The sequence below is a fragment of the Leucoraja erinacea genome, chromosome 14 (assembly GCF_028641065.1).
Source record: "Leucoraja erinacea ecotype New England chromosome 14, Leri_hhj_1, whole genome shotgun sequence".
Taxonomy (NCBI): domain Eukaryota; kingdom Metazoa; phylum Chordata; class Chondrichthyes; order Rajiformes; family Rajidae; genus Leucoraja; species Leucoraja erinaceus.
Window position 1 is genome coordinate 451709 of NC_073390.1, and position 115720 is coordinate 567428.

The 115720-nt window shown below is 45.8% G+C and overlaps 1 protein-coding gene across 4 annotated transcripts; it reads left to right on the plus strand.

Moving 5' to 3' along the window:
* The first annotated feature begins 3270 nt into the window (after nucleotides 1-3270).
* On the plus strand, nucleotides 3271-112808 carry masp1 (MBL associated serine protease 1). 4 transcript variants are annotated; one of them, XM_055645344.1, is made up of 16 exons: nucleotides 3271-3328; nucleotides 4613-4838; nucleotides 11389-11563; nucleotides 13206-13337; nucleotides 18804-19000; nucleotides 22018-22165; nucleotides 43852-43970; nucleotides 57702-57780; nucleotides 58861-58998; nucleotides 60122-60196; nucleotides 75530-75667; nucleotides 87204-87317; nucleotides 99738-99932; nucleotides 108654-108721; nucleotides 111083-111182; nucleotides 112493-112808. In XM_055645344.1, exons 1-16 carry the CDS (start codon nucleotides 3324-3326, stop codon nucleotides 112684-112686), a joined length of 2103 nt encoding a protein of 700 aa, XP_055501319.1. In that variant the 5' UTR covers nucleotides 3271-3323; the 3' UTR covers nucleotides 112687-112808. The 4 variants fall into 4 exon arrangements, with proteins under 4 accessions (XP_055501319.1, XP_055501320.1, XP_055501321.1 ...); XM_055645345.1 differs by lacking the exon at nucleotides 99738-99932; XM_055645346.1 differs by lacking the exons at nucleotides 87204-87317; nucleotides 99738-99932; nucleotides 108654-108721; nucleotides 111083-111182; nucleotides 112493-112808 and adding an exon at nucleotides 73928-74045 and having other exon boundaries at nucleotides 75530-75665.
* Nucleotides 112809-115720: the final 2912 nt, after the last annotated feature.

Genomic DNA, 115720 nt, shown 5'->3' on the forward strand with positions numbered 1-115720 from the left:
TGGCGGTGCTGGCTCGAAGGGCCAAATGGCCTGCACTTGCACCTATTTTCTATGTTTCGATTATCATATTAAATGGCAGTGCTGGCTCGAAGGTCCGAATGGCCTACACCTGCACCTATTTTCTATGTTTCTATGATCATATTGAATGGCGGTGCTGGCTCGAAGGGCCGAATGACCTACTCCTGCACCTATTTTCTATGTCCATGTTTCTATGTTTAAATCGATGATAGACACAAAATGCTGGAATAAATCAGTGGGACGGGCAGCTACTCTGGAGAGAAGGAATAGGTGACCCTTGTTCAGTCTTGACCCGAAACGTCACCTATTCCTTCTCTCCAGAGATGGCACCTGTCCCACTGAGTTACTCCAGCATATTGTGTCTATCTTAGATTAATTATCATCTTAGAACTGTGCTGCTTCTCGAACTATAAATCTTTGTTCGATTGTAAAGGGAGAGTATACATTTAAAAGCAAGACTCTTAACATCATTGATGTACAGAGAGATCTTGGCTATCTATAACTCCTTGAACGTGGCAACACAAGTAGAGAACTTGTGAAGTCATGTTGCAGTTGTATAAGACGTTGATGAGGCCGCATTTAGAATATTGTGTTCAGTTCTGGGAACCATGTTATAGAAAAGTCGTTGTTATGATGGAGAGGGTACTGAGACAATTTACAAGGATATTGCCAGGGTCTAAATTGAGTTGGCTGGGACTCAATTCCTTAGAGCACAGGAAATTTTGGAATGATCTTATAGAGGTGTATAAAACAATGAGAGGCATAGATCGGGTAGATGCACAGAACCCATTGCCCAGAGTAGGTGAATCAAGGACCAGAGGACATAGATTTAATGTGGAGGGAAAAAGATTTAATAGAAACTTGAGGGGTAACATTTTGACACAAATGGTGGTGGGGAGCAGCAACAAGCTGCCGGAGGAGGTCGTGGAGGTAGGGACTATCCTAACGTTTAAAAAAAAGTTAGACAGGTACATGGATAGGACTGGTTTGGAGGGACATGGGCAAAACGCGGGCAGGTGAGACAGGTAAAGTTGGGACAAATTGGCCAGAGTGGGCAAGTTATGCTGATGGGCCTGTTTTCACAATGTATTATTCTAAGACTCTATGAGTATGTAGATACAGTGGAGGCGGTGGCAAGGAATGGGTCTGGGGCAGGAGCAGTGCCTGATTGTGGGCTCCCTATGTGGCTCGGGGTATGGGTCTCTCAGGGAATGGGGTCTCAGGGAGTCAGGGTCACAGGGAGCCGAGTTTTCTGGGAGTATAGGGGGGTTGCACCCAAGGTCACTGGGTCATAGGGCTTGACGCATGGAGCCGCTCAATCCATCTGGAGGACATCGCAGCTTCCGGTATATGTTGTTATAAACACGAAACGTGTACTTTCCTTCCTGTTAAAAACCGCCAAAATGTTGAATTTTTGCGCTGTAAAAAATTGTGGAAATCGGGGTAAGTGTGAGAGACATGCACCCAACTTCAGAATTCCAAAAGTGAAGCGAAATGAAGGTAAAGAGAAGTGAGAGTTGAAGGGCCAACAACAGCTAAAGTGCTTAGTAAACATTGGCCGTGCAGATATCGAAATTAAAAATATTGGGAATTATCGCGTTTGCTCACTGCATTTCATCAACAGTAAGGCATTATTTATGTTTTTTCTTGATTCCTTTGATATCTAAGACGTCTCAGAAGTGATAAATCTGGCTATAAATTTTCCTTCAGCCATTTTCTTTTTGTATGTAAAAACCCACTTGAGAACCATGGGCGATTTAAAAATTTTACAGCCAGATTTATCACTTCTGAAACTTTTTTAGATGCCAAAGGAATCAAGAAAAAACACAAATAATGCCTTACTGTTGATGAAATGCAGTGAGCAAACGGCCAATGTTCGCCAAGCACTCTGGCTGTTGTTGTCCCTTCAGCTCTCGCTTCTATCTACCGTCATTTCTCCTCACTTTTGGAACTCTGAAGTAGGCTAAATTATTTACAATGCAAAAATTGACCATTTCGGCGGCTTTTAACAGGCCCACTACGCTGGAAACAATGGTCAGAGCTTACCTGCAGTTCATCGCGTGTACTCCAGTTGGCGTAGCGTAGCAACAGCACGAGTCATGTGTCGTGACCCAAATGCCGTGCAACCTCCCTATGGGCTTTCAGGAAATGTGGGGTCTCAGGATGTGTGGGATTTTGGGAAGTCGGGTCTTGGGAATCAGTGAATGGGGCTGATAAGATATACTATCATATAATGGGGCGAGGACAGATATACTACGAAGAGCAATGTGTGAGCAGGGTCTTGGGGTCTGTGGTTTGGATATGAAGGGCAAGGTTTGTGTTGGGTGTGGGTGAGGGGCGGGGCAAATGGGGCGAGGGGTGTGTGGGGGCGTGGCCTGCGGTCTGGGGGGCGGGGACGAGCTGGGTCTGTGGGCTTTGGGCGGGGCCTGTGGTTGATGGGCGGGGCTGGGGCTGTGGTGGAGCGGGGGGTGGTCTGGTGGGCGGAGTCTGTGGTTGGGGGCGGGGTCTGTGGTTGATGGGCGGGGCTGTGGTTGATGGGCGGGGCCTGTGGTTGATGGGCGGGGCCTGTGGTTGATGGGCGGGGCTGGGGGCGGTTCCTGGAGCGGGGTTTGTGGTCTGGTGGGCGGAGTCTGTGGTTGGTGGGCGGGTTTGTGGTTGATGGGCGGGGTCTGTGGTTGATGGCGGGGTCTGTGGTTGATGGGCGGGGTCTGTGGTTGATGGGCGGGGTCTGTGGTTGATGGGCGGGGTTTGTGTGGTTGATGGGCGGGGTCTGTCTGTGGTTGATTGGCGGGGTCTGGGGTTGATGGGCGGGGTCTGTGGTTGATGGGCGGGGTCTGTGGTTGATGGGCGGGGGTTTGTGCAGCCGATGGGCGGGGTTTATTGGTGGGCGGGGTTTGTGGTTGATGGGCGGGGTGTTGTGGTTGATGGGGGTGAGTGGTTGAGGGTTTGTGGTCACCTGGGTTTGGGGTTTGTGGTTGGGTTTGTGGGCGGGGTTTGTGGTTGATGGGCGGGGTCTTGGTTGATGGGCGGGGTCCTCGGGCACCCACACCCCACACCCCGGTTGATGGGCGGGGTTTGTGGTCTGGTGGGCGGGTTTGTGGTTGATGGGCCCACACACCCCCCCACACACGGGGTTTGTGGTTTGATGGGCGGGCCCCACACCCGGGGTTACCACCCCGGGGTTTGTGGTCTGGTGGGCGGGGTTTGTGGTTTGATGGGCGGGGTCTGTGGTTGATGGGCGGGGCCCGCGGGACGCTGCAGCCCCCGGGCTTTATTCTGTGTCCAGCCCCGGAGCGAAGCCGAAGATGGGGTGAGTGAGGGTTCCATCACCTGCCCCCCCCCCCCCCCCCCCCCGCCCGCCGCCCCCCCCCCCCCCCCCCCCACCCCCACCCCCCTCCCCCCCCCCCCCCCCCCACCCCCCCCCCCCCCCCCCCCCCCCCCCCCCCCCCCCCCCCCCCCCCCCCCCCCCCCCCCCCCCCCCCCCCCCCCCCCCCCCCCCCCCCCCCCCCCCCCCCCCCCCCCCCCCCCACCCCCACCCCCCCACCCCCCCCCCCACCCCCCCCCCCCCCCCCCACCCCCCCCCCCCCCCCCCACCCCCGACCCCCACACCCACCCCCCCCCCGGACCCCCACACCCCCCACATCCCCCCCCGGACCCCCACACCCACCCCCCCCCCCCCCCCCCCCCATCCCCCCACACCCACCCCACACACCACCCCACCACCCCCGGACCCCCACACCAACCCCCCCTCCCCCCCCCCCCCCCCCCCCCCCCCCCACTCACCCCCCCCCCCCACCCACCAGTTTCGGGGAGTTTGTTCTATCTCATGTAGCTACCAAATTTGCCATGTTACAACAGTGATTATATTGAAGGAGGAGTAAGGGACTAGGAGGAGTGAGGGACTATTAGATGCTGTGGGATGATGTCCTGTGGTTCTCAAAACAATGGTGCTTGGAATGTGGTTTTGAAGGAATAGCTGTGGTGGATGTCATTCTGTGTCTGGTCTGGCCAACTCGCAGAAGAGGTTAGCCTTGGCTGGAGTGTGCTGCTTGAGATTGGTGGAGGGACTGGGAATCTGTGGCCTGCTCTTGTGCTTTAGTGAAATGAATACTTTATTGTCACATGTGACGAGTCAGTGAAATTCTTAGCATGCACACCCAAGGTATGCAAATAGTTGCCCCTAAAGGACTTCCCATCCCCCACAGCGCCCACGCTTCCCCCCCCCCCCCGCCCCCATGCCGGGTCCTCCTCTGTTCCTTCCCTTGGCAGCGATGTCCACATTTCCAGGTGTCTGTCCTCGTTCATCAGTCAGTGCCATCATCGACTGTCGTGCCAACCTCTCCACTAACGCCATGAGGCTCCACCGCCGGCCTGCGAGGCTCTATCTCTGACTAGCGAGGCTCAGGCCTGGCGCGGCTTCTCAGTAGCACCTCCGGAAGGAGGTGTTGATTTATATCTTGTTGTTATAAATGTCACTGAGGAATGTTCTGTTCTCTAGTATATATTAGTCTTGTTAAACTCTATGCTGCGTGTGTTAATTTTGTGTTGAATTGATAAAGCATTGAATGTTCTAATGCTCACTCTACTTTGGCAGATGCTTCTGGTTCTTTGTGCTCTGCTTCCTGCGCCTGTGTGGAGCAAATGTCACTGAGCTGGTTGGGATGTTTGGGAAGTTTCAGTCGCCCAATTATCCGGAGGGTTATCCAAGTGATACAGACATAACCTGGAACATCACCGTGCCTCTCGGATTCCATATCAAGCTCTATTTCATGCACTTTGACCTCGAGCCCTCCTACCTCTGTGAATACGACTATGTGAAGGTAGGTTGGCAGCAGAGTGATCAAACCCAAGTTGCTGATTACATTCCACTGTATAATATAACGAAAATAAAAACATAAAATGCACAACAGTCAAACAACAGGTGTGCTAAAACAATGGTAACCAGAAACAATGACTGTTTCTCTCATCGCAGATGCTGCCTGGCCTATTGAGCAATTCAAGCATTTTCTTGTTTTATTTTAGATAGAATAATTGTCGAGAAGTGGTCAATTCAATTATGAAATGCTAGTTTATACACCTGTGTGCTCCTCCAGTCACTGTATTGGAATGATTAACACTGGAGAGGCTATTGCAATGGCTGAATAATTTCAGTTCTCTGACACTAGGTAGGCTGGAATAGTTTTCTTTGGAACACAAGTATGAAGGATGCGAGGTCCACACAATAGCTAAGCGAAGGTAGGGTGAATAGGATGGATCCATTTTGGGGGAATGGTCGTCTGAATGCGTTCAGGAGCTGTGGTAGTCGCTGGCGAAGCCTGCGCTTGTTTCCTGTCCCAGTTGTCAGGCTGTTTCAGAGACCAGACAAGAATCTACCATCCACTCATTGTAATGAAGGGTCTGACACCTAAAACAATCTCTTTCTATAGATCCTGTTATCTCACAACTGTTTCCAGTATTTAATTTTAATCACAGCAGCTGTATTGGGATTTGAAACCGATTGCGAGTACATCTGGTTACTTGTCCAGTGCCATGCCACCCAAATGCTCACAAGGTTCAAGACAATTAGTAAATGAATGAAAGAGGAGTTGAGAAAATATTTAACCCCAAGAATACTGGGGGCTGTAACTGGCAGGTGTGAGATAGCGAGGAGACAACGCATGACCACAGTTTAATCTACCTGGGTGAGCATTCAGTCTCAGCTATATAGCACAGCAACAGGCCTTTGAGCCTCCATGTCCATGCATCTGAACTTCCAACTATTCAACATCATCCAGTGGCCACAACTATCCTTGCTATCAACTACACCACCAGTTTATGTGTGATTAAACTTACTAATCATACTTCCTACATTATATCCAAATCATATATGTTTATTTAATTCCCATGTGTACCGTGGTACAGTGAAAAGCTTTTGTTGCGTGCTAACCAGTCAGCAAAAAGACAATACATGATTACAATCTATCCATTTACAGTGTATAGATCCACGATAAGGGAATAATGTTTAGTGCAAGGTAAAACCAGAAAAGTCCAATCATGGATAGTCTTAGGGTCACCAAAGAGGTAGATAGTAGTTCAGCACTGCTCTGTTATAATATATATAACAAGTATAAAGGTCCTTTAGTCTGATCCCTATGATAGGCCATGGTCACAGGCCTCTATTCACAATATTGGTCACATGGGCTCTCCCCCCTGAAGTTGTGTTTGACGATCTTTGATTAATTCCTGCCTTACCAAGTAGTGGGTGAATCATAAATAACTTCCTCTCACTAGAGTTCTACTCGCTGTCCTGTAGCTACCTGTTTTTTTCCTACTGCCCTTCTTGAATAAATGTACACAATATGTCACGATCTGCTGGCCTTTGTGTTGCTGCAGTTGGGGAATAGGATGAATTAAAATTGCTCTTTGTTGGTGTAAGTGGACGTGGTGGGCTAATCGCCTCCCGTGTGGTGATGTGTGCTTTTCTAACGCGAGCCCAGCATTAGCGGAGCCAGTATTGTTGATGGCTCATTTGTGCTTTAATCTTTTGGACTTGAGAGCAAAATACAAAGTACTGGAGGAACTCAGTAGATCAGGCAGCATCTGTGGGGAGAATGGACGGATGACATTTTGTGTCGGGATTCTTCTTCAGGCTCCATGGAATTTTATTTGTTTTTTCGTCACAGGGTACAGGTTATGTGGAGTCCTGACAGGACTGATTTTTACAGTCTGAAGTTTGTATTTCAGGACATTTTAAATCGTTGCAAACCTGTAATATAAATACAGGCCCATCTAATACTGCCCGTATTGGGCACATGTGTATTGGAGCTAATTGTATTAATTGCACTGAACAGTGAACCTTTTTTTGATCTGCCCTCGAGGCTCAGCAGTCGGAATGCATTTACCAGAGGGTTATGAGTGTAATTGTATAATTAACAAGCCCTCCCAAGTATTGAGCTACTATAAATATTAGCAATTACAGATCACATTGTTTATGTTGCTGTGAGCTGTGGAATTCAGCTCTGTTCCCAGCCATTGAACAGTACAAAAGCTCATGACAGCAACCAGAGTGAGCCATTCTGCTGTGTGGACAGGTGATCATCTCTCCAGAGTCATCACTGTATCATCCTGCTTAACCAGGTGTGAGTCAATAGATAGTCACTGGCTAACAATAAATTCCACATCCATCTACTGCTTACAAACCACCTCCATTCTCTACATTCCAAAGTTAATCTACTTGCTCCATGTACCCTGTTCAAGCATCCACCCCAACCTGCACCCTGTCTCCGGCCTCCCTGCTTACAAAGTCTACCTCATATTTTCTAGCACTTTGTTCTGACCCTCTTGATGCCTGCTCCCATTTCTCTTTACAGAGAGAGACTTCCTCCCACACTCCAAATACATCCAGGTTTGTAGTTTAATTGGAATGTAATTTGTCATTGGTGTGTGTAGATAGTGTTAATGTGCGGGGGTTGGTACGGACTCGGTGGGCCAAAGGCCCTGTTTCCACGCTGTCTCTTTAAACTAAACTAAAAAGATACAGCGCAGAAATAGGCCTTTCGGCCCACCAAGTCCATGCTGACCAGCAATTACTAGCACTATCCTACACACTAGGGACAATTTACAATTTTTTCCGAAGCCTATCTACAAATCTGTCTACCTTTGGATGTGGAAGGAAACCGGTACTCCTGAAGATATGATATGACATTGTCAGTCATGTGATGATGTCTCAGGATCTACAGCAGGAGTTTAGGATCTCGAGGGATTTCTCCATCTGCTGGTCACATGGTGCAGGGATGCGGAAAGGGGAAAACAGTTGCAAACAACTATTTTCAAAAGTTTTACTTGTTTATTTAAAATATTCCATCATTCTCATTTCAGCATTTACAAAATAGAATTCAAGATGTTATTAGGAACTAAGTGAGGAGCATGCAAGAGGGTGATGGGTATCTGGAGTGAGTTGCTGTGGAGGTAGTTGATGCAGATACATATAACAACATTTAAAAGATACATGGATGGGGAAGGTTTAATGCGATATGGGTCAAACTTGGGCAAATGGGACAAGCATAGACAGAGCATCTTGATTGGCATTGACGAGTAGGGCTGAAGGGCTTGTTTCCAAGCTGTATAGCTGTGAAATTTAGGAATCGGAGACTTGAACTGGAGGTGCTGTTATTCAGCAGGTCAGGCTGCATTTCTGTGGAGGGAATTATTTTAATTTTTAATTAGAAATGGGGAACTTTGAGATAAATCGAATTTGGAAAAATGTTGCAGATTTCTGAGAACTAGTAGTAGAGTGGAGAGCAAATTAAAAATGGCAAAACAGCCCGAATACTGGAGATTCTGTGAACAGGAGAGGACGATCGGCTTTAAATAGAAACACAGATAAGGAATGTTGATTGCAGTATTCAGTGTGGGAAATAAACCAATGATGTCACAGGAACATCTTGATTTAATAATAGAATTTTGGCAGCAAATTGTGTAGGAATGGAAAATAAACATGAAATGCTTCAATAACAATTTCAACGCCAACATCTGCGGGAGGGGAGAGCACAGCGCCGGGGTAGGGGGTAGTTGACGTTCCACGAGAAGGGAGGGACCCGAGAGGGCAGAGAAGGTGCCTGGGGTTGGTAAGTGCCTGGGGAAATTCCCACTGAGTGTGGCTGGGTCCCAAGGAAGCAGAGAGGATGTTGTGTCTGTGAGGTTGTCCCTGGAGGGTCCCAAATGGGTGAGGAACGGCCACTGGAGAGGTTGGCTCTTGTTATCTCCACTGGTGTGATCCTGATTGTAGTTCCTGACGTCAGACCCACCACTCCAACAGTATGCATCAACGTTGCCCAACGTGTGCCTCAAACCTTGGTCCAAGCTTTTGTAGCCTCTGCACCTCACACTACTGATGTTTTTCCATCTTTCTGCTTCTATTAAATTTACTTTTGTTGCATTTTCTGGATATGCATGTTAGAGACAAGTCTAGAGTTCCTTTGTGACTTTTTGGAATTTGCTGGTGAGCTACCACTTGAGAGTTGTTGGTGCTACACTCATTCAACAAAGTAGAAACTATATCACACTCCTAAATGGTGCTGTCTGGTGTCAGGAGGTTAAAGTTGTTCACCATATGAAATGTTGCTTGTAGTTGTATTGCAAACCTGATTTGTCGTCATAGCATGTTCTAGTTGAGTTTGTGGTTTAGGGTGACCCCAAGATCTGGTTAGTGTCGTAAACTTGAATACAAACTGTTCCTTTGTTTGAGAAGTAGAAGATAATCCAGGCAATTATTGGGCAGTGAGCTTCATGTCAGTGGTAGGGTAAATATTAGAGAGGATTTCCAGGATGGGGTTTATTTACATTTAGCAACAGAATGGAATAATTAGGGCAGTCAACGTGGCTTTGTCCGCAATAGGTCATGTCATTAACTTGTGGAGGAAATTAAGGTAATCACTGAGGAAAGGACAGCGGATTTTAGTACGGTAGTTGACAAGATTTGTCATTGTAGGCTGATGCAGAAGGTTATGATTATGAGATGAGCGGTGACTTGGTAGTTTTGATTCAGAAGTGGCCTTCCCTTTGAAAGCAGTGGGTAGTGGTGGAAGGGTTTTATTCTGGCTGCTGGTCTGTGACCAGTGGTGTTTTTTATATCCATTTATCTATGACTTGGATGTAAATGCCATTGGGTTGATTCAGCACCTATCATAATTTTGCAGCTCATAATGGGATTCATATAGATGGGTCCAATGGGGAGTCTGAAGAAGCATGAAACATCACCCATCCTTTTTCTCTAGAGATGCCGCTGAGTTACTCCAGCACTTTGTGTATAACTCAGTTACAATGGGTGATATGGACTGAAGGTCCAGTGACTCTGCTGAGCAACTTTGGCGGCAAAAACAAGGGGGCAGATTATTATCTCAATGGGGTTAGATTAGTTAAGGGGGAATTACAGCGAGACCTGGGTATCCTTGTACACTGGTCATTGAAAGTTGCCTTACAGGTACAGCAGGCAGTGAAGAAAGCTAATGGAATGTTGGCCTTCATAACAAGAGGATTTCAGTATAGGAGTAAAGACGTTCTTCTGCAGTTGTATAGGGCTCTTGTGAGACCACATCTGGAGTATTGTGTCTCCTAATTTGAGGAAGGACATCCTCGTGATTGCGGCAGTGCAACGTAGGTTCACGAGATTGTTCCCTAGGATGGCGGGACTGTCATATGAGGAAAGATTGAAACGACTAGGCTTGTATTCACTGGAGTTTAGAAGGATGAGGGGGATCTTATAGAAACATAAAATTTTAAAAGGACTGGACAAGCTAGATGCAGGAGAAACGTTCCCAATGTTGGGCGAGTCCAGAACCAGGGGCCACAGTCTTAGAATAAAGGGGAGGTCATTTAAGACTGAGGTGAGAGAAAACTTTTTCACCCAGAGAGTTGTGAATTTATGGAATCCCCTGCCACAGAGGGCAGTGGAGGCTAAATCACTGGATGGATTTAAGAGAGAGTTAGATAGAGCTCTAGGGGCTAGTGGAGTCAAGGGATATGGGGAGAAGGCAGGCACGGGTTATTGATAGGAGACGATCAGCCATGATCACAATGAATGGTGGTGCTGGCTCGAAGGACCGAATGGCCTCCTCCTGCTCCTATTTTCTATGTTTCTCTGACTCTGACTGTGAGAATTGTAAGGGAGTGCTGTTCAATAGCTAGGTTGAGCAGATGCAACCACACTTGAAGTTTGGCCATCCAGGACAATACAGTGCTCTTGCTTGGGACCCCATCCACCATTAAAGCAATCGTACCCTCCACCACCAACACACAGTGGCTGCAGTATATTCCATCTACTAAATGTCCCACAGGTACCTGCCCAGATTTCACCAAAAGCTCCTCCCAAACCGGCCCACTCTTCCCATCATGAAGGGCAAAGGCATCAGGCACAGGGGAACACCACTGCCTGCAGGTTCCCCTCAAAGTCGCACCCCAATCTGATCCTGGAACTCCTCCCTAGTAGCACTTGGAAATTCTACTTCTCAAGAGCAATTCCAGATGGACTATAAATGCTGACCTTGTCTCGTGACACCCAGAATTATAAAAGAATCACCAGATTGTTCAAGCGCCAGGTTCACAGATGTGAAGTAATGGATAAAAATGCAGGGAATGGGAGGAAAATATTTTTTGTGAAGAGTGTGAACAACAGAACCATCAATGCTTTTGAAAGGAATTTGGCTGAGACTTTTGATGTAAAATTGGCTGGGAGGACAGCTTGGGGATGAGTCTTTGGAAATGTCCCACAGAATGCTGATGTGAGCCTGAATGTCCCAGCAGTACAGCAGAGCTCTGGATCTATGGGGGCTTCCTTCTATTCCTCAGGTAAAGATCTGTGACGTGGTGGTAAACAGTGCCTTTTGATTTCAGATCACGTCGGGTGATATGCTGGAGACATTCTGTGGCCGAGAGAGTACAGACACTGAGAAAATCCCAGGCCAAGACTCTGTTTTCTCCTTTGACAATTCCATGACCGTCTTATTCAAGACAGACTTTTCCAATGAAGAACGTTTCACTGGTTTTGAAGCTCACTATGCTGCCATCGGTTAGTTGGTTTCCTTATCTACACTTAAAACAAAGCCTGATAATGAAGTGACACTTGAGCAACCCATGTCATGTAAGGGAGGGAAAATGATGACAGGGCAGCACTTTGCACACTGTCTATCACTGAGACATTGAGCTGGTATTGTAGAAGTCTCTTTTGCAAATTTACTTGCCTACTTGCCTGATCCCTGGGATGGCGGGACTGTCATATGAGGAAAGATTGAAAAGACTAGGCTTGTTTTCACTGGAGTTTAGAAAGATGAGGGGGATCTTATAGAAACTTATAAAAGGACTGGACAAGCTAGATGCAGGAAAAATGTTCCCAATGTTGGGCGAGTCGAGAACCAGGGGCCACAGTCTTAGAATAAAGGGGAGGTCGTTTAAGACTGAGGTGAGAAAAAACTTTTTCACCCAGAGAGTTGTGAATTAATGGAATTCCCTGTCACAGAGGGCAGTGGAGACCAAGTCACTGGATGGATTTAAGAGAGCGTTAGATAGAGCTCTAGGGGCTAGTGTAGTCAAGGGATATGGGGAGAAGGCAGGCACAGGTTATTGATAGGGGACGATCAGCCATGATCACAATGACAGATGTTTAGGGGTAACATGAGGGGGAACTTCTTTACTAAGAGTGGTAGCTGTGTGGAATGAGCTTCCAGTGGACGTGGTGGAGGCAGGTTCGATTTTATCATTTAAAAGAAATTGGATAGGTATATGGACGGGAAAGGAATGGAGGGTTATGGTCTGAGGGCAGGTAGATGGGACTAGGGGAGAGTAAGTGTTCGGCACAGACTAGAACGGCCGAGATGGCCTGTTTCCGTGCTGTAATTGTTATCTGTTATATATGTTATATGAATGGCGGTGCTGGGTTGAAGGGCTGAATGGCCTCCTCCTGCACCTATTTTCTATTTCTATTACTATGTGAATGTTGAGGGCCGCACCAGGAACCTCATTTCTGCCATACAGAGGTAGTTAAGAATCCATAACGTTGGTGGGTCTGGAGTCACACATAGACCAGATTGGATAAAGATAATCGATTTCTTTTTCCAAAGAACATGAGTTTATGGTTACTGTTACTGAAGGTCGGTTTAACTCCGGATTTAATGATTTGTTTAGAATCCGCAGCAGTCAAAATGCAATTTAAACCCTTATTTCTGGAACAGTTTTCCAAAATGCAAGTTGAAGGGGGGATATTGCAGAGCTATATAAAATTGTGAGTGGAATAGATAGGGTGAATGCATAGTCTTTTTCCCAGAGTAGGGGATTCATGAACCAAAGGACATAGGTTTAAGGTGAGCGGGGAAATATTTAATGGGAACCTGAGGGGCAACTTTTTCGATACAGAGGGTGATGGGTATATGGAATGAGCTGCCAGAGGAGGTAGTTGAAGCAAGTATCATTGAAATGGAGGGTGAACAGTTTCTTAGGAATGCTGAAAGTGGTCAGGGCCTGGAGCTCACTGAAAGGTTGGTGAAGATGGAGACCTGCCACATATTCAAAAAGGACCTTGAGTAACCACAAGGTCAAAAATATGGCCCCAGAGCTGGGAGAGGAATTATCCTAAAGTCCAATTTAGTTAAAGGTGAATGCAAATGGCTGAATACTTTCCTCTGCATATGACTCTTTGATTCCGATTTTATTTGTAGATGTCGACGAGTGTAAGGAGAAATTGGATGAATCTTCGGCCTGTGACCATTTCTGTCACAATTACATCGGTGGATTTTACTGTTCCTGTAGATTTAGCTACATCCTTCACTCAGATAATCGGACTTGCAAAGGTATTGTCATACTCTGCACATGGACCTGCTCATACTCACGAATAAGTGGCCCATATGATGCATGCATCTGGTTTGCATGCAGTACATTGCCTGTGAAATAAAGCCTCATAGTCTCACTCACAAATGCATTGGCTGTGTAAAATTATACTTGCAATTGTAATAGTTGCAATTGTGCAAAAATTGGCCAATGAATTGTTATGTAAAACCAGTTGGAGAGCCATAGAAAGATAGCACACAGGAGATGCAAGAGATGGCAGTGACTGGAATCCAGAGTTAAACACAAACCCCTGGGAATCTCAGCGGGTCAAGCAGCAGCAGCAGCTGTCGTGGCCATGAACATGGTTGACATTTCAGGTTATGACCTTGCATCAGCTGCTGGATTTGCTAAATTCCAGCAGCAGCTTGACTTTGTTGTTGCACACAGGAGCTAATTTTTCCTTCCTGTCTGTGCCAGCTCCTTGAAAAAGCATGCAATGAGTTTAGTTACCCTGCTTATTCTCATTAACATTGCAGTCTCTTGCCCTCTGGTCTTTAGTCAGCTCTCTATTAAAGGTTTCTGTTAAATCGGCTTCTTCCATCCTACTAGGCAGTACACTCAGATCATAATTTGCTGTGTGAACTAATTTTCTTCTTTCTCTCTCTGTTTGTTGATCAGCTTTGACCAGTGCACTGCGGTTAGTGATCCTGGAAACATTTTCTCCTTAACTACTATTAAAAACCTTTCTTATTGTTGCCCCTCTACCCCGTCGCTCCTGTTCAGGTGCCACTCATCCTCTTCCACATGCCTGTAGAAGAGATCCCAATGGTCCAAACACCTGAATCTCTCCTGCACCCGCTCCTTTCCCATATTCTCCTATTTTTGCCCCCACTAGCACGTGGCACCAGGAATTATACACAGATTGCAATCCCTGATACCCGGCTGTTTACCCTCTTTCATAGCTTCCAACATTCGTTCATCTTTTTTAACCCATGTTGTTGTTTCCAATGTGGACAATGACATCAACAACTCCCTTGCGGCCATACTGCAGCCCCTCTGAGACATCCTGGAACCTCTCACCAGGGAGCCATCACACCTGGTGTCTCGTTCATCTTGAGAATGTGCCCCCTAGTTCTAGACATGCCCACCAAAGAAAATGTAGAATTATACCGGAGCTAGTTCCAGTCTCTCAAAATCCCATCCATGATCTTTCCCAAGTCTAGCATCCCAGGCTTGTCCTTGCAAACTCTTTCTCAAAAAAGGCCCAACACCAGACACCTTCCCAGTCTTCCAAGTAATGACCTGCGGCAAATGATGTTAATGGTGTTCCAGCCAGGCCCTAGGGTTTTATCCACTTTTAGGAGGTTTAAGACTGTCAGCACAGCCTCCTTTTCCATGTTCAATGTCATATGTTTCCATGTTCTGATACATCACTATTCATTTCATTCAATTCCATGGCCTCCATGACCTTCTCCACAATAAATACAGATGAGAAACAAAAACATAGAAAATAGTTGTAGGAGTAGGCCATTCGGCCCATGGAGCTGATCATCCTGCTTTTTCCCCCATATCCCTAGATTAGTTCTAAGAGCTAAATCTAACTCTCTTGAAATGGCCTCCACTGCCTTCTGTGGCAGAGAATTCCACAGATTCACAACTCTCTGGGTGAAAAAGTTTTTCCTCATCTCAGTCCTAAATGGCCTACCCCTTATTCTTTAACTGTGACCCCCTGGTTCTGGACTCTTCTAACATCGGGAACATTTTTCCTGCATCCAGTCTGTCCAATCCCTTGATAATTTTATATGTTTCTATAAGATTCCCTCTCATCCTTCTAAATTCCAATGAATACAAGCACAGTCGACCCATTCTTTCATCATATATGATTCCCGCCATCTCAGGAATTAACCTGGTGAACCTACGCTGCACTTCCTCAATAGCAAGAATGTCCTTCCTCAAATTAGGAGACCAAAACTGCACACAATACTCCAGATGTGGTCTCACTAGGGCCCTGTACAACTGCAGTAGGATCTCCTTGCTCCTCAAACTCAAATCCACTTGCCCACTTGCTGTGAAGACCCACATGTCATTTGCTTTCTTCACTGCCTGCTCTACCTGCATGCTTAATCAATGACTGTACAAAGACACCCAGGTCTCGTTGCACCTCCCCTTTTCCAAATCTGACACAATTCAAATTGCTGAAGACAGGCAGCATCTCTGGAGAGAAGGAATGGGTGACGTTTTGTGTCGAGATCCTTCTTCAGACCATTCAGATAATAATCTGCCTTCTTGTTCTTGCCACCAAAGTGGATAACCTCACATTTACCCACATTATACTGCATCTGCTGTGCATCTGCCCACTCACCAAACCTATCCAAGTCACCCTGCAGCCTTATAGCATCCTCCTCGCAGCTCAAACTGCCACCCAGCTTTGTGTCATCCGCAAACTTGTAGATGTTACATTTAATTCCCTCGTCTAATTCAGTAAAATATCTTGTAAATAACTGGGGTCCCTGAGCTTTGTGGCACCCCATTAGTCACTGCCTGTCATTCTGAAATGGACCTGTTAATTCCCACTCGTTGCTGCCTGTCTGCCAACCAGTTCTCTATCCATGTCAATACACCACCCCCAATACCATGTGCTCTAATTATGCACACTAATATCTTGTGTGGGACCTTGTAAAAGGCATTTTGAAAGTCTAGGTACACCACATCCACTTGCTTTCCCTTATCCATTCTATTTGTTGCATCCTCAAAAAAGTCCTGAAGATTAGTCGAGCATGATTTCCCCTTCATAAATCCATACTGACTTTGCCTGGTCCTGTCAGTGCTTTCCAAATGCGCTGCTATTACATCTTTAATAATATACTCAAGCATCTTCCCCACTACCGATGTAAGGCTAACTGGTCTATAAGTTATTTTGGGTACTCTCCAGTCCACAGGAACTGGTCCAGAGTCTATAGAACATTGGAAAATGATCACCAATGCTTCCACGATTTCTTGGGCCACCTCCTTGAGTACTCTGGGATGCAGACCATCAAGCCCTGGGGATTTATCTGTCTTCAGTTCCAACAGTTTACCTAACACCAATCTCTGCCTAATGTAGATTCCCTTCAGTTCCCTTTCCCCCCCCCCCCCCCCCCCCCCCCCCCCCTCACTAGAACCCTCATATTTCCGGGAGATTGTTTGTGTCTTCCTTAGTGAAGACAGAACCAAAGTACTTGTTAAACTGGTCTGCCATTTCCTTGTTTCCCATTATAAATTCACATGTTTCTGACTGTAAGGGACCTACATTTGTTTTCACTAATCTTTTCCTCTTCGCATATCTAAAGAAGCTTTTACAGTCAGTTTTTATATTCCCCACAAGCTTTTTTTCATGCTCTATTTTTCCCCTATTAACCTCTTTGTCCTCATGTTGAATTCTAAATTTCTCCCAGTCCTCTGGTTTGTTGCTTCCTCTGGATAATTTATAAGCCTCCTCCTTGGCTAACACTATCCCTCATTTCCATCATTAGACATGGTTGTGCCACCTTTCCAGTTTTATTTTTACGCAAGACAGGGTTGAACAATTGTTGTAATTCATCCATGTGATCCTTAAAAATCTTTGCCATCGTTTCTCCACCGTCAAACCTTTAAGTATCATTTGCCAGTCTATCCTAGCCAATTTCCATCTCATACCATCAAAGTCTCCTTTCTTCAGGCCCTTAGTCTCTGAATTAACTGTGACACTCTACATCTTCATGCAGAATCCCACCATTATCCTGACACCAGAGTGCCAGATCAGCCACCTCCTCCCGGTAGGCCTTCTTATCGTTGTCTGAGATCAGGCCCACTACCACAGTGTCATCAGCAAACTTGATTATTGGCAGGATGGCCTGCCCTCCAGTCGGTTCCTCTGCATATTGGCTTAGAAACCTATCCCGTATACAATCCAGGAAATCCTCTGCCTTAGCTCTGCTACCAATTTGGTTGGCCCAATCTATATGTAAATTATAGTCACCCATGATAACCGCTGTACCTCTCCAACCTCCCTATTGCTGTTTGGTGTACAACTCCAACAAGCATTTTCTGTCCTTGGCTAATTTGCAGTTTCACCCATACCGATTCTACAGCATCCAAGCTAATGTCGCTCCTTACTACTGCATTAATCCCATCTTTAATTAGCGATGCCAACCCACTTCCTCGTCCTTTCTGTCTATCCTTCCTGAATATTGAATACCCCTGCATATTGAGTTCCCAGCCTTGGTTTCCCTGGAGCCATGTCTCCATAATCCTAACTATGTCATATCCATTAACAGCTAACTCCGCATTCAATTCATCCACCTTATTACGAATGCTCCTAGCGTTAAGGGACAAAGCTTTCGGGTTTGTTTTTCTTTTCTCCCTTCTACCTTGTGCTTCTGCCCTCATTTTATGGCCCTTTTGTCTCCCTGCGTTGGTTCCCATCCCTCTGCCCTATTAGTTTAAACGTGACCTTTCCTACACTCTCTTTCCCGTTAACAGCACGCATACGCTTGCAGGTTGTTGAACCCCCCCCCCCCCAACTATTTAGTTTAAATAGAAGTATTCATTTAACACCTCACCCATCTCCAGTGGTTTTCACACATTGATCCTTGTGGGGACCCGTTCTCTTCCTAGTTAATCTCTGCTCTTATTCTTAATAAGCATTGAATCTTTCAGAATTTTCCTTTAACATTAGCCAAAGCTGTTGTCCTATTTTCAAGCTCTGATTTCCCACTGATATTCCTGAATGGAATTGCTTGATCCGAGCTGCCGATGCCTGAGGTAGGGCCCCTTTTTCCTGTCAAGAGCTTTAATATCCTTTGTAAAATGTCCTCGTATTATTCACCTTGTGAAGTCTTTCTGAATCGTTCATCTTTTAATATGATCATGACTCATTCTTTTCAATTCCAATCTGTTTGGGTCTGATTTTCTTCGTCTCATCCTTGGACAATGTGCTCATCTAAAGGATGAATCTTGTGACTGTTCTTGAACCGTTTGCAATGCAAGTCTATCCCTCATTAAATAAGGAGACCAAATCACCAAGCAATGTCACACCATTGTCCTTTACAGTTTTGGCAGTACTTGCTTCAGCTACATTAGGGTATTATAACTTGTCTGTGCCCATGTGCCTTTGCAAATGGGACTAGATTAGATGGGGCATGTTGGGTTGGCCAAAGGGTCAGTTTCCCCTCTCTCCCAATCCCACTTTCTTTGGCAACTCGTTCCATATGCCCACCACCCTCTGTGTGGAGAAAGTTGCCCTAGAGGTTCCTAGTAAATCATGCCCTCAACATTTAGATTCCTCCACCCTGGGGAAAAAAACAGACAAACTTTGTATTTACCATCTTAATTATTTACTTTTTCTGTATTTCTTGTCCTGGTTTACCCAGTTCTTTCTGAACTCCAGCATCTAATTGTCTCGCCATTTTAATAATGTTTCAGCTTCTGTTCTAATCAAAGACTGATTGTTGCCTTTTGTTTCTCACCAGTCGAGTGTAGCGACAATGTATTTACAGAAAGGTCAGGAATTGTCTCCAGTCCAGACTATCCCAATCCTTACCCCAAGAGCTCAGATTGTCTGTACCGTATTGAACTGGAAGATGGGTTTGTGATCACCTTGGACTTTACCGGCATCTTTGATCTAGAAGATCACCCAGATGTGCTATGCCCTTATGACTATCTGAAGGTGAGCACTACCAAATGTGTTGGAACGTCTTGTGTCGTCATTGATCCAAATTTGGTTAACTTGAACTGTGTTCCTTTGTCAGATTGATGCAGGACTGAAAATGGTGAGTATATAAGAGGACAACTCGTGCATCTACACTTGGCATTCAGTATATTAACTTCCTAGGATCACCACCAAGTAGGAACAGCTACATGTAGTGGCCACATACTGTGGATAGTTGTGATTACCACACCAGCAACTTCAGAGAGGATACTGGGAAATGTACAACAAGGTCACTGGGCTGGAGAATTGTAGTAATATGGAGAGCCTGTCTCACTCAAGTTGTTTTCATTGGAATACAAAAGTAAATTGTAAAATGCATAAGATAACAAGAAATTATCTTCTATCAATTTCCCAATAGTTAGCAGAAATTAGAAGAGCAGGTATGGTGTAACAACAATAGGTTGTCGTAATGGACAGATTTAATGTCCCCAATATTTACTGGGATTGGTTTAGTAAAAGGGGCTTAGATTAGGTTGAATTTGTAAAATGAATTTGTGAGGTTTTAAAGCAGCATCTAGAGGGACAGGGTTCCACTCAAACTGGGCAATGACCTTTGGAAGTGTTGGTGAAGAAATCCTTGGGAAATAGCAGTCATTATCCAGTATGTTTCAATGTGGCCATGGAAAAAGATGATGTTGGTCCTGCAGTTAGTCTTAATTTGGTGGGAGAGCTGATTTCAATGTAAAAGGCATGACCAAACAAGCAGATTCGGAGCAGGAGCTAGAGGGTGTAAAAACCAATCTCTGATGTTAGGGAGTGAGTGGGCGTGAGGCTTTTATAACTAAAATAATAACAAAATTGATTGGATTTGAGCAAGTCCTTTGAGGGTTACATCAGATGCAGAAGAGAACAGAAGTAGTAGGACAAAAACACATGAAATAACCTTGGCCAGCAGGATTGACGAAAACTTTGAAGAAGCAAGGAGTGTATCTAGGAAAAGAGTGAGTCCCCTCAGGGACCAAAAGAGAAATCTACATGTAGGGCCAGGGGATGTAAGCAAGATCCTAAATAAATATTTCAATTTGGTCATTGATCAGGGAGACAGATGTGGAGGATGGAGTGTTAGGAAAGGACTATTGGTTATTCTGGGACATGTGTGTCAGGAAGGAGGAAATGTTTGAGATATTGGCAAAAATTAACATGGACAAGCCTCCAGAGCCTGACGGGATCCATCTTGGGATGTAATGGCATGTATGGGAGGAAATTACTGTGGCTATAACAGTGGCCTTTGCATCTGTGTTAGCCACGTAGGGGTAGTGAATATTGTTCCCTTTTAAATAAGGCTGTTGGGGTAAACCAGGAAACTAGGTGCCCATGGTGCAGAACTGGCTTACTCAAGCTTGTTTAACCTCTTATAGCTAATACCATCTGATCTAGGCAATAGTAAAGTAAACCCCTTCTGCACACACTACGAAGCCTCTGCATCCTTCCTGCAATGGGGCAACCAGGACTGCACAACATGCCTAACCTAAGTTTTATAAAGTTTCAACATGACTTCCTGACTCTTACAGAACAGTCAGCACAGGAACAGGTCCTTCGGCTCACAATGCCTCAATGCCCTAACCAATGATGGCAAGCATACACACCCCTTCTTCACCACTTCCTCTACTTGTCAGAGAGTCATACAGCATGGATACAGGCCCTTTAACCCAATGTTTAGCCCATGTTGACCAAAACTTGAGAATTAAGGGACAGAAGTTTAGGGGTAACATGAGGGGGAACTTCTTTACTCAGAGAGTGGTGGCTGTGTGGAATGAGCTTCCAGTGAAAGTGGTGGAGGCAGGTTCGTTTTTATCATTTAAAAATAAATTGGATAGTTATATGGACGGGAAAGGAATGGAGGGTTATGGTCTGAGCACAGGTATATGGGACTAGGGGAGAATACGTGTTCGGCACGGACTAGAAGGGTCGAGATGGCCTGTTTCCGTGCTGTAATTGTTATATGGTTATAAGATGCTCCAACTAAGTCAGTCCTTTTTGTTTCCGTTTGACCCATCTTCCACCCAATCTTTCTTATCCATGTATTGCCAATCGAATTGCTACTTTCAGGGATCTCTACCTGAATATCCCTCTGTACATCAATGTTGTTCGGGGTTCTGCCATTAACTATTTACTTTCCCCATATATTTGACCTTAAAAGTGCCCAGATTAAACACCTCCTGTCACTTCTCCACCCTAATCTGTGACTGATCAATACTCTGCTGCATCCTTTGACAGCTGCCTTCACTGTGCAACTCCACCATTTTTAGAGTTGTCTGCACCCGCACCCTCATCCCACCTGCTCAACCTGCTGAATTCCTTTAGCAGTTTATTTGTATATCTGCATGAGTTGCTTATTTTACCTCCATTAGTCAAAGTCCTAACTGGTGAAGACAGGCATGCTATATGCCTTCATTACTACCCTATCCACTTAGTTGCCACCTTCAGCAGGGCGGTGCAAGACTTTTTTCTGCTGGTGGAAATTGCTAGTGTTGTCAAACAAATGTGGAGATAAAATAAAATATCACACTGCTAGCCTTTTCTCTCGTAATTCAGCCATGGGATTATTGCCACGGGTGTGCCTGTTGCGTCTCTTCAAAAGGAAGCTGCTCCAGTCATTATTGAGGCCCAGGATTGTCCTCACTTGCCAACCTACTAAACAAAGAATATTCCCAGAATCAGACCCAAGTTCTTACTCTAAATGCTTCCCTGCATTTACTAACGTCGTTAGCAGTACGGTGACCCAGCAGGTTACAGATAATGTTGGGGGAGTAATGACCTTGGGATTAACATGGATTTACTGACACTTTACATATATAACTTTTGTTAACCTCAGGGGTGGAATTAGACTGGATACTGGATGATGAAACTAAAAGCTCAATGAGGGAGATGTGCGAGGCACATAATTTTGCTATATTTTCTCCTGACTTGTTTTTGTTTTCAATGAGTCATAGCCCTGTTGGGATTTCCAGTTTGTGTTTTGTTCTCTGCTGCAGATTAAAGCTGGAATGAAGGAGTTTGGCCCTTTCTGTGGTGATAAGAGTCCTGGAAAGATCGCGACCAACAGCAGCAGAGTCCAGGTTCTCTTTCACACTGACGATTCGGGAGATAACCGCGGCTGGAAATTTGCCTACACATCAGTTGGTGGGTTTGATGCTGGCAGCTAGTTTCAGTTTGTTTGAAACATTCTCCCTCTCCTCTCGTGTTGTGTGATCATCTACTGGTATCTCTGGCTCCAGGCATCTTACAACTGTCTCCCCTATCATTCTGTCGAAGGTATCTGAATAACCACTGTAAATTGACAGCCGTGGACCAAGAGCTGGGAAATGGGAGCAACCCATGTAGTTCTTCCTTTGACTGGCATTAGTGCAATGGGCCCGCTTCCATGCTGTAAAGCTTACACATTTTCTAGTTGGTTGGAAGAAAGGATCAGCATAATTTTCATTTTTTCCCATCGTAGTCAAATACATTCCAATTCCCCCAAGTGTGGTTTGCCTTGCGAGTTAGGAAAGAGTCCAATCCCTTTGTTGATGGTGTATTTAACAACCTAAACTAGGTAAAGGATCCAGTTTGAATGTTTCTTAATCTGTGCAGTTTAGACCCATGTCACAGGCCCAGGCTTATTCAGGGCTGTATCTGTGTGGACATGTGTGTATTTTTGTGTTTTTGACATCATGTTGCACTGAGCTGCCTCTGGACTACTGTGGCCCGGTTCTGATAACACCTTGAGGCAGATGGATGCTGAATGCTTCTTCTTTGTGGGGCTTCTTATTGTTGGAGGTGCAGCTCTTTGAGAGAGCAGTAAGGGTTCTGGCAGAGAATAGCACGTTCCCATTTAATTTCTGCATGGCCTCTGGTACAAAGCACAATTCTGCTGGCTAACAGACCATTGAGATTTAATGCATTCCCAAGATTTAGATTTGAAGCCTGACTGCAGACAGCTGGAGTTTGGAAAATATTCTATCACATCAAACCCATATGTTGCAGAGAAATGGACTCCGGTGATCCAGTGGACTCCGGTGATCCAGTGGACTCAGGTGATCCAGTGGACTCCGGTGATCCAGTGGACTCCGGTGATCCGGTGGACTCCGGTGATCCGGTGGACTCCGGTGATCCGGTGGACTCCGGTGATCCGGTGGACTCCGGTGATCCGGTGGACTCCGGTGATCCGGTGGACTCCGGTGATCCAGTGGACTCCGGTGATCCAGTGGGCACTGCTTGCACGCCCCTTGGTGCTCCTCCAGGTTCCATGCAATAGGTCACCTGGGAGATGGGGCACATTTATTGGAAGGGTTGTTGGTGGTGAGTTCTTTCATTTCACCAACCCTCTGGCAAGGTCCAGTGATTGGCAGTCACACTTCAACCTAAACTGTGGTCCTAGTTTCAATGTCTCAAGCTCCTTGATTCCTTCTCATTTCCTGGGTATCTTGTGTTACATTTAGTTGCTCTGTTTGAGTTATTGACCATTTGGTATTCCCTTTCCTGCTTTGATCTTTTTTTGCCCTGAGATGTCATCTGCAATTTCTCCTCTCACCACCTCTCATTTTCCCAGCTCATTCCATCAGCCATCTCTTGAGTTTGACTTTTGTTGGTCATTGTCTAATGGTTTTATGTCTTGGCTTTTATACATGTAGTTCTACATGTTCTACAATATTTTACATGTCATTCAAATTATTGATGGACCACAGCAAAATATTGTAGTTGAAGGAAATCAAATGGAGAGTATTCCCAGGAGTTGGATCAATATTAATGGGTTAGGCAGGTGGGCAGAACAATGGCAGATAGAATTTAATCATGATAACCGAGATGATGCATTTTGGTTTGGATATGCATATTGAATCTTCAGGGTTGGGGTGTATTTGCGGCACAAAGAGACCTTGTCATATTTAGTTTGGTTTAGAGATACGGCACGGAAACAAGTCTATCTGCCCACGAGTCTGTGCCGACCAGCGAACCCCATATACTAACACTATCCTTCACACAAAAGGGACAATTTACAATCTCCGTACACTAACACTATCCTATACACACTAGGGACAATTTATAATTTTACCAAGCCAACTAAACTACAAACCTGTACGTCTTTGGAGTGTGGGAGGAAACCGGAGCACTTGGAGAAAACCCACGCAGTCACAGGGAGAACGTACAAACTCCATACAGATAAGCACCCATCGTCAGGATCGAACCCCAGTTTCTGGCTCTGTAAGCCACCGCTGTGCCACTGTGCTGCCCAGAGAGTTCAGGGATCCTTGAAGATGGCAGCTCTGGTAGGTAGGATAGTTAAGAAGGCATATGGAATACTTGTTTGTTGCATGGGGGAAAAAAAGATAAGAGCAAGCGATTACCTTCGGTCAAAGCTGGAGTACGATTTACAATTCTGGTCACAAAACTATGGAAGGGATGTGATTGATCTGGGATAGGGCCTTTCAGTTGTAAGGAGAGACTTTCAGCTGGGTTTGTTTTCCTCAAAACTGAAGATGGACCCAATTGAGTTATACAAAATCATACTCTGTTTTTGTTTTGCACAGAGCAAGGTTGGTGGGTGCATAGAACAAGCTGCCAGAGGAAGTAGTTGAGGCAAGTACAAAAGCAACATTTAAAAGACAAGGGACAAATTTTATCAAATGGGACTAGTTTAGATGAAGCAACTTGGTCGGTATGAATGTGCGGTTGAAGTTAGCAGAGGTTTCTAAAATCAGGGGGTATGTCTAGGATAAGATGTAGCGACTTCACAGGGATCTGAGGAAGATGTTTTGTTGGAATCTTGTCCACAACTGCCTGAGATGGATACTCTCAGATTTCTGAAGTTTCTAAACACGCACTTTAATTGCCAAGGCTTGGGAGGCCATGGGCCAAATTTAGGAAATGGAGTCAATATAAATAGGCACAATTATCACAAGGACATAGAACAGTACAGCACAGTAAAATGAGGCATGGTGGGCCGAAGGGCCTATTTCAGTTCCATTATGACTGTGACTCGGGGAAAATACTGAAAATCACCAGAACATTTCTAATCACTAGCCTGAAACTTTGTTTATTGATGCCCAATGATGAAATAGGAAATGTCCAATGATGAGTTTAATAATAATGAAAGTGATCAATCAATCAATCAATCAATCAACCTTTATTGTCATCTTGCAAGCAACAGTTGTACAGTGCAAAATGAAAAGACGTTTCCCAGGGAATAGCGGAGCATCGCACATGAAATTTAAAACGTTTCACACATAATAACAATAAAAACAATCCAGTCCCTGATGGAACAGTATAAATAAATAGTTAAAAGCAGGTAAAACACAACGTTAAAATACAATAAACCAATCATAAAAATGTCCGGGGCAGCTGATTTGAGTGGCCAGTGCCAGTTATTAAAGTGTCCGTGCCAGCCGCAGAATCAAGTGACTGTGAGTACAGAGTGACTGTTTAGCAGCCTCACAACCAGTAGTAGGAAGCTGTTTAGCAGTCTTGTAGTCCGGGCTTTCATGCTTCGATATCTCTTGCCTGATGGCAGGAGATCCAGGTGTGTGTGGAGGGGGTGCAGTTTGTCCTTAGCAATTCTCTGAGCTTTTTTCAGACAGCGGCTCTGGAACAGTTCTTGTACCGAGGGTAGGGAGACGCCAATGATCCTCTCTGCTCCCCTCACTATCCTCTGCAGAGCCTTCCTGTCCAAGCAGTTGCAGGTGCAGTACCACGTATTTATGCAGTACGTGAGTACAGACTCCACCGTACCCCTGTAGAAAGTCCTGAGGATGTTGGTGGGGAGTGAGGCCTGTTTTAGTTTCCTCAGGAAGTGCAGTCGCTGATGGGCCCGTTTGACGGTCCCAGTGGTGTTCCTGGACCAGATGAGGCTGTCTGTAATTTGCACACCGAGGAACGTTATGCTCTCCACTCTCTCCACTGCAGTGCCACTGATGTTGAGGGGTGTATGCTTTGGCTGCGCCCTCCTGAAGTGGACAACCATCTCCTTCGTTTTGTCGACATTTAATTCCGCACCAGTCCACTAGTTGTTTTACTTCCTCCCTGTACATTGATTCGTCATCTCCGCTGATGAGTCCCACCACTGTTGTGTCATCCGCGAATTTTATGATCTTATTGTCCCTGAATCTGGCAGCGCAGTCATGTGTGAGCAATGTGAACAACAGCGGGCTGAGCACACAGCCTTGAGGGGAGCCGGTGCTCAGCGTGATCAAGCCTGAAGTGTTCTTGCCAACACGGACTGACTGTGGTCTCTCTGTCAGAAAGTCCAAGATCCAGTGACACAGGGTGGTGTTGAGGCCCAGCAGGGTTAGTTTCTCCACATGTCTCTGTGGGATGATGGTGTTAAACGCTGAGCTGAAGTCAATGTACAGGATTCTGGCGTAGGTGTTTTTGTTTTCCAGATGTGTGAGTACTGTGTGCAGCGTGGTAGAGATGGCATCTTCTGTAGAACGGTTGGGGCGATAGGCGAACTGGAGGGGGTCTAACGATGAGGGGAGGCTGGCAGTAATGTGAGGTTTCACCAGGCGTTCAAAACACTTCATTATTATTGGGGTCAGGGCGACAGGGCGGTAGTCATTTAGGCAGGCAACAACTGGTTTCTTCCTCTATGGGGATTATCGTGGAAGTTTTGAGGCATGTGGGGACAATGGCTTGACTAAGGGAGATGTTAAAGATGTCTGTTAGCACATCTGCTAACTCCTCAGCACACTTGAGCACACGTCCTGGGATGTTGTCGGGTCCGACTGCTTTCCACGGGTTGACCTTAGACAGGATTCTCCGTGTGTCCATTGAGTCTATGGTCAGGACTGGCTGGTCGGTTTGTAAGCAGGGGCTGGCTCTCCCCTTGGGTGTGGTGTTTGCTGCATCAATACGTGCAAATAAGTTGTTCAGTTTATCTGGAAGAGAAGTGTTGGTGTCAGTTACCTGCTGCCTTGCCTTGTACCCCGTCAGTGTTTGGATTCCCTTCCACATCTTCCTGGTGTCTACTGCATCACAGAGGTGTCCCTGGATTTTCCCCGCGAAGGCTCGTTTCGCTGCCCTGATTCCTTTTTCCAGTGCAGTCCTGGTAGATCGAAGAGCGGCTGTGTTACCGGCTCTGTAGGCTGCATCACGAGCCCTCAGCAGCGAGCGCACCTCTGCTGTCATCCATGGCTTTTCGTTTCCACGTGCAGTGAAGGTTTTCATGATAGTGACATCCTCGGTGCACTTGGCAATGTAGCTGGTTACAGTCTCTGCGTACTCCTCGATGTTGATGAGGTCATCATAGGATGCTGCTGTCCTGAACACATCCCAGTCAGTGTGCAGGAAGCAATCCTGCAGTGCTGAGGCTGCTCCCTCTGGCCAGACCCTGGTGTGTTTTCTCTCCGCTCTGACTTGTTTTTGCAGAGGTCTGTAGGCTGGTGTTAAAAACACTGAAATGTGGTCCGAGTGGCCCAGGTGAGGGCGTGGGGCTGCCTTGTAAGCCTCTGGGGTGTTGGTGTACACCAAGTCCAAGATGTTCTCTCCCCTGGTCTCAAAATCCACATATTGCTTGAATTTTTGGAGCACAGTCTTAAGGCTGGCGTGATTAAAATCCCCGGCCACCACAATGAAGCTATCGGGATATTTGGTCTGGAACTCACTGATGGCGTCATGCAGAGCTCCCAGTGCTCCGTTGGCCTTAGAATTTATATTTGCACTTGGAGCAACATATACAGCCACAACAAAAACAACGGAGAATTCCCTCGGCAGATAGAAAGGCCGACATTTCACGATGATGCTGTTCATAATGTAAAATAGTTTAAATTCATAGATAGATTCAGTGTGGATACACACAGATTGGCCCACAGATTCCATGCTGACCATCAACTACCTATTTACACTAATCCTACATTAATCCCAATTTGTTTGGGAAGGAACTGCAGATGCTGGTCTATTACAAAGATAGACACAAAAAGCTGGAGTAACTCAGCAGAAACAGACTCGCAGACTGAAGAAGGGTCTCGACCCGAAACATCACCTATTCCTTTTCTCCAGAGATGCTGCCTGACCCGCTGAGTTACTCCATTTTTGTGTCTATCTTTTTTGTTGTTCCTATCATTCATTGATGTAAAAATAACTGCAGTGATGATGATTCAAAGACATTTGGGCAGATATAAGGATAGGAAGTATTTAGAGGCTATGGGCACTGTGGCAAATGGGACTAATCTATAATTCCACTGTCAGTGTAGACAGGGTGGGCTGAATGGCCTGTTTCTGCGCTGTGTATGTTGATGCACATGGTACAGTTCGGGAAGATAATGATGATGTCAGTGATGCCTACGGCCTTGTGGATAGTTTTGTTTAATTTTTCTTTTGAGATGTGGCCATTACTGAAGTGGCAGGATTAAGTCCCATCCCTACCTGCTGTTGACATGGTGACAGCGAGCCAACATCTTAAAAAGGTAATGACCAAGTAGCTTGGACAAGTAATTCCATTTACTAACTATATTTCTGCGTTAGTTGGCTGGTTGAACTTGCGTAAGACAGGGAATCTTTAATTTACTGAGGTCCTGCCAATGGAATTAAACTTGGTGAATTCCAGCAAATCTTCCCATGTCTGTCCTTTGCATGGAAGGGCATTGATGCAACTGAAGATAATTAAACTGAGGACACCACCTTGGTAGTAATGGCTTGTCACTGGGATGATTGATCTTCAAAAACCACTTTGTGCAACATGTAACTGCAATTACTGGAGTCTTATTGTCTCGATTCCCACTGAGCTCGGTTTTATCTGGGTTCCTTGGAGAGTGTACCTTGTCAAATGCCACCTTGAAATGAAGGCTAGCATTCTCACCTCACCTGTAGAATTATCTGCAGTCCATGTTCGAAGAAAGACTTGATCAGGGCTGTATCTAAGTGGTCTCACACAATACACTAGTCTTAGACAAGACACTAACATTGGTGAAGAGATTATTATTTAGTACCATTTGACAGCACTGCTAATAGCATCTTACATTATTTTTCTGATGATTTAGAGTATACAGATTAGATCAACATTAACCAGAAAGGATTTGCCCAGCATTTTGTCAGATATACCTGGGATATGCTCACACTGTTGGGCGGATGTCAGTATTGTAACTATTTGAAATAATTTGCCCACTTTATCATGGAGAGTGTCCAACTCCACATAGGCACCACTGAAAAGGTTTGAACCCTGGTCACTGGAGCTGTGAGGCAGAACTCAGCCCATTGTACACTGTAGCACCCCTTTTTGTAGATGGATGTGATGTTCTGGGTACTATTGATGCTGATCACTTGCTAAGTTGTCCCGTTCCTGTACCAACTTCTCTTATCTACATTGCTTCATTTTCTATTGTTTGATCCAACAGTGATTCTCTTTTGTTGTAAATCTACTTGCGTACGAGGTAAGGGAAGTGTTCTGCAAAGGCAGTAATCACACCACAAGTACCAAAACCGCATGCTGAATCACCATTGTTAACATTTACTTCTGTCTGCGGGGAATCAACTGTTTGCTTATTCAGAACAAATTCTGGCTGCAGATCACGCTGGACTGAGCCTCATTCAGTGACCTTTCACTAGTGGTATCTGCTTTTGGTATTTATGTTGAAGATTATTTTCATGATGATAAATTGCTACTAATTCTGCTGTAGATAATGTTATTGATATTGATGCTTAAAGCTCGTGATGTCAATGATGAAGCTGAAAATAATGATGTATTGACAGTTTGAGATATCACTGTTATGGAATAATTGATAATTCTGATTAAATTTCTTTTTTTGATTAGGTAAATTTGGTCACAGATGTGTCTATTGTTCTTTCTATTGACATCTCTGGGTCAGGGGAGGGACGTGTCCATTGAATCAATGTTGGGCTAAGGAACCATGTCAGGCAATTCTCTGCTCTGTTGTCTGCATCCCTAGGTAACAGCACCTCATAATTATTTGATTTTAAACCTTTGCCTGGTTATTGACGTCCTTGTTCACTCTATCTAGCCCACATAATTGAATACACCTCAATTACATTGATCATTGGTCTCTTTGGGTGGCACAGCATGCAACTGGTAGAATTATTAGCTCACAACGCCAGACGCTTCAATCCTGACCTCCTTGCTGTCTGGGTGAAGTTTGTGCATTCTCCCTGTAACCCCGTCAGATGCTCTGGTTTCCTCCCACATCGCAAAGAAGTGCACGTTGATAGGTAAATTGGCTTCTGTAAATTGCCCGTGTGTGTGTAATTCAGTGATGGATCAGTGGTTGTTGGTCAGCATTGATACGATTGGCTGAAGGGCCAGTTTCAATGATGCATCTCTCTACCACTGTGACAATAATTCTTCTGTTACCGCAACACAAAATGGTCACAGCAGAGAAGGAGCACTGCAAATCCTTTCTCCTTTAAAAACAGTGGCTGAGTGGTAGAGCTGCTGCCTCACAGCACCAGAGACCTGGATTCGATCCAGACTATGGGAACTGTCTGTACGGAGTTTGTATGTTCTCGCTGTGACTGCATGGGTTTTCTCCAGGCTCCAGTTTCCTCCCACACTCCAAAGACGTACAGGTTTGTAGGTTAATTGGCTTTGGTAAAATTGTAAATTGTTCCTAACGTGTGTAGGATAGTGGTAGTGTACAGGGTGTATGTTGGTTGACACGCTGGGCCGAAGGGCCTGCATCCACGCTGTATCTCTAAAGTCTAAAAGTTGAATCCTTTGAATCTGGCTCCTGTTTTCTGTCTGTGTCTTCCAACCATTGGCCATGTTTTAAAGCTCCCGTAACTTAGGTTCTTTTGCCAGTCGCCTTCTTTGCTTTTTTTCCTCCCACCCTACCATTGGGAACAGCTTCTCACAACCTCTTGCCTCTGATCCGTTCATGACTTGAAATCTAAATGTCTCCGGTCCCTCATTCCTAGACTCTGTAAATCTCTGTTACTCCCTCTCTTTAGCCTATACAGCTCTCTTAAAGCCTGGTGTGTAGAACTAGACACATAACCGCTATTGTGGCAAAAACATTTTTATAAAAGTTCATTGTGACTTGCTTGTACTATATACAAAGCCCAGGATCTCGTGGATGTTTTGAGCCACTTTACATAGAATATCGAACAGTACACGATGGGAACAGTTCTTTCAGCCCATTGTCTGTGCCAAAAACAATGCCAGGTTAAACTACTCCTCAGTTTACACATGATCCATATCCCTTCATTCCCTGCATATCCATGTGCCTACCTCAAAGCCTCTTAAATGCCATGATTGTATCTGCCGTCGCCACCCACCCCCCCCCCGGCAGAGCATTCCAGGCACACACCGTCCTCGGTACATCGCCTTTAAACTTTGCCCCGCTCACCTCAAAACTATGTGCTCTAGTCTTTGTCATTTCTACCCAGGCGAAGAAGTTCTGATTGTCTACCCTATCTATGCTGCTCATCATTTTATATATTTCTGTCGGGTCTCCCTCACCCTCCAATTCCAGGCAGAAGTATCTATTGTAGACACAAAATGCTGCAGCAATTCAGCGGAACGGGCTGCATCTCTGGAGAGAAGGAACGGGCGATGCCTCGGGTCATATGGGGAGGAGTTTCGACCCGAGACGTCGCCCGTTCTTTCTCTCCAGAGATGCTGCCTATCCCGCTGAATTGCTGCAGCATTTTGTATCTACCTTTGATTTAAACCAGCATCTGCAGTTCTTTCCTACAAATAAATATCTTAAGTTTGACCACCCTAACCTTAAAGCTAATACCCTCTAATCCGGGTGGCATCCTGGTAAAGCTCTTCTGCACCTTTGTCAACATGCTCAGGCATTTTCAATGAACACACATCTGTGATTTTGTTTCCCTTGTAGAATTGCTTTATATTGCCTCTTCGTATTCTTCTTGTCAAATTTCTTCCCCTCTTATTTCTAAGCATTAAATTTCACTGCCACATGTACACCCATTCCAGCAACCTGTCAAAATCTCTCTGAAATCTGTTGCTATTCATCTTGCGTTCACTCTATCTTTCAAGTTTTTTATCATTACAAAAGCAGAAACACTGGCGACAACCACTGAGCCATGTCATGCACCCTCTGCCATGTCCTTTCCAAAGTGAGTTAGATCCAGCAACAAGCCAATGACCACGACAAGTTGGATATTTCAGTGTGATCAAGAACATTGATAGTTCATACATCAAAAAACAGGCCCCTGAAAATTAAAATAGAGGAGGACTTGTCAAATACTGATGGATCTTGTACGTCTTATCAACCACATTGGAACTGGAGTAGAAGCAAATCACCCAAGACATGAGGCACTGCCTAAGACTAGTAATGGGATAATAGTAATTAGGTTCCTAAGTCAGTACTCTCGCTGTTAACTGACAGTGTTTTGTACAGATCTAGTATGACTTCCACCCTCATCTGCCACATATCTTGGTTGAAGACAGCAAGCATCTCAAATAATTTCGCAAATGCGTTTATCTGCCTGTCCTAGAATCTCTGGGATCTGACGTGCATTCCAAGGGCCCTCGTTTCTCAATACTATCATTTATTGTCCATTCTTTGATTTCCTTCCACATATGCAGTACTCAAACTTCCCTGGATTGAAATTCATTTTCAATTTTACAACTTCCAAACCGGTCCTTAAATACCCTGAAGCAGCTTTGAACATATTTACTGTGCAACAACCACGATACTAATTCTGGCATCTTTAGTGGGCTCCTTAATTATGGCCCTGACACATAAGTAGAAGTCCACTTTTACTCATTTATGTCTCAGCCTTGTCAAATTTACCCCAATTTAGAACATTTATGTCTGGCCTGTATTTATCGTTTTCAGTAATTATGGTAATCTAACTGAATTATGATTGCTGCCTCCGAAAGAGCTTTCCAACTGCAAATCGAAAGTAAGATTCTGAGTTGCCAAATCAAGACAATATTATCCAATTTCTTGATCTAGCATCATCAAGATCGCATGTCTTAATATTACATGGAGACTCAAGAGACTAGATACTGGGATCTTGAGCAAAAAAACAACTGCTAGAGGAACATAGAAACATAGAAAATAGGTGTAGGAGTAGGCCATTCGGCCCTTCGAGCTTGCATATGATCATGGCTGATCATCCAACTTAGTATCCTGTACCTGCCTTCTCTCCATACCCCCTGATTCCTTCAGCCACAAGGGCCACATCTAACTCCCTCTTAAATATAGCCAATGAACTGGCCTCAACTACCTTCTGTGGCAGAGATTTCCACAGATTCACCACTCTCTGTGGGGGGGGGGGGGAATTCTCATCTCGGTCCTAAAATACTTCCCCTTTATCCTTAAAATGTGACCCCCTTGTTCTGGACTTCCCCAACATTGGGAACAATCTTCCTGCATGTAGCCTGTCCAAGCCCTTAGGAATTTTAAAGTTTCTATAAGATCCCCCCTCAATCTTCTAAATTCTAGCGAGTACAAGCCGAGTCTATCCAGTCTGTCTTCATATGAAAGTCCTGACATCCCAGGAATCAATCTGGTGAACCTTCTCTGTACTCCCTCTATGGCAAGAATGTCTTTCCTCAGATTAGGAGACCAAAACTGTACGCAATACTACAGGTGTGGTCTCACCAAGGCCCTGTGCAATTGCAGTAGAATCTCCCTGCTCCTATACTCAAATCCTTTTGCTATGAATGCTAAATGCTTTCTTACCATTCGCTTTCTTCCTACTGCCAATGCTAGCACCTGCATGCCTACTTTCAATGACCATGATGTACCATGACACCCCAAGGTCTCGTTGCATCTCCCCTTTTCCTAATCGGCCACCATTCAGATAATAGTCATACTTTGCTGTTCTTGCTACCAAAGTGGATCCAAGTCACCTTGCAGCCTCCTAGCATCATCCTCACAGCTAACACTGCCCCCCACAAACTTGGAAATGTTGCATTCAATTCCCTCTTCCAAATCATTAATATATATATTGTAAATAGCTGGGGTCCCAACACTGACCCTTGCGGTACCCCACTAGTCACTGCCTGCCATTCTGAAAAGGACCCGTTTACTCCAACTCTTTGCTTCCTGTCTGCCAGCCAGGTCTCTATCCACATCAATACTGAACCCCCAATACCGTGTGCTTTACGTTTGCATACTAATCTCTTATGTTGGACCTTGTCGAAAGACTTCTGAACTTCCAGATATAACACATCCACTGGTTCTTCCTTATCCATTCTACTAGTTACATCCTCGAAAAATTCTATAAGATTCGTCAGACATAGAAACATAGAAAATAGGTGCAGGAGGAGGCCATTCGGCCCTTCGAGCCAGCACCGCCATTCATTGTGATCATGGCTGATCGTCCCCTATCAATAACCCGTGCCTGCCTTCTCCCCATATCCCTTGACTCCATTAGCCCCTAGAGCTCTATGTAACTCTCTCTTAAATCCATCCAGTGATTTGGCCTCCACTGCCCTCTCTGACAGGGAATTCCATAAATTCACAACTCTCTGGGTGAAAAAGTTTTTTCTCACCGCAATCTTAAATGACTTCCCCTTTATTCTAAGACTGTGGCCCCTGGTTCTGGACTCGCCCCACATTGGGAACATTTTTCCTGCATCTGGCTTGTCCAGTCCTTTTATAATTTTATATGTTTCTCTAAGAACTCCCCCTCACCCTTCTAAACTCCAGTGAATACAAGCCTAGTCTTCTCAATCTTTCCTCATATGACAGTCCCGCCATCCCAGGGATCAATCTCGTGAACCTACGCTGCACTGCCTCAATCACAAGGATGTCCTTCCTCAAATTAGGAGACCAAAACTGTACACAATACTCCAGATGTGGTTTCACCAGAGCCCTATACAACTGCAGAAGAACCTCTTTAGACCTATACTGAAATCCTCTTGTTATGAAGGCCAACATTCTATTAGCTTTCTTCACTGCCTGCTGTACCTGCACACCAACTTTCAGTGACCGGTGTACAAGGACACCCAGGTCTTGCTGCACCTCCCCCTGACCTAACCTAACCCCATTGAGATAATAATCTGCCCCTTTGTTTTTGCCACCAAAGTGGATAACCTCACATTTATCTATGTTATACTGCATCTGCCACGCATCTGCCCACTCACTCAACCTGTCCAGGTCACCCTGCAACCTCCTAACATCCTCTTCACAGCTCACTCTGCCACCCAGCTTTGTGTCATCCGCAAACTTGCTAGTGTTGCTCCTAATTCCCTATTCCAAATCATTAATATATATGGTAAACAGTTGCGGCCCCAACACCGAGCCTTGCGGCACTCCACTCGCCACTGCCTGCCATTCTGAAAAGGACCCGTTCACTCCTACTCTTTGTTTCCGGTCTGCCAACCAATTTTCTATCCATGTCAATACCCTACCCCCAATACCATGAGCTCTAATTTTAGTCACCAGTCTACTGTTCGGGACCTTATCAAAGGCTTTCTGAAAGTCTAGATACACTACATCCACTGGCACCCCTTCATCCATTTTACTTGTCACATCCTCAAAAAATTCTAGAAGATTAGTCAAGCACGATTTCCCTTTCATAAATCCATGTAGACTTGGACTAATCCTTTTACTGCTATCCAAATGCCTCATTATTACCTCTTTAATAATTGACTCCAGCATCTTTCCCACCACCGAAGTCGGGCTAACTGGTCTGTAATTCCCCGTTTTCTAATCTCGCTCCTTTCTTGAAAAGTGGGATAACATTAGCTATCATCCAATCCACAGGAACTGATCCTGAATCTATTGAACATTGGAAAATGATCACCAATGGGTCCACTATTTCTAGGGCCACCTCGCTGAGGACCCTGGGATGCAGACCATCAGGTCCAGGGGATTTACCATCCTTCAGTCCCATTAGCCTACTCAATACTATTTCTCACCTAATGAAAATTTATTTCAGTTCCTCTACCCCCTTAGATCCTCTGTCCTCTAGTACATCTGGGAGATTCTTTGTGTCTTCCTTGGTGAAGACAGATCCGAAGCACCTGTTCAACTCTTCTGCCATTTCCTTGTTGCTCAGAATAATTTCACCCATGTCTGCCTTCAAGCGACCCACATTTGACTTTGCTACACTTTTTGCCTTAACATATTTACAGAAGCTATTCCTGTCCTCCTTTATATTCCTGGCCAGCTTCCCCTCGTACTTCATCTTTTCAGCCCGTATTGCCCGTTTTGTTTCCTTCTGTTATCCTATGAAAGTTTCCCAATCCTCTGGCTTCCGGCTACTCTTTGCTGTGTTATACATCTTTTCTTTTAGTTTTATTCTACCCTAACTTCTCTTGTCAGCCACGGTTGCCTCCTACTCCCCTTAGAATCTTTCTTCCTTTTTTGAATGAAATGATCCTGCGTCTTCCGGATTATGTCATATCTACCAACCTCTAACTGAGCCTCAAGCTCATCTACTTTACTTCTTATTTCGCGCATTCATATACAATACTTTTAATTCCTTACGCATCTCACCTTTCACATCGATCCCTATTACACTTGGCCATACTCTCCTATCTCTTTGTGAGCTTCCTTCCTTTCCTTTTTTGTGAACATGATTTACCTTTCATAAATCCATGCTGACTTTGTCCAATGATTTCACCACTTTCCAAATGTGCTGCTATCCCATCTTTAAAAACTGACTAGCATTTCCCCCTCTACCTATGTTAGACTAACTGGTCTGTAATTCCCCGTTTTCTCTCTCCCTCCGTTTTTAAAAAGTGGGGTTACATTAGCTGCCCTCCAATCCTCAGGAACTACTCCAGAATCTAAACAGTTTTGAAAAATTATCACTATTGCATCCACTATTTCTGGGGCTACTGACTTAAGTACTCTGGGATGCAGCCTATCCGGCCCTGGGGATTTATCGGCCTTTAATCCATTCAATTTACCTAACACCAGTTCCCGGCTAACCTGGATTTCACACAGTTCCTCCATCTCATTTGACTCTCGGTCCCGTGCTATTTCCGGCAGATTATTTATGGGTTCCTTAGTGAAGACAGAACTAAAGTAGTTATTCAATTGATCTGCCATTTCCTTGTTCCCCGTGATCAATTCACCTGTTTCTGACTGCAAGGGACTGACATTTGTTTTAACTAATCTTTTTCTCTTAACATATCTATAAAAGCTTTTGTAGTCAGTTTTTATGTTCCCTGACAGTTTTCTTTCATAATCTAGTTTCCCTTTCCTAATTAAGCTCTTTGTCCTCCTCTGCTGGACTCTGAATTTCTCCCAGTCCTCAGGTAGGCTGCATTTTCTTGCTAATTTGTATGCTTCATCTTTTGTTTTGATACTATCCCTGATTTCCCTTGTTATCCATGGATGCACTACCTTCCCTCATTTATTATTTTGTCAAACTGGGATGAACAATTGTTGTAGTTCATCCATGCGGTCTTTAAATGCCTTCCATTGCATATCCACTGTCAACCCATTAAGAATCAATTTCCAGTCTATCTTGGCCAATTCACGTCTCATACCCTCAAAGTTACCTTTCTTTAAGTTCAGAACCCTTGTTTCTGAATTAACTATGTCACTCTCCATCCTAATGACGAACTCAACCATATTATGGTCACTCTTGCCCAAGGGGCCCCGCACAACAAGACTGCTAACTAACCCTTCCTCATTACTGAATACCCAGTCTAGAATAGCCTGCTCTCTCGTTGGTCCCTCTACATGTTGGTTTAGAAAACTATCCCGCATACATTCCAAGAAATCCTCTTCCTCAGCACCCCTACCAATTTGATTCACCTGGTCAAGCAGGTTAGGCAACATCTGTGGAGGGAAATGGACAGATGGCATTTTGGATCAGGACCTTATTTCAGACTGATGAATGGTTCCTATGTGAAACATCATCTGTTCATTCCCACCACCCGCTGAATTTCCCCCAGCAATTTTTTTTAAAAACTCTGATTATTACATTACAGGGCTCAAGAGATCCTCTCCAAGCCAAATCTACATTTGATCATTGAATACTGGACTTCAGAGGGATTACCTACTTCAGGAAGTATTTTATTTTGTACTATTTCTTTGGCAACATTAAAGGAAGCAGGGCAAAGACTGATGGGAGGAGGGTCACAAGGCAACAATGCTCTCATAGACTTGCAGAAGAAGCTCATATGACCCTATGATGCCCTTCAGCTCCCATGCCCAAGAAAACATTTTTTTTTGTTAAAAATTCTGCAAATGGTATCATTATTTTATGAGACATGCTAGCAATTCCAACACTTATCCAAACATCATCCCTCCCTTTGATATGAGTGGATGCTGATACAGTTTAAGGACACACTCCTTATATCAGGAATTATAAATTGGCCAGACCAAATGAAGATCTCCTTCCTGAAGGACAATTGGGATTCAGGTGAGTTTTTGCAAAAGTGCATCAGCTTAAGGGTTTCAATTTGTCTTATCTATTTCGTACAATTTTATTTCCTGGCTGTGGTAATGAGATTTTAACATTTTAACAGTCCCCTGGATGAAGTTGGTGTCAGAAACATGATGTAAAATTTTAATAGCAAAATCATAGTCAGAGAATCATCAAGGTTAAGCAGCATGGAAACAGGTCCTTCAGCCCAACACATCCATGCTGTCCAAGGTGCTTTTGAGGATGGCCTACAGGACAGATCTAGCGAAATTGGGAATGTGCAGATAGAATTCCAGTTGGACAAGAATGAAGTGTTGAATTTTGGTGTTCAACCAGGAAAGAGCTTGCACAGTAAATGGGGCGGCTCTGCGTGAATGTTGTAGAGTAGTGTCGAGTGCTACAAGCAGCCACGATTGCCATTCACATCAGTCATGCTTTCGGTTGTGTGATGCGTTGTTAATAACAGATGGTTCCCTGAAAGTGGGAACTTTGATAGACAGTGGCGATGAAGGAGTTCGGCATGTTTTCCTTCATCAGTTCCCTACTATGAAATTTGGCTAATTGGTGGGTTTTTTCACTCCCCTTTGTCTTAAATAGTGAGGGCACAATTGTTACCTTCGTTCCTGAATCAATATAACTCTGAAACATGAAAAACAACACACACATTATCTCCATTGCCACTTCTTCCGTAACTCTGACATTTATGTCTTGCATTTTGTCTCACCAACTTTTCTGATACCATATTTTAGATTGTACATTCAACTCCACATGCTCCATTGCCACTTAGTTATTTAGTAATTCCAGCAGTGTGAACAACCTTCAGTAGCAATGAGCATTCAGTCTCAGCTCTAGCTTCATGTGGCCATCTGTTGTAAGTTTGTTCACTGGGTGGAGCAGGATGGAGGAACCTGGGACGCTATTAAAAGATGTAATGCAGTGAGTATGCCTGTGTCAGGGTCTCACTTACATGGTCTGTGGCAATCTCTGAAACAGAAAGGAAATTAGTCTTAAATTGGAGACGGTGAGGCAGTGATGGGTGAAACAAAGGAAAGCTGTTCAAATCAGGTTATGCGTTTGGTTTGGGTTATATCGTGAACATGTGGGGGGGACATGTGGGGGGGGGGGGGGGGGAGAGAGAGATCTGATGTGCTGAAAGAAAGAGCAAGGTGTTGCAGAATTTAATACGGCATCTCAAAGACTGCAGTGTCCCACGTACAAGATGACGTGCTTCCCTCAACTTTACCTTCACCCTCATTGTAGCCGTCCACAATGTCATACACAATGATCAGAGTTGAGAGTAGGATGGAGAATTAAAATGACAGGCATCTGAGAGCTCGGGGTCTTGTGTATTGATGATGAGTCTTCTGCATAGAGCATAGAACAGTATATTGTACACCACGAACTGGTCCTTTGGCCCATAATGTCTTTGCCAAATGTGATTCTAAGCTAAACTTGTGTCTCTGCCTGCACATGATCAATATCCCTCTATGCCCTGCATCCATATGAATCAATCACCCAATCTGTGCTTGGTTTCACTAACGAAGTGGAGACTACGTTGTGAATGTCGAATGCTGCATGCGAGGATGGAAGAAATCAAAAATAAATTACTGCTTCATCTGGAAAAACTGGGATCTTTTGATGGAGGGAAGAGTTGAAAAGACTGAAAAGTTGCATAGGAAAGTGTTGTAAGGTGGGGAGTGGATGTTGATAAAGACAGTGGGCCAAGGAGTCTTGAAGAGGGCCATCCTTTTAAAATGCTGTATCAGTGTCTGGTTGTGGCTCTCGCAGCTGACAGAAATGATGAAAGATATATGTGAAAATGAGGTTCGTCGAGTGGAAGGTGAGAACCAGGGAACTGTTCTTAGTCTGTCCAAGAGAAGGGGTGAGAGCTGAGTTGAAGAAAGCAGATCAAGTGCAGGCTAGGGATCTGTCCACGTTGGGAGTGTGGACGTCCTGATGTCGATGAATCAAACAACAACCTGATGTAGCCGGACATGGCTGTACCTATAGAGAATGTGCTAAACCCCTTTGTCACAATCCAAGGGCACTGCCATTCCCACCACAGGTGACAAAATCATGAGAGTAGATCGGGTAGATGCACAGACTCTTTTACCCAGTGGGGGAATCGAGGACCAGAGGGCATCGGTTCAAGGTGAAGGGGAAAAGATTTAATAGGAATCTAAGGGGTAACTTTTTCACACAGGGTGGTGGGTGTATGGAACAAGCTGCCAGAGGAGGTAGTTGAGGCTGGGACTATCCCATCGTTTAAGAAATAGTTGGATAGGTATATGGATTGGACAGGTTTGGAGGGATATGGACCAAGCGCAGGCAAGTGGGACAAGAGCAGTTGGGACATTGTTGGCCGGTGTGGGCCAGTTGGGCCGAAGGGCCTGTTTCCACACTGTATTACTCTGTTACTCTATGACAGTATGCAATGTACAGGCATGAGGGAATAACTCATGGAGCTCTCAAATTGATTCAGTCTCATTGGAGCAGGTTGAAAATGGGAAAGAAAATCTCATCCTAATGATCACAACGTCCAACCTCAGAGATAAATTGGAGCATGGTTACAGAGCTAGTGAGAGATCACTGCCTACAGCATGAGAGATGGATATATTTGACTATACCTGAAGTGGATGGATGTGCGTGACAGCATAATTAATGAAGAACTCAGTCCTATGAAGTTCCGCTCCTGCCTTCCCGAAGGCACACTCCGTCCTGTGTGCCACTACAATTGTGCTAAATGGGTTAGACAACATTTCAGGCTCAAAGCTGGGCTGTCATCAGCACCAGGAATGTGTGCCCCCACCATGTGTAACCTCACGGCCTGCTGTGCTCTACTCTCTCCCGTCAGGTCAAGTCAGGTGACAAGCCTCTGGTTCAGAGGGCAAAAGGGCTTGCTAGGAGCATGACATGCACACAAAGATTATGTAATGGCAGCCAAGGACAACATTGTCATTACTGTGCCCTAGATCTCAGGGTCAGTTCAGATTAAAGCTCAATCACATCTGGTCATGTGTGTTGGTGGGCAGGTGAACAGCTATCAGAGGAGGTTCCAAGAGATGTCCTCCTTCTCCATCAATAGTGGAACCTGTTTTGTGGGCGCTAGAACCAAGGCTGGCCATATGCAGCCAGAAGGGCTGAATTGGTGCTGCTGCTAGGTTTCCTCCTGAGAACCCCATGGTCACGGAACCAGTCTACAGCCAACAATTCACTCCACTTAATATCAAGAAACAGTTGCGAGCACTGGATGCAGCAAGGGTCGTGAGGCCAGATAACCCAGCAATAGCATTGAAGAGCTGCACTCCAAGACTAACTTGCACCTCCAGTAAGACGTTGCAGTTCAGTTACAACACTTGCATCTACTTCACATCACAGAAGAATTACGCAGGCATGTCCTGTTCTCAAAAATCAACACAAATCTAATGCCGCTAATTATGATGATCAGTAATTCTCACCTAAATAATGGAAGCTGTTATCAACAGTGCTAGTTAGTGGCACTCATTCATCAGTAACTTGCTCACCGATGCCTGATTTGGGTTTCACGAGGAGCAATCAGCTCCAATCTTTTTTAGTTTATTGTGGTTTGGAATGAATTCATATTTTTGTTTATCGTTATCTGAAAATGAGTACTGTGTACTTGAGTCCTGTATTCACAGACCTGTAATGCTGCAGCAGGTAACAATTTCATTGTTCCTTTGTCGGTACATATGACAAACATTTTTGACTTCATTGTAGCCTTGGTCCAACCGGGGAACAAAGAGGCGATGTGACAGTGACTGCTGTTAATGTCAAGGCAGCTTTTGACCAATGATGGCACCGTGATCCCTAGTAAAACATGCAGTTCTACTAATAATGTGTGTTTGCAAAGCACATTGAGTGAGTTATGAATGAGGAAACATTATTTGCAGTCCAACTTAGTTACAAAGCGATTTTGACCAGGAGCTTGTGGAATTATTTCAATTACTTTGGAAATTGACAAGCAGAAAATAAGCTGTCTTGGGTGGAAACAGCACGGGAAATAAAACCTGTTTCACTGAAATTTCCCCACAGTAATCAGCCACCATTGCCTCTTAAAAACAGTTAACATTTTTTATATTTTAGAGTCTTTAGCATTTCGTTTTCAATAACAAAAATATTACTATTGAGAAGACATTTATTTTGATAGTGTGACCTTCACTCTCTAGACCTCGCTTCCATTGTAAGGTTCAAAATGCTTGGCATCCGGATCTCCAGTGCTGTTTGTGTGGAGTTTGCATGTTCTGCCTGTATTTCACTCTGATTTCATGTACTAAATTTGTGCTGTTTGTTCGGTGAATTGACTGCTATAATTTGCTCCACGGTTAAGTGAGAGGGTGGTGTTAATAAGCATATATGAGAGAATAAATAATAGGAAATAAATGAGTTCAGAGCTGCTATAGACAAGATGGGCCGAATAACCTCCACGTTGTGAGAAGATATGAAACGATAAAGTATGAAGACTAAATGTCAGTGTTACCAGAGTTGGTCGGGGGCTGGGGGTCCTGTGACAAATCTGTCAATCATCAACGAGACACAAACAGGATTGTGAGGGAAAACCTATGTTCTTCTGGAGGAGTTCAGCAACAACTCAGGAAATCCTCGCATTCAGGAAAAAGCAGCTCACTTCATTAGCAGCCATTCATTACCTTAAACATTAATTCCCTCCACCACTAAAGTGTTACGGCTGAGTGAACCATCTACAAAATTCACAGTGAATCCCTTCCGGGCTACTCCATGGCACTTCCCAACCCAAGCAATGTATCTCCATGGAGAACACAAGCAGCATGTGCAGGAAACATCCCACCTGCACCACTGTGGAGATATGTTGTCTTGCCTTCATTGCTGCTTAGTCCTAATTCCCAAACCTGCAGCAGCACTCTAGGAACACCAGACTGCAGTGGTTTAAGAAGACTATTTTAAATGGCAGTTATGAATGGGCAATAAATGCAGTCCAATAAAATGAATAAATACAAAGATATAAAATATATAATGCTGTTTAAGAGCAACAGATTTCCTTCCCCAAGGACATCACCTTGTGTCTATATAACAATGGTTGCCAATGCTAATGGTATATATATGTTTTAATTTACTTCTGTTTCCTGAACTGAGTGCCCTGTCTGCCTGGGTGATGTTTAAAATCAGTTTCCCAGATCACCTAGCCTCTGAATTACTGATTGAGTAAGAGCATGATTAAATCTGTTTCCCCTAAGTGTGGCTGGAGCCTAGACAGTGCCCAAGTTAAGACTGCAGCAAAGGGCTAGTGAGTTTCCAGGAACTGCTCATGCTGCTGAAGCTCTGAGGAAGTCCAGACCTTCATAGTTCCAGTCCAAAGCCCATCACAGTCACGCTGCAGATTAATTAGTTCACAATGTCAGGGAATATGGCTACTGCGGACAGGAGAGAGAACTGCTGGAGAGAGCGAGCAATATCCCCCAGAGCTGATCGATGATCGAAATGATTGTTACTTGGAACTGGGTCCTGAGATGGTCTTTGTGCTGGTGAAGAGATGAGGAAACATACAGGATACATGTCAACATATATTTGTGTTTATACAGGCAATCCTTGTCCTGTGATCCAGCCACCCCTCAATGGCAAAGTTGAACCTGTCCTGGAAATTTATTCATTCAAAGATCAAGTCCAGATTAGATGCAACGTTGGATTTAAATTTGTGAAGGTATTTTATCTTAAAGCTTATTTCAGCATCGTTTCTGTATGGTGATCACCAATTTTGTGTTTTATTTTTGCAAGTATATAGTTGAGAAAGCATGGATAAAAACCGTTCTCTGGCTGTATTGTGTTTTCTGAGACTGGCCGGGAGCTCTAATATCAGCCACAAGTGTAACTAGAAATTCAGAGACAGTGTCTCCATTCAGCACTAGTTGATCACATTAAATTCCAGCAGGCAGTGGCTTTATTGCCCCACCTCTCCAACTCTACCCTTGATCCTCTCAAGTTGAGGAATAACTGCACATTGCAGAATAGAGAATCATTGGGCATGACAGGCAGCTGCAAAGAAATAAATGGATTGCAGTATTGATTACGGAGTCTATTATTGCAGAGATGAGGCAGGATGTCATGTAATAGGAGCAGAATTAGACCATTTGGCCCATCAAGTCTACTCCATCATTCTATCATGGCTGATCTACCTCTCCCTCCTAACCCCTGCCTTCTCCCCATAACCCTTGACACCCATACTAATCAAGAATCTCTTCCTTAAAAATATCCATTGTCTTGGCCTCCACAGCCTTCTGTGGCAAAGAATTACACAGATTCACCACCCTCGGACTAAAGAAATTCCTCCTCATCTCCTTCTTAAAGGAATGTCCTTTAATTTTGAGGCTATGACCTCTAGTCCTAGACTCTCCCACTAGTGGTAACATCCTCTCCACATCCACTCTATCCAAGCCTTTTATTATTTGATACGTTTCAATGAGGTTTTGCCGTATGTCATCAGAGACGTCCTCATTCTTAAGAGCCCGTTCCCTCCACAACTTCCGGGTCAATGAATATTGACGCCTCTAACTTCAAATAGCCCTTGCGTTCCATCCCCTCCTCCTTCCCAGTTCTCCCACCAGTCTTAAGGGCCTGTCCCACTTGGCCGTCATTTACGCGACAGGCCGGTAGTGACTGAAGCGCGACAGTCGCACGTGTCATCATGCGTCCGCGCAGCCGTCTGGAGCGCGTGACGTCATTTGAAGATAGACACAAAATGCAGGAGTAACTCAGCGGGACCGGCAGCATCTCTGGAGAGAAGGAATGGATGATGTTTCGGGTCGAGATTCTTCTTCAGTTTGAAGAAGGGTCTCGACCCGAAACGTCACCCATTGAAACATAGAAACATAGAAAATAGGTGCAGGAGTAGGAAAGTGCCTGGACCTGATGGTATACCTGGCCTGTGCGGACCAACTGGCTGGAGTTTGTCCAGACATTTTCAACCTCTCACTTCTGAGGTCTGAGGTTCCCACCTACTTTAAGAGGGCATCAATTATACTGGTGCCCAAAAAGAGCAAGGTGACGTGCCTCAATGACTATCGACCAGTGGCATTAACGTCTGTGGTGATGAAGTGCTTTGAGAGGTTGATTATGGCGCATATCAACTCTAACCTCGACAAGAACCTCGACCCACTGCAGTTCGCTTACCGCCACAACAGATCAACGGTAGATACAGTTTCATTGGCTCTCCATTCCACACTGGACCACTTGGACAATAAAAACACCCACGTCACGCTGTTGTTCGAAACATAGAAAATAAGTGCAGGAGTAGGCCATTCGGCCCTTCGAGCCTGCACCGCCATTCAATATGATCATGGCTGATCATCCAACTCAGTATCCTGTACCTGCCTTCTCTCCATACCTCCTGATCCCTTTAGCCACAAGGGCCACATCTAACTTCCCTCTTAAATATAGCCAATGAACTGTGGCCTCAACTACTTTCTATGGCAGAGAATTCCACAGATTCACACTCTCTATGTGAAAACATTTTTTCTCATCTTGGTCCTAAAAGACTTCCCCCTTATGCTTCTCTCCAGAGATGCTGCCGGTGTCGCTGAGTTACTTCAGCATTTTGTGTCTATCTCTAGCCATTTTGGCCCCACCCTGGGGGTAGAAGTGGAGGCGGATCCGGTTCCGCAACGGCCGTGAGCCCCAGGCCGAGCTCGGCAATCGCTTGCCTGCTTCTGCTGCTGTTGGAGATGACCCACTTGGCCATCATTTACGCAACAGGCCGGTGGCGTGCGAGGATTTAGTGCAGAACGAAATCCTGGAGCGCTTCGCGATACCGCGCGCAACTCCACATTCCTCTATGCCACCATGCGCCTGTCCCGCGCTACCCACACGCTATTAATGGCGTGCAAATGACGGCCAAGTGGGACAGGCCCTTTACTGTCTCTGACTACATTCCATCTCTGTCCCGCCTACTCCCCTGACATCAGTCTGAAGAAGGATCTCGACCCAAAACATCACCCATTCCTTCCCTCCAGAGATGTCTGGTCAACCAGAAAAGACCACCTTTTTAGTTTAGTAAAGAGATATAGCGCAGAAACAGGCCCTTTCGGCCCACCGGGTCCGCGCCGACTAGTGATCCCCGCCCATTAACACTATCCCTTACCCAATAGGCCAATTATTGCCACTCTTTGCCTTCTGCCATCCAGCCAACCTGCTATTCATGCTGGTATCTGCCCTTTGATACCATGGGCTCACCAACCTTAGCAGCCTCACGTCTGGCACCTTATCAAGGATTTCTGAAAATTTAGGTAAACAACAACCACTGACTGTTTAAGAAGGAACTGCAGATGCTGGAAAATCGAAGGTAGGCAAAAGTGCTGGAGAAACTCAGCGGGTGCAGCAGCATCTATGGAGCGAAGGAAATGGGCTACGTTTGCCTATTTCCTTCGATCCATAGATGCTGCTGCAACCGCTGAGTTTCTCCAGCACTTTTGACTACCAACAACCACTGACTCTCTTTTGTCTATTTCCTTCTTTAAAGAATGATGTCCTCATCACAAAACCATGCTGACTTTGGCCTATGTTATCATAGAAACATCGAAAATAGGTTCAGGAATAGGCCCTTCGAACCAGCACCACCGTTCAATATGATCAAGGCTGATCATCCAAAATCAATACCCCATTCCTGCTTTCACCCCTTACCTCTTGATTCTGTTAGCCCTAAGAGTTATATCTAACTCTCTTGAATATATCCATTGAATTGGCCTCTATTGCCATCTGTGGCAGAATTCCACAAATTCACAACTTTCTGGGTTAAAAAGTCTTTCCTCATCTCGCCCCTTATTCATAAAATGTGACTGACCCCTGGTTCTGGACTTCCCCAACATCGGGAACATTTTTCCTGCACCTAGCCTGTCCCATCCCTTAAGATGTTTTTGTATGTTTCTATGAGATCCCCTCTGATCCTTCTAACGTCCAGTGAATATAAACCCAGTCAATCCATTCTTTCATCATACGTCAGTCCCACCATCTAAGGAGTTAACCTGGTGAACCTATGCTGCACTCCCTCAATATCAAGGATGTCCTACCTCAAATTAGGAAACCAAAACTGTACACAACACTCCAGGTGTGGTCTCACCAGAGCCCTGTACAACTGCAGTAGGACCTCCTTGCTCCTTTACTCCTCTTCTCGCTTTGAATGCCAACATGCCATTTATCTTTATTCACTGCCTGCTGTATCTGCATTTTTACTTTCAGTGACTGATGTACAAGGACACCCAGGTCTTGTTGCACCTCCCCTTTTCCTAATCTGACACCATTCAGATAAGAATCTGCCACCTGGTTCTTTCCACCAAAGTGGATAACCTCACATTTATCCACACTATACTGCATCTGTCATGCATTTGCCCATTCACCCAACCTATCCAAGTCACCCTGCCGCCTCATAGCATCCTCCTCGTAGCTTACACTACCACTCAGCTTTGTGTCATCCGCAAACTTGGAGATCTTACATTTAATTCCTTCATCTAAATTGTTAATATATATACAGTGGCTTGCAAAAGTTTTCATACCCCTTGAACTTTGTAGAACCACCTTTCGCTGCAATTATAGCTGCAAGTCTTTGGGTGTATGTCTCTGTCAGCTTTGCACATCTAGAGACTGAAATTTTTGCCCATTCTTCTTTGCAAAATGGCTCAAGCTCGGTCAGATTGGATGGAGAGGGTCTGTGAACAGCAATTTTCAAGTCTTGCCAGAGATTCTCAATTGGATTTAGGCAAACTTGGAGATCTTACATTTAATTCCTTCATCTAAATTGTTAATATATATACAGTGGCTTGCAAAAGTTTTCATACCCCTTGAACTTTGTAGAACCACCTTTCGCTGCAATTATAGCTGCAAGTCTTTGGGTGTATGTCTCTGTCAGCTTTGCACATCTAGAGACTGAAATTTTTGCCCATTCTTCTTTGCAAAATGGCTCAAGCTCGGTCAGATTGGATGGAGAGGGTCTGTGAACAGCAATTTTCAAGTCTTGCCAGAGATTCTCAATTGGATTTAGGTCTGGACTTTGACCGGGCCATTCTAACACATGAATATGCTTTGATCTAAACCATTCCATTGTAGCTCTGGCTGTATGTTTAGGGTCATTGTCCTGCTGGAAGGTGAACCTCCGCCCCAGTCTCAAGTCTTTTGCAGACTCTAACAGGTTTTCTTCCAAGATTGCCCAGTATTTGGCTCCATCCATCTTCCCATCAACTCTGACCAGCTTCCCGGTCCCTGCTGAAGAAAAGCATCCCCACAGCATGATGCTGCCACCACCATGTTTCACAGTGGGGATGGTGTGTTCAGGGTGATGTGCAGTGTTAGTTTTCCGCCACACATAACGTTTTGCATTTAGGCCAAAAACTTCAATTTTGGTCTCATCTGACCAGAGCACCTTCCTCCACATGTTTGCTGTGTCCCCCACATGGCTTGTGGCAAACTGCAAACGGGACTTCTTATGGCTTTTTTTTCAACAATGGCTTTCTTCTTGCCACTCTTCCATAAAGGCCCGATTTGTGGAGTGCACAACTAATAGTTGTCCTGTGGACAGATTCTCCCACCTGAGCTGTGGATCACTGCAGCTCCTCCAGAGTTACCATGGATGCTTCTCTGATCAATGCTCTCCTTGCCCGGCCTGTCAGTTTAGGTGGACGGCCATGTCTTGGTAGGTTTGCAGTTGTGTCATACTCTTTCCATTTTCGGATGATGGATTGAACAGTGCTCCGTGAGATGTTCAAAGCTCTGGATATTTTTTTTATAACCTAACCCTGCTTTAAACTTCTCCACAACTTTATCCCTGACCTGTCTGGTGTGTTCCTTGGGCTTCATGATGCTGTTTGTTCACTAACGTTCTCTAACAAACCTCTGAGGCCTTCACAGAACAGCTATATTTATACTGAGATTAGATTACACACAAGTGGACTCTACTAATTAGGTGACTTCTGAAGGCAATTGGTTGCACTGGATTTTTTATATATATTGTAAATACCCCAGCTATTTACAATATATATTAATGATCTGGATGAGGGAATTGAAGGCAATATCTCCAAGTTTGCGGATGACACTAAGCTGGGGGGCAGTGTTAGCTGTGAGGAGGATGCTAGGAGACTGCAGGGTGACTTGGATAGGCTGGGTGAGTAGGCAAATGTTTGGCAGATGCAGTATAATGTGGATAAATGTGAGGTTATCCATTTTGGTGGCAAAAACGGGAAAGCAGACTATTATCTAAATGGTGGCCGATTGGGAAAGGGGGAGATGCAGTGAGACCTGGGTGTCATGGTACACCAGTCATTGAAGGTAGGCATGCAGGTGCAACAGGCAGTAAAAAAAGCGAATGGTATGTTAGCTTTCATTGCAAAAGGATTTGAGTATAGGAGCAGGGAGGTTCTACTGCAGTTGTACAGGGTCTTGGTGAGTCCACACCTGGAGTATTGCGTACAGTTTTGGTCTCCAAATCTGAGGAAGGACATTATTGCCATAGAGGTAGTGCAGAGACGGTTCACCAGACTGATTCCTGGGATGTCAGGACTGTCTTATGAAGAAAGACTGGATAGACTTGGTTTATACTCTCTAGAATTTAGGAGATTAAGTTTCTTATAGAAACTTACAAAATTCTTAAGGGGCTGGACAGGCTAGATGCAGGAAGATTGTTCCCGATGTTAGGGAAGTCCAGGACAAGGGGTCACAGCTTAAGAATAAGGGGGAAATCCTTTAAAACCGAGATGAGAAGAACTTTTTTCACACAGAGAGTGGTGAATCTCTGGAACTCTCTGCCACAGAGGGTAGTTGAGGCCAGTTCATTGGCTATATTTAAGAGGGAGTTAGATGTGGCCATTGTGGCTAAGGGGATCAGGGGGTATGGAGAGAAGGCAGGTACGGGATACTGAGTTGGATGATCAGCCATGATCATATTGAATGGCGGTGCAGGCCCGAAGAGCCGAATGGCCTACTCCTGCACCTAATCTCTATGTTTCTATGTTTCTAACCAGTCTATAGTTCCCACTATTCTGCTATGCTCCCTTCTTGTGCTGCAGGGTAATATTCCAATCGTCGGGAGCCACTCCTGACGCAAATGATTCTTGAAATATCACTGTCAATGCCTTCACAATCTCCAAAGCCACCTCCTTCAGAATCCTAGCGTGCATTCCATCCGGTCCAAGTGACTTATCCACCTTCAAACATTTCTGTTTCCCAAGCACCTTCTCCTTAATAATAGCCACTCCACGAACTACCACTCCCTGACTCGTGAATTTCAGGCCAATTGCTGTTGTCTCCCACTGTGAAACTTGATGCAAAAAAGTTATACAACTCTTCTGCCATTTCTTTATTCCCCATTCTCACTTCTCCTGCTTCATTTTCCAGCGGTCCAACATCCACTCTTGCCTCTTATTTACTCTTTATATAACTGAAGAAACTCTTGCTATCCTCGTTTATATTATTAGCTAGCTTACCTTTGGATTTAATCTTTTCTCCCCGTATTGTAGTTCCCTTCTGTTGTTCGTTAAAAGTTCCCCGATCCTAGAAGACCATAAAAGGGGCCTTCATGGGTAGAGATGGAGAAGCTAGGTAGGTCCATCAAATAGGAGATTTTCAAGTGAAATAATGAGTGTTCAGGGCCAATGTGGTCCCACAAGGGTGAAAAGTGAGGACAAGTCCAAGGAAGACTGGATGTCAAGGAATGCTGGTACTGAATAATAGCATATTTTTGGGTGGTCATGGTAGTGCAGCGGTAGAGTTGCTGCCTTACAGCGAATGCAACGCCAGAGACCTGGGTTCCATCCCAACTATGGGTGCTGTCTGTACGGAGTTTGTACATTCTCCCCGTGACCAACATGGGTTTTCTCCGAGATCTTCGGCTTCCTCCCACACTCCAAAGACGTACAGGTTTGTAGGTTAATTGGCTTGGTAAATTTAAAAATTGGCCCTAGTGGGTGTAGGATAGTGTTAATGTGCAGGGATTGCTAGTCGGCGCGGTCCCAGTTGGCCGAAGGGCTTCTTTTCGTGCTGTATCTCTAAATTAAACTAAACTAAGCTTAGAGAACCGAAAATTGGAGGCTCTTACAAAGAGTTTTAAATTGCTACTGACCACTAGTGGCTGGAAGACCATTAATCTGGTACCTTTATACAGGAAGGGTGGCAGGGATAAAGCAGGCAATCCCGGGGCTGTGAGTGTAACTGGAAGATAATGCGTTACTGGAAAATAATCAGGGACAGGATTTCTCCAGCCTTGGAAATGCAGGGATATTTCTCAGAACATTTTACAACCACTGAGATTTAGTTGCTGTTAGCTTGCAGGAAATGTGATGGCTAGCATGCAATCGCACTCCCGCTGATAGCAGAATGATGTTTAGCAGGTTAGCTGTTTCAGACATTTTGGTTCCTGTACATCGAGGTGCCAGAGACTGCAGGCGTTGGAATTCGGATCATAAAATAAACCATTGGAGAAACTCAGTGGGTCGGGCAGCATCTTTGCGGCACTATCAATCCTGATGCAGTTTCAACCTAAAATGTTTGAAAATTGCTCTCCCCCCCTCTCTACCCCTACGGATGCTGATTTACCCACAAGGTTCCTTCAGCAGACCCAGACCGTTTGTGATTCAGCAGGTTACTCACTCATTGGTTTCCATAGATTCTCAGCCTCCATTGAGTGATACAGTGTGGAAATAGGCCCTTTAGCCCAACTTGCCCACACCAGCCAACGATGTCCCAGCTACACTAGTCCCACTTGCCTGCACTTGGTCCATATACCTCCAACACTGTCCTATCCATGTACCTGTCTAACTATTTCTTAAATGATGGGATAGTCCCAGCCTCAACTACCTCCTCTGGCAGCTTCTTCCATACACCCACCACCCTTTGTGTGAAAATGTTACCCCTCGGATTCCTATTCAATCTTTTCACCTTGAACCTATGTTCTCTGGTCCTCGATTCCCTTACTCTTGGCCAGAGCCGGATTTACCTAGGGCCTTGAAATCTAGGAGGCCTCCGGCCAAGGCAGGACTCGAAATTAACGGTTGCCCGGGTGCCAATGGCCACCTAACGTCGGGCAACCTAAAAGTTGTGTCATTTTGCCCGGCTTGGCAAGCACCCGGGACACCTGCCGTTCAACTCTGAGCGGGCCCTCCTCTCTACCCCTCTGTCTCTCTCTGTCACTCTCTGTCTCCCCCCGCCATCCGTATCCGGGTCTCCGCTCTCTGCTCGTTCCTCATCCGCCGGCGCGGCCGGCCACCTTGCACATGCGCACTGCTGTGGCCAGCACATCCTCCCCCGTGCACATGCACACAACCAAGGCCAGCAAACCATCGGCCGCCCTGTACATGCGCACTGTCACGGCATCTGGTCAACGCAGGGCACTTTCTCCCTCGCTCTGAATTGTGGGAGATCTGCCCGCCATTGCTGTCCAGTCGCCACAACCGCTGAAAACCAACACAGAATCACTAAGCTGGAGGAACTTCCTGGAGTAACTCTTGCTTCTGGTTTCCTGGTCCTCTAAAAATATTCTAAATGGAATTGAAACTAGAGGTGGTGGAGGGTCCAGCACCAAACTCCAAACTCCAAACTCTGAACAATAACAGCCTATTGCATTTTATCTGTTTATTTATTGTCTATATATATGGTCTATAGTATATAAACACACTGCACTTTTTTCTCCTGTTCTGTATTATATTTACATATTCTGTTGTGCTGCAGCAAGCAAGAATTTCATTGTCCTATCTGGGACACATGACAATAACACTCTCTTGACTCTTGACTTGGACTTAATTGTGCGGGGAACTCCATGGAGCAGCCAGCAACTCTGGACAGAAGAAATTGGGTGACGTTTTGGGTAGAGACCCTTCTTTAGACTCCCTCTGGTTTTAGTGTATTTAGTTTAATTTAAAGATACAGCATGGAAACAGGTCCACTGAGTCCTCGCCAACCATCGATCACCTGTACACTAGTTCTTTCCCATACGTTAGAAAAATGAAATCCTTACTTGCAGCAGCACAACAGAATATGTAAACATAGTACGCCGTAAACAATGTTATAAACGAGAAAACAAAACGGTGTATATTTATATATGAATATGTAACTATATAAATATATGTGTGTGTGTGTGTGTGTGTATATTACACACACACACACACACACACACAATTTCCCTCCTGAGATTAATAAAGTTCTATCGTATAGTATTGTATGTGTAGGAAACAACTGCAGATGCTGGTTTAAACTGAAGATAGACACAAAAAGCTGGAGTAACCTCAACAGGTCAGACAGAATCTCTGGACAAAAGGAAAATATTAAGTTTTAGGTTTGGTCTGAAAAAGGTTCCTGCATTCATTTGGAATGTGGAAGGAAACAAGAGTACCCGGAGAAACCCCATGCAATCAAAGAGAAAAGGAACAGACTCCATACAGACAGCACCAATATTCAGGATCAATTCCAGGTCTCTGGCACTTTTAGGCAGCACCTTTATGGCCAATGTACTGCCCCATAGTCTTGAACTGAATTAAAACATACAGTAGCTGTAAAGGGGGACATAGCATCATTTGGAGATTTAAGACTGAAAATGGATATTTTCATTTTTTTAGTAACCAAAAATATCAACGTATAATTTTTTGTGTGTTGGAAAACAAAACACAGCTGGTAGACTTACAGCTGTCTATGTTTGATCCTGTCCTGGGAACTGTCTGTGTTGAATTTGCACATTCTCCCTGCAAGCATGTGGGTTATGAAGACGCATTGGCTTTGTAGGTCAACTTGTCTCTGTATGTGTCCCTAATGTATAAGGAGTGGGTGAGGAAAGTGGGATAACAGAACTTATGTGAATGGGTAGACAAAAATGCTGGAGAAACTCAACGGGTGAGGCAGCATCTATGGAGCGAATAAAATAGCCGACGTTTCAGGTCGAGACCCTTCTTCAGCCTGATGAGAGGGACGGGAAGAAGAAAGGAAGAGGCGAAGGAAGTGGGCTGAGGGCGAGCTGGGAAAGGGAGGAGAAAGCAGGGACTACCTGAAATTGGAGAAGTCAATGTTCATACCGCCCGGGTGTAAACTGCCCATGCGAAATATGAGCTGATGTTCCTCCAATTTACGATGGGCCTCACTCTGGCCATGGAGGAGGCCCAGGACAGAAAGGTCGGATTTGGAATGGGAGGGGGAGTTGAAGTGCTGAGACACCGGGAGATCAGGTTGGTTATTGCGAACCGAGCGGAGGTGTTGGGCGAAGCGATCGCCAAGCCTAGGCTTGGTCTCACAGATGTAGAGCAGCTGACACCTAGAGCAGCGGATGCCATAGATGAGGTTGGAGGAGGTGCAGGTGAACCTCTGCCGCACCTGGAAAGACTGCTTGGGTCCTTGAATGGAGTCAAGGGGGGAGGTAAAGCGACAAGTCTAGCATTTCCTGCGGTTGCAGGGGAAAGTGCAAGGAGAGGGGGTGGTTTGGGTGGGAGGGACGAATTGACCAGGGAGTTTCAGAGGGAGTGGTCTCTGCGGAAAGCTAACGGGAGGAGGTGGGAAGATGTGGCCAGTGGTGGGATCCCATTGGTTGACAAAGCTGAAGAAAATCAGCGGGTAAGGCAGCATCTATGAAGCGAAGGAATAGATGATGTTTCGGGTCGAGATCCTTCTTCAAATTGATATCGGAAGGGGTGGGGGTGGGGAAACATGAAAAATAAAGGAATTGGTGGAGACAGTGGGCTGTGGGAGAGCTGGGAATGGGAGGGGAAGGAGAGAGAAAGCAAGGACTACCTGAAATTAGAGAAGCCAATGTTCATACCGCTGGGGCGTAAACTACCCAAGCAAGTATGAGAAGCTGCTCCTCCAATATGCCGTGGGCCTCACTCTGGCCATGGAGGAGGCCCAGGATAGAAAGGTCGTATTCGGAATGGGAGGAGGAGTTGAAGTGTTGAGCCACAGAGAGATCAGGTTGGTTATTGCGAACTGAGTGGAGGTGTTGTGCGAAGCGATCGCCAAGCCTGCGCTTGGTCTCACTGAGGCTGATCATACACTGAATAATCAAACCACATTTTTGTTTAGAAGTGGAAAGAAATAATAGAAATTGCATTCATTGCAATGTGTAAAAAGAGTTGAGATACTGTATTATAATTTTGCTGCTTGTCATTGTGGTATATTGTTCCCGATGTTGGGGAAGTCCAGAACAAGGAGTCACAGTTTAAGGATAAGGGGGAAATCTTTTAGGAACGAGATGAGAAAACTTTTTTCACACACAGTGGTAAATCTCTGGAATTCTCTGCTACAGAAGGTAGTTGAGGCCAGTTCATTGGCTATATTTAAGAGGGAGTTAGATGTGGCCCTTGTGGCTAAGGGGATCAGGGGGTATGGAGAGAAGGCAGGTATGGGATACTGAGTTGGATGATCAGCCATGATCATATTGAATGGCGGTGCAGGCTCGAAGGGCCGAATGGCCTACTCCTGCACCTATTTTCTATGTTTCTATATATCATGTCTTGATTGGTGAATATGTTTAGTTTGTGACTTTATTTGAAGCAGAAATAATATGTGAATGCTTCATTGAGCATAATTCCGACTGGTAACCGACTGCTCCGAGCACATTATTGCACGCGTCATGCAAGCCGTCTTAAATGACCACCAATATGACACCTGCATCCCTATGTATGGCTCCAACGCCATCATAAAATTTGCCGATGACACCACGGTGGTAGGACTGATCAGCGTCAACAACGAATCAGCCTATAGGGAGGAGGTCCAGCACCTGACAGCCTGGTGTGCAAACAATAACCTCGTCCTCAACTCCAAGAAGATGAAGGAAATCATTGTTGACTTCAGGAGGTGGCAGACATACCCCCATCCATATAAACGGGACTGAGGTGGAGCGCGTCTCCAACTACAAATTCCTCGGGGTACATATCTCAGAGGATCTGTCCTGGTCCCTCAATTCCACCAAATTGATCAAAAAGGCGCAGCAGCGCCTTTACTTTCTGAGGAGGCTCAAGAAAGCCCACCTGTCCCCCCCAGATCCTGTCCAACTTTCTACCGCTGTACCATCGAAAGCATCCTGACCACCTGCTTCACGGTATGGTACAGCAGCTGCACCGTAGCAGACAGGAAGGCACTGCAACGGGTGGTGAAAACCGCTCAGCACATCATCGGTGCCCCGCTCCCTGCCATGGATGCCCTCCACCGAAAATGGTGTCTGAAACGGGCCGGGAAAATCATCAAGGACCCCTCTCACCCTAACCATGGACTGTTTGCCCTCCTCCCATCAGGGAGGCGGTACAGGAGCCTCAGGTCTCGCACAAGCAGACTGAGGAACAGCTTTTTCAATAACACCATTACACTGCTAAACTCGGAGTCCCGACGCTAGCTATCTTTAGACTCTCCCATTTGTATACATTTATTTGCCTATGTATCTGTTTTAATTCATCCACAATCCACACATTGTTAACCAGTATTTTTTATTTTTATTGTATGTTTATTTTGTATTTTGATTTTTACTTCTACTATCTTGCACTATGACTATGACCAGACGCTAAACTGCATTTCGTTGTACCTATACCCGTATTTGTGCAATGACAATAAAGTTGAATTGAATTGAATTGAAAACTGTCATTTGGCAACTTAAAAAACTGCCAAGGTTGCCCGGCTGACAACAGAGAAAATAAGTTAAGTGAGAGCCCTGCAAGGTGTATAATATTTTTGACACTGTCATAGGCCTTTCTTACATATGCTGTCACAACGCACTGTTGTCCCTAAACAACCCTTCAGTAATTTTCCTTGCCCTCCATTTCAGCATAATAGTGTTTTAAGCCGAAAACTCGACATTAGGACTGGCAATAAATAAATAAATAAAAGTGCAGCTTTCCAGCCCCTTATCTAATTCGGCTGCAAATCGGTGTAAATCTGGTGGACCATCTTCCTCTAGTCGTTGGGGATTGGGAGGGGCCTCACAAGTGGAACAGCTTAGGGCCTCGCTTCATCGAAATCCGGCCCTGCTCTGGGCAAAAGACTCTGTGCATCTACCCGATCTATTCTTTTCATGATTTTGTATACCTCTTTTAGATCTCCCACCACCCCTTTACACTCCCTGGAATAGAGGCCCAGCCTACTCAACCTCTCCCTATACCTCACACACTCTAGTCCTGGCAACATCCTCATAAATCTTTTCTGAACCCTTTCAAGCTTGACAATATGTTTCCTGTAACATGGTGCCCAGAACTGAACACAATATTCTAAATGGGGTCTCACAAATGTCTTATACAACTGCAACATGACCTCCCAACTTTTATAAATACTCTGACTGATGAAGGTCAACGTGCCAAAAGCCTTTTTGACCACCCTATCTACCTGTAACTGACCACGACTACACGCCACTCCCGACACCACTTCAATTACTGAACTCGGACGAGAACCTGTCTCTATCACCTTTGCTTTGATGCAACCTTGACTTTTGTTTCAGGGTGGGGATGAGGTGGAAGCCTACCAGATCGAATGCCTGAAATCAGGGACATGGAGCAGTGGAATTCCTACCTGTAAAGGTAAATGGTGAGCGTGGGATGTTACTCCAAACATCCTAACACATAGTGATAATAACCATCCTTTCAAATAGCAAAACACTCTGGCAGTATCTGTGAGAGAGAAACAGAGATAACTTTTCAGGTTGATGACTTTTCTCTAAGCTAGAACTAAAATATGTTTAACTTAAGGGAGGAGGAACGGTGGGGAGAACAATGTGTGGGTCTGTATTCATGAGCATTGAGTGGATTGTGCAAGTAATTTCATGGAGGGAGGGAAGCCGCCCGTTTGTATCTTCTCGTTAAACAGAGGTTCACGGCAGGGTCAGGATAAATGTGAATGACTTCTGTGGAATCTGCATGATTTTAACCACACATAAACAGATGGGAACATTTTTAATTGTGTCCTGGCAGGAACCCAAAGGCTGAAAGGACTCCTACTGTGCCATAATGAATGTGTGTGAACCAAGATGCAGATGCTGGTGTTTATTAACAGACTAGTTTGTGTTCAGCAGATAAGGCGGTAGCTGATAAGCCGTAATTCAGGCGATGACTTGTTCAGTGGGCGATGGCACAATATGCTTGGAATGATTTTGAGCCCTCGTGGGCGGTAGGCAATAAAGAGCGGCCCTTATTGTGGTCAGATATCTTGACAGTGCACAGACAGGTGGAAAAAAAACACACATGCAGGACACAGAGTCGGCAAAGTGATGTGGATACTCAGTGAAGGGCAGAATTAGCATGAGGGGATTGTTTTTAACTCATTCATGTTTCAGGATCCTGGGCCACCAGCAAGAACAGCATTAATTGCCCATCCCATGGCCTTAGGGAAGGGGGTGTGAGTCGTTTTCCTGAGCTGCTGCACTTTTGGACATGCAGTTACAGTAATAATGAACTTCTTACTAATCAGTATCTTGGGCATCTCAGAGCAAAACATGGCACAGACATCAGTCAGGGAGGGGGCTGTTCCTGTGCTGTACTACTCTGGGAAGGAGAGGTAGAGAGTGCAGCAATATAAGTTGCAGGTGACGGGGAAGGGGTCTCGTTGCAGCGCTGTGATTACTCGACCAACCCCATGTGTTCAATGCGATTTCTTTGTTCCAGTCATTGACTGCGGGACTCCACTGCCTCTGGAGGATGGATTCATCACTTTCCGTTCAAAGGACAACCTCACGTTGTTTGGGAGTCGGATCAACTATTCGTGTAACGCCTTATTTTATCGGATGGATCCAGACCTGAACAGTGAGTAGATAAATTATTTGATGTGAATCAGAGGCTGCTGCAGGGCAGAAGCAAGCTTTCTTTGAGATGTGAGTGTGAGGTTAGATTGGTAAGGCAATAAAGGATGTGGGGAGCGAGGGACAGTAAGATTAGATTAGGCAATTAAATGAATGCAAGCTTCAAAATTGCCTCACACCATTTACTTAAACTAGTTGTTCAGCCTTACCCAGTTTGTGAAAGTTACGTAAAGGTTTGATCTATGCTGGAAGAGATGCACCAGAATATTACCTATGATGGAGTAGTTGAGATATGAGGAGAGACTGGAATGGCTCGGTGCGTTGTTGAAGGGAGGAGGTTGAGGGGATCTGGTAAACGTGTACAAAACTTTGAAATGCAAAGAAAAGTAGATGAAGTATCTTGTTCTGGAGGACAGAGCCTGGGAAAAGCATCAACAGCAATGGCTGGAGCAGTGGTTCTACAGTTGCTGTTGCCGCTTCCCTCTCCAGTGGATCGCGATGGTCCTGGCTCCAGGTGTTGCAGGTGTGGAGTTTGAACGTTCACTCAATGTCCTCTTTGAGTTCCCCTGCTTTCCTGCTTCGTTTCAAAGATAGGCAGGTCGGCCGGTCGCTCAGTCGGTCAATTGGCTGCTATAAATGACTCTTAACCCTACTGAGGGTGATAATGAGGAGCACATTAATGGGTCTGTGACAGCAATGGGGAAATCAATGGAGATGGGATGTATCTGAGAGCCAGCACAGATTCGAGAAGTTGAATTGCCACCTTGGCTGGAAATTTGTAGACTCCGAGATGCGGCAGAGAGCAGCAGGCGGAAATGATCCCGTCAGGGAATAATATAATAATAATACATTTTATTTAATGGCGCCTTACAAGACACTCAAGGTCACCTTACATCAGCTGAGATCAGGTGACATTCCCAAAGTCCTTCATATTCACCTAAACTTGTGAACTTCTCAACAGCATAATCCGTCCTGTCTTCGACAGAGTAGACATTTACTGCAGCATTGTTGGGTTCAGTTTCATGCGCGTCGTGCTAAGTTTTAAATCCAAATGGAATTACTCTGTATCCTGTTTCTGTATCATTTTCTAGATTTCATGCTAATTTAAATGCAATGTTTTTCTCCAGCTACATACACATGTATGGAAAACAACTTCTGGGTGAATGATGAACTGGGCACAGATCTCCCTACCTGCCATCCAGGTAAGGCTGCCTTGGCAAGATTGGACTTTGTTACTCTTGCTGCTCTTGGTTTTGCTCTGGGCTGTCCTGGGTCAGGCTATAACAGTATGCAAACAATGTGCAAAATCTTTAACATTGTGGGCCTGATCAGTATTTCACAGATGGGAATTCAAGGCCTGAATTATGCAGCTGGCAGTTCCGTTTGTAAAGTGATCGGAACTCGTGATACTCTGCAGTCAGAATGTCTGTAAAAGGTGTCTGGGAGGCCTGGATTGATACAGTAAGGCATGGAACACTGAGCAGTAAATTCTAGTGTATCCTTATCAGGCAAGAGTCAGGCACAAGATGATTCCTGCTTTCTGCTCAGAGTTTATACATGTTAGTAGGCTCTGTAGTGGGGGAGCACTGATGCAACACTCCAGGATGGTGCGTCCCCTCTCTGCTGCCAGGGTGAAGGGTTTCTCAGAGAAAGTATAGAAATACTGAATGGCGAGCAGGTAGGGTGAGCAGCCAGAGATCACACTCCATCTTGGTGCTAACGATATGGGTAAGAGGAGAGATGAGGGCCTGCAGAGGAATTGGAAGAGTTGGGTAAAAAGTATGAAAAGGAGTATCTTGAGGGTTGTAATTTCAGGATTACTTCCCATGCCATGTGCTGTTAAATATTGAAATCCTGGACGGATAAATGTGTGGTTAAGGAGCTGGTGCAGGGGGGAGGCTTCAGGTTTTTAGATCCTTGTGATCTCTTCTGGAGGAAGACGCATATCTTAATAAGGAGTTTTGTTTGTGCCATGTTGTTAAAATTGGGAGGCAGGCGATAGGACCGAGATGTCAGTGCAGCAGGTAGAGAGGCAGACGTATGTAGTGAATAGAATGGGCTAATCTAGCGGGCAGAGACAGAATCTGAAGGGGAAGCGTGAAAGGGCAGGTGGGGTTATTACATTCACTTTAATGCATTGAGCCTCCAATGAGGAGGGTGAGCTGAGAGTGTGGCCCAACATGTAGGACTGTGGTATTCTTGGAAGCATGGAATCGCAGCTCCATGTCCTGGGATATGGATGTTTGCAGCCTGGCAGACGAGGCGCAAAAGGGGAGGGGGGGGAGGGGGGTGGGCGCACTAATGATTAGAGAGAGTTCAAGGCAGCACTCGGTGGATATCCAGGGGGTATCTGCCAATGAGGCCTGGGGATAAGGATGAGGCAATCTCTTTGTTGTGGTTATACTGCAAGGTCTCCCAATCGTGAGTAGGCAATAGATAAATAGTTGTGGAGGCAGATTGCAGAATGTTGTATATGCAATATAGTCAAAGTGGTGGGGATTTTAACTTTCCCAACATTGACTGGGGTTGCCTTGGTGCAGGTGGTTTACATGGGGAGTAATTTGTAAAATGCATTTGGAAAGGTTTTCTGCAGCAGTATGTAGAGTCCTACTGTGGAGAGGGGTGTACCTGACCTTATCTTAGGGAATGAGAATGAGCATATGATTGAGGTTTCTGTTGCACAATCCTTGGGGAACAGTGACCCTATTTCGGAAAGCTTCAAGGTTGTCATGGAAAAATATAAAGTTGCTCCACAAGGTGGGTCCCAGAACCGGGGTAGTGTGGACTTCGGTGGTGTGACATGAATCCGAGAGGTAGATTAGGAGCAGCTGCTCGAGGGGAAACTATATGCAATAAGTAGGAGGCATTTAAGAGAGAGATAGCAAGAATTTAGAGTATATGAACGAGTCACTTGAGGAGTCAAATGGGACTTGATCGATGGGCATTGTGGATGGGGTGAGCTGTAGGCTCCTGTTACTGTGCTGTTCGATTGTGTGAAGCTTTGGCCCCCTCACTGGGATGAGATTGAAGGAAGAGGGTAGTATGAGGCCAGAGAGGTCAGCAAAATGAAGAGGGAGCCAGTGGGCCAGGGTGAGCATAGGGAAGGGGAAAGTATGTGGCCATGGGTTAATCCAAGGATTGCATGAATAAAATTGGCCATCTTTGATCAGAAATCTCCATGTTCCATTCTGTGTGGACACCAGGTCAGTGCAGGTTTTAAGCAACTAAAGAAAAGCTTTTTAGAAAATGTAACAAACCATTGAAAGATATTTCAGCTGAATCCACTTGTTGAGGTCTGCTGTTGGAATAATATTGGACGTTATCTTATTTTTTTACAAAATCCTGGAGACACCATTCTCTCTAGAATTTAGGAGATTGAGAATAGAATAGAATAGAATAGAATAGAAACTTTATTTGCCACGCAACCAGGGTTGGTGGTATTTGGGTTCGGTACATGATGGTACACTGCTTTAGTTACATACCACTAATAATACTGGGATACTGAGAGGGGATACTGAGAGGGGATCTTATAGAAACTTACAAAATTCTTAAGGGGTTGGACAGGCTAGATGCAGGAAGATTGTTCCCGATGTTGGGGAAGTCCAGGACAAGGGGTCACAGCTTAAGGATAAGGGGGGAAATCCTTTAAAACCGAGATGGGAAGATCTTTTTTCACACAGAGAGTGGTGAATCTCTGGAACTCTCTGCCGCAGAGGGTAATTGAGGCCAGTTCATTGGCTATATTTAAGAGGGAGGTAGATGTGGCCCTTGTGGCTAAGGGGATCAGGGGGTATGGAGAGAAGTCAGGTACGGGATACTGAGTTGGATGATCAGCCATGATCATATTAAATGGCGGTGCAGGCTCGAAGGGCCGAATGGCCTACTCCTGCACCTAATTTCTATGTTTCTATGTTTCTATACTTGGAACACTACATATTTTTCCTCTGTACATAATGGAAAGAAATGGAAGAGGAGAAATATGAAAACAGTTACCAGGAATGGGGACACAAGAAAATGCAGATGCTGGAAATTTGATCAAAACACTAAGTGCTGGAGGAACTCAGCAGGTCTGGATTCTGAAGAAGCATTTTGACCTGAAACATTGTCTATCCATTCTCTCCACAGATGTGCCTGACCCGCTGAATTTCTCCAGAACTTTGTCGTTTGCATTTTTTGTTACAGGGAATGATCACAGTGAGCGGGGCAGATTGGACAGGCTCCGTTTTCTGTAAAAACTGATGTCTCAGTGTACTGACTAAGGCCTTTAAAATGATGAACGAGTTGGATAGGTTAGATCTTGATTCTACTTACGGGAGATTCTACTCCTAGAGCCCATTATTAAAATACTGTGATTAATAAAGGCAATAGGGTAAAAAGAACAGTTCCCTACTCGGCAAGTGATTAGAGCATTGAACTCATTACACAGCGGGAGTGAGGCAAATACAGCAGATCATTTCAAGAAACAGCGATAAGTCTATGAGAGGAAAGGGAATAAGAGGAGATGTTGAAAGACTGAAGAGATGCAGTTGGAATGCAATGAAACTTGAATTGAGCAGCACAGGTGCAGTGGGCTGAGTGTGAGTTTCTGCTTTGTGTATTTGATGTTAATTTTATGAACACAATAGTGGATTGACTAATTGGTGAGCAGAATCTGGGATTGGATGGAGGGTGTTGATTCATTCCCTTGAATCTGATGTCCGACCAGATTCATGATAGGCTGACATCTTCATTCATCCCCTTCAACTCCCTCGCCCAACAGTTCAAGTGCAGTTACTAATGCAACTATCTGACACCTTCCTCCCCACAGGTTTCAGGGGAGTGAGTTCAAGACCTAGGGGGTAGTTCTCACCATCCATGTCACTAAATTGGAAAGGGTGCAGAAATGATTCATGAGGATATTACTAGGACCACAAAATTTGAGTTGTGAGGAGAGACTGGATAGGTTAGGATGTTTTTCCCTCCACAGATCCTGCCTGACCTGCTGAAGTTCTCCAGCGGTATATCTCTCCCTCCTAATTCCAGTGTCTGCAATCTCCTGTGTCTCCACAATTGGGAGTATGTTGTTGTGCTGATTTCTAATGTGCTCACAATTACTGGGATAGTAATGAGAGTTCCATCTGGCCCAAAATGAAATCAAAATCAGTTTCACATTGAAGACCATTTGTCAAAACTAGGAGGGAAAGAAAACAAGTTAGTATGAGGTTGCCGGGAGGGATGAGTGGGTTAGTCATGGTGTTAATGGGGGCAGGTAGTGAGAAAGGGAATCTGAACAAAGGGACAGAAAGGATATAAAATGAGGGCTTCTCAGCTTCACCCTGTCTGAAATTGCCTTTCTCACACCTTCTCTCCTGTTTAAAACAAACTATTTTCTCATTCCTGCTTCCATTGAAGGGTCTTCACTCTGATAAGTTAACTGTTTCTCTCTTCGCAGCATTTGCTTGGCCTGCTGTTTCCAGCATGTTCTTGTTTTTGTTATGCAATATAAGTAATTTCTCAGTGCAAAGTTGATGAAAATGCTCATGAAATGAACAGCAATTGTGAAATTCAACAATGTGATATATCTGGGAAACTTGGGAAATAACAGCAGTCCCTCTGCTCATCTTGTGCTTGCTTAGTCTCCCTGAATGCAAAGTATTTTTTGCATTCTTCACTGCTGGAGGCTTCAGTGTGAAAGCAGAGGAACTTTAATCACTCGTGATGTGACGTCATTGCTGTTGCATCTCACAATATGTTTAACTGTTTCCGTGCTTCCAGCTGCTTGCTTCTATCTTGTTTGCATCTCATACCGCACCCTTCCCCCTCTCTGTTCCCACATCCTGAGCAGCGCACACTCTCCAGAACAACCCCCTCACCATTGTTTGTCCTTTGTACCCATGTCCTCCTGTTGTGGGCTGGTATTTTTTTCAATCTTCTGAATTTGTTTCTTAAATTCCTGTACCAGTCACCCACTGCCGTCCACCTCTGTCTCAGTGCCTTTCTCTTTTCCCTGTCTTATAATCAATGTTATTTCATCTTTTACCCATCCATTTACTGAGATATTTCTCCCTCCATTTTCATTCCACTATTGCAGTTCGCTTCAGATGCAGTGACAATTCCTTACTGTCCTTTGCTTCATCATTCATCAATTTCTGTCTCTGTAGATAATCTTACATGTTCTTGAGTAGCCTAGTTCCCGAATTCCCTTTTCAACTTGCGTGTGGAAAATAAAATCAGCCATAATTAACACTCATTCCTACTCATTCTGTTATGGTGCTTGTTTAGCAATACTAACATCCAGTGCAATGTAGAATCAGCACATACATTGTTCTGGTTTAACCACATTAATACCTTCTTGTATTGTTAACCACTAGTAATACCGCCAATAAATCCAGCAAAATATCCATCGTGAAACGTACCCAACTTTTATTACTGTGTCCAGTATAACTGGTGCGACTGTCCTGTGCCTAATATAGTCAGTGCTAATTTACTGAGTGCATGCATCCCATTGCTAGTTTGGCTAGCATCTGCAACCTGTTATCTTCTGACTTCAATCTGTTCACTGGCAAATTTAGAGGGAGCAAAGTTTTTCAGGATTTGTGATTTTGTAAAATTGGAATGTGAATGGCCAAGAGCAGTGTCATGGACAACTCATGGACATGACCTACTGTTGGTCATCTTGTGCCACTGTTATTGAATGGACTGCTGACCTGTTTTTATTTGCCATGATAGTCTGTGGGCAGCCAGTTCGATCATTGCCTCCTCACAGCAAGCGGATCATTGGAGGGCGGACTGCCCTCCCTGGCGTCTTCCCCTGGCAGTTGCTGATGGTGGTGGAGGACGTGACCCGTGTGCCGAAGGCCAAGTGGTTTGGGAGCGGGGCTTTGCTGTCCAGAACATGGGTTCTGACCGCAGCCCACGTGTTGCGGTCTCAGAGACATGACAACTCCATCACCCTGGTGCCCAGTGAATATGTCACCATCTACCTGGGGCTCCACGATGTCCGGCAAATGGAGACTGCAGTAAAGAGAACGGTGGAAAAAATCATTCTTCACAAAGCCTTTGATCCCAGAACTTACAATAATGACATTGCTTTGGTAAAGTTGAAGGAAAAGGTCTCAATGAATGTGTTTATGATGCCTCTGTGTTTGCCCAGTCTTCATCAGGGGACGGAAGGGCCAGCACCAAATACATTGGGGGTGGTGGCCGGGTGGGGCATCACCAACACTAACCTGACCATCGATGATGGCCCTGGAAATGATCATCAAGCACTCTCGAACATCCTGCAGTATGTGAAGCTGCCCATCACACTGCAGGCAGAGTGTCGCAGCAGCTACGAGTCGCGGTCTGGCAGCTATAATGTGACTGATAACATGTTCTGTGCTGGCTTCTATGAGGGTGGCAGAGACACCTGCCTGGGCGACAGCGGAGGGGCATTTGTTACGTTTGAATCAGAAAACCTAAGCTGGGTAGCTCAAGGTCTGGTATCCTGGGCCGGCCCCGAGAAATGTGGCAGCAAACGCGTCTATGGTGTGTACACCAAGATCTCCAAATATGCCAGGTGGTTAAAGGATAAAATGAGCAATTCTTCTGAGTAATGGCTTGGGTGGCACTGGGGAGAAATACCAGACTACCCTCCCAGACACTCTTGTACAGGTCTTGGTCCTGAGGGGTGCTCACTGTTGATGGGGCTTTGAATATAAAAACAAGGGAGTCATGCAAAATCAAGTGACTGGTTAGGCCGCAGCTTAAGTGCAGGAATCCGTCTGGAAATCAGAAGAATGCAACGACCATTGAGAAGGAACATAGAGCAAACAGAATTATGTCGAGGATATGGGAGCGAGTGATGTGCAGGGATAGTGAGGTCGATATTGTCAGAGTGAGGAATAGAGACACTCAAAATCGAGGATTCATCCGAGCTGGCACCGACTCCTCTGCAGGTGGAACAATCAGAAGTTATAAGTTTAAGTGATTCTCAAATGACGGAGAATGTGGAGGAAGTTCTTCACACGGAGTGATGTTGTTAAAGCATTGTTAGAAATGGGCAGTGGAATTAGGTACAGCAAGTTTGTGGAGAAATGATTTGTAGGTTGAGAGGAAAGTTGGGGTAAGTGACATTTGGATGACTCTTTCAAACATTGTCAAAGGTTGAGTGGACTGAATGAGCACTGTAGTTTCCAGCACCAGTATGTGTTTGGCATGCCCTGGCAGAAGGAAAGTTTGTGTCTTTGTCTACCTTGGCCCATCATGACCTAACTGAGCATTATATTACCTACATCTGTGATCTAAACAAGTGTGTGTCTGCATTGAAGACCGTGCAGCGAAGGTCCACAAGCTTGATCACTGGACCAGAGGAATTGATTTGTGAAGAAGGTTGATCAGGTTAGTTTATTAGTGTCCAGTAAAAACCTTTGATCTGAGTGCTATCTAGGCAGATCATACCATACATGAGTACATTGGACAGTACAGACAAGAAATGAAACTGCAGAATCTAGTGTGCAACTACAGAGCCTCAATTTGTTGTAGAAGAACAAGGTAATCTTATTGAATACAAGGTTCTGAGGGGGATTGACAGAATGGCTGATGACAGATGTTTCCCCTAATGGGGCACATCTGGAGCTAGGGGGCAGAATGAGGAGTCGGCATTTCAAATGAAGAGGGAGGAATGTATCTGGTGCTCCTGCACTCCTGGAGAAGTGTGGAGGTGGAATCTATCCAGTGTGGAGGTGGAATGTATTCAATGTGGAGATTGGCAGATGTGTGAAGTAGAGGGGAGGCGCAGAGTATGCGGAGAGACCAGGAGAGTGGTGCTGACATCCAGACTGGACAATCCATGATCATGTCGATGGTGAAGCAGGTTTGAGAGGCTGCTCTTGATTCTGGTGAAGCCCAAGCAGGTCACTTCAGTACAGAGTGAAGAGGATGTTAGGAGGTTGCAGGGTGACCTGGACAGGTTGAGTGAGTGGGCAGATGCGTGGCAGATGCAGTATAATATAGATAAATGTGAGGTTATCCACTTTGGCGGCAAAAACAAGGGGGCAGATTATTATCTCAATGGGGTTAGGTTAGGTAAGGGGGAGGTGCAGCGAGACCTGGGTGTCCTTGTACACCGGTCACTGAAAGTTGGCTTACAGGTACAGCAGGCAGTGAAGAAAGCTAATGGAATGTTGGCCTTTATAACAAGAGGATTTCAGTATAGGAGTAAAGAGGTTCTTCTGCAGTTGTATATGGCTCTGGTGAGACCCCATCTAGAGTATTGTGTTCCATTTTGGTCTCCTAATTTGAGGAAGGACATCCTTGTGATTGAGGCAGTGCAGCGTAGGTTCACGAGATTAATCCCTGGGATGGCGGGACTGTCATATGAGGAAAGGTTGAAAAGACTAGGCTTGTATTCACTGGAAGGATGAGGGGGAATCTTATAGAAACATATAAAATTATTAAAGGACTGGACAAGCTAGATGCAGGAAAAATGTTCCCAATGTTGGGCGAGTCCAGAACCAGGGGCCACAGTCTTAGAATAAAGGGGAGGTCATTTAAGACTGAGGTCAGAAAAAACTTTTTCACCCAGAGAGTTGTGAATTTATGGAATTCCCTGTCACAGAGGGCAGTGGAGGCCAAGTCACTGGATGGATTTAAGAGAGAGTTAGATAATGCTCTAGGGGCACACAATGAATTGTGGCTTGAAGTGCCGACCGATGGCCTCCTCCTGCACCTATTTTCTATGTTTCTAGTGCAATTAGAGCTGGGGATTAACGTTGGCCTTTCCAACCACACCATGTGCTGTGAATGAATAAAGTACAACATCATGTAAAATGTAGAGTGCCATAACAGCCAGCCAGCCCTGTTGGTGAGCATCAGTGTTGTAATTATACAAGCCTTTCCTCATGTCACGAAATTTCTCATCTCCCTTGTGTGTTCCTCTGAAATGGGTCATTGCTGGTCACCTCAGCAACTGCTTGTAAATTAAGCTCCATATTCTCATTGCTCTGTACATTATATAATTAAATAAAGGCTCACTTGCAACATAAACCCGAGACTTGCACAAATTCCACAGAGTCCGCAAGTTTCCTTCTGAGATCAGGGAAGAGCCGAGATGAGGAGAGTGATGTCCATGGTGTATGACGTGTCGAGATGCTGCGTCAGTGGACACACAGCCTCAGGACAGCAGAGACCATGGACTCCACAGCCATGGACATGGACCCCAGAAGTCATGAGGCAGCCTGTTTACCCGTTACTTAGTGAGCTGCCTGACGGCCCCAGAGTGAGGCAGTGGGATCCTACCAGCCGTGGATAGTCTGCAGCACGGGTGGGCTGGGCTGAAGGGCCTGTTCCTGCTGTACACTTCCGTGACTCTGACTCCATGGTGCAGCCACAATCGTGAAGCATCTCAATAGGCCAGCATGGACATGGTGACCAAAGGATCTTGTTTCTGTGCCGTACGAACTACACTGGGACTCTCTGATCTCCCCACCTAGCCCGCTCCTCGATCTTCCCCCCACTGATCCTCACCAACCCCCACCCCCCCACTCCTTACCCTGTTTTCCCCCTGACTGACATCACCATCATCAAGCTCTCTCCTCAATTTTCCCCTCACCCCAATCTTGCTTGTTCATTAATCCGTTTGACCTGAAACGTCACCCATTCCTTCTCTCCAGAGATGCTGCCTATCCTGATGAGCTACTCCAGCATTTTGTGTCTACCCTCACTTGTTCATCTCCTCACTGGGCCCTGCTCCCCCATCCCACTACCCTGAGCCCTCCTCCATCTTGCCGATCTAATCTGACTGAATCCCCGCCCCTCCCTCAATGAATTAGCCCCCCTCTATCAATCCCCACCCCTTGTTTTGCTTTGATCCCCTGTCCGATCACCTAATCTGACTCTCACATACCCTTCATCAAGCATGACTATTGATGGTGATCCCACCTCGCCCTCTCCCACCCCACCTACCTTGTTTATCTGACTCCCAGCCACTATCCCAGTCTTCACTCCCCCAGCTAGGCCCAACACCTCCACAGAAGGGGAGCTGGTGAAGCCAGGGTTGAGGGTGTAAACTGTTCTGTACTGCACACTCCCTGGTCTTTGCCTGATGGGAGGTGAAAGGATGTGCAGGCTGCTATGAGCGTGGCTCCACATTCTCTCCAATGCACCCTGGCCAATGCTGTTTATAAACGTGACTGTGGAGGCCTGAAAAAGTATATCGGTGTTCTCTCTTGCCAAGCAAGCATAGAAATCGTTGAGCTTGTCCAGGACTGATGCCCTGCTATAACATCAACCGTAGGAAGTGTTAGTGTGCCACCCTGCCCCAGCCGTTGAATGTCTGCCTGAGCCTCCTGTTTAGACCAAAATATATCTTTTTGCTTTCTTTATGGCCTTCTTGACATTGTAGCAAATTCTTCTCTGACCCCGTATTGCCAGACTTGAATGCCTGAGATCTGTGATGAATAACGAAGTTCCCAACGGATTCCTGTCACACACCACTGGAAACAGAACTCCAGTCAGAGAACCATCCCTCACCACAGTGTATCTCCGTGTAACTATTTGTCAGTTTGACGAAACATCTTGGATCCTTTGTGCCCTAACCTTCTGTACCATATCAAAGGCCTTTCTAAAGTCCATGTATAAAATAACCAATTTTCCAAATAGCCTTCAGGAAAAAATTGATCACTTGTTTGGCAGGATATCCGATGCACAATGCTGACTCTTCAATACATAAGGTACAAAAAAAAGCTGGAGAAACTCAGCGGGTGCAGCAGCATCTATGGAGCGAAGGAAATAGGCAACGTTTCGGGCCGAAACCCTTCTTCAGATGCAAGAAGAAGGGTTTTGGCCCGAAACGTTGCCTATTTCCTTCGCTCCATAGATGCTGCTGCACCCGCTGAATTTCTCCAGCTTTTTTGTGTACCTTCGATTTTCCAGCATCTGCAGTTCCTTCTTGAACACTCTTCAATACACAATGCTGACTCTCTCTACCCATTCCTGCTTCTCCAAGTGATCATAAATCGAATCCCACAGATTTTGGCCGTGTGCCAGCTCAACGTGCATCAATATCAAGAGATGCACTGAGCTATTAGTGTGCAGCTTCACTAACTCCATCCTGAGGAACAAGGAAATATTCAGTCAGGGCTCCACATGCAACTCTGGCTCCACACAAACCCTGGGAGGCCCCGCTCTTTCCCTAGTTATGCTCTTGCTTCCGATATTCTTACTAAAACATCCTCATTCTCTATGACCCTTGATTCGGTAACAGACCCAGTGTGTTTTGTGTGTTCACACCTGTAAAGACAGATGCAGAGAATAATTTAATTCCTGATAAAATTCTACCTCTGTAAAGGGCCCACATTTGCCCTCGATAGTCTCCATTAAAAAAACTACAAGGCTCTCCAGTTTACTTTCATATTCCAGTTTGCATTTCTTCACCAATTTCTTTACCCTCCCCATACAAAGCTACTCCCCCACCCATTGCTATTAACTGCAACTTTATAAACATTTAATTTAATATTGTTTTTCAATTGTGCGTCATGAATGAAGATGATCATCACTGGAACATTGTGATGAGTAATTTCTTCTCACGAGGAACTGGACACCACACTCCAGCTGTGGCCCAACAATTGTGATTAATTTATAACAGAAAATCCAGGCTTTTGTATTTTATGCCTCTATAAACTTTGTGATCAAGCTTTCTTTTTATCAAACTTCTCCAATTTCCAACCCCTTGCCCCTCCATGCACACACATTTCTCCCACCATTACTTACCACCCCGTCACCTTGCTCCTTTCTCCTCCCCTGCACGCTACCTCCCATCCCTGTCCCATATTGAACCTTTTATTCCTCCTCCTTACCCACCCTCTCACCCATATCCCTCCTTCCAGCTTTACATTTCACTCCTCTCCTTATCTGACATCCTTTTATCTGCTTTTCACCCCGAGCCTTTGTCACTCACTCCACGTCACATGTACAGTGAAATTCCTTCTGCAATCTGGCAAAATCATACTATAGACAACATAATGATAGATATGTACAACAGTGCAACGGCTGCAGTGTGAGAATAGAAGACTTCACCAAGGCAACCCTCACCTTTATCCACCTATCATTTGCCAGGCTTTCTCCCATCCTAACATAACCCCCCCCCCCCCCCCCCACTTCCCGTACTCTCCAGCCAGCTTTTGTTTGTGCACCCCCTGATCTGATAGATGTTCCTTTCACCGATTATGGTAATTGAATTAAGTGCTTCCTCACACAGCACCACAGCGCCACAGTGCAGTGTGTCCACACACAGCACCACAGTGCAGCCCTCACTCACACACAGCACCACAGTGTAGCCCTCACACACACACACACAGCACCACAGTGTAGCCCTCACTCACTCACACACAGCACCACAATGTGCAGCCCTCACACACACACACACACAGCACCACAGTGCAGCCCTCACTCACACTCACACAGCACCACAGTGTGCAGCCCTGACTCTCTCACACACACACAGCTCCACAGTGTGCAGCCCTGACTCTCACACACAGACAGCCACAGTGTAGCCCTCACTCATACACACAGCACCACAGTGCAGCCCTCACACACACACAGCACCACAGTGCAGCCCTCACTCACACACAGCACCACAGTGCAGCCCTCACTCTCACACACACAGCACCACAGTGTGCAGCCCTGACTCTCTCACACACACACAGCTCCACAGTGTGCAGCCCTGACTCTCACACACAGACAGCTCCACAGTGTGCAGCCCACCTCACTCTCACACACACAGCAGCACCACAGTGTAGCAGCATAATGATGGATAGGCAACAGTGCACTCAGTGTGAGAATAGAAGACACCGAGGCACCCTCACCTTTATCCACCTATCATTTGCCAGGCTTTAAATCCTAACATAACCCCCCCCCCCCCACACCCGTACTCTCCACAGCTTTTGTTTGTGCACCCCCTGATCTGATAGGTGTAGCCTTCCTCACACAGCACACACAGCGCCACAGTGCAGTGTGTCCACACACACAGCACCACAGTGCAGCCCTCACTCACACACACAGCACCACAGTGCAGCCCTCACTCACTCACACACAGCACCACAGTGTGCAGCCCTGACTCCCACACACACACAGCACCACAGTGCAGCCCTCACTCACACACACAGCACCACAGTGCAGTGCGCCCACTCACACACAGCACCACAGTGCAGCCCTCACTCACACACACACAGCAGCCCACAGTGCAGTGCACACACACAGCACCACTGTGCAGCCCTCACACACACACACACACACAGCTCCACAGTGCAGCCCTGACACACACACACACACCACCACAGTGCAGTCCGCCCACACACAGCACCACAGTGCAGCCCTCACACACACAGCACCACAGTGCAGCCCTGACTCACACACACACACAGCACCACAGTGCAGCCCTCACTCACTCACACACACACAGCATGAGACTCCAACCTCTGGCGTTTTGACTTAGCAAAATGATCCCTGGGACACTGGTGACACAGTGCAATAATAAAACTGAAAACATTGGAAGCACACAGCTAGGCAGGCAGCATCTGCGGAAGGAGAACAAGTTTGTATCAGGTGGAACATTCTTCTCTATTCGGCTTCAATTCCAAAGAGATTCAGCCAGTTTCCCTCGCCAAGCTTTCTTCAACTTTTAAATCCATAGACGATTCATGGGAATAATTCTAATGAAACATCTTCACAGAAGCTCCTGATTGAGGCCTGTCTCTGCATTTTCTGTTTCACTTTCCCTGTGCCTGCCTGCGGGCTTGTGTATGGTCACATCCTGTGCAGTGATGGAGGTTGGTATTGACGAGTTGCTGATGGATGGCACAGTGTGTTCTCCTGTGGTCGGGGCTGGAATCCCTGATTTCTGGCCTTGGGAGCAGTCAGCTGGTTTGTTGAAAATGTTGATTGTGATTTAAATCAGGGTCCTGTGCTTCTTACAGGACCCTTGATGTCTTCCCGGCCCCACAGTCTGGCTCGCCACATGCTCAATCAGTCAACCTCTCGTGGCAGGAAGGACCCTCAGCACCACTAGTTAAAGGGATCATCCACAACTCACAGGTCAGTTGCTGGTTTGTCATTTCAGGTGCTGGTTCATCTGGGAGATTCTAATTGTGATTTGCGATTGCGAAAGTTGACATTCTGCAAATGGAGAGAGACCAGTAAGGGCAGCCTTTGGAGAAGGAGGAACAGGAGAGGCGGTGGAGGGAGATTGGAGGGGAAGAGAGACATTGTGAAGGCAGCCAGACCTGGAATCTCCAGGCAGACTGGCACCATTAGATGTGAGGGTCCTTCCTCAAATTAACCGGGGCAGGGGGTGGGGGGTCCATAGGTGAGGCGGTGGGTGCAGGCTGAGATCGTCACGGAGAACTCAATCCTAGGATCCTCTCACTTCACCCATTGGGACAGGGAGGGATGAGGATTCACATGGCCATGCGGGATATAGGGTTGCTCCTGCAAGCACTGTGCACTGTGTTGGGCTTGATTGTATTCATGAATGTCTTTTCATTGACTTGATAGCATGCAAACAAAAGCTTTTTACTATAGATAGACACAAAAAGCTGGAGTAACTCAGCGGGTCAGACAGCATCTCTGGAGAAAAGGAATAGATGACGTTTCGGGTCGAGACCCTTCACTATACCTCGGTACACATGATAATGATATACTAAACTAAATGAAAAGCTTGTAGGTTCGGGGAAAAGTTAGAATCGTCTTCACAGGGTGGAAATGTCAAGGAGTAGAGCGTATAGGTTTAAAGTAAGTGGCAGATTTTTATTCAGAGGGTGGTGGGGCTTGAACATGCTGCCAGGGGTGGTGGTGGGGACAGATAATAGAGTGATGTTCAAGAGCTATTTAGATAGGCAACTGGGTATGTAGGGAATGGAGGGATATGGATCAGAGGAGATTAGTTTAACAAGGTATCGTGTTGGGAACAGACATTGTGGTCTGAATGGTCCGTTCCCGCTATACTTTTCTATGTTCTATATTTTGATGCAGATTCGAGTATCTCTTGTGTCTCCATGACCTTTAACCTTTTTAGGTGTTTAGTCGAACGTTGAAACTAACAGCTGAATTTGCAAACATTCCTGCTGATATTATTGCTGAGGTACATTTGTTATTTCCTGACAGTGAACATCTCTCTGTTTCATTCCACATTTGTGGCATGAAGCATTTTACGTTGATCAACATGATCTTTGCACTTCTGTCACACCTACTCACACTTGTATGTTGTGCCCTCCCCGCACACAGTGTGTCCTCTACTTTAATTGCCAGTAACATTAGCAGGATGTCTCTAACCATTGCCCTCAGGCAGAAATTAGCTGTGTTGGGGGGAAAAAAAGAACAAGACCTAGGTCTTTTGACCTCTCAAGTTAGCCCTTTGTCCTTTTCCCAGTGTAGTAAGGAAGCATGGGAACCTTGCCTGAATGGGCCTCGTGAATATGTCTGAGAATTCAGTCACTTGAACCTTGTGTGTTCATTCTTTAGTCTCAGAATGTTACTTGTAATGTACAACGTTGAATGACTGTTTCTGTACAACTTTCCAGTGTGTGGAGAACCCCGAATACAGCGGCCATCAATCCAGCCCAAAATCGCCCAGGGCAGAGTAGTGTCAAGGGGATCTTCACCCTGGATTGCAATGTTATCAAAGAACGGGATTCCATTCTGTGGGGGCTCCTTAATCGGTGAGTGAAACTCAGTGAACATCAATGAAAACATCGCAGGTACTGAAAACCAGAAATAAAAGCAGAAAGTGCTAGAGACATTATGTTCTGATGAAGTCTCCAACTGAAATTATGGGCCAGTTAGCGCGACTTCAATGATGGGCAAGATTTTTAAGTCCATTATTAAGGATCAGGTTTCGGGGTACTTGGAAGCACCAGATAAAACAGGCCAAAGACAGCATGATCAGCATTTGTTAAGAGAAGATCTTGCCTGTCAAATCTATCGGATTTCTTGGAGGAGATAACAAGCAGGATAGACAAAGGTGAGTAGTGAATGTTGTTTACTTGAATTTTCAGAAGGTCTTTGATTAGATTAGATTAGATTAGATTAGATTAGATTCAACTTTATTGTCATTGCACATTTACAGTACAACGAAATGGTTTAACCTTGCAGTCATAACATAGAATAAACTAACAAAACACACATTCAACACAGTTTAACATCCACCACAGTGAATCCACCAGGCACCTCCTCACTGTGATGGAAGGCGAAAGTCCCAAAGTCCTTTTCTCTTCTCTCCTTGCTCTCCCTCTGCGCTGAGGCGATCCAGGCCTCCGATGTTGTGATCCAGCCGGGTGATGGTAAGCAAGTCCCGCGGCTGAATCCGAGCTTCGCGAACGGGCCGGTTCAAACTCTGCGGTGCGGGGCGGTCGAAGCTGCCACCCTCCAGTCCAGCAGACGAAGCTGGTGTTGCGGGTGCCCCGAAAAAACAGGTCACCAACCTGTGACCTGCGAGCTCCCGACGCTATCGTCCACTGGGCCCGCGGCCGAGCCTCTGAGGCTCCGAAGTCGGAACGCCGCCGCCAGAACGCCGCCACAGCCCCAAAATCGGCCAGCTTCGCGATGGTAAATAAGTCAAGGCTCTGCCTCCGGAGCGTTGAGGTCGGTCCCCATTGGAGGCCGCCAGCTCCGCCATTAGGCCTCAGCGCAGATGGAGACGGGGGATATGACAAGAAAGGTCGCATCCCCCCCGAAGGAAGAGACCAAAAACAAGCTCCCCCCACACATACATACACAACCCAACAAACCAAAATAAACTGAAACGGGACAAAAAGAAAACAAAAAAACGAAAAGACAAAACGGACTGCAAGGCAGCGCCGCCACTTTGATAAACTGCTGCATGTGAGGCTGTTAAACAAGATAGGGACCCATGATATTAGAGGTAAGGTACTAGCACAGATAGAAGATTGGCTGAATGGCAGAAAGCAAAGAGTGGCAATAAAGGGGGCTTTTTCTGGTTGGCTACCCGACTAGTGTCCGCAGGGGTGGGTGTTAGGGCCGCTACTTTTCATATTTTATTTTAATGATCTGGATCATGAAATTGATAGCTTTGTGGCCAGGTTTGTGGATGTTACAAAGATAGGTGGAGGGGCAGGTAATGTTAAGGAAGCAGGGATTCTGCAGAAGACTTGGACAGGTTGGAAGAGAAGTCAAAGAAGTGCAGGCCTGTACAAAGCTTTTCTAAAAGGGGGGTGGCATGACAGGATCACAATAATTTTATGTAAACTAATGTGAACGCAGCGCACATCATGAGCGCGCAGCTCGAAGTCCCTCGCTGCCGGGGTCCAGGGCTGCTTAAGGGCCCTGGAAGCTCTGGGGTTTTCGATGCTCTCTGGTGCATTTTGAGTTATTTTGGAGCATTTTTGCACCAAATGTATGGCCAATATTTCAGAAATAATTTTGGTTGAGTCAAGAGTAATGAGTGGGTGGAATGGGATGATTTGGGTCATTGTTGTATACATTTAAAAAAATCAATAATTGAAGTTGGCCTTGTTTTAATAATCAAGTTGTACTGTTATAAAATGTTATGTAAAATGTTATAAAGGAGCATGCAAACACTGCAAATAAAATACTGTAAGTTTTTGCATTAAAGAAAACAATAGACAGGTGCAGGAGTAGGCCATTTGGCCCTTCGAGCCAGCACCGCCATTCAATGTGATCATGGCTGATCATCCCCAATCAGTAGCCTTCTCCCCATATCCCCTGACTCCGCTATTTTTAAGAGCCCTATCTAGGTCTCTTGAAAACATCCAGAGAACCTGCCTCCACTGCCCTCTGAGGCAGAGAATTCCACAGACTCACCACTCTCTGTGATAAAATGTGATTCCTCATCTCCATTCTAAATGGCTTACTCCTTATACTTAAACTGTGGCCTCTGGTTCTGGACTCCCCCAACATCGGGAACATGTCTCCTGCCTTTAGTTTGTCCAAGCCCTTAACATAGAAACATAGAAAATAGGTGCAGGAGTAGGCCATTCGGCCTTTCGAGCCTGCTATTCAATATGATCATGGCTGATCATCCAACTCCGTATCCTGTACCTGCCTTCTCTCCATACCCCCTGATTCCTTTAACCACAAGGGCCACATCTAACTCCCTCTTAAACATAGCCAATGAACTTGCCTCAACTACCTTCTGTGGCAGAGAATTCCAGAGATTTACCACTCTCTGTGTGAACATTTTTTTTTCTCATCTCGGTCCTAAAAGATTTCCCCCTTATCCTTAAACTGTGACCCCCTGTTCTGGACTTCCCCAACATCGGGAACTATTTTCCTGCATCTAGCCTGCCCAACCCCTTAAGAATTTTGTAAGTTTCTATAAGATCCCCCCTCCGTCTTCTAAATTCTAGCTAGTACAAGCCGAGTCTATCCAGTCTTTCTTCATATGAAAGTCCTGACATCCCAGGAATCAGTCTGGTGAACCTTCTCTGTACCCCCTCTATGGCAAGTTTCAATGAGATACCCTCTCATCCTTCTAAACTCCAGCTGCTCCATTCTCTCAGCATATGATAGTCCCGCCATCCCGGGAATTATCCTTGTAAACCTATGCTGTACTCCCTCAATAGCAAGAATGTCCTTCCTCAAATTAGGGGATCAAAACTGCACACAATACTCCAGGTGTGGTCTCACTAGGGCTCTGTACAACTGCAGAAGGACCTCTTTACTCCTATATTCGATTCCTCTTGTATATTTTTCTATGTTTCTATGTTATAAAGGCCAACATGCCATTTGCTTACTTCACTGCCTGCTGTACCTGCATGCTTACTTTCATAGACTGATGTACAAGGACCCCCAGATCCCGTTGTACTTCCCCTTTTCCCAACTTGACGCCATTTGGATAGTAATCTGCCTTCCTGTTTTTGCTACCAAAGTGGATAACCTCACATTTATCCGCATTAAACTCCATCTGCCATGCATCTGCCCACTCCCCCAACCTGTCCAAGTCACCCTGCATTCTCATAGTATCCTCCTCACAGTTCACACTACCACCCAGCTTTGAGTCATCTGCAACTTTGCTAATGTTATTTTGAAATCCTTCATCCAAATCATTGATGTATATTGTAAATAGCTGCGGTCCCAGCACCGAGCCTTGCGGTACCCCACTAGTCACTGCCTGCCATTCTGAAAGGGACCCGTTGATCCCTACTCTTTGTTTCCTGTCTGCCAACCACTTCTCTATCCATGTCAGCACTCTACCTCCAATACCATGTACCCTAATTTTGCCCAATAATCTCCTATGCGGGACCTTATCAAATGCTTTCTGAAAGTCCAGGTACACTACATCCACTGGCTCCCCCTTGTCCATTTTCCTAGTTACATCTTCAAAAAATTCCAGAAGATTAGTCAAGCATGATTTCCCCTTCATAAATCCATGCTGACTCGGACCGACTCTGTTACTGTTATCCAAATGTGCGGCTATCTCATCTTTTATAATTGACTCCAGCATCTTCCCCACCACCGATGTTAGGCTAACTGGTCTATAATTCCCTGTTTTCTCTCTCCTGCCTTTCTTAAAAAGTGGGATAACATTAGCTACCCTCCAATCCACAGGAACTGATCCTGAGTCTATAGAACATTGTGTCCCTCTCTCTGCCTCTGTCCCTCTGTCCCTCTCTGTGTCCCTCTCTGTGTCCCTCTCTGTGTCCCTCTCTGTGCCTCTGTGCCACTCTCTAGGCCTCTGGGTCCCACTCTGTGCCTCTGGGTCCCACTCTGTGCCTCTGTGTCCCTCTCTGTCTTCCCCTTTATACCTCTGTGTTCCTCGCTGTGCCTCTGTGTCCCCCTCTCTACCCCCTCCTTCTCTAGTTACGCTTGCAGGTTGGGGGCTATATGTGAATGGACAGGGTGGGAATGGGGTAAAAGGAGTGAGTTAATAATATCAATATAATATCAATGAGGGTGGTTAGTGTGTGTGTGACGCCGCAGGCCACCCCCTCCTTCCACAACCGCTCGTTGAGGGGATGGGACCCAACGGCTCCCACTTGGTCTAGTAACTATTAAAAGTCTGTTCTTGGACGTTTGTGTGTTTGTTCGTGTGTGTGATTGTTTGTGTCTAATCACATCTTCTCAAAAAAATGACGCGCTAACGGTAAAATTTTTACATATTCCGGTAGAAATTTTTCCCCGATTTTCCCAAAATCGCCTTATCAGAAAATTTCATGCTTTATTTCTCGAGTTATTAATGAAAATCTAAACCTGACAAACTTTGAAGTCTGCACCGTCTTGCTCGATCTGCGAGTGTCCTTGGTGCGACCTGCTGCTGTTTCTCGTGCCGCTGCTGGCGTGGTACTTGTGCACCCTGGGAGGGGGGAAGGGGGGGGGGGGGGGGGGGGGGGGAGGGGGGGGAGGGGGGGAGGAGGAGGGGGGCAGGGGAGAGGAAGGTGTGGGAGAGGATGGGGAGAGGAGGGGGGAGAGAAAGCAGTGGGGAGCAGGCAGCGGGCATCAACCAATGGAGGAGGGAGGGGTGGGGGGTGACGATACTCGCAGCAGGAGCAAGACGGTGCAGACTTCAAAGTGTCAGATTTTTGAAGATTTTGATAAATAACTCGAGAAATAAAGCATGACTTTTTCAGATAAGGCAATTTTGGACTCCAGGGAAAAATCTCTATCGGAATATGTAAAAATTTTACTGGTAACGCGTTGTTTTTTTTCGAGAAGTTGTTTTACACACAAACAAACACACACACGAACGAACACACACATAGCCAAGATCAGACGTTTAATAGACCAAGTGGGACCTGTTGGGTCCTGTCCCCTCAACACACGGTTGCATGTAAAAACTGATTTTCAAAAATCCAGTTTCTGTGTAGTACGTTCTATTGCATTTATGTGAGAAATACCGATTTCCCCAACAAAATACCGTTTTCAGCCATCAAAATACGGGAATGCTCAGTGTAGCGGCAGATTTTTATATCGTTCAAGAGATTACTCCCTCTAGCCGCTAAGTAGACTGCATGGTTAATGGGAAGGTCTTGGTTAAGGTCTTTATACGCATGCGAGCTCTCCGTCAGAGACCTTCAGGGCTTCTTCACAGACAAATCTTCCAAAACACTGTCTTTTGATGAATAAATTCTTTATTGTTGATGAAAAACAATAAGATACATCCAAACTTCTTCCGGCTCGGATCTATAATCTTCATCGAACTCCAGCTTATCGCTTTAAACGTTAGAAAACTCCTCGTGTCTCCGTTACACTTCGCATGGTCAAAGGGTAAACCTTCTACATGCTGGTCCGAAACTAAACTAAAAACTAAGCTTCTGCGCAAGAAACTTAGCTCCAAACACGCCCAAAAATACGTCATAAATCCCACCCACAATATAACTGGCAGTCGAAAATTTAAAGACACATGCTATCATCAATGACACACAAAACAAGCCAAATGGCCACTACATACCGGCCCCTAATTGTTCTGAGTATATAACGAGGCAATTATCAATAAACATCAAAAAAGTAGCCATGAAGGCTTAACATATATCAAAAGCAAAAAATCAGGGAATTGAATCCCGGTCTCCCACGTGACAGGCGGGGATACTAGCCACTATACTAATGAGGGGAAAAAAATAGCATGCACTATAAATCCTCAATCAGAATTCATCATTGACTCTTCCATCTTCACTTTCGCCTTCTAGAAGCAAGCATAACTTGATTATTAATCTTATTAAAACAATGGTTTTAGTTTAAAGTCGTACCTTGCGCACCAAACCCTTAAAATCAGGCATGATACCCAGTATATAGTCCAAACCATACCAATCCAAAGCTTTGATAGCATGAAACATCTTCCTCCATGTCCGATCAACTCATGAATGTGTTGTAACAACAATGTTGAAGTGTGAAAATCCTTCAAAAGAGTAACTGGATTTGTAGCAATAAAGTTCACCATTAGGTTTGATTTAATGTCCGGATCATTAACAGAGATTTCAAATCCCAGCTCAAGCTTTGACCATTCTCTGTCTGGGTTACAGAGTTCATTGATCCATCTCTTATTGCTTAAGAAGCGGTTCGTTGTCAGTTCTCTGGAAACTTCATTCACAGAATTTTCTTCTGTGTTAACATATTTCAGTTGTACAACATTATTAACTTCCGGTGCTCTTTCCATTGGCAGATTTTCTTTGTCCAAATCCAACTCTCTGGTTTCTTTGGCTGTCATCTAGTGAAATGCTTTCACAATTGTTGCTGATCTACTTGTAAAGTGTGAATCCTCCCTTAATTCAAAGGGAAGTCAGATGTTCTACTCGTTGAATTGTTTCCTCCTCAGTAGACTTGGATTTTAAGCAATCATCCTTGTAGAAATTATTCTTCAAAGGGGTTCTTACTTCATGAAATTTAGTATTCTCGCCAAACTTACGTTTCAAATTCTGTTGGCTATGCTCAGCCTTACGATGATTTTTCGACAAACTAACACTTTCTTGTTTGAATGGTAAGTGCACACAATAGTGTCCGTCAATCGTTACTGAGTAGTTCATAATATCCATCAACTTCAACTCCTCATTCGACATCTCTTCAGATTCCTTGCTGGTACTTTCATTGCAGTCATGATGGTATTGCTTCATCACCGGCTTTTCTAATTCATCAGCAGATATTTGATTAACAGCAATGGTAGGATAGTTCTGCTGATTCCTGTTTTCGTTGTTCCGTCTCAAGGAGCCATAGATAACCCGTCCAAGTCTGGTTTTTGTAACATACGATCCATCACCTTGGCCCATCACAATCTGTATAGGTTCCAATGTTTTCAAAACATTTGTTCCGATAAGTACATCAACACTAGAATTTATTTCAGATATCCTGACCTCCTTTAGGCAAGGCCATTGTTTCAAGTCTTGATGTCTTGGTATATTTTGACGACCAATGTGTTTCATGTGTAAACACTTCAGATATTGGTATAAAATTTTCATCCAGACTGGATATCTCCATACTCGTAATGTAATGACTCCTTCTCTCTTCATCTTTATTCATGGTACGTAACCGAATCATAGTCTCTTCTTCTGTGATGTTCAGCCTTCTCGTCAGGTTTTCTGTGCAAAAGTTGGTCGAACTTCCATGATCCAGAAAAGCATATGTTTGCAACACTGTATTCGTCTTGCTGTTCCTTACCTGTACTGGTAAGATAGAATAATTACAAGCTTCAACCCCGGCCCCAATATGAGCAGTTACTTGAGGCGAAGTGATAGCATCTCTAGTAGTTGGCTTCTTCTTCTGTTCCGTTTGCTCCAGTTCATCCACTTCTATTTGCTCTGATAGCTCTTCATCTATTTGTTCCAGTTCTTCCTCTTCCCAATGCTCTGGTAGCTTCTTATCAGTGTGAAGTGCTTCAGGATGATATTGCCTGCACTTATAACAAATTATAGGACTCTTACAGTCTCTCACCATATGTCCTTTTTTTAAACATCCAAAACAGATTCCCTTCTCTTTCAAGAAATCCTTCTTGTCTTCATATTCTTTCATCTTGAATCTTCGACGCCATCATATGGTGCGACCAACTTCATTACATAAGAAACAAAATACTATCATCTTGCTAGTAGACACATTTCCTTTCATTCCGTCTGTCGTTTCCACGGGTATGGTTGTGATAGCAAAACTACTTCTCTTAGGTTCTGATCTTTCTTCAGTTTTGGTAAAGGTTGAACCTTTGTTAGTTGCAATTGGTTTATGGTCTTCACTAGTCCCGTGGCGTGGCTCTAACCTGTACCGTACTTCCTTGTCCGCCTGGCTACTTGGTTCCTCTTATCCATTATTCCACCTGTTTCGTATCTCCACCTTTCTCTCAGTCTTCTGGGCAACTTGCTAATGATAATTCTAGTATTACTTGGAAGATTCGTTTTCTCCATGTGGCCGAGATTTCTCAGAAATATTGCATGCCTCAATGCCTCCCCATCTTGCAGCTTGAATTCTTTCCAAGCATGGGCCTTCTCCATTAATGTGTTAGCAATCCTCTGTTCATTACCAAAACGTTCTTCAAGTAACATTCTCGCCTTTTTATAGCCATGGCTGCCTGGCTCATTTTGACAACTTTCTACAAGTACATGAACACTTCCACTTGTACTTCACCAGAAATCGTAAGCGCTCCTTTTCATCCGTAATTTTCATTTCTAATACTTCTTCTAATGCCCTTACGAAAGCTTCATACCACTAGAATGAGAGAAGTATTTTGTCGAGCTATGATCTGGTTGAATTCAGTTTGCTTTTTCACCAATGCTAATAATCCATCATATAACTTTGGCTTACCTCCACCTGTTGATAAACAGGCCTCTGTGACTCAAATTGGCTTGCTCGAGCCTGTACATCGGGCCTCGGAAAAGCGTGGTCTGCTATTGGTTTATCTCGAGCATCCATGGACACTCCATTAATAGTTTGTTTCGATCTAGCTCTCATTTGCTGAGATGAGGTTTTACCCATCTTACAGTGGGTTTTACCCATCTTACAATGGGTTTTCAAAACCATGAAATCCGATGGACCTCGATTGTGGAATTGATCCAACTGCTGACTCACTTGGAGCAGTTTTTTCTCTTGGTCCAGAGCTCATCGCCTTTGATGATCTAGAGCTGCATCTTGAACCCTCTCTTTCCAATATCTCCTTCTTTGCTTTGGCCACCGCATCTTTGTGTCTAGTTTCAGTTGTTTCTTTCGTCGCCTCATCTCTTCTTCTTCTCTCTCAATATCATGTTTCATCCTCAAGGCCTCCGCTGCTATGGAGAGAGCGGCTAGGTCAGCTTCAACTCCCAATCGAGCAGAAGCCCTTGATACTGAACTGGCTGAAGAACCAGATTATGTCTTGATCCTCGTGGGGATATATTAGAGATACTATCCCCAGGTGCAATCTCATCTTCCATTCCGGCACCTTGTTGCATCGCACTTCCAGCTACTAAGCTCGTAAGTTGTGGCATAATTTCAGATAACCATTCCTCTGCCTTATCCATGAAAACATTGAATATCTTCACCCTGTCTTCCTCCCATTGGGTGTGTCTTATGTGTTCTTCCTGAGATAACTGTAAACCCAACAGCACATCTTGTTTCTTGCCAACCTCCTGGCAGAGGTTCACTAGTTGGCTCATATTAGATTTCACCTTGATCACTTTCTGTTCTGATTCCATTAATTTCTTCTGTTTCTTATTTAATCTGGTAACCTGTTTCCATAATTCGTTTCTCTCCTTTTCGGTTTCTTTCAAATAGGCAGCGTGAATTATCTGTTTCTTCGCGATACCTGAGTTTTCTGTAGCTATTGATTGACATGAACTTGTTCCCATATCGAGTTTTCCTCCTTCTCGGCTCCCTTCTGAGCTAGAAGTTGGCATTTCTCAGTGAGTTTAAGTTGTCTAATTGGTCTTTCATCGCCACCTCGTGGTTCCTCAGGCATGGCTCTTTCTTCGACTTCTAGTTCCATGATTTTAAAGAGTCTTGGCAGATCGCCAAGTCTTTAAATTAAATGAACTGAGTCTTCTCTGAATTCTGCTCCAACTTTATGTAAACATAATTTCTTGGAACAATAACAAACTGATATTGCAGATAACATCTCTTCAACATCCATGGGCATAAAGATGACGATAGTTCGAAAGGAATGCGTTATCAACACTTCAAAACAATTTCCAAGGTTGGTCTCCTTTCTCCAGACAGATTGGAAAAAATACTCTCTGGCTCTTTTTACAGAAGCCATTTAAAATTAAAGCTTTGCAGCTTCAAATTCAAAGAATAATAGTCCATTTTTACTCACAATTTATGTGATGATGTCTTTAGATCTTCAGATAAGTCTCAATGCTGTCGATAGACCTGAAGGCCTTCTCTGGCCGAGACCTATTATCTTCAGTTCCTTGGCAGGAACCAGTCTTCTGGCCAAACCTCATCCGAGATCTTAGCCAAATCTTCTGTCCCAATCTCAGTGACTGGCATTCACCCCCATGGTCAGAGGGACCCTTTGACTGAATGAAGCGGCAGATTTTTATATCGTTCACGAGTACTCCCTCTAGCCGCTAAGTAGACTGCATGGTTAAGGGGAATATCTTTATACGCAGCGAGCTCACCGTCAGAGACCTTCAGGGCTTCTTCACAGACAAATCTTCCAAAACGCAGTCTTTTGATGAATAAATTCTTTACTGTTGATGAAAAACAATAAGATACTAAAATATAAAAGCAGGGATTTAACGCTGAGGCCCGCTGCCTTAGTAACCACCTAGTAACAAGTTTCTCCCTGCCTAACATACCTCTACCTGCTCTCTGCTGCCCCATTCATATCCCACCTGGTGCTGTGGAACCCGGTACTGTGAGGAGGGTGGTGCCTGGTGTCGTCGTGCTGTGGGGTGGGGCCTTGTGCTGTAGGGGCCTTGTGCTATGGGTTGGGGCCCGGCGCTGTGGGTTGGGGCCTGTGCTGTACGGGCCCGATGCCGTAGGGTGGGGCCCTGTGCTGTAGGGGCCCGGTGTTGTGGGTTGGGGCCCGGTGCTGTGGGTTGGGGCCCTGTGCTGTACGGGCTCGATGCTGTGGGGTGGGGCCTTGTGCTGTAGGGGCCCGGTGCTGTGGGTTGGGGCCTGGTGCTGTAGGGGCCCAGTGTTGATGAGTGGGGCCCGGTGCTGTGGGGTGGGGCCCGGTGCTGTGGGGTGGGGCCTTGTGCTGTAGGGGCCTTGTGCTGTGGGTTGGGGCCCGGTGCTGTAGGGGCCTTGTGCTGTGGGTTGGGGCCCGGTGCTGTAGGGGCCTTGTGCTGTGGGTTGGGGCCCGGTGCTGTAGGGGCCTTGTGCTGTGGGTTGGGGCCCGGTGCTGTAGGGACCCGGTGTTGTGGGTTGGGGCCCGGTGCTGTGGGTTGGGGCCTGATGCTGTAGGGGCCCAGTGCTGTGGGGTGGGGCCCGGTACTGAAAAGATGAGGCCCGGTGCTGTGGGGTGGGACCCGGTGCTGTGGGGTGGGACCTTGTGCTGTAGGGGCCTTGTGCTGTAGGGGCCTTGTGCTGTGGGGTGGGGCCCGGTGCTGTGGGGTGGGACCCGGTGCTGTGGGTTGGGGCCCGGTGCTGTGGGTTGGGGCCCTGTGCTGTAGGGGTCCAGTGTTGAGGGGTGGGGCCCGGTGTTGTGGGTTAGGGCTCAGTGCTGTGCTGCCCAGTGTTGCAGGGCCCGGTGCTGCAGGGCCCATTTCACGGCCTTTCCTTCGTTCTCTGGGGCAGAGACCCATGGGGACAGGCCTGTTGTTTGTGCTGACAGAAAGAAGCCTGTGCATGCTTACACTAAGTCACTGTTCCTCTGTGCTGCAGGAAAGGAGTGGGTCGTGACTGCTGCACACTGTCTTCATCTTCCCTCTGACCCAGACAACCCAGAGCAGATCGACTCTGTGCTCATCAACATCACGTCATTTAAAGTCATCTTGGGTAAGTGTCCTGCTTCTGAAAACATCTTTCCACTAGGCAGGCCTGGAGCCCCAAGGCATGATGGCCGGTGACTGTCAAGAGTTTGAGGGTGGGGGAAGAGGTGAAGGTCCGTTTCACAGCCTGCCCTTAGTTCTCAGCCGCTGAGACCCAGGATCATCCTTGTTACTCTTCTCTGAATTCTTACAACTTAATGAGGTGAATCAAACAGTGCCCTAACTATTACGAGGACTGTTTAGAAGCTTTTTTAGACAAGGGAAGAAGCTGTTTCTGAGTCGGGTGTTGAGAATATGTAGAATCGGGGATACTTTAGGACTAAGGTTGAAGTATTCTGAGTTAAGTTTTAATTTCTTTATTTTTACATCATTTGGTTAAGTTTCATTATCCTTACTGTGTAATTTCCCTGGAAAACAGGTGATGTTTATGTAATATCTGCTGCTATTGTAATTGGCTAAGATGTATTATGCGGTGTATGATTGTAATTGGGTAGAAATATTGTCCCCACCTATATAAACATGTGATACTGTAGTTATTGGTCTAGAATCGCCACCCTTTATAAATTACCTCCCACTGTAGCAACCATATTTTATGCTAATTCCTTTGTTTGAGCACGTGTTTCTCCATGATCCACTGGGAGGGCGGTAACAGAGAAACTTGGTCACCTTAGTGACATAAAGGATGATTTAAAGTATTCTAGTCTGTGTTTTCACTGAATGGATTAAGGGATATAAATACCGGAATTATCATTTGGGAGTTGTTGTCCGGGATCTCAGAGGAGGTCCTCGCAGGTTTGCAGTGAAAGGGTTGAGTGTTGGGTCAGGGAGTCTAGGAATTGGGCCCCCGATGAGTGATTTTATTCCATCGGTTTTCCTCCGATTCGCTGATCCAGCTGCTCAGCAATTCGCTGGCCTTCGAGAGGCTTCCCGAAGAGACTGAAGTTAGTGGTCCAAAAAACACTGATATTGGGTCGGTTATATTGATGAAGGGGTTCAGCTGAGGGAACATTTCTGTATTGAGGTAACTGCAAATACGTTTCGTGCTGAAGTAATAATTTGAAAAATTACTTTAAAATCAGCTTTGAGGTAGAAAGTCAGGATAACATGATAAATTACTTTGAGAGCCTGTACTGTGGAAAAGGTTGGGGAGGGGTTTCGGGCTGAAGTAAAAGTTGATATATTACTTCAGCGCCAATAGGCTGTGGGCCGAGCATCAAAAATGTGTCTAGAAATCAGTTTTCGTGACCCAAGTCACCGAACTACATGAAATTTTCCACAGATTTAGATGAAATATAATTGAGAAGGATTTCATAACTCATCATTGCCAAACGTTGCACATTAATTAATTAAACTAATTAGAAAATGAGATCTGGAAAGTAAGCGCCAACTAGTGGCCAATACCCATATTACACCATGGGCGGCCTATTTCCGTGTTGCAGTCTATTTGAACTATATATTATTATACCTATATATATATATATATGACTTGTAAATATGACTGTAATCATATATAATTAAGTATAATTATATTGTGGCGGCTCCTAAGGGTCGTCCCATTATACTGCCGAACCCCTCGGCACAGGAGTGGTGCAGTCCGGAGGCGGTCCTTAGCCGGAGGGTATAAAAGGCAGGGTTTGGGTGCCATCTTCCCCTGGTTTCGTCTTCCCCTGAACCGGGAGGAAATAAAGTATAGTGCTTCTCAAACTGCGGACTACTTGCCTCATTCTGAGACCCACGCACCACATTGGTGACCCCCGACGCTCCATTGGCATCATGATGGAGACAGAACAAAGCCCTACCTCCTCACACGCCAGCCCGACCCTGTCTCTGGACGCGGTCTCCGTAAAACTGCCCAGCTTCTGGACCACACGGCCGCTCATCTGGTTCCAGCAGGCGGAGGCCCAGTTCAACCTGCGGGGCATCACGGTCGATGCCACCCGCTTCTATTACCTGGTGGGAGCCCTCGACCAGGATGCGGTGGAAGAAGTATCGGACTTCCTCGCAGCCCCCCCGGACAATGACAAATACCTCGGCCTGAAACAGCTCCTGCTCCAAATTTATGGACTAAGTAGGATGGAGCGGGCAGGTAGGATCCTGCATATGGGGGGCCTGGGCGACCGGCGGCCATCTACCCTCCTAAAGGAAATGGTGGCGTTATTAGACGGGCACACGCCATGCCTGTTGTTTGAATATACTTACCTGCATCTGCTGCCGGCCTACATTCGATTGCAACTCACCGACGCCTCGTTTGCTGATCTTCGGGCCCTCGGGAGGCGCGCCGACGCCATGTGGATGGCGCGCCCTGATGACGTCAGCGCGCTGGGCGTCAGCAGAGACGAGGTCGCGCTGAGGTCGACGCGCCCGGATGACGTCAACGCGCTGGCCGTCGGCAGGCACGCCGGTGACGTCAACGCGCTGGCCGTCGGCAGGAACCCCGATGACGTCACCCCAGCAGCTCCCGATTTCCTCCGGTGGGGCGGGGGAGCTGTGGAAGGAGTGACAGCTCCAGCCCGACGGCCCGTTCGATTACCCCCAGCAGCAGTGAGGGGTACTGCACCTGCAGTCCAGCGCCAGCAAGCTGCAGGCACCACCAGCAGGGGCAGGCAAGCTCAAAATAGCACGAACACAAGGAGCTGGTGCTATTTCCATCAGCGCTGGGGTGCTGCAGCACGACAATGCCGCCAGCCATGCACGTTCCCGGGAAACGCCTGGGCCGGCTGCCAATAGTCCCCGCGGTGGCCGGCCAAATTCACCGCCTTTTCGCTTGGGATCGGCGCTCCGGGACTCGCTTCCTCGTGGATACAGGTGCGGAGCTCAGCGTCCTGCCCCCTTCGCTGGCCGACATTCGTTCCGGTAAGCGGGGGCCCGTCCTCACCGCGGCGAACGGCAGCCCCATCCGCACATATGGACTGCGCATGGTTCCCATCGTGCTCGGTTCCTGCCATTTTTCATGGAACTTTACCGTTGCCGACGTCTCCCAACCATTGCTCGGGGCCGATTTTCTCCGGACGCATTCCCTCATGGTGGACGTCGGGCGTCAGCGTTTGGTCAACGCCACTACAATGGAGCCGATCACATTGCGCTTGGGTCAATCGGTGGGGCGGCCACTGGCGTCCGTGGACTCCCGATACGCACGAATCTTGGCTGCGTTCCCGGACATTCTCACTCCGCAGTTTCATTCAGCAACCCCCAGCCACGGAGTTGTACATTATATCCCGACTACCGGCCCACCCCTCCATGCACGAGCACGACGACTGCCACCAGATAAACTGCGTCTGGCACGGCGGGAATTCCGCACGATGGAGGCCTTGGGGATCGTCCGCCCTTCGAGCAGCCCTTGGGCGTCCCCACTCCACATGGTCCCTAAGTCAAGCGGGGGCTGGCGACCTTGTGGGGATTACCGACGGCTGAACGCTGCAACAACAGCGGATCGATACCCCGTACCCCACATCCAGGACTTCACGGCCCATTTGGCTGGGGCCACATTTTTTTCTAAAGTGGATCTGGTGCGGGGTTATAACCAGATCCCGGTTCACCCGGATGACGTACCCAAGACGGCTATCATCACGCCATTCGGGCTTTACGAGTTTACTCGGATGCCGTTCGGCCTCAAGAACGCTGCACAGGCCTTTCAGCGCCTCATGGACGGGGTTTGTCGGGACCTCGAATTCGTGTTCGTGTACCTGGACGACATCCTGGTGGCCAGCCGCTCGCAGCAGGAACACTGCGCTCACCTTCGACAGCTCTGTCAGCGGCTCAGCGAGCATGGTTTGGCCATCAACCTGGACAAGTGCCGTTTTGGGGTCAACGAAATTGACTTTCTCGGCCACCGCGTGACTGCGCTAGGCGCAGTTCCCCTACCTGACAGGGTTGACGCCGTCCGTCGGTTTCCCCGCCCACGCACGGTGCGCGGCCTGCAGGAATTTGTCGGCATGGTGGCATTCTACCATCGTTTCGTGCCATCCGCGGCCCACATCATGCGGCCCCTGTATCAACTTCTGGCGGGTGGGCAGCAGAGGAGCGTTGAGTGGACCCACGAGGCGGAGGCAGCTTTCGACGGCGCGAAGGAGGCCCTTGCTCGGGCCGTGCTGCTGGTGCACCCGCGGGAAGATGCCCCGACTGCTCTCACTGTGGATGCCTCGGAGTCGGCAGTTGGTGCTGTGCTGGAGCAGCTGACGGGCGGAGTTTGGCGGCCTCTGGCCTTCTTCAGTCGGCACCTCAACCGCGCGCAGACCAAGTACAGTGCGTTCGATCGTGAGCTCCTGGCTCTGTACCTGGCTGTGCGCCATTTTCGTTACTTCCTGGAGGGCCGCCCGTTCACCGCCTACACCGACCATAAGCCGCTCACTTTCGCCCTGCAGAAGGTTTCCGACCCCTGGTCCGCACGTCAGCAGCGGCAGTTGGCTTACATCTCCGAGTACACCACAGCCATCCGCTACGTCAAGGGGAAAGAGAACCAGGTGGCCGACGCATTGTCCCGCCCTGCTATAAATGCCGTGTTCGAGGTGGCGCCCGGATTGTACTATTCTGCTCTGGCGGCGGCACAGCTCACGGACGACGAGGTGCCCACCTACCGGACTGCCATCTCCGGACTCCGTCTTGAGGATGTCCCTCTCGGTCCTGGGGGTATGACAATCCTGTGCGATGTGTCGTCCGGTCAGCCGCGCCCCATCGTCCCTGCCACCTGGCGCCGGAGAGTGTTCGAGGTCATCCACGGACTGGCTCACCCATCAATCCGGGCGACAACGGCACTGGTGGCAGCTCGCTTCATGTGGCACGGTCTGCGCAAGCAAGTTGCCCATTGGGCTCGCACCTGCATCCCGTGCCAGACAGCAAAGATCCAGCGCCATGTCCGCGCACCTCTCCAGGAGTTCGGTCTACCTCACCGGCGGTTCGACCATCTCCACGTGGACATTGTGGGGCCCCTTCCACCGTCCCGGGGCATCACCCACCTTTTGACCATGGTGGACCGCTTCACGCGGTGGCCGGAGGCCATTCCGTTGGCTGACACCTCATCGGCTACGTGTGCTCGTGCGTTGTCCGCGCACTGGATTGCTCGCTTCGGGGTGCCGGCGCACATCTCCTCCGACCGGGGGCCACAGTTCACCTCCGAGCTGTGGTCAGCCATGGCTCGCTTGCTGGGGGTGCAGCTGCACCACACCACGGCTTACCACCCGCAGGCTAACGGTCTGGTGGAGAGGTTCCACCGGCAGCTGAAGGCGGCATTGAAGGCACGGCTCACCGGCCCGGACTGGATGGACGAGTTGCCGTGGGTCATGCTGGGCATCCGGACCGCTCCCAAAGAGGACTTGGCCTCATCATCGGCGGAGCTGGTGTACGGGTCAACACTCACAGTGCCCGGGGAGTTCGTGCCGTCGGCGCCGGAGCATCAGGAAACGCCCTCCTCCGCCCTTCAACGCCTTCGCGAGCGAGTTGGCAGGCTCGCACCCGTCCCGACATCCCGCCATGGGACATTTCGACCACACGTGCCAATGGCCCTCACGGTCTGCCCATACGTCTTCCTGCGCCGTGATGCCCACCGGACGCCACTTCAGAGGCCGTACGAGGGCCCGTTCCGGGTGCTGGAACACGGGCAGTCGACTTTTGTCCTGGACATGGGGGGCCGGCCGGAGGCCGTGTCGATTGACCGTTTGAAGCCGGCGCACCTGGACATTGACCAGCCGGTGCTGGTTGCTCAACCTCGGCCCCGAGGGCGTCCCCCCTCACGACTCCCTCCACCTGTCACTCCACCTGTCCTCCCCGCCGGCCCCTCGACCTGTCCCTCCACCTACGCCCCCGCAAGCCCCGGGATCTGCTGACTTCCGCACGCGGGCCGGCCGGGTCGTGCGCCCGCCGGTGCGTTTTGTGCCTCTGGTTCTGGGGGGGGGTCCTGTGGCGGCTCCTAAGGGTCGTCCCATTATACTGCCGAACCCCTCGGCACAGGAGTGGTGCAGTCCGGAGGCGGTCCTTAGCCGGAGGGTATAAAAGGCAGGGTTTGGGTGCCATCTTCCCCTGGTTTCGTCTTCCCCTGAACCGGAAGGAAATAAAGTATAGTGCTTCTCAAACTGCGGACTACTTGCCTCATTCTGAGACCCACGCACTACAATATTATATAAAAATAATATGTTGAATATAATTGTGAGTGTTTTTTTAATGAGACTGTCGCTGAGGTCCTGCTCCTGAACCAGCCTAATTAATGGGTGAGGGCAGTTCTTGTGGGTTCCTCCCTTTACTGAACCCCACTGACTGCCAGTGTACAGAGTGGGGGTCACGGCCATAGTGGGACTGGGGCAGTTCCAGGTTTCCAGGCAAGGCATCTTCCAGTCGCTTTAATAGGAAATGTAATGAGACTGCAGCAGAGGTCCCAGGTTTTAAGGGCTCATGAACCTGCCTAATTAAAGGGTCAGGACAGATCCTCTGGGTTCCCCCTTTTACTGAAACCCTCTGACTGCCACAGTGGGGAAAGTGGGGGTAACAGCCATAGTGGGACTGGGGCAGTGCCAGGCTGGTTGACAGGCCTGTAAGAGACCTGTCTTATTTCTGATGTAAATGTCACATCCTGACCAAGAATCGAATGCTCTGATGTATACTCGATGAGTATTCATTTTAAGCTACAATGAGCCTATATATATATTATAGAGCCCCACCGATGGTGTCTTTGCAAATGAAGGCTATTACCTTTAACCTAAAATAACCCTAAAAGTGTTGCATTGTTTGAGTATCTGTAGTTTGTGTGTGTGTGTATACCTGTCAAACGTGTATCTGTGGATGTGTGGATGTAAGTGTGTATGTATGTGTGGATGGATGTATGTGTGAATGGATGGATGTGCAATGTACATGTGGATGTGTGTGTGGATGTATGTGTGTGCATGGATGTGTACATGTATGTCTGTGTGCGGATGGATGTGGGTGTGTGTGCGGATGTATGTGTGCATGTATGTGTGTGCATGTATGTGTGTGCATGTGTGCGTACGGATGGATGTGTGTGTGGATGTGTGCATGTTTGTGGATGGGTGAGCTGTTGCACTGTCATTCACCAGCATGCCATTATCATAAGCAATTCACTCATTGTTTAAATAATTTGACCAAATAAACAGTGAAACGATCCACACTAAAATAAAACTTTATATAATCATTTATTTCCCCAATTTATTTGTTTACATTACATCTGATCGTCATCTGAATATTCTTCATCAGATTCCAAGTCTTTTGATAGGTTTTGATGTCCATTGATAAGTTAGTTCAAGTTCACGTGGAGGGTCAGGTAGAGGCTACAAAAAAACCATCTCATAGTCATTAAGTCTGCATGGACTTCAATTCATAACATTTCAACCTCTTCTTAATGTTAATGAGAATAACACTGTCACTACCATAGATAAATTAGTTCAAGTTCAAGTTCACATACACCAATTCATTTCTACATAAACATCAGCCATTTCGGACCATTTCTCACTCCAATGGCAGCCTATAAAGTGCAATGAATATTCCTCCATTTTTCGCCCATGGTCGGGGACTGGAAACGGCCGTTACGGACGGCACTATGTACAGCCACTATGTACAGCCTTCCCCCCAACCCACCCACCCCCCCCCCCCCTCGCCCGCGGAGATGATCTGCAGCTCCGCGTTTGCGATTCGGCCGCTTCTTAATTGAGATCGCGGCTTCACTATGTTAAGTACATAGGCCCCGCGATCGGAGCACTTTTTCCCGGTAAATTATCGCAGGCAGCTCCGAGATTAGATGTTAAAGACTTATTAGACTACAACAAGCTGGCATTAGTGAAAATGTTTAATTTACCTTGTGTTATGGATACACATAGTTTAGGCCCTCAACTTCATAAATGAATGAATGTGAGTGAATGAGTGAATGAATGAATGATGAGTGAATGAATGAATGATGAGTGAATGAATGGATGAGTGAATGGATGAATGAATGAATGAGTGAATGACTGAAGGAATGAATGAGTGAATGCATGATTAAGTGAATGAATGAAGGAATGAGTGCGTGAGTGAGTGAATGCATGAGTGAATGATTGCAGGAATGAATGAGTGTGCGAATGAGTGAATGAATGAATGAGTGAGTGAGTGAACGAATGAGTGAATGGATGAAGGAATGAATGAGTGAGTGAATGAATGAATGAGTGAGTGAGTGAGTGAATGTACAGCCTTCAAATCTCATTTTTTCACATTATAAAAGGGTGCAATTAAATTAATTAAAGTCCATACAGATTAATTTTCATAAATTCAGACTTTAGATCTCACCTTTCAGTTTGAGTTGATTCACAAAGTTTCACTGGTTTCACAACTTTGTGTTGCAGCACCTCAGCAGGGACTTTGCTTTCAAGACTTTCTTCCACTTCTATCCACTTAGCTATACATTCTTCAGACTACTTAATGCTTTTCTCACTAAATTCAATTACCCTGCTGCAAGTTTCCATGACATGTATTCCACAGAACAACAGAGAACCTCCATCAGAATCTCCAGTAAAACAGGCATCAGTGAAGTCCTCTCAGCCATGTTGTGTGCTAGCCTGAAGCAAAGTGCATGATTGTCCAACTGGCATACAACTCAATGTTAAACGTGCTTTGATTGGACGAAAAATACCCAAAACTTTTCAGTTTTTTCTCCAATTTAATAAAAAATGTGCAAGTCTTGTGCATGACGAGTTTCAGGGGTGATTTATATACTATTTTTGTTTTTGTTTAAGTTTGTGTGGTTTAATTTTGTATATAGTGACTTATTTTTGCTTAAGTTTGCTTATATTCTTGCTGAAATTTGTTCATGCTTTCGTTTAAGTTTGTATGATTTTGCTTTAAAATTGAAGTAAGGACGATATCACATTTTTCTGATAACAGTATTCTTCTGCTGATAAGAATTCTGCTCGGTCCAGTACTTTCACAAAGCAGTACCCAGATTCTTCCGATTTACTATTGAATTCAATTACTTCCTTCATTGTTAACTTTAGTCGTTGAGTTTTGTGGAGGGGTATTGTGGAAATTATTTTATTGTGGAATTTATTTTGATGTGTAAATTTTGTATTGTGGGAATCTAATTATTTTGTGTGAAATTTTTGGCCAAAATGAATCACAAGGTATGAAAGAGCTAATTGCTATTGCATCGCTTGCTGAGATACTTCACAAGATCGTGTGGCTTGTGTAATTACCTGACTTGCACGCAGATAAAGGTGTAAGCATCTTTAATAGTAAGATTAAACGAGAACTTACCAGTTCGAAGTTTGATCTGTATTTTATGAGGAGTAACGTTGAGGGAATACATGAAGAACCCCGCCAGGACGCATGCGTGTCATTCTTCAAAGCAGCGGTGTGAATCACAGATACCTGTAATGACTTAAACATAGTAAGATTAGAGAAAAAGATACCAGTCAAGTTTATGATCCAGGGTGGGAGCGGAGGGCATGTATTCCCTCAACGTTACTCCTCATAAAATACAGATCAAACTTCGAACTGGTAAGTTCTCGTTTAATCTTACTATTTTACTTCGGAGTCACGTGAGGGACTCCATGAAGATTTCAAAGCTCTGTGATTCTTGCCGTGGACGAGTCCATGACACAGATCTGCCTTGGTATAGGGGAGAAATATATTCGACATCCATACGGTATGTAGATGCAACAACCAAATTTATTAACAAAAGAAATCATAAAACCCCGTATATTCATGGGACAAATTATATTACAGAACTTAAAATAGTTTTTGAAAAAGTTCCAGTTTCCTCCACTGGTTTATTATAAAATTTACGGAAAGTTCCTTCTGATAACCATCCTGCCGTCTTGAGGATCTGATCCAATGGAACATCCAACTTGTATGCTGCCGACGTAGCTGCAGCCCTGGTGGAGTGAGATTTAAAACAATTAGTATCTATACCTGCTTTAGTAAGTACTTGTTTTATCCATTTGGAAATGGTCTGTTTTGTTATTCGTTTATGAGGCTGTCTGTGGCTAATGAGCAGTGCCTTTTCTGTGCCTCTGATGGTTTTGGTTTGTTTAATGTATTCTTTTAGATGTGTTACCACACACAGTCGCTCATCTGCAGGGTAGCTATTGAAAATCACTTTTAGGCCTGCCGACCCCTGTCTGTTCTGTTTTACCAGTTCCTGGATGTAAAAATGTAAATTTCCCTGCGAACTGTTCATGTTATCCAGCCTCAATTTGTGTAGGGAGTGTGCCCTTTGTGCTGTGACCAATGCCATTAGCATGAACATTTTTAAGGTCAAAGTCTGTAATGACAGGCTAGTGGCTGGAGTCCAGTTCCTTAGTAGATTCAGAATGATGCCAACGTCCCATATATGGGAATATCTGGCCTTAGGAGGGTTAGCATTGAATATGCCCCTCATGAGCTTGGTTACCAAAGGGTGTGACCCCACAGGCTGTCGTTCCGTTTCTCTCCAGAGGTAGGTAGACAGGGCACTTCTGGCACAGTTGATGGCGCTGTACGTAAGTCGTTCGTCATGGTGTAAATTCACCAGAAATTCCAATACCGGTTGAATCTTCGTAGGTCTGTGGATAATGTTGTTCTGGTTGCAATACCCGTGCCATTTTCTGATATATACTAGGTATTGATTTTTTGTTGACTCTCGTTGGGCTCCAGCGATCATGTTCATAGCTCTCGTTGTTAAGCCCAGGTGTAATAAAGGAGCTTTCAGACTCTACAAACCAAAACGTTAATGTGACGATGACAAGGATGACTTGCCCTAGTTGCTGGATTTACCAGTAGATCCGGTCTGTGTTGAATGGTGATATGAGGTTCTAATATCATCTCCTGTACCACTGGGAACCATGGTTGGGTAGGCCAATCGGGTACTATTAAGATACCAGACGCAGAGTCTTGTCTTATCTTACTTAGTACCCAATTGATGAGGCAGAAGGGAGGGCATGCATAAAAGAACAATTTCCCCAATGCAGCGAAAAAGCATCTGTAGCTGCTGCCCCAGGGTCTGGATCCCATGATACATATTTTGGCACTTGGTGGTTAAGCCTGGATGCGAATAGATCGACATCTGGTGTTCCGTATCGTGCTGTAATGTGATGAAGCAAAGACTGTGTATGTTGATACGTTGCAGGAAGAGTTTGAATGACTGGAAAGGATAGATATAGGTAGGAGCATGGGGAATTATCATGGAATGATAAAAGGGAGGAATGAGAATATGTAGAATTTGGGATACTTTAGGACTCCGGTTTAAGTATTCTGAGTTGTTTCAATTTCTTTATTTTTACATCATTTAGTTAAGTTTCATTATCCTTGCTGTGACATAATTTTTCCTGGAAAATGTGATGTTTATGTGCTGTTTAATGCCATTGTCATTGGCTAAGATGTATTATGCAGTGTATGATTGTAATTGGGTAGAAAGATAGTCCCCACCTATATAACCGTGTGATACTATAGTTATTGGTCTAGAATCACCACCCTTTGTAAGTTACCTCCCACTGTATCAACCATATTTTATGCTAATTCCTTTGTTTGAGCACATGTGTTTCTCCGTGATCCACTGGGAGAGCTTCCCAGGGCGGAACAGAGAAACCTGGTCACCATGGTGAAATAAAGGATGATTTTAAGCATTCTAGTCGGTGGTTTCACTGAATGGACTAAGGGATATAAATACTGGAATTATCAGTGTTGTATGCTTTCAAGCTTCTGTATCTTCTGCCAATGGTAGTGGGAAAAGAAGGATTGACTGAGGTGGGATTTGCCTCCCCAAAGTTCTGTCTTTAAGAAACATACTGCTGTGTTGGACACCCATCACCAGCTGAGGGAATGAATGACAGTGATCAAATACTGCTCTCCCTCAACATCTACGCCCCAGAAACAGATAAAGACCCAGCTTGGAACGTTACTCCCATTCACCCACCTGGTCCCCAATCAAGTTTATTTTCATAATACCTAACCGAAAATCTGCCTCAATGCATTCAATGTTTTAAAATGTCATTTTTAAACCTTGCTTTAAAAAATCTGCTTGCTTATATTCAGATTTCATTGGGTGGTGTGATTAATATAACTGAAAATCAGTTTCTAGAATTTTTTTTTAAATTCACCATCACTTGTGATTGACTAGATTTTAAATTACTGCAATTTATCTTTAAAAAGACAGAAAATATTTTCTAATTATACTGCGTATATTGTCGTTTTGTCAAAGTGCTTTACAAATGTCAGACTAGTTCAAGCTTCATCTCAGTCACTGCTGATGATGCCAGGCCAGGTTTGTAGTCACAAAACGTCTCACGTGTACTGGTCCTGGGAACTCTAGCCACACGAAAAGTAACAGGACTTCAGAATTTCATGCTCTTTGTGCTGGTCACTATGAACAGAGAAATTGATAAGGCATGGAATTAGGTGGGACTCAAGGACCTGATTTACTGCAGACTGGAAGCTGGGGATTGTATAAATTTTCCATCACTTCCCAGCCTTTGTGTTTCAGGAAGGCAGAAAACATTGAGAAAAGAAGAGACAGAACAAGAGTATCATGCCAAAAATATCATCACTCATCCCCGTTACAACGGGTCAACTTTTGAATATGACATTGCGCTGTTGGAACTACCAAGTAAAGTGAAAATGATGGATTATATAATGCCGATCTGTCTGCCAGAGAGCTCCACTTCAACTCTACATACGGGTAAATCAGTAACATTGCGTACATCAATGCATGCGGCATTGGTAATGTTCTGAATTAACAGTCAATAAGTCTGAAGAAGAGTCCTGACCTGAAATGTCATAGTAACATAGAAAATTGGTGCAGGACGAGTCCATTTGGCCCTTCGAGCCAGCACCACCATTCATTGTGATCATGGCTGATCATCCACAATCAGTAACCCATGCCTGCCTTCTCCCCAGAGGCACTGATTCCGCTAGCCCCTAGAGCTCTATCTAACTCCCTTTTAAATTCATCCAGTGAATTGGCTCTACTGCCTTCTGTGGCAGAGAATTCCACAAGTTCACAACGCTCTGGGTGATTTTTTTTTTTTATCATCTTAGTTTTAAATTTCCTCCCCTTTATTCTTAGACTGTTGCCCCTGGTTCTGGACTCCCCCAACATTGGGAACATTTTTCCTGCATCTAGCTTGTCCAGTCAAATTACAATTGTATATGTTTCTGTAAGAAGGCTCTTCCTTCTAAATTCTGAATACAAGCCCAGTCTGTACAGTACAGTCCTTACAATCTTTCCTCATATGATAGTCCCGTGAACCCTGGGATTAACCTCGGGATTAACATCTATCCATTTGCTGCATAGATGCTGCCTGACCCACTGAGTTCCTCCAACACTTTGTATTTGGTGCTGGATGCCTCCTGGCCATTTTGATTACACTTCCTCCCATTCCTCTTCCTGGAGAAACTCCATTCTACACTCCAAGTTTTGCCAAGGCCATAGGATTATGGAGTTATACAATGCAGAAACAGGATCTTGACCCAATGTGTAGGAAGGAACTGCAGATGTTGTTTTGAACCAAAGATGGACACAAAATTCTGGAGCAACTCCAGACGGCAGCCTGTCCCGCTGAGTTACTCCAGCATTTTGTGTCTATTTTGGCCCAATTTGCCTTTGTACATTTGTCTCATTTGCCTCTATATGGGATTGGGATTGGTTTATTATTGTGATGTTACTGTAAAAATAAAACAGGCAAATTATATCATAAGTAGTAGTGTAAAAGATATAAAGGGCAGAGGGCAGAATGTAGTGTTACAGCAGATCAAAACAGTGCAATGCTGTAAAAAGGTATATTATCTGATTGGGATTACAGCGAATGATAGGTCCATTCAAGATATCAGTTGGGAAGAGACTGTTCCTAAATCTAGTGATTTCAAGCTTTTGCATCTTCTGCCCATTTGGAGAATGGAGAAGAGAGATTGATCAGGGTGTTATTGGTCCTTGATTATATTCGCTGTTTTCTTGAGGCAGATGAACTATTAATTAGGAAGGGGTGTGAGCGGGGGTGGAGAGGCTGGTTTGCATGATGGACTGGGCTATCTATCTATCTATCTATCTATCTATCTATCTATCTATCTATCTATCTATCTATCTATCTATCTATCTATCTTACTAAAAGTAAGATCTTGACCACTTCCTGTTTTTCTGTTTCATGATTTTTGAAAAAAACGCTGCCATTTACGGCTGTAATTTTTGGCCATCTTACTCTGAGTCCCCCTCCGCTGCGCAGGACAAGGGGATTGTCCCCATCGATTAACAATAAAAGAGTTATTAATGTTTTAAAAATGTTGACATTCTCTCTGCTGCTCCTGCTGGTGGGAGGAGGGAGGGACCATAAAACCCGGAAGTGTTGTGCGTCACTCAGTCCCTGCAAGATGGAGGAAGCAAGAGGGTCACGTCTGTCTGAGCTGTGAATAACACTGAACACATGTCTACTCAACTGTGAGTGCCCTTAATGTGGTTTGAAATTGAAAATGTAGTTGCTTTGAAATGCTGCACTGCAAATGGTTGTTGGTGGTGGTAACTGCTTTGAAAATCTGCACTGCAAATGGTTGTTGTTGGTGGTAAATGCTTTGAAATGCTGCACTGCAAATGGTTGTTGGTGGTGGTAACTGCAACTTCCTGTTTCCACTGTATATTGATTTTAGATAAAACGGTACCACTTACGGCTGTGATTTTTGGCCATCTTACTCAGTTCCCCTCCGCTCATCAGGTGCAGAGGATTCTTCCCATCAATGAAAAATAAAAGTGTTATTAGAGTTTTAAAACGCCATGAAAGCCACACCGCTTCCGGTGGGAGGGGGGAGGGATTATAAAACCCGGAAGTGTGGGTGTGGCTCAGTCTCTGCAAGATGGGGGAGGGAGATGTCACGACTGTCTGAGCTGTGAATCAACTGAACACACTGAATGTCTACTGAACTGTGAGTGTGGTGTTTTGTGTTTTGTGTGGTTTTCTGGTGGTTTCACCATTGAAATGGTATGAAACTGCATTTGAATGTGCTGGCCTTGCACCCTGCATGAAATGGTATGAAACTACATTTGAATTTGGTGTCCTTGCACCCTGCCTGAAATTGTATGAAGCTGCACTTGAATTTGGTTGCCTTGCAGTTGCATCCTGCTTGAAATGGTATGAAACTGCACTAGCATTTGGTGGCCTTGCACCCTGCTTGAAGTGACATGAAACTGCACTTGAGTTTGGTGGCCCTGCACCCTGCTTGAAGTGGTAGGAAACTCCACTTGAGTTTGGTGGTCCCTGCACCCTGCTTGAAGTGGTAGGAAACTCCACTTGAATTTGGTGGCCTTGCACCCTGCTTGAAGTGGTATGAAACTGCACTTGAATTTGGTGGCCTTGCACCCTGCTTGAAATTTAAATTTCTAGGAATAGCCGTGAGTCAATTGCTCGCCCACCAGCCATAATCTGCCAGCACATCGGGCTTGAGTGACTAAGCTGCCACCCCAAGAATCCATTTGGCCCACAATGTCCATACTAGCCTTCTGGAAACCAGTCTCTTCAGCCCACAATACCCATACTAACGCTCCAGAAAGCCCCCCCCCTCCCCCACTGGCCACCAATATTGGAATTGGTGGGGAGGTGGAATATTGCATTGGGGCCATTCGGCCCTTCGAGCCTGCACCACCATTCAATATCATGGCTGATCGCCCGCCCTCCCATGGGACCCAACGGGTTTCTCACCAGCATACCCACCGTTCTCCTATGGTGCGATTGCATCAAGTTTTGTTCTGATCGGCGCTCTAATGTAAAAGGTTTAAAATGTTTAGCGAGGTTTAAAAAAATCTTAAAAACCGCGCGCGTAGATCAATCGCCTCTCCTGCCGTTTAGCGCCACGTGGATTAGTCTATTCTCCTGTCACTCCGCGGGACGGTCCGCCCCTTCGTGCACCATCGTGTCTTTACTGGAGCTGAGGATGGCCGGCGGAGGTTTCCAACCAGACACAATTTTCGGAGGGACCGGAAGCCCGGTACCCGCTGTGAGTCACCATCGCAGCCCCGTCAGCTCCAGCCCCATCCCCTCTGGTCCCCCTCTCCCCCACAACCCAGGTCCTTTCTCCGAGCTCTCTCTCCCGTGCCCCCAACCACCCACACCCCCCCCCCCCCATCCCCCACACAACAGCCCCTCCCCCGCCCACACATCCCCTTCCCCCTACAACCCCCATCTGCCCACACACACCCCCCCCCCCCCCCGCCTGAAGCCGTCCCCCTCCCCCGCCCACACCCCGCCTGAAGCCAGTGGGGAGCCGCAGCAGTAGGCAATGGTAGTCCATGACAGTGATAGGCAGCCGTAGGCAGCGGTAGTGGTAGACCGCGGCAGAGCTGCAATAGGTAGGCAGCGATGGGCCGTGGATGCAGCGCTCTCCCCCCTTCCCACCCGCCCCCCCAACTGCCCCCGCCTGAAGCCGTCCCCCTCCCCCGGCTGCAGAACGCAACAAGAGACGCAAGTAAGGCAAGGTGAAAGTTGCATCGGAAAGGCAAGAAGATATTTGCAACAAAGAATGGACAATACATCTCATCTTTAACCTTTACATTGTTTCGTTATATTTGAAGTGTTATTCACATTTTATGCTTTAATCCCTTTCCCCTTTTCCACTTGCTGTGCCCGCCAGCTGTGCCTGCGCATAGTAATACTTGCATGTTCTAAGTCACAATGGGAACCCAATGGGCAGGAATGGCTGCGCCGCCTGGGAGCCGCAAAGAGTGGATGGGGGGGGGGTTGAGGGGGGGGGGATGGAGTGAGTGCAGGACGCACCGGCCCCCAAATAGCCCCCTGCCCCCCCCCCCCCCCCCCCCCCCCCTGGCTATAGGATGCTCCTACTCCCACTGGCCCCCGACAGCCCCCTCCTGAAGCTGTCCCCCTCCACCGCTGTAAGACGCTTCCCCCCCCCCCCCCCCCCCACCTGAAGTAGTTCCGTCCCCAGCTGCAGGATGCTCCCCACCGGTCCCCCGCCTGAAGCCGGTGTGGAGCGGCAGCAGTAGGCCATGACAGCGATAGGCCGCAGCAGGCCGCGACAGCAGTAGGTCCCAGTAGCAGCAGGGGTAGGCAGCGGCAGGGGTAAGCAGAGGTAGGCCATTGCAGCGCTCACTCACCTCCTCACCTACCCCCGACAGGCCCCGCCTGAAGCCATCCCACTCCCCAGCTGCAGGCGCTCCCCCCACCAGCCCCCGCCTGAAGCCATGCGCCTCCCTCGGCTGCAGGACGCTCCCCCACCGGCCCCCGAAAGCCCCCACCTGAAGCTGCCCCCCTCCCCGGCTGCAAAACGCAACTAGAGACTCAAAAGAAAGAATGGACTGAATGAATCTCATCTTTAACGTTTAAATTATTCACATTTCAAGCTTTAATAAATCCCTTTTCCACTTGCCGTGCCCGTCAGCTGTGCCTGTGCATTAATACCTGCGTGTTCTACATCACAATGGGAACCCAATGGGCGGGAATGGCTGCGCTGCTAAGAGTGGATGGAATATTGCGTTGGGGAATGGGTTGCATTGGGGGACCAGGCCTCCCGTGTGACTGGGACCCACTTAGTCTAGTATCAACTATTTACAATTACTTAGTTTTGGGCAGAGCAATTGCCAAACTGAGCTGTGAGAGTCTACATTATTTCTACCGTGCATCTATAGAATTTGGTAAGTTATTGGAGACGTGCCAAATTTTCTTAGTATTCTGAAGTAAAGTAATTCTGAAGAAGTGTGCTTTCTTGGCAATGTAGTTGGACTAGGACAAATTGTTTACAACGTTCACAATTAGAAACTTGGAGGCTCTCAACAATCTTTACCAGCACCATTGATACAGACTGGGGCATGTTCCTGCCTCCTGAAGTCAATGACCAGCTCCGTCATTTGCTGACATTAAGGGAAAGGTTGTACCTTGACACCATGCTTCTGTCTCCTTTTGTCTTGTCATAGTTTGGGATCTGGCCCACTTTCGATTATCATCTCCAAACTTTTAAAAAGAGTTTGTGTTGAACTGGGCCTCATCGTTCTGAGTGTATAGAGGTATTGTACGGGGTTGAGAACATGACATTGCAGGGAATTGGTGTTGAGAATTATCATGGTGCATATTTTGTCACCTATCCATACAGATTGTGATCTATGTCCGAAGTCGAGGATCCAATGGCAGAGGGCAGTGCTGACAACTTGGTCCAGCAGTTTGGTGATAGGTTTGCTTGGAAATACGGTGTTGAAGCTGGAGCTATAGGAGTCTTTGCTGTCCAAATGTTGCAGTGGATTAAATTTGTCTGTGAGGCTGGAGTTAATGTGCAACAAGTGTGTCGAAGGTGGATGTGATGATGGTGGATGCCAGAACCACTGGATTATTAAGGCATAGTGTCTGGGTTTTCCTTGGCACTGGGATGATAGTGGTCTTCTTAAAGCAAGTGAGAACCTCAGATTCAATTACGGAGAGGTTAAAAAGGTTTGTGAATACTCCTGCCATCTGGTCCGTGCAGGTTTTGAGGACGAGGCTGGGAACTCCATCTTGGCCAGTAGCTTTCCATGAGTTCACTGTCTGGAAGGCTGATCTGGCGTCTGCGATGCTGCCGGGGCAGGTGCCATCATTCTACTTACCTCCTGCTCAAAACAAGCATAGAGTGCATCGAGTTTGTTGGGGAGGGCTGCATTGTGGCCAGCGATTCTGGCTATCTTTCGCTATCTTTACATGCAAGCCTTGCCACAATGGACAGTTGTGTGTTTAGTCTGGTCCCTGATGGCTTTGCAATGGCTGTAGCTAGATTTCTTGCACAGGTCAAGATCGCTTGACTTGAGGTAGGATGATTGGCATTTTCCTTTTATTCCTGCTCTTTCCCCCTCACCCTTCCACCCATATCCCTCCATTAAAATTTACGTTTCATTGCTCCACTTCCTGAAGAAGTGTCCCGATCCAAAACGTCATCTGTCCATTCCCTCCACACCTTCTGAGTTCTTCTAGCACTTTATAATTTGCTCAAGATTTCAGCATCTGCAGTATCTTGTGTCTCCAGTGATAATTGCATCATCTTTAGCCAAGTTGTGAGGTACTGGAAGACTGGAGGGTGGCTGATGTTGAGTGTTATTTCAGAAGAGTTGCAAGGACAAGACCGGGAGCTACAGGCCAGTAAACCTGACATCAGTGGTAAGGTACTGGAGGGGATTCTGAGGGACAGGATCTACCAGCATTGGGAAAGGTAAGGACTAAGAAGGAATACTCAGTGTAGCTTTGTGTGTGGAAAATCTTATCTCACAAATTTGATTGAGTGTTTTCGGTTGAGGTGATGTAAAGGATTAATGAGAGTAGGGTGGTAGATGAGGAAGGGAGGAAGCTGAGGGGTGACCTTAGGGAAATTTACAGTCATGAGGAACATGCATATGGTGAATGGTTACAGTCTTTTTCCCAGGGATTCACAAGGATGTTGCCAAGACCCGAGGTATGGAGCTATAGGGAGAGGTTGGGTAGGTCTTTATTCCTTGGAGCAAAGAACACTGAGGGGTAAGGGTGAGGTGCATAAAATGGGGTGTGGGAGAAACCTCTTTCACAGGGTAGGTACCCCAAGAAATAAAGGGCATGAGTTTAAAGTGACAGAGGAAAGATTTAAAAAGAACCTGAGGGACAACTTTGTCGCAGAGAGTGTGTGTATATGGAATGAGCTGTGAGAGGAAGTAGTTGAAGCAGGTAAAATAACAACATTTAGAAGACAGTTAGACAAGCAGTTGGATAGAAATGACTTGGAAGGATAGTGCAGCAAATGGAGTTAGATAGACATCTTAGTCGGTATGGACGAGTTGGACTAAAGGGTCTGTTTCTGTGCCGTACAATTCTATGATTAGTCTCTTTTGCACTCAAAGACCTGCAGATTTTTTCTAAAGATGCATCTACTATAGAGCTGTGTATATTACACCAATTGTGACCAAAGCAATGCTTTGTAAAGGTCCATTGTGACTTCCTTGCACACGCACTCCAACTCCATATCGCTTTGTGCTTTATTTGCCTTTGTTATTTTTTTCCTCTATTTGCCCTCTTATTTCTAACTATTCTACACGTCAGATCTTTCTGTTTCTGTACTCCTCAGAATAGTGTACGTTGATTTAATCCATTGAAATCCTGGAGTTCTTTGATTGTGACCCAGACGGTGGAGGAACGGCAATATATTTCCAAGTCAGGATGGTGTGTGCTTGGAGGGCAACTCCCAGGTGGTGGAGTTCCCTGTGCTGTTGCTGCCTTTGTTGTAACTGGGAGAGGGGGTGGGTTGGGAAGGTGCTGTGTGAGGAGGCTTGATGAGTTGCTGCAGTGCATCCTGTGGATGGTACAAACTGCTGCTACAATGGGTCGCTGGTGGAGCAAGTGAATGTCTGTGGACGGGGTCCCTACCAAGTGTAATGTGTGCTATATCCTGCATGGTGTGAGCTACTCACTGCAGGATCCTAGCCTCTGACCTGCTGTTCTATCCACATTGTGTATGTGACTATATCAGTTTAGTTTCTGCTCAGTGTTAACCCCCAGGGCATTAATAGTGGGGGATTGAGTGATGGTGAGGCCACTGAGTGTCGGGGTGATTGCTGGATGTTGAATATGACCATGGTCTGATCTATCTGGATAGGCTGAATTGAGTGCAGGGTGGGCACCTCCTGAAAAGTAAATCCAGGAATCTCTCAACACCCAATGCTCTACATAGTTTTAATACAGGGAGTCTGACATTTAAGACTGAGGTACAGAGTAACAACTTCTTGCAAAAACTGGTGAATCTCTAGAATTCTGCAGCCCAGTTAGTTGTGAAGGATTAATCATTAAAATTCCTACAGTGTGGAGAAAGATATTTTTGGAAGATCAGGGGAATTGTGGGCTACAAGGAGCTGGCACAGTTGAGGAGTAGGGCAGATGTGGCGTGGCAGAGGAGTCTTGAGGGGCTGAGTGGCCTATACCTGCTTAGGTTTTCTTGTGCAGTCACATCAACTCCCCCTCAGGCTCAGAAATCCTAAGTTTGAGTTTGGCCAGTTGAAGCAGTTCCTGTGGTAATTATATTTCAAAAAAACCTTCTGTCATGTTTTCCTTGGGATCTTTTCCCCTGCCTTGATCTGCCCCAGTTGTGCCTCTTTTTGATGTTTGTTTAATATTTTGACTTTTCCATTTGGTGGTTCATGTGCTGCTTTTCTTTTGGCATCTAAGCATTTTCCCCAAAAAGCAAAGTGCTGGAGGAACTCAGCAGGTCAGACAGTTTCTGTGGAGGCTGTGGAGGGAAATTACAGGGACTTATTTCTGCATTAGTTGAGTTATCCCTCCTCCATGGTACTGACCTTGGCTGGTCTGATTTTGGATGACCCCAGGGTGGGTCTGACCTGAGGCAGTTACTACATGCACATTAGCTGCTCTTGCTCAGTCAGTGTGTTTGAGATACTGAAACTGCATTGTTTGGTTTTGTTTTGAAGGTGACATGGTGATAGTTAGTGGATGGGGCAAACAGTTCCTGCACTCGATTCCTGAGACGCTGATGGAGGTATGTTTGTTATTGTCACGCTGCAGAACACATCTGTTAGCTAACCTGGTGGTTAGGTTACTTGAGATAAGTAATGGGAATCCAACAGCAGAAAACTGCAAAAGTTGTGCAACTGAAATAAAATCAGAACGTGCTGGAAATGTTCTTTGACACTCTTTTTGTTATTTATACCTCACCCACTTCCGTGGACTCACACATTGTATAATTTAAAGCTGGTGTATATTTTCCCCCATCTCTGTGGACAGAGTGGTAAAGAAGGCATATGATATGCTTGCCTTCATCAGTCGGGGCATCGGGTATAAAAGTCAGGAAGTCATGCTGCAGTGCCTTTCTTGAATAAAGGAGCTACATTTACTGCCTTCCAGTCATCTGCATCTCTCCTATGGCTAATGCACATTTAAATATCTGTCATTCCCCCCCCCCCCCCCCCCCCCCCCCCCCCCCCCCCCCCGGGCCCCCTTCTTCTTATAGATGTGATGTGTGTCCTTTGGCCTTGTGTATTTATCCACACTTAAACCTTTAAAACATCTACCTAACCAGCGGAGGAGCGCCCCAAAGATCACCTCTTAGCCTCAATTATTCACTATCTATGTTAATGACTTGGAAAAGGAGACAGGATGTAACGTATCCAAGTTGCTGATGAGATGAAAGAATGTGGTAAGGCATGCCAGCAGGTTGTGTAAATGTTGAGCTGGATCCAAACTTGGCTTGCTGTTGGAAGACAGATGGTGATTGCCTCGGATATTTTTGTGATTCAAAGCCCATGCCAAGTGGTTCATCATAGAGGTAGTTGGTGGGACACTTGAATGTGAATGTAGGAGGTTTGATCAGTAAGTTGCAAATGACTTCAAAATTGGTAATGTTGATAATGAGGAGTGTAGACTTATGTTGTGGAGATACAAAGACGGCAGATGGTGGAATTTTCAGCAAATAACAAAGTGCTGGACAGACTCAGTGGGTCAGACAGCATCAGTGGATGGAATGAACGGAAGTTATTTCAGGTCGGGATGTTTCAGATCGAGTAAGGGTCCCGACCTGAAACTCCGCCTGTCTATTTCCCTCCCCAGGTGCTGAAAAATATGGAATAGTGTAGACTCTGTACAAGGCTTTTCTGAAAAAAGTTGATGAAGAAATCCAAAGGCAAATTCATTGTGGCATTTGGTAGATAGGAATTTTTTTATTACTAATAGAAACATCCTGACATAGCCCAACCGATGAAGGCAAGCTTGCCATATGTCGTCTTCACCACTCTATCCACCTGTGGAAGCTAAACTAAACTAAACTATGTTGCTCTATAAACTATGAACCTACGTAACTTGAATAGCAAGGTGTTTGTGTTCATCGACATTCCTTAATGATTTACCATTTACTAAACACCCACCTCTGTGTGACTTCCCAAAATGTATCATCTTGCACTTGCCAGGAATTCCAGCCTTGAATTCTCCATCTATCTCTTCACCTGGTCTACATGGAATAGTGCAGCACAGGAATAGGCCCTTTGGCCCACAGTGTTTGTGTCGACCGTGTTAGTTTAACCTGCACATCTGCCTGCACACGATCTATATTCCTCTGTTATTTGTCTGTCTAGATTGCTCTGAAATATTGCATCTTTTCTGCTTCCACCACTTCTACAATACCCCGGTGACTGCCAATCACCCACCCCCGGACACTTATTATTTTATTTTTTTATTCAAATCGTTTGCTATGTCGCTCTTCAAGGGAGATGCTAAATGCATTTCGTTGTCTCTGTACTGTACACTGACAATGACAATTAAAATTGAATCTGAATCTGAATCTGAATCTGTAAAAAAATAAAATGGCCTCTTAAATTCCCTTTAATCTCTCATCTCAAAGCTTTGCCCTCTAGTATTTGACATCTTCACCCAGGGGAAAAGTCACTTTATGTATGCCTCTGATCATTTTGTATATCCCGCTATCACTTTAGACTAACAGTTTTAATTCCAGATTGCCAGGAACCTTTGTGCTATTTGCAAACTTACTAATCATACCTCGTGCATTTGCATCCAATTCATTAGTATTGATCACAAACCGCAAAAATCCTAGCAATGATACTGCAGTACACTACTAATCTTCCACTCAGAAAATCATCTATTACCCTCTGCCACCTATCATGAAGACATTTGTGAATCCAATTTGCCAGCTCACATTGGATCCCTTTGCCTTAACCTCCTGAACCAGCCGGCCATGTGGGTGTTTAATACTTTACCGAAGGGACTTTAGAGATTATTATGAGATTGTTCTAGTCACAGGCGGCGGAAGAATTGTCATAGCAATATTTATGATCAGTGGTACATTTGCATTCAACATTTAACACAAACTGACCCTGTCTTTCTTGTTTAGATTGAGATTCCAGTCGTAGACCATAACCAATGCAAGGAAGTCTATAGCCAGCTTGGAAGACAAGTCACAGATGATATGATTTGTGCAGGACTAAAGGAAGGTAATGGCTATATTCCATCCAGATAATTTTAGATCCCATGCCCAATCAGACAGGTTGAAGAGATGAATGTATAGAACTGCATTCATTGTCCGATCCAATGGAAGTAGGGGCCATCATCATGTTGGTTCATCTTGGCAACTCCACCTCAATATTATTTTAAATCTCTTTCAAATACCTCCACGTCTTGTCCCAGAATATTTCTCCCATGTATAGGCTACTAGTAGTTTAAAATTTCCAGAACAGAAGTTTCTTGGTGACTAAAACGGAACCCAATACTCCCTAGTGTGGACTCACCAAAGTACAACTGTAACATAACATCCCAACTTCTTTACTCAATATCGTGACTGATGAAAGCCAGTGTGTCCCCAGCCCTTTTTACCACCCTCTCTGCATGTAACATCACTTTCAAAGAACTATTATACTTTAGATCCCTCAGCTCTACAACACTCCAAGGTCCCTGCCATTCACTCTGGTCCTGCTCTCGTTCCACTTCCCAAAGTGCAAGAACATACATTTCTGAATTAAACTCCATTAACCATTCCTCAGCCCAATTGCCCAGCTGATCAAGACCCCTCTGTATTTCTTGATAACTATCTTCACTGTATGACACCACCTATTTTAGTGTAATCTGCAAACTTACTAATCATGTTTTGTACATTCTTATCCAAATTGTTAATTTAGATGACAAACAAAATGGGCCCAGCAACAATCCCTGAGACACACTAGTCAAAAGCCTCCAATCTGAAAAACGTTTCCACCATAGCTCTCTGCCTCCTACCGTGAAGCTAATTCCGTAGCCAGTTAGCTCACTCCTCCTGGATCCCATGCATTATAATCTTCCAGAGCAGCCTACCATGCAGAACCTTATCAAAGGCCTTTATGAAGTCCATATAGACTATGTCTATGGTCCTGCCTTCATCAACCGACTTGGTTACCTCTTCAAAAACTTTCAGGTTGCTTCCTAATCCTCAACTGAAAAAAAAATTGACATTTCCGAAATCTCCTGATCATCTTTTTCCTCTGTGGATTTCCTGATGTGGTTATGACAGTCCCTTTTACTCCAGCAGAAGCCAAAGTGGTTGATAACATTCATAGTTCATGATGTTATCATGTGATAGGAGCAGAATTAATTCATTCGGCCCATCAAGCTTACTCCACCATTCAATCATGGCTGATCTATCTCTCCCTCCTAACCCCATTCTCCTGCCTTCACCCCATAACCTCTGACTCCCGTACTAATGAAGTCTTTGTTACACTTCCTCGTTTAAGCAAAGCAAGTAACACGTGGCCCTGACCACCTCTGGTTTCAGGTGGGAGTGATGCTTGTCAGGGAGATTCGGGGGGTCCAATGGTGGCTGTGGATGAAGAAACAAATCGCTGGTTCCTGGGAGGGACGGTGTCGTGGGGAGATGGCTGCGGAGAGGACAACCGATACGGAGTTTACTCAGATGTTAGCAAAAGCCTCAAGTGGATCCAAAACATAACGAAGATCAAGAATATTTGATTCAAGAACCCAAACCTCAAAAGTATTTTGCAAATATTTCTAAATTGTCTTAGAAACTCTTTACTGTAGGTTTGGATGAGTATTTTGTTGAACAATCTACTGTACATATTTATTTCTTTTGGATAAATTATATAATTTATAACATTGAAAAGCATTGTTTCAATGAAATTGAGGATGAGTTGGAATTTTCACTGCATCTGGACTTTTAATAAAGAAATTCAAAATCTTCATTTATCTTTACCATTCTTTCAGTGATGTCACCCTGATCATCTCATTAATACCAGCACACGGCCCCATCGACATTCCTGTTTCTAAACATCTCCAAATCACCAAAGGCTCGAGTGGAACACACATGATTACCTTTCCACCAACTACTAGCTCAATCCTGGAGTTATTGACAAGCCAAAATAAGAAAATTCACTCGGGCAGACCATTCCTCCATTGTTGATGGTTGAAATTCCTAGAATTCCTACCTCACCAGCAGACCAGTTGGAATCACATCTTACGGAAAGGAATATTGCTATTGGAGGTCCATCATCCAAAGTGGCCAGCACAAATCAATCCAGCCCCTGCCATGCAGGACTTCGTTAGGACTGTGCTTCCATCCAAAGGTCAGCTGTGGTGATATTCGCTGATGATCACACAATGTTGAATTTCACTGGCAATTTCTCAAATAAATCAGCCCTGCCTTCATGCATTAAGCCTGAGACAAGTCAAGGTGGTTGGTAGTCATATTCACTAGGACTGGAACAATGAAATTCTTGCTGCAGCTTTACAGGTGCATTAATTCAACATTAAATGTACAATAAACAATAAACTACCAGTTATATTCATAATCCGACCATAGTAATTCAAACCAATTCAGTCCATGGTATTATCCTCCATGGTATAATGGTATAATATAAACAGCGTATAATCCTCCAACATTTCCGCCACCTCCAAAGGGATCCCACTACTGGCCACATCTTCCCATCTCCACCCCTTTCTGCCTTTCGCAGAGACCATTCCCTCCGCAACTCCCTGGTCAACTCGTCCCTTCCCACCCAAACCACCCCTTCCCCTGGTGCTTAGCTCTGCAACCGCAGGAGATGCAACACCTGTCACTTTACCTCCCCCCTCAACTCCATCCAAGGACCCAAACAGTCTTTTCAGATGAGGCAGAGGTTCACTTGCACCTCCTCCAAACTCATCTACTGCATCCACGGTGTCGACTCCTCTACATTGGCGAGACCAAGCGCAGGCTCGGCGATCGTTTAGCTGAACACCTCCGCTCAGTCCGCCTTATCCTATCTGATCTCCCGATGGCTTAGCACTTCAACTCCCCCTCCCATTCCCAATCTGACCTTTCTGTCCTGGGCTTCCTCCATTGCCAGAGTGAGGCCCAATGCAAATTGGAGGAACAGCACCTCATATTGCGCTTAGGTAGTTTACACCCCAGCGGTATGTGCATTGACTTCTCTAATTTCAGGTAGCCTTTGCTCTCTCTATCCCCTCCCCCTTCCCAGTCCTCCCACTAGTCCCACTGTCTTCTCCTACATTTTTTCTTTGTCCTACCCCCTCCCCTGACATCAGTCTGAAGAAGGGCCGTGACCCGAAACGTCGCCTATTCCTTCTCTCCATAGATACTGCCTCACCTGCTGAGTTTCTCCAGCATTTTCTGTCTACCACAGCCCATGGTAGTTTGGTGCGGAGGTATCGATGTGGTTCATGAGCTTGATGGTAGATGGAATTAAGCTGTTTTTGAACCTGGTGGTAATAGTTCTCTGGCTTGTGTATCTTCTTCCTGGTGGTAGTGAGATGAGAGCAGGCCAGGTTGGTGTGGGTCTTTGATGATATTAGCGCGTGCTTCTTATGCATCCCTTCGGTGTGGGGATGTCAGTACACGGCCAGTGTCCGCCACTCTCTGTAGTTTCCTCCATTTATTTGTGATTGCATCAATCTCCTGGGCCCAGAACAGGTCAAAGACGTACACGACCAGGAACATGAAGATGTTGACTCCACCACCATCACTACCATGAAGCCAGGTTCATTAATCCTTGACTTTCCCCTCCTGACATCAACAATCAGCTCCTTGCCCTCGTTGAAGTTGAGAATGAGATTGTTATTCTAGCACCTCTCAAGTAGATTATTACTCTTCCTCCAATACTCTGACTTATCGTAAGCTGTCATTTGGTTTTGTTAAAGCTAGCATTGCAGCTGTGTCTAGCTGCAGTCATGGATATAGACAGTGGAGCAGGTGCCCTTGTACTGATGGTCATTGTGGAGGATGTTTTGTTGCCAACTTGTACTGAGACCTGCCAAGGAGCAAGTGAAAGATCCAGTTGCCCAGGGAGGAGCAGAACCCAGTTTCCTGATTTGACAATAGGTTCCAAGGAGATGATGGTGTTGAACGCCAAGCTGGAGAAATTGATGTACATGTTCCTCTTGTCCACTATTTGGGCATCTAGTCTGCAGTTCCCCTTCAAAGCCTGCAAGAATATGGGATTAAAAAAAGACACAAAGTGCTGGAGTATCTTAGTGGTTCAGGCAGCATCCCTGGAGAACATGGATAGGTAATATTTTGGGTGAGGACCCTTCTTCAAGCTATCTGTGGGATATTTCAAAGTTCATCACTCCAAATGCAGCATAACCAAAGTCTAATTAATTTTAGCTACATTTCAACAAAGAAACTTGATATAATAAATTCAATAAACTAAAGGAATAAAATAATTTAATTGTAAGCTAATTTGTTAAATAAATAAAATACAATATTGATCAGTTAGTAAAATGTAGTTTGATCTGATGTGTGCAGTGATGCAGGTCGGGAGAATACAATGACTGGGAGGGCTGTGCAGCAGCAGGTCTGGAAGCCCAGAAGGTGGCAGCACAGGTACAGGTAGTGAAGGCATGTGGCTTGTTTGTCTTCATTTGTCACATCATGGGGCATTAGAACAGGCAGGTTCATAAATTATGGGATTAGGCCATTTGGACCATCAAGTCTATTCTGCCGAAGATAGACACAGAAAGCTAAAGTAACTCAGCGGGACAGGCAGCA

Bases quoted from the DNA above. Each gene is read 5' to 3' on its own strand.
- masp1 (XM_055645343.1), top strand. The intron at 19,001-22,017 runs GTGAGCACTACC...TCTCTGCTGCAG, and splicing joins GCCCTTATGACTATCTGAAG to ATTAAAGCTGGAATGAAGGA. The intron at 58,999-60,121 runs GTGAGTAGATAA...GTTTTTCTCCAG, and splicing joins GATGGATCCAGACCTGAACA to CTACATACACATGTATGGAA.